This window comes from Spermophilus citellus (genome assembly GCF_964194105.1).
Source record: "Spermophilus citellus genome assembly, chromosome: 9".
Classification (NCBI taxonomy): Eukaryota; Metazoa; Chordata; class Mammalia; order Rodentia; family Sciuridae; genus Spermophilus; species Spermophilus citellus.
The window spans coordinates 136,719,735-136,860,374 of NC_138191.1; the positions used below are offsets into that span (position 1 = coordinate 136,719,735).

The window sequence follows — 140,640 nt, forward strand, 5'->3', positions numbered from 1 at the left end:
GATAAAACTTGAAACTCTTTTCTGCCTCCCCCCCACCAGTGTCCTCACTTTTTCTTAGAATATAGAGGGAACAAAGAAAACTCAGCTCATTCCAGGACCATGTAACCTCTCGCCCTGGCCCCAGCGTTAAGGACTGACTCCCCCCACCCCTTTCTGTGTAGAAGTCCTGAGCCCCAGTGCTCCGGAGCATGACCACCTTTGGAAGCTGGGTCTCTGCAGACACAAGTTGAGACAGGGTCATACTGGACCAGGTATGGGTGGTCCCTAATCCAATAGGACGGTGTCCTTACAAAGAGGAGAAATTCCGACACAGAGGCACCCAGGGAGAATGCCGTGTGCGGATTGGGGTGATGTTACCACGAGCCAAGGAACTTCCAGAAGGTGGGAGAGAGGCCAGGAACAGGCCCAAGACTTCAGAGGGAGCACGGTCCCCCACTCCCTGACCCGACTTCCAGTCTCCTGAACTGTGAGCCTTACGTTAGTGTGGCTTTAAGCCACCTTATTTCTGACTCTTCGTTTCATCAACCCTAGCAAATGAATAAACTCAGGCTAAAAAGATAAAGCGAATCTAGGAAAGGTGCTCTTTAAACACCTCATTCCCCAGAAGGGCTACTGGCCAGGGTCACTCAACGGTCCATCCCAAGAGTTGCAGCAGATCCAGTTCTTTGACAGTGAGTGACCAGTCCATCCCCAGCTCCCTCCGGAGAAGGTGGACCAGCTGCCTGGAGCAGGTTCCTGGACCTCAGTGCTGGTGTTTGTGGCCAGGGCGATTCTGGGGTGCACTGTCCTGTGCACTGTGTGGGAGGCCTAGCAGCACCTTGACCTTCTAGATGTGGAATTTAGTCCCACAGTTGGGACAACAAAAAAGTCCCCAGAGAGGGTCAAGTGTCCCTGTGGGAGGAGGGGCTAAGGGTGCAGTCCTCCCCAGGGGGTGACTGTCATAAGGGACCCTGCCGTTGTGTCACGGTGCATCTTAGAACCCAGAATCTTGGCTCCCAGATTAACCCAGGCGACACGTGGCTCTAGGACCGAGGGATGCTGGGCACCAGCAGAACGGCAGGCCACCTCCCCAGGTGGCTGCGGCTGGGCCACAGGTTTTTATAGCAGACCCAATGTGCACCTCTCCCAGCCCGTTGATTCAGTTTTCTCTCAAGGGAAGTGGGGTCCCCGCCTTCTCGGCCCTCCCTGGGGCAGGTAGGGACCACAGCTGTGAAGACCCTCAACACGCACCTCCCACGCTCAGCCCTCTTCCTGCTCTGTGGACCTCCGGGGGCTGTACGTTGTGTTTGGAAGCCCACCGTGGCCATCTCTGCCCAATTTATTCAGCTGTATGGGGGCCCCCTGTTTATTTTTTTGGCTTCAATTCAAAGGCAAAAGCCGTCTGCTCTAGAAAATGGATACTAGAGACCCAGTTTCCCTCTCACTGCTGAGCAAATTGAGTTTATTTTAATGGCACCCAGACTGTCGATATGTTTAACTCAGTAAATGACCAAGTGGTGCTGTTCTTTCTGCTTGTGAAAGACAGTTCTGCACCCGTGCAGCGGCGTGTCCAGGGCGCTAGTCCCTCGCCGACTCAGGGGAGGGTTCCCTGGGGCCCGGGGTTATCTCACCATCTGCCAGCCCACAGCCTCACCAATAAGGCGCTCCTGGGCGTGTATAACAAGACGGAGGTGCCTGGGAGCTGGGGCAGCGGGGTTGTGGGGGCTTGTGAGGGGTACCAGACGAGGTACCTGGCCCGGCTCCATCTATCCTGGGCCTGGAGGAGTGGCCTGGAGAGCTGTCTGGGAGCCAAGGCCCTCCCGGTGTGCTGGCAATGCTCTACCCGCCGCCTGCAAACGCCGCCGCCACGCTGTGTCTGGGCTGTTTCCTTTGAAGAGAAGCAGGCGAGGCCTTGGTGCCCAGCGCAGCACACCTGGGCTCCGGGGCGTCCTGAGGTGTGGCCCTGTCTGTTCTGCTTCTGACCTCTTTCTTCCCACTGTCCTGCTGCTGGTCCTCGGCCTCAGTGGTGGCTTTGCTAGGAAGGAAGAGCCAGTGAGCAGCGACTGTTCTCGGGGTGCACAAGCACTCGACGAGGTGCACAAGCACTCGACGAGGTGCTGGTCCAGCTTGGTGCCCCTTCCTGGCTTACGGGGCCTTTGGAAGCTGGGTGCCCGCCCTCTTTGGGTCTTTTTCTATCCCATGTAGCCAATGGGACAATGGACATATCTGGCCATGGTGACGTGTTACATCAGCCACCTCGAAAGGCACTTAGCAGGCGTGGGGACACCTGGGCCGAGTGGAGGCTTCCCTGGATCAAGGCCACCTTGTCCTCCTGCCCTTGTAGAGTAGCCTCCATCCAGCTGGCCTGGGGGCAGGAAACCCTCCCCATCTCAGAAAAGTGCTTTCCTTCCACCCCTTGTGGGGGTAGGAGCCCCCTCCCCACAGAGCAGGAGAAGCCTGCCGTCCCTCCAGGGTCCCGAGCAGTGTGTCTCAGCCTTGGCACCACTGACCTCTGGGACTAGAGGAGTCTGATGGAGGCCATCCTGTGCAGTAAGGGTCGAGCAGCATCCCGGGCCCCTCCATGCCCAGTCGTGACAACCAGAATTATCTCTGAGGATGCCGGATGTTCCCAGGGCGGGAGAAGCATCTCAGCCCCCCTGGGAACCCTGGGCTACAGCAGAGATGCTCACACCCCGGCCGACCAGAGGTGGCCTGACTGGTATGGTCAGAGCTCGTCCTGGCCTGTATAAGTGCTGGTGTGTCCCCTGGTCCCTGACTCTGACAGCACAGGCCCCAGGGTGCTTCTGGCCTGGGTGCAGATGCCCAGCCTGGACTCGGCCCATCGTTCTGGCATGGAGTGTCTCCTCAGCAGGACGCTGCAGATGCTACCTGGCTTCTCACTACCTGTCCAGGAGGCCTGGGCACTCCCTGACCTGGGGGATCTCCAGCACCACCTGTGGGACCTTGGGGTCAGCCTGGACTCCTAGAGCCAACCCAGGGCCTGGACACCATGTGGCGATGCTTCCTCGTGGTTTACCTGGCAGAGCACCAGCTCGGAAACTGTGGAGCCCCAGGGAGGACATCGCGGACTGTGACCCAGGGCCAGGAGCTCGGATGCCGTGTTCTTAGAGGTCTCAGAGAGCAGCAGCAAAGAGTGAGTAAATAAATCCATTTAAGAAAAACCCTCCTGAGGCCATAGCCTGAACTCACAGAGATGCTTTTGTCTTTTTTTATATTATTTTTAATAGCAATATCAGAGTACTAAATATACACAGGAAAGTTAATATGTATGTGTCGCATTTACAATGTTTTCCAAATACATAGCTTTGAAATACAGAAACAACTTTAAAAAATCTGGAGTAAATGCCCCCCCAATCCCATAAGGAAATGACACCCACCCGAGCCCCCGCCCCCCACCTGAATATTTGTGTTGCTCCTGTTTATTGACATGATCATGGTTTGCATTAAAGGAAAAACACAGCATTAACACAACCATTGAACCCTTCCAAGAAGGAGATGAAGACGCGTGTCCAGAGACAGCCACGGGGAGGTGTGGTGAACATGTAAACAGGGAGCTTGTTTCCCTCCCCAAAAGAACATGTGATTCGTGTCAAAGTATAAATAGACAGCCAACGGTTTATTGTATCAGAAAATAATTTAGTAAAATCAAAATCAGCTCGGTTCTGCTGTCCAGGGGCGGAGGGACGAGGGAAGGTCCACACATTCGGCTCAAGGCCTGGGGAGGCAGACCCTGGGCCCTGCTGCCCGGTGGTTCTGGCCCTGGTCTGCGTTTCCAGCTCCATGGGTGAGCTGGGAGGGGCAGGGGACAACGGGCTTTGGCTGAGTTCATGTGACAAGACCTGGTGAGCTCAAGCCGGACTCCAACACCCCGGGAGTGTCGCAGTGGGAAACGGAAGTGGCCCTCTGCTCCCCAGGTGTGTCAGTCCGTCATCTGGGTGTCTCCACCATCCTGTGTACCCACCCCAATGCCCGGATGGGCCCAGTGTCCACGGCTTGATGATGTGAAAGCCCAGTGTCCTCCTGGCTGGCTGCTCTTTCCACCTACTCACAGAGACGCCCTCAGGGTCCATGGCCAGTGCAGTCTGAGGCTAGTTCACCTGGCCAGGACCCACGGAGCGCTCCCTGGGCTTCCTCCTCACACAGTGCAGGCTGGGGCCAGATCCAACCTGCGCGCCACTGTGTTAACCCAGCAGGGAGCACGGAGCTCTCCCCACCAGGCAGCATTGACGGAATGGTTTCCAGAAATTAAACAATGAGTAAAGGATTTCAGATGTTCCCTTCTGTTTGGCTATTGGCACTTTCTAAGTGTTCTGCAATAAACATGTATTCCTTTTTTGGGGAAAAAAAATCATGAAAGACTTAAAAATATATTATCAATGCACTGCCTTAAGCTTCCTCCAGCACCCAGTTTAACCCTTTCTGGGTCTCGCTTGGAGACTCCCCAGCAGTGAGTGGCACAGGGATGGAGTGACATGTTCACAGATCCCTTCATCTTCATCCATCCATGGACTAACGGTAAATCAAATAAACATAATCAATGAGGCCACTAAAATTCCTTTTCAACTGGAGGGTAACCCTGCCCCGGACCCAAGACCCGCCATCTTGTTTGTTGAGGAAAGTTAGAGAAATAAATGGTCCTAAGGGGACCACCAGAAAATGAGGAAAATCAAAAAGCAAAACTCTCTAGTTTTTTAAGAAAACAACTTTCAGATGCTCCAAACTGATGATTTTCACCAAAACATAGTATTTTCTATCAAAATGTGTAAAATCTCCACCTTTCCCTTTCACACCCCCTCCCATGTGCCACAGACTGAGTCCTCTGTCTTCACCCTGACCACGGGGACATGTGACACTGAACCTAGGTGTCACCCAGGTTGGAAGTTCAACTTTAGGGCTCAAAGTCATCAACACTTGGTAGAACTTCTCCAGAGCCTCTCACTCCCTGGCTTCATGGGAGGTCACCCAACTGTGACACCACAAATCCCAGAAAACACATCTGCAGGTCCTGGGAGCCCAGCCCAAGGAGGGTGGGCCAAAGGCTGACCTGTCCTGCACGCCGGTGTGTCCAACCCAGCAGCCCTCCTTGTCTTCCAGGCTCCTGATGGGAGGATTATGCAGGCAGGCAGATGTGACACCACACCACAGGGAGCCCACTCCCAGAACTTTCTAGGGCCATGTGGACTTGCACACCCAAGATAAAGCACTCCTGTTGCTTTGTGACCATAGGTCCTAGGTGGCCCCAGAACCTGATATTAGGCATCCACACGCACCCAAGAGAAATGATGCAGGGGAATCCCACCCAGCAGAGACTTTGGGGACAGAGGAAATGGGTTCCTTCTGGACGTGGTGGCTGCCAGGATCTAGAAACTCTGTCAAGCAATGCTCTTGGCTTGCCACTGTGTCGCACGTGACCTTCCAAAGACTAGAACATCACCCCTTCTCCTTCCATTCCCAAATCATCATCCAAAGGTTGGAGGTTGGGATGGCGAGCCACCGTGGGTTTGAGATCACCCCGGTTGGTTTAGGACGAAGAATGGAGAAGGCTGGGAGGATTCCATCAGGAGTGGGATTGTGGCCTCGGGATGGTGGAACGTGTTGGTGCCTTCAATTCCCCACACGATGATTGGGGCCAATTATACACAGAGCTTTCAAAATTCCACCTATTCTAGATTTCTAGTGGCTGCAAGTCTTCCCGGGACATAACGGTACCAAAACAGAATGCAGGACTGCAGAGTGTTCTTGCTTCTTTCGTGGCTAAAGCTATCCCTGAGTCTCTGGAAGCGATAATTTTCCCATTATCTGACATTTGCCAACTCAAAGCTATAAGCATCGCCACTACAGAATTTCATTGCAGAATTTCAAAAATCTGGCAAAAGCTAAGGAACCAGGTGACCGGCTGGGTTTCACCTGCATCAGGACGGAGCTACCAGGGGGTTGTCTTGGGAGTTCAGTTCTACATGGGAACGCTATCTCCAGACATTCCATGAAAGGGAAAACCCACCAGAGACAAAACGCATTTACTTATAAAGGAGAATGTCCTACAACCCGATGCTGTTTGCATGCACACCTGCTCCGGAGCCGACGTTGGGCTGTGTGATTCAAGAGACTGGCTGACAAGAGCCACTGCAGCCCTCAGGGAGGCTCATCCAGTCCCCAGGCTCAGCACAGGAGCCCAGTCTGTGGCCCCTGTGTCTTCTGATTCCAGCCTACAGAGGAGACGCCACAGCTGCTGCACGTTAGCGTCCCCTGCCCCACGTCTCGCTCTCTCCACCCCAAGTGGCCTAGATGCACAAGCTGGCCACACTTCCACTGTGCCTTACGCCAGGGTGGCCCAGTAGGACTCATTCATGGGTTCAGTCGAGAGGACTCTTATCAGGAGGACAGGGCAGTGGAACTGCTGGGAGGATTGACGTCACACTCCCGGCACCAACACGGGCTGCATTAACACGAGCTGACCACTCTCCTGGGTTGTGTTCACAACTGGCTGCGGCCGTGTGCTCACAGCTGGACTGTGGATCTATCTCAGGTGCGTAGGGCAACCCATGGAGAGAAGCCCAGCCCTGTCCACACGCCATTGCTCTGAAGAGCCCGGAGAGGCTCCCAGCTGGTTCCACACCTGGCTGCCACGGTGCACCCAGCTTCCTCAGGTGGCTGTAGCCACCAGGTCTACACCCTGTGACAGACCGCAGCACTTTGGCCTGGCTGTTCTGGTCTCGGGGTAGGCAGAGGCTGCCCAGCCCCTGACAGAGTGACAATCACGACTTCCGTGAGCTGTGCAGAGATTCCTGGCTCAGGACCACCTGGCCACACAGTGACCGCCCTGAACTCTGCAGCCTGGCCCCTGCGTGCTGGCTGACTGGGATCTGGAAACGGCTGGAGGGCAGACGCCTGCAGTTCTGTTTGATGGCCCTGGACGGAGAAGAGAGCCGTGCTCCCCCTAAACCTCTCTACTCACTCCTTACACCCAAACCCGAGCTCTAAACCAGAAATCAGGAGAAACCCAGCACAACCAACTTCACACTCCTTGGAAGGAAGGGCTGGTGGTGTACTTGTAAGTGCCAAACAATCATTCAAGGCCTCTCGGGGAACCCCACAGATGATGCGGAGAGTAACTGACGCACTAACTTGGCTCAGAGTGAAGGAGCCTGTCTTCCTCACAGAGCATCAATGTGGAGACAGTGAGAAGAGTGTGCAGAGAGTCTCCAACGACGTGAGCTGGGCTCATTTATGTGGGCTGTGCTGTTTACATTGGAAAACAAACAAACAATCAGAAAGCAGGAGGGCAGAACAAATTGACAAACTGCACCGAAGTAACCATTCCAAAATTACATGAATCACGGCCTGTTTTGGAATAACTGCTTGCTTAAAAGCAGATGTTGTTTAAGAAGGATGAAGGGAGTGTGCTCTGTGTTGGGAGGAATTTTTGAAAAGGCAGCTGCTTTCCGGTACCAGAAAAGATGGCTGCCTCTGGCTGGCTCTGTTGGCCCAAAACCCGGTCCTCCTTGAGACCCGCTGACCTGACGTGGCAGGTGGAATGAGCATGATGAGGGTCCAGGGCAGACAGCACTCAGGCGGGGCAAGCTCATCACCTGGACAGCCTCAGGCTCTGGCCCTGCCTGTTTCCCCTGGAGGACCACCTGGCTGCCTGGCTGCCAGGAGCGAGGGCCTTGGTGCAAAGCCAGGCAGAGCCGTGGTGATGATGGACGTCCTACCCTCGGCGGTGCACTATATTCTTATCCAAGAGGTAAGAATGGGCTCTCTTCTTGCCCCTCCAACCCCAGACTGTCCTTCAGTGAGCTAGTGACGATTCCCCAGGGGACGGGTGGCAGGAGGACGCACAGACACCTGCTCCCCTCCGGCTGCTCCGCTGTCCCCCGGCTTCTTTTCTCTCTCTCAAAACTATTTTGGGTGCTTCTTTGCTAAGTATCTGCTCCTCCCATGGTAGAATGCACCTCCAAGGGCAGGACTTTGCTCCTCTTGCTCCCAGCCATATGGCCACTGTGGCGAACAAGGAGTTCTTGTGAATAAGCGGATGGACGCACAATGGGCCAATTATGGTGAGTCTGGAAGAGCCGCCTCCCTTCCATCTGCTTGTGTGAGCGGCGTCTTGTTAAAGAACCCACCAACTAAGCAAGAATGGCTCTAGGAGTCAGGAGTCTGGGCGCTTTTTCCATCATAATGGAGGGATGTGTTTGCGGAAAACGGGGGGAGAATAACCCAGTGGAGCACCAGGCTCCACGATGCTGAGATCTCCCCGATGAAAGAGGGGGTGATGGCGACCCAGGGAGAAGGGAAAGGTAGGTCCTGGCGCCATTTTGAAATGAACCACTGGGAAGATGCAGCCTGACTGATGCGACTGGGCATCCCAGACTCAGGGCTGTTTCCTACTTTGTCTTCCAAGACACTGGAGTCAGCTCAGCTTTGGAAGATTCTGGACCATCTGGAAGAAGTGAACGGATGGAATCTCTCTCCATGGGCAAGAGAGTCAAAGCAGAGACAGTCCACAGTGATGTGCTCATCTTATGACCCTGCCGACAGATCGGACATGTACGCACAACATGCCTGAATATCCAAACCCATAAGGAAGGTTCTGCCTGATGTCAGAACACGGCTGTGAGGAGAGAAGAAAGATGAACGCAAGATGGCGAAAGCACAGTGGCGAGGGCTGACTTCCTGATGGTGCGATTCAGAGGTGGAGAGGTTCTGGTGCGCCTCAGTTTGAGTGTGAAATGCTTCAGGAAGGACAGAGGTGCCTGGGCGCTGAAGGCCGCAGGAGGAATCTGCTCAGACCCAAGCCTGGGGAGGGCCAGAGCAGGAATCCCAGGGTGTGTCCTTTCTGTGCAAGGCCCACCCTGAGCGGGAACCCTTACAGCCCCTACCCGGGTCTCCACAAGTCCACACGGAGCCCCAGAGGGCTGAGATGGAAGGGTGTGGGCAGGCACATGGCTTGGCCTTATCTTGGACTTTGCTGAAGTCAGGCCCAGTGAGGAAGGCTCAGGATGCTTTCACACTCAAAGCTCAGAAACAAAAGCCATTACACTCACATCCCAGCCAGGTAAAAGTGACATCAGGCACGTAAATGACCAGGCCTTCAGGAAAGAGCAGATATCTCTCCAGAGCTAAACCGACTGTTTCCAAAACTTAAAGGGTCAACAGGTGGCCGATGGACAGTGGCCAGCATGCTGCCTCAGGGACTTGTGACAGGGAAGCCAAAGGTACACAGGGGAATAGACAAAAATCTGGGGACCTCACCAAACCGTGTCACCCTCTCTTGGATACTTCTTATGAGGAAAGAAGCCACAGAAAAGGCAAGGCCTAGGGCTTGGGGTGTCCACTGGTGGACGAGTGCTGAGCCTGCACCCGGCCTGACGCAGCGCACCCTGAGCTGCAGCTGGGCATCCCTCACTGGTGGGCTGAGCCCTTTCCTGTGCCACCCTCAAGGCCACAGATGTCCCTGGGGTCAGAGGGGTGTGGCAAGCACCTAACAGTGGACATCTCTGCATTCCCTCCCTCCTGCACCGGGACACGGTGGCCAGGGAGTGTTGCTGGAGCAGCGTGGACTCTCTAGACTGGTGTGCACCGGGCCACCTTTGCTTCTCTGGGCTCATCCCTGGGGGGAACTCGCAGCCCTGCCCTGAGCCTACGCCAAGAGGCTGCTGCCTCTGTGTGGGGAGGGTCAGCCTCCTGCCTGGGCTCCCCGGCATTCAGAACACCCAAGTCCAGCTCGGCCGCCTCTGGCCAGCTGCCAGCCCTTGTTGTGTGCTCACACAGAGCTGTGTTCGCCTAGAGCAAGGGAGGCCCGGCGCCCACCTGCAGGGAGAGAGGGGCTCGAAGGTACAGGTGGCACTACACAGATGCTATGCAGGCGAGTCTCAGAACCCAGGACAGCCAAGGGCCAGGGGCAGATGCTGGCCATGTCTTGGCAAGTGCCGAATCTTCAAGGAAAAGGACAAAACAAAGACCAAAAACCAAAAGAACCACTTCCCTGGTTCTGAGCCGTGCGTGGTTGTGGCCTGTGGGAGGACGTGGGGCGGGAGCCCTTTCCCTCCAGGGACAGCTTCCATATCCACATGCTTCAGGGTGTCTCAGAGGGAGACTGAGTCCCCTGCTAGCTGGGGACGGTGAGGGGCACAAGCACTGCCATCTCTCTGGCCTTTAACCTCAGTTAAAGGTCCCTCCGTCTTGTCACACGGCCCCTCAGTCTGGTCACACATTCTATTAGTGAGATGGAGGTCACGCTGGCCACACAGGAAACGCATCCTTTGGAGAATGACCCCCAAATCTGATCTGGGCTTCTGCCTTTAAGGCAGGACGTGGGGCCAGGAGATGGATCCCCAGGTCCCTCACCAGGTGCCGACGAGCAGCACGTGGGGCCCAGGGAGCCGTATTTCTAGGTGGGGGGCATTCTCTGTCACCAGGCCCCAGCCTGGTCCCGTGTCCCTGGGAAGGGGCCTGGCGGGGTTCTTCACCAGGAAACGCAACACTGGCTGCGGCGTCTTGCCCTGGTTCCCACTGACCTTCACAGTCACCCTGGGCCCAAGTAAAAGCGGCAGCGCCTGCCCACCAAGGCGTGGGGGGACACTCAGAACGTGCTGGGCACCCTCTCTCCACGCTGCTTCTCATCCCCAGATTGGGGCCCGAGCACTTGCGTGTGGCCCCGACGTGCGCGCGCACACCTGGAAGGATGTATGCTTCTGCTGTTTGGAGCTGGAAAATCTCTTTAATTCAGTCTATGCTGTATAACACAGATGTCCAGGAACCCACCGCCCACCCAGCCTGGGGCCAGGCCCCTTCTCGGCAGCCAGCCACGCAAATGTGCGTGCAGCTGTTAGATCGCATCTTCCAACAACTGAATGCAGAGGGGAACATGGGTGCACAGGTGTGTACATATGTATAGAAAACCGTGGTGTTCTTAATTCTGGCCCAAGATGACAAATCACACGTTGGTGGCACTCAGCAAGTATCTATGTCACTAAGGGCCTCGTCGGCTAGGCCGAGGCTGTCCCCCAGGATGCACGAAATACCAGGTCACCAGGAAGAATGAAGACTATGCTCACCTGTGGAACTGTATTTCCAATATAGGCGTATATATGCGTGTGTGTGTGCAGGGGTGTGTGTGTGTGTGTGTGTGTACGCGCTATGCGTGTGAGGTTGCCAGAGTAGAAAATACCAGTTTATTCTGTTCGTACTAAGCATGTTAAATAAATTGTATTTTGTAACCTATAACACAATTTTTTTTTAAAAAGGAACATTGAAGGTCTTCAAAAATTGCTACAGTACAAAAAAGTGTGTGTATGTGTGTTTGTGTGTGTGTGTGTGTCTGTTGGTATTTATATATTTATATATGTATATTAACCAGAAATAGTGACTCTATCGGAAGAGAACCCCACCCCTGTTTTCTGTAAGATTTCAACACGTGATCTGCTCGGCTCCGGCTCTGGGCCGAGGCTCTCGGTCAGTACATGGCACATAATGGTATTATTGGCACAGGTTCAGAATCGTGGTACAAATCCCAGGCTTTGGTGGCCTCCTGTCCTTTCCTCTTGGCCTCCCTCTGTCTCCGGTCCCCCTTCTTGCATTTCTTCTTTCTGTTCTCCAAAGAAAACTCTGGAAGAAGGCAGTCACCCATAGGCGTGAGCAATTTTTACAAAAATAGATTTGGCCTAGAGCATCCTGCTGCGGCTTTTCCCACCGGCAAACAGAAGTGGGAGGTGCGGGACCTCCCCCTCGGAGAGTTTAGTTTTAGGTTTTGTGTTTTTGTTTGTTTTGTTTTTACAGGTTCACCAACGGAATCCTGGGTGGGAAGAACACAGAAGAGGTTAAATGGCAGCAGGCCCAGGCACAGGAGGCCCAGGGGACCCCGCCACACACCCAGCCCAGGGACTCTGGTCCATCCACAGACACCCGGTGGCCACAGAACACCAAGGTTCTCTTGAAGTCAGCCACCAGGAATGGGAGCAAAGGCTGGGAGTCCCGGGGCCGTGACAGGTGCCCAACGCTTGTGTTAGCTGCTGCCGTCCACGCAGGCCTGCTTCCTAAGAGGGCCCACCTCCTCCACTGACCACGGGCACTGCACCCAGGCGTGCCGTTAGTGGGCCTGGGTGCACCCACCCCGCGGCCACTCCCCGTCCAGCTCTGACCAGGGAGCCGAAGTTAATGGCGGCCCTCACCCAGCCTGCTACCTCCCAGCCATACATGGGCAGCTCCATGCGGCCTACAGTGCAGAGGCCACTCAGCCCTGTGGACTGTCCCCCTGCCGTGGTCTGGTGTCCCCTTCAGTCCAGTACTCTCTTGGAGGCTTGCTCTGCTGGGGTCCCCTACCCTCTCCTTCGTATTTCCAAGATTTGGGAGAGGGAGGGGTTTCAAAAAAATGATGTGATTTAACACAGAGAGATATTCCTCTGGCAGGCCTTCCTTCATCTGAACTTTTTTTGAAAGTTAAAAAAATATATATTGCATGATTCCAACTCATGTGAGGGACCTGGAATCGTCATGTTCACAGAAGGTCAGCAGACCGGGTACCCAGGGCTGGGGAGGGGCCCGGGGAGATGGACATTGGTGATAGCCGCTCGACAGCGTCTCTCTCCACCCCAGTATCTCCAGGTAAATTTAGAGAGAAGAGAGAGGTGGCTTTGACCCTGCATCTGTCATGGCCATTTGAAGACCAGTGTTGGCTCCTTGCAGGTGTAGGGGGTCCCCTGCAAGCGGGGGCAGGTACTAGCATCAGGCCAGGGAGGGGGGAGCCCAGGCTGCCAGGGCACCTGCAGGCATGCCCTCGGTTCCTGACCAATCCTGCTGCTTCAACTTTGGCCCGGGGGGGAGGGGGGGGGGAGCGCTTTGATTTTTCTGTTCCAAAGTCTCAGTACAAAAGCCTCAGGGGCACTAAGCCTGGAGAAGGAGGCGGAGCCCAGGCTGGTGGAAAAGATGCAGGAGGTGGCCCTGGACCCCCAAGCTGGAAAAAGTTAGGTGAAGGCAGAGAAGCTGGTGCGTCACCATCCCTGGGAGCAAGATCTGGGATGACTTCGGCCCTCTGCTGCCTGGAAGGGGACGTGGGCTGTGAACGTCCCCAGGCCCCTGGGTTTGATGCTTAGCATCTGCTTTTGTAAAACAGAGAACAAGCTGCCTGCAGCCAGGTCCCCTCTGGGCCCAGTAGCCACTAGTCGGTTTCTCCCCCACCCCCCAGGGTGTACTTGGTGCTGGATTCCAGAGAGCACAGTGTCCAGAAGGCCCCGGTTCTTGCTTTAAAAGAAAGTGTTCCTTGGAATTACAAAAGCTAGATACTCTATCAACGCATTTTTTTAAAATAAAAAAAAATAATGTGGGAAGGCTCAGGTGCATTTCTTACTTTTTTATTTGCAACGCCTTCAATGTGTTTTTGAAAATAATAAAACAGTGATTTATTTCTCACTTGGTCCAGATTCAAGAGCCTTTATGGCTTTTGAGGCTACATTTAAGATGAAGTGGCTTTGGCAAATGGGAAGAGATGGAGGAACTCTAATGAGGTGTTGTCAAGTTTACCTGGTCTAGGAAAAATGGCAGGATAGAGCCCACGGGCCAGTGACAGGTGTGGGTCTAAGGTCCCTTCCGTGGAACAAGGAAGGCCAGGCACATTCCTCTATGTCCAGAACTACCTGCCCCACTGCAGAAGAGGTATGAGGCAAGACTCATCTGGAGCCTACCAGGGGCTAAGCCCAGGGAAGTGGGCCACGTCTGCCCACGAGCCTCAGTGCTGCAGACAACCTGCCTGGAGGGCACAGCTGGGTCCCGTGTGTGCACGCGGGTGGGCGTGAGAAGGTGAGGACTGGTATGGAGGATTGCAAACGGCCACCTCTCCACTAGAGATGCATTCAGAGCATCTTAATGGCTACACAAGAGGTGAATACCTCCACCGGCTCTTAAAACCTAATTTAATGCTCTAGTATTAATGGCTATTTGTTTAAGGGACAGTAAGTAGCCCGGCAAATCTGAGAGGCCTCTCTGGCTGCTCTCTGCTCCATGCTCCTGCCCAGGTACTCGTGGGTTTTTAGAATCTCAACACATTCATCCCAGCGAGAGATAAATGGTTCGTCACCCAATAGAGATGGGATCTGTCGCCTTGGGGAGATGGGACCTTGAGGCATTCATCCAGGACTAACAAGGTTGCCTGCACAGCCCTCCCTGTCCACGTCCACAGAGAGTCACCAAGAGCAAACGAGGCCTTTGTGGTGGCTGACGTGGTGGCTGAGCTCAGCCAACTCAGATTGAGTCTCCAGGGCGCCTGGCATTCTCAACTCAATGATGTTCCCTCTAAGACCCACTGGGAGGGGCTCAAGATGCTTGTACCGGGACATCCTTTGTGTCAGTGGGGGTGGTCCTGAAACAGCTCCTGGGGCAGAGTGGGGAAGCGGGTGCCCCATCTCATGCCCTCTGTGCCAAGAGAGCTCACCAGTGCTGTTGGTGGTGCTGGGAGGGGACAGCCAGGTTGGGGAGACAGCTGATCCCTGTGGAGGGCTTTCTAGAACAAAGGAGTAAGTACAAGTCAGCTCCATTTCCTCAATTTTGCGTTTTTGTAAAAGTGGTGTGCTGTGGCTGCTTGCTCCTGGACACAGGAAGAGCCCCAGGTCAGGCCTCTGGATGCTCAGGAGCTGGCCTCCGCCTGCAGGGCTGGGCCTATGGAGCCCAGTCCCTGATTTAGCCAGAGGCCCCTGCCAGTGGGAGGCTTGGTCATCCTGCAGGGGGCTTGGGAAGCAGGGCCTTTGAATGGGTGGGCAGGGAGCAGCCCTGGCACAGGCAGCCAGGGGTGATCCTGTCCCTGCACTGACAGCCTGACTGACCCTGGCCAAGGCACTCAGCCTCCCTCTGCCTCCGTTTCCCCCCTGAGAGTGGGACTGCTGGGAGGAGCGAGGGAGTCCTTGTGCCCAGTAGTGGGCTGCCATGGGAGCACACAGATTAGGGAGCCTCCCCCTGAGGAGACCACCTGGAGCAGAGGTGTGTGGCCTGCAGTCTGAGGGCAGAGGGGAGCAGAGAGAGGCCTGCCACCTGCATGCCCAGCATGTCCATCCAAGCCACCTTCAAGCTGCGAGGGACACTGGTGCCCACCTGGCCCTGGCACCTGCTGATACCTCACCAGGGTTCCGGGGCCTCCACTGCCAATGAGCAGTGCCCTGTCGCTAGCTTGGTCGGGTCACCAAAGGGGGCCGCCTGCAGCCCCAACAAGGAGAGGCACGTTAAGCCGACAAAGGCCCATGCTTCAGAGGACGCGCATGCCCGCGCTGCTGCCTGACGTGGGGCTGGGCGGCCGCCCGCCCTGCGCAGGAGGCTTGTTTCAGTCTGATCTAATTACTCTGCTGGCCTGTGGGCAGAGCAGTCTGGCTTCAGGACAGGGAGCGAGGGCTGGAGACTTGATTTGGGCTTCATGAACACTGGGATTCGGAACCCACCACTTCATTCCTGCTCTGCCTGCAGCCCGCCCCTCGGGCCCCAGCCAAGTGGTGAGAGCCGAAGCCTGGTGGCCTGGGGGCTCTTGGCCTCCCTCTGGCCACCGCCTTTCCCACTGGCGTCTCAATGGAAAGGCGAGGGACAAGCACAGAGATTGCCCAAATGCGGGGCAGTGGCTCCTGGGAACAGGCTCCTCCTCTTGGAAGGCACTGAGGCCTGGTCTAGAGGAGCGAGCGTGTGCAGAGGGCGGGTGAGGATGCCCAGCAAGCCTGGCATCGCAGAGAACACAGCAGAACAAAGCAAACCCCCTGGCTGGGTGCACGCCTGTGGCCTGTGCTTGTGGACACTCTCTCCCCGGCAGCCCCGCGCTCAGAGACCCAGACAGAAGAAAGCAATTTAACGTCAGCATCCACGTTAATATCGCTGAAAGCCAACGAAATGTCCCTACCCAGCAGAGCGTGGAAGACTCACCCTGGTTTGGTGCTAGTCCCTGGCTTCAAATTAGTAGACGCCTCAACTCTTCACTTTCTTTCTTTATCATGCTCTTTCTTATCTCTTATTTTTATATTTCAAAATTGTATTTTAATTCCGCCTCCCGCCCTCTCCCAGGTGAAGTCGTGTGCCGGGGGTGCCATGCCTGCCCACGCAGCAGTGGCCCTAATCTCTTCCTGTTGGGGAAAACGAGAACTGGCAGAGCTGGTTTCCCTGCCACACAGGCCTGCTTGGGTGGCCCTCTTAGGACAGCTGGAGAGACACAAGCCACCTTGCTCCTGGAGCCTGCCCGGGTCTGGGCTGCTCCTGGGGACCCAGGACCTACCCACAAAGCACTTAGAGACCACCCTGTGGATTGCCTTCAGGTAACCTGACAGCAGGTGGGTTTGCACTCATGGGAAAGCCACTACCGGGAAAAGGACCCCCAATTATCCCAAAGTACCGACAGGAAGAGGGTGGGCGGTAGGGGTGAGGGGAGAACATGCCAAGAGCCAAGAGAGGAACAAACCTGAAGCAGACATGTGGCGTCCGCCCTGCCCCCAGGAGGTAAAAAAGCCTTCCGCCAGTCAGCAGGAGATTTCAAACCACTTCTCAGACACAAAGGCCACAGGGATGAGATGCCGGTCAGCAGAGGAGGACCTGTGGAGACAGAGGGTGGTGTGAATGTCCTTTACAGCACTCTGTGTCCCCAGGAGGATCCTGAGAAGCCACATGTAAGGGGCCTCTGGCCTTGCTCAGGAAGGGACGCCCCCTCTCGGGGCAGGGAGAGTTCTACACTCACCGACACTTCCTTCCGGCCTGGAGGGCTGCAGCACACTCTGGCGCGGGGCTGGAAGGCTGGCGCCCCACACTCAGGCTCTCCCCAGATTTCTGTTTGGAATTGGCGGGGTGGGCCTAGAGCTCAGCCTGTGTCTCTGAGGCAGGGATTTGATGTGCCTCACTGACCAGGAGGGGCTTGTGCAGTGGCTCCTTATTTCATCACCTTGGAGCCCAGGCCGCTGTGTCCCAAGGCCAGTGACATCCAGCAGAGAGCACCATGGGCCAAATGCCAGAACCCATTCCAGCTGTGCCTCTTGCTGACCTCGCCCTTGGACTCAAGCATGCAGGGGAACAGCACGTAAAACAAGCCCCTGCCCAAAGCCCCTGCCCAAAGCCCCCTCCCCAGAGGCCGGAGCATGGGTGCTGGGCCAGGACTCAGCCAAGCCAGTGCTTGCACTTTCGGTGGGACGGCCTGTAAACCCCTCTGCTGGTTCTTTGTGAACACAGCCCCCTGGAAGTCCAGGGTGTCCCCAGCGAACTCCCCCGATGTCCACGTGTGAGAGCAAAGTGGTTCAGAGCGGCGGCTCTGGGTGCTCTGTGCAGGGCTGTCCTCCCCTGGGTGGGAGGAGGGAGCCTCAGGAGAGACTACCCGGGCGCCTCAAAGCTACTTCAGCAAGTCCCACTGCAGCATCGGGAGCCCACGGAACCACGGACACTAGAGGTGGCCCTGACAGCCAAGGCCCTGCCTCCCTGCCCCCAAGCAAGTCAGAGACAGGGCGGGTGGCTTCTCCACCTTTCCCCAAGGCCACCCCAGGTGAGGCTCCTGGGTGAACTCTCAGGAGTGCTGGGGGCAGGTCCTGGCTGCCCTCCCTGTGGGGAGGGGACCCTCAGGGCAGTCTGGAGCCTGCTCCCTTCTCCCTGAGGTCTGTAAGTTGTTGGGTACTTTTCTTTTTAAATTTACAAAATGATGCATGAGGGCTGCTCACTTTAAAAAAAAATAGCTTATTGATATTTTAATTTAATTCTGGACAAACCTTGAGAAGCTGACTCAGGGTTTCTCCAACACCCCAGGGGTGGCCGGAGGAGGGTGTCTTCTTTGAGGGATTGCACGGGAATGATAAAAAGAGCATTTAATAAGCTGCGTCTGGACTCTGATTGGCATCTGGTCTTTCTGCCCATGTGCTGCTGATGCTTACCGCCGGGTCGCAGAGACCTGACTCTGGGCAGGGCCCAGTCTAACGTGTCCATCCTCAGGAGGGACAGCTGCATGGCTGGCTTTGAACCCCAGGGTTACGGGCACTGCCTGCCCCATGTAGCAGAGAACGCAGGGTAGCCTGCGGCTCCTTTCCCTGCCCACACCCGGGGATTCCCGCCACGCTGGCCCATGGGTACCTACCACCTTCCTCTTTGGCCCAAGTGGCTGTCTGTGTTGCTGGCCCCTCAGTGGTCTGTAGGGCCACCTGACCTGTCCAGGGGCTGCAGCGGGGCCACAGCCAGCGCCAGGGTCTGACCCAGGAGCAGCTTGTGGGACCTGCCCACACTGAGCTTACCGGTTCCCATTGAACGTGGACTTGTACTCCCCCGAGGGGTGCAGCGTCTCGTCAGTGTACACGGGCACGGACGCCCTGACACACTCGTGGGAGCACTGCAGCGTCTCGTTGTAGGCCGTGAAGATGTCCATGCTGCTGGGCACCCGGGCCGGGGTGAAGTCCGTCAGGTTCTGGCAGCTCTCCTCCTGCTGGTTGGTCTTGCGCTGGTGGCTGTTCCTCCGGGTGTTCCCGCTTTGGGCACAGCTAGGAGAGAGAGGGATCAGGTGGGGGGCAGGCAGGGCCGGACCCGCCACTCGCTCGCTGCAGGGTGGAAGTGTCCCTCAGGCACGAGGCAGACGCCATTTAATATTGGATGGTAATTCCCAGCCTCTTCAGAAAGATCAACCACAATCAAGCAATCAGCGCTTTTTTAAAAATATAAAATTTGAATTTTAAATATGGCCATTAGCTCCGGGAGCGCGTCGGTTGGCTGAGAGGTGGGGCTGCAGGCCTTACTCTGCTGAAGGATGCCAACGGACCACGGAACTGACCCCGGGTCCCACAGGCACCTCTCAGCATGCAAACTGGTGGTGCTCGCTGCTGGGGGGCCAGATGGCAGGGGACCCCTGGCGTCCAGTCGGGGATGGACCATGTGACAGTCTCCAGGGAGAGTTGATAAGGAGGGGTTCCCCATCCTCAGCCCAACCAATTCACAAGCCAGAGAGGAGCCTGGTGCGTCCTTCGCCCCTGACAGGGTCTGCAGGGGCTCTCCGGCTTGTTGTCCTTGGCCTCATCCCTCTCCCTGGATCTCAGGGGCTTGCAGAGGCCACTGAGGGTGAGCAGGGGACTCCTGCCCTTGTTCATGAAGGCAGGCACTGGAAAGGCACTCGGTGGCCTCCTGCGTGCCCCTTTAAGGACAAGTTTGCGAGGAGGTTGAGTGGGTGGCTGGGGGACCTTCCTGTAGCTTGGGGAGCCAAGGACACCCCTGTGGAGTCTGTCTCCCTGTGTCCCCCTTTTATCCCCAGAGCCCGTGTGAAGTGAGGGGACACGCTGGGCGGGGACCCTGTCTTCTGGAAGTCCCACTCACTCCCTGGCTCTGCCTCCTGCAGTGGGCTCCCCACCCCAAAGGAGAAGGCAAGCACAAGGCCGAGGCGACAGAGGAGGCCCCTGGTCATGGCCTCGCCCCCTGGTCATGGCCCTCGCTCCCTGATCACGGCCCCTCGCCCCCAGGAGGTTTTCCCAGGACTCTGGCGTCTTCCTGCAGACCAGGTGTCCACAAACCGAGAGGACAGCTGGGCCACCTGCCACAGAAAGGGTGCTATGCCCTGTCTCTTTTGAAGGCATGATGCCCTTCCCAAGAGGGCCCGAGGGGTTTGTCCTGCTAGACGTCCATCTGATCCAGGGGTTTTAGCCCCGGCCTGGGCCAGCCCTGCCTGAGAAGCTCCACTGCTTCAGGACAACCTGTGCTGTCCTCGTCTCCTGCCCCCGAAGACAGGTGGGGCCCCTGGGCTGGCTGCAGGAGGCGGCAGCCTGGAGGCCCGGCATCTGGGAGGGGCTCCTGGTTGTGTCAGACCCCACCAGTAGGTGCCTGGCTCTCCTGCTCCAGTGTCTCCCTGTCTGTTTCACGTCGTGTCTGCAGGCTAGTGGACCTGGGGCCCAGCTGCTCCATGGAGGACCAGAAGCTCTAGTGCTAGCTGGAGGCACCGTGGCTGCGGGTGGCTGCGGGTGGCAGGGTCTCCCAGCAGCTCCCTGGGTGGCTCAGGAGTGTGTCAGGAGTGCGTACCCAGTAAGGCCGGCCTCAAAGTAGGCCACTTTCCAGGAGGGACAGGTGAAGGCAGGCTGCCCGCGGCAAAGCGTGACCTGCTTCAGAAACAGTGGCCACGAGAGGGCAGGGGAGGGGCTGGGCAAGGCTGGCCAGCCACTGGCCACCCGTGAGCAGGTGGGGTGGTCCCTGCCTTTCCAGGGAAGGGCCTGGGGGGTGATGAAGTAGGGATTGTGCTGGGGGCACCCCAAGGTGCATAGGGATCCAGGAGCAGAGCTGGGGCAGGGGCAAAGGCGTCCAGGGAAGCTGAGTCCGCGGCTTCCTGCTGCAAAGGAAGCCACAGCAAGGCCACGTCATGGAGCAGACTCCGTGGGGCTCAGGCCAGGCTGCGTGGACCGTCCTGCCCCAAACAGAGAAAGGACACAGAGGCTGCACCTCCGAGCCGGAGTCGACAGGTCAGCGCCTCGCTGTGCACACCTCCCTGGGGACCCCGCAGCCCCCCATTTCCAGGCCTTACCAATTTTTTAAGACAAGAGTTGTGATGAGAGCAGCGATGATCATGATGAGGGAGACGGTGATGGTGATGATCTGATGCACAGCCAAACCTGGAGGAGGAGACAGCGTCAGGGCCGCGCCGGGGCACCCGCCTGGGTCAGGAAGGGACACTCCTGGCCTGGGCTCGCAGGCCCTGAGCCAGGACTGGCCCCAGGCGGCTGTGTCCTTGGCCTGCTGCTGTTACTGGCTTCAGGTGGGCCTCGAGGAGACCTTCCCAGAGGACCTCCTGCCCCCCCTTGCACCTGAGTTCTGCTTCTGAATTCTGCACCCATGAGCACGGTGGGAGTGAGGACGGGTTTGGTCTAACCCCGAAAAGGCCAGGGTGGCCCAGGACCTGACACAGATGGTCTGCCCTCCCTGCCTGTCCCTCTCTCTGACAAACAGGCTGCTTCAACAGCAGGACAGCCAGAGCCTGGCCAGGAGCTGTCTGCTGACCATGCAGGCAGAAGCCTGAAGACAGGGCCTCCCTCTCCCTCCTCCCAGTGCCCCATCCACAGGAGCAAGGGGCAAGGGAGAGGGGCAGGCTGGCAGCAGCTCCTGCCTCTGGCCCCCACCCCAGGCCCATCCTTCCTAACCACATCTGTCATAGCCTTCCTGGGACATGGACACTAGGAGCATTCCTGTCCGAGTGCTGGGCCAGGGCCATCTGAAGGCCCACTGCCCTGGCTCTGTCCTTCTGCTGTTGGCTAGACCTACATCTGGGGAGCTGGAGGACAAGGGCCTGCCCTCCTGACCCGCTGATCTGCCCTGTTCTCAAACTTGTGGGTGCCCACCCTGCCTCCAGGGAGGACCCAGTCTTAATGCCCACTCTGCAGAGAGCTGCCTGTCACACCTGACCAAGCAGGTGGGCGCGGGCTGAGAGCACATGTGCGTGTTCCTGTGGGGCAGATTGCAGAGTGTCGAGATCTCTCTGGTGGCCTCCCAGAGAGCCTCACAAACAGATGTTACCTCTCTGCCGAGAACGATCTCGCGTGGGAAATTGTTAATAAATGATTAAAATTGGCACAACCGGAAAACGAGCTCTGTCTCCCCCCTGCCCCCTCTGTGGGGGCCACTGCCGTTTGTCAGGAGGGATTCCCATTCCCAGCCCACGGGACAAGCACCACCAGGGAACGAGCAGCTGACGCTGGAGTGTCATGGCGCAGTTCATTCATCTGCCACGCACCCGCTCACCATCTGTTTGCTGTGCACCTTCTGTGTGTCACACGGTGCCAGTGGTGACCCATGATGCCCACTCCTAGGGAACAGATGCTTGGGCACTTCTTGAAGTTGCAGGATTCTCTGCTAGTTCTGACCCACAGCCTTCCGTACACCTGTGCCCAATCTGTGGCACCTGCTGTGACCCTCCAGGTGAGTGAGTTTCCCTCCCTCCAGGGCTGTCAGGTCAGTGTGCCAGCAGGGCTGAAAGCTAAGCTACACGGCAGGCACCACGCTCAACTGCACCCAGGTGAGTGCTCCCCCACCGGGTTCCCTGAGACCCGACAAAGACCTGTGGGCAGAGCAAGTGTTGAAAGGACGCCGTTTAAGGGACAAGCATGGAGGGTGTTGCCTGCTCAGTGTCCACCTACCCTCCGTCCACACCCTCCTTCAGCCTCGTCAGGACACAGCCGTGCTGCCAGGAAGAGGACGAGCCTATCTTGTGTCTGTGCTTCCTGGGATGAGGAGTAGGCTGACTTGTGGAAAGGGAAGGCAAGGATGGCAACTGTGTCGTGCTGGTGACAGTGTGGTTATGGTGGTGGTAGGATGATGGTGATGATGGTGACAGCAATGGTGGTGGCGATGGTGATGGTGATGATGATGGTGATGATGATGGTGGTGATGATGGTGATGGTAGTGCTCATGATGGTGATGGTGGTGGTGATGTTAGTGACAATGTTGATGATGATGGTGGTGCTGATGGTGATGACGGTGATGGTGATGATGATGATGGTGGTGCTGATGGTGATGATGGTGGTGATGGTGATGGTGGTGGTAGTGATGTTAGTGATGATGTTGATGATGATGGTGGTGCTGATGGTGATGATGGTGATGGTGGTGTTGGTGATGATGATAGTGATGATGATGATGATGGTGATGGTGGTGATGGTGGTGATGATGTTGATGATGATGGTGGTGCTGATGGTGATGATGGTGATGGTGATATGGTGATGGTGGTGATGGTGATGATGATAGTGATGATGATGATGGTGGTGATGGTGGTGATGATGGTAATGGTGATGGTGATGGTGGTGATGATGATGGTCGTGATGATGTTGATGGATGATGGTGATGGTGGTGATCATGGTAATAATGATGGTGATGATGATGGTGGTGATGGTGATGGTGATGATGATGGTGATGGTGGTGATGGTGATGGTGGTGATGATGATGGTGGTGATGGTGATGGTGGTGGTGGTGATGGTGATGATGGTGATGGTGGTGATCATGGTAATAATGATGGTGATGATGATGGTGGTGATGATGATGATGGTGGTGGTGGTGATGGTGATGATGGTGATGGTGGTGATGATGATGGTGGTGATGATGATGGTGGTGGTGGTGATGGTGATGATGGTGATGGTGGTGATCATGATATGATGGTGGTGATGATGATGGTGGTGATGATGATGGTGATGATGGTGATGGTGGTGATGATGATGGTGGTGATGATGATGGTGGTGGTGGTGATGGTGGTGATGGTGGTGATGATGATGGTGATGATGATGATGGTGGTGGTGGTGATGGTGGTGGTGGTGATGGTGATGATGGTGATGGTGGTGATGATGATGGTGGTGATGATGATGGTGGTGGTGGTGATGGTGATGATGGTGATGGTGGTGATCATGATATGATGGTGGTGATAGTGGTGATGACAACAATGGTGATATTGTTTGTGTTGATTATGATGACTATAGTGATGATGATGGTGATGGTGGTGGTGATGAAGGTGATGAGGATGAAAAGAAAGATGGTGATTTCACTAACATCATCATCATTCCTGTCCCCATCATCATCCCTATCATCTTCATCATCAGTGTCATCCTGTCACCACCATCATCAACATCATCGTCGTCACCGTCATTGTGATGGTGATGGTAGTAATGACGATGGTGGTGATGAAGAAGGCAAAGGTACTGATGGTCAGAGACATGCTCAATGAGCTGTAGCAACAGTCCAGTGTGTTCTTATCCCATTTATTCCTGGCACGGGTCGCAAAGGCAGACACCGTCATCACCACTACGGGAGGTAAAGCCATCTGGGAAGCTGGTGTGACTTCCTCCCATTCCGTGGGGTCTGCTGCTTCGAGGCCGCACTGAGAGCAGAGGTATCCCACCACCTTGACTCCCTTGCAGTTAGCCCAAGGGTCTTCTCAGCCTGGTGGGCTCCCTCCTCTTGTCTCCACGTGGAGGCCGCTCCTCTCCCTTCCCGGAGCTTCTACCTCGAGGAGGCAAATGCACAGCCCCACCCTCTCCTGCGAGGGAGGCCCTTGAGGAGTGCTTTCTCCGGCCCGTGCTCGGGGTCTCTCAGCCATTTGGTGTCAATTCCCACAACAAGAGCTTGATCTTTCTTGGTCTAGAGCTGCCACGCTCTCAGCCAACACTGAACACGTGAGAGCACAGAGCGAAGAGGGCAGGGTGAGCCCCAGGGAGCTGCAGGATGGACGGAGAGGCCAGCCCTCCAGAGGTACAGAGCAACCCCTAGGAGAATGGCGTGAGTCACACGTCGTCTGACATCTGTAGGGCCAGAGAGGGAACCTCGGTATCTTGACCTCTGATTGCTAAGGGAGCTCTTTGCTGGGTAGAGTCTCGGGGGGGGGGGGGGGCTGGAATGCTCTGGAATTCTCAGAAAGGCAGCGGGACCCTCAGTGTTTAACTCCCTGCCATCTCCTGGGGTGAGCTGGGAAGGCATCGATTTTCCTCTTCTGAGGAATCAAAGAAACCGTGACCACTCGGAACAGAAGCCCAGCTCTTTGCCAGAGGCCCTTGTGCACCTAGGGGCCCCTTATAAAGGACCAGATCTTCATGCACAATACCTAGCATAGGATCTTGCAGCGGCCGCTGAGTGTCATGTTATTAAACTTACAACTGAGAAGTCCAAAAAGAACCAGGGGAACAGGAGCCAAGACGATGACGGTATTTCCAACGTCGGCTTGTTCTGGGGGCCTTTCCCCCACCTTCCACGTGAATTCTCTCCCCTGCACTTCCCAAATTAAAATTTAGAGGAAGCAATGTGTGGTTAATGGCCGGAGGAGAGAGTCTGGATGACTAACGCGATGATGAACGGCTCTGCTTCTTGAGTGGATGCTTCTCCGCGCTGAGCTCCACGCAGTGGTGCCCTGGGCCCAGCCTCCTCCTGTGCTGTTCGTACCCGCCTGACTAACCAGGAGCCGAGGCCTGGAGATGGAAGGGCACTTTCTCCTGGTCACCTGGCAGACCCAGGATGAAGGGCAGTTGCCTGCTCTGGAGTCACTGAGAAAATCAAATAGCTAAACCCCAGCCCAGCACATCGCAGCCAACCTTTGTCTGTAATTGGTATAGATAAAGTACACTCCTCATGTACTTTGCTGGCAAAAACCCCAGCTTTGTGTTTCTAAGTCTCACACCTGGGCTTTGACGGTCCTCGGTTCCTGCATAAAACGCCACAGCTATGAGAAGAACCTACAGACCCTACCTATGGTCAGGGAGGGGAGAGAAAGACTGGGTTTTTTGGAAACATGATCCTAATAATATTGGCAGGAAGCAGTTTGGAATATGGAAAACCCTAAAGGATTCATCATCCCTTTCTCTATCTGGAATGCTGGTTGCTAGTCAGAGAACTGAGCATGGTGTGAGAAGTTGTTTGTTGTCTGAATCATCTGTCCAATCATTTGGTCCTCTCTAAATGCCGGGAGCCACTTCCTTATTGGTGTTGAGTCCCTTACTTCTTCACGTGGATCCCAGACAACTTTGTCGTAAAGGACAGACTTTACAGGAAATATGGTCTCTGTGTTAGTCAGCTTGGCAGTACTACAACCAAATACCCGAAGCAGCTAACTGTAGAAAGAGAAAAGGGTTTTTTAGCTCACAGTTTGGGTTGTTCTTGGTTTGGATCTTTGAAAGAGTTTGAAAGTTTAGTTGAAGCACCGCTGGCATTCAAATCCCCGATCTCCTGTTCTAGACCTTCTAAGGAAGGTGCCATCCCTTGGTTTAGATCTTAGGGTCTCATGCTGAGAAGGCTTAGTGCCCGGCTGTGGTTCTATGGGGAGCTGGAGGAACCTTCAGAGGTGGAGACCAGGTAGAAGGAGATTAGTGGGCTGGGCTGTGCCCTTGAAGGAGCGGTTGGGACCTCAGCTCACACTCTCTGTACCTCCAGCTGCCACGAGGGGAGGAGGTGGCTCTGCCCACGCCCCTCACGTGACCTTGTGCCTCATCACCTTCCCACAGTGAGAGGGACAGGCAGCTGGGACGGAAACCTCCAAGACGGTGGCCAAAGTAAGGCTTCTCTCCTGTCACACGCCGGGTTCATCTCAGGCCCTTTCACAGAGGCAGAGAGCTGACCAGCCCAGAGGTCCCAGGTCATGGCCCCCGCCCGAGCTCAGGTCTGGGAGGCTGGGTCACAAGGCAGATGGTGACGGGAGGTGCACACACGTGCTAGCAGATGGCTTTGGGAGCCAGGGCAGAGAGGCTAGGGCCCCACAGGCCCCACGTCCCCAGTGAATGCAGGACCTCCCATGGGCCACCTCTTAGAGGTTCACGCCATCACCCTGGGGGGACCTCCAATCCCACGAGTCACACACCACGCCCAGCCCAGCAGGCTGTCACAGCTACTCAGCTGCTGTCCGGGTGCCAAAGCAGGCCACCGACAACATGTCAGCCAATGGGTGTGGCTGTGTCCAGTAAAACTGTGTGAACAAGAACAGACCCCAGCGTCAGACCCCAGTTCAGACGAATAGCCCAAGTGGCCTTGCTTATAAATCAAATAGAACTACAAATCTGCTTTCCATGATCAATTGACACTGAGACTCAAATTGCCGTCTTTTGGTTTGAAAGATCAGCACCTTCCTGGTCATCTCCACCCGGCCACTGTCTGCTGGGATTTCCACTGGCCGCTGTGAAGATGCTTGCAAAGACCGCCTTTAACTTAGGGCCAGCCCACAGCGTGGGGCAGTGGTGGCCTCACCCCGCTGAGCTGGACCTTGTGAAGCAGCCTGAGAGCAGACGGCTTCGCATGACGGCCCCCGGCAGAACTCAGACAGACAGGATTCTTGATTTGGGGCAACTCAGGGAGAAATTGGCCAGTCTAACCCCTTCACTGACCCTCCGAATATTTCAGCCATACCTCCCCCTCAAGGTTTTCCATTGGCATTGAAAAGAACTGCCTCTTGGGGAGGTGTCCCGCTCGTGAACCCTTACCTGGGAGAGGACCTCACCCCACTGACCTTCCACAGGACTTTTCCGGCTCTGCACAGGCCTGTCCTCAGGAGGAAGTGCCCAGGGCTGCCCTTTCCCACGGCGTCTCTATCCACACCTTGAACACTCTGGTGAGTCTCTGGAGGCCGCTAGATCACACAGGCAGGAACACCTGTCCACCAAGCCTACTGACCCTGGCCAGGCAGCTCGGGAGCCATCTTCCTGCCAGCTGTCAGGATGGCTGTGATTAGGCCGACAGGGATGTCACCTAAAGGGCACATGCTCGCCACAGTCCCAAGAGAGGAGAAGCACCCAGCGCTCCCCTCTCCACTTCCAAGGTCAACACTGAATCCCATCGAGAAGCTCTTTGCCATGCAGACCTGGTCCTGGAGCCGGGAGCCCGCTGTGTGAGGATCTTGCTCCTCTCCCTGACAGGTGTTATTGCTCCTGCTAATTTAGGGGCTCTTTCTGCTCCTGGTAATTGCCACTGTATACTAATGTGCTGGGAATCAGCTGCCATCCTGATAATGAAAAATTATACCCAGAATAATGGATGGGGACAGATGGATTACCAAGCTCTGCATCAATCAATAGGGCTTTTATGGTTATATTTGTGGTGGATTGTAATAAGATCGGGCCCCGAAGATTGATGTGGAAGTTCGTAATCCATCTCTGGTCTGAATGAGGTCTTATTAAAAGGAGCCGGATCAAACACGGGCCACCGTCCACTGCAAAAACAAAGCCACCTCGAGCTTTCCCTTCCAGCCCGTGAGGAGGTAGGTGGCACATTTGGCTGTCACGCTTGGATGGAGGCGGGAGCAAGGGCTCGGAATTTGCCAAGGTAAATGGATGACAGTTCTGTGCTTCTGGCAGCTTATTTTACAACACAGGGTCTCACTTGCCTGAGTGATGGGAACAAAGACCCCCAGTCACTCAGTGCCAGGCTCTCCATCTTGCAAGGTTGAGTTTGATGGGCGAGAGGTGACGCTGTGTACCCCAAAATGCCAATTCTGAAGTTTTCAAGGAAAATCAAGGCCACTGGCTTCTATGGCAGGAACACCAAAAAGTGTGCTGTTTTTGAGTTACCTGGCAGAGGCTTCCAAGGGCTAAGTCGATTAGTCACAGTTCTCCAGAGAAGCCCAACAAGCAGGAGATACAGCATTATATTACGTCAAATATGCACATTTGTATTTAAAAGGAGATTTACTGAGGGCATTGGCTCTTGGGTTTCCAGGAGCCAAGAAGTCCCGTATGTGCCATCGGCAAGCTAGAGAGTCAGGAAAGCCAGTGTGTGGCTTGGTCCCGTCACAAGAGCTAAGAAGGAGACATCTGATGGTGTGAAGCCCAGGCCCAGGAGGAGAGTGGACTCTGCTGTGAGTCCCAGAGTCTGAAGACCCAGGAACCAAGACCTTTGAAGTCCAAAGGCAGGAGAATGTGGGCGTCCCAGCTCAGGCAGAGAACGTCCCTTCCTCCTCTGCCTGAGTCTTCAACTGACCGGACGATGCTCACCTGGACCGGGGAGGGGGTCTGTGCTCAGTCCACTGGTGCAAGGGTCCATCTCTCCCAGAAATCTGTTTACCAGTGATCTCAGAGTCCTTCAGCCCAGCCAAGTGGACTCACAGAACTGACCACAGAGGGTGACCCCAGCTAGGGGGTGCATCAAGCCTAGACTAGCCTCCACTCCTCAGAGGTCCCTCCAGCTGAGGACAGGGTCCCTCCCAGGGAGGCTGCACCACTGAGGGAAGGCTGTGCTGACATCTCGTGGAGCGGTCTGCGTCACAACCGCCCAGCGAGAGGGGCCACCCACCAAGAACCAGGGCCAGCTGGAGCCCTGGCCTCACTGGGGGCTCATGAGGCCGTGCCTGGAGACACTTGGTATTCAGAACTGGGGCTGGGGTGGTTCTGCCGGCATCCAGGGGGTCGAGGCCAAAGAGGCTGGTGAGCAGCCTTCAGAGCGCAAGACCAGCCCAGGGAAGGGCGCCGCCGTCAGCATGCCAAGGCCGAGCAGCCTCCGGTGACAGGGTCAGGGGTGTCCTTTGTTCACACCTTCTGTGGCCTCAACCTGCAAAATCTGAGTGCTCTCTTGCCCCCTCCCCTTTACACTCCTTTCTGCTCCAGGCCTTCCTTTCTGAGCAGGGTGGGAAAGGCTGCAGGAGAGTGGCTTCCTGCAGCTAAAGTGACCCTGACTTCAGGGCACAGGGCCAGGTGTCCCCGCCACCAGGGGCTGCAGACCACGGGGAGGGCCACAGGGACCTCCTCAAGGTAGCCCAGCGCAGACGCAGGCCAGGCATGGCTGGAGGCGCGTGCAGAGCTTAGAAAAGCCACGGAGCCCGGAATTCTAGCTTCTTGCAGCTGGAGGACACAGACGAGATTCAGCCATGGGAAGAAGAGCATGGGGCTGGGTCCAGGAGAGAGCAGGGACAAGCTCTGATGGCCCTCCAGAGGGCTGTGGGCAGCGCTGACAACCCGCAGGGGGTATGGCTAATGACCCATGCTCACCTGAGCCTCGGTGACCACAGCTGTTGGGGATTAACATGCAGAGATGGTTGAGACCTGCACGGCTGACCTAGGTGTCCAGCCCTCCACAGGCCACCTGGATTTAACGAGGCCTAAGGCCTTTATCTGGCCTGGCCCGAGGCTCCCAGGTAAACAGAGACCCTTACCATGCAGGACAGCCTCCCCCAGAGCCTGGAGCAAGGACATTTTAGGGCAGATTGATCTTTTTCTGCACATAAGACACAGCTCGTGGGAGACTCAAACCCAAGCAGGCCCCTGCAGAGCCCGGCTCCTCACCCCTCCCTGCATAGTCCCCTGGAGAAGGTGGTCCTGTCTGAGAGAGACCCGGGGATCACGTAGGCCTGGTGCTGGCCATGGGCACTCACAGTCCCGACTCCAGGCTCAGCTAGGACTGTCGTCTGTGGGTTGGCCACGTCAGGAGCACTCTAACAGGGAGAATGGCCTCTGCTCTTGGAGACGTCTCTGAGCAGCGTCACAGCCAGGAACACAGAAAGCTGGGACCGTCTTGGCAGAAAGACCACATGGCAGCCAGCTCCCGACCCCCGCCTGAGGGACTGGCCTGGCCTGGGTGCACAGTGAGGGGAGGGACATGGTGGGCAGGAGGAACTTGGGGACCCTTTGACTGACGGAAGGCTCTGCCCTCCAGGATGAGAAGCTCTCCCAAGGTACCACAGGAGACCCTCCCAGGAGGCCAGAGCCCTCACCTGTTTGCAAAGTCATGACCCCCTGAGAGCCAAGGCCGGAGCCCGGCTCTGAACACACACACTTCTCTGGCACCTGGGGGTCGAGCCCGTGGACAAGCTGTGGTGGACTGATTGAATGGTGCACCCCAGAACCCACGTCCTCCTAGAACCTTCCAAATGCGCCTTATTTGGCAGACTTAATTACTTAAGGATCTCGAGATGAGAGCATCCTGGATTTAGAGTGGGTCTGAGATCCAATGGCTGGTATCCTTACAAGGGACAAAAGAGGAGAGGACAGAGAGACACAGAGGAAAAGAAAACATGAGGATGGAGGTCACCTCCGGGGTCCTGCGGCCACAAGCCAAGGAAAGCCAGAGGCTGCCCGAATCTGGTTGAGGCTGGAAGGATCCTCTCCTGGAGCCTACAGAGGGAGGCTGGCCCCGTGACACCTTGTGAGAAGATAAATGCCTGGTGTCTTCAGTCCCCCATTAGTAGTCATTTGTCCCTACAGCCCTGGGAAGATGGCGCATCTGCTGGGCTGGGTTTTCTCATTTGCACATAAAGAACAGGGCGGGCATCTGCTCAGGAGATACATGTTGACTTTCAGCTCTGCACCCCCTGATGCATGGGGGTCCTCATTGGGCAGCTGTATCCCCCAGGGTGGCTCTGGGGCTGGATTTTAGAGTCACACCCCCATGTCCTCCAAGGAGGTGATGAAATGCCCATTATGATGGTGGCCCTGTGAGGCCTGAGGGCTGGCCCACTACCTGAGGTTGTTAATAAAGTTTTATTGGAACTCGGCCCTGCTCTTTCATTTCCGTGCTATTCCTGCAGCCCCTGCCGCAGGGTGGAGCTCAGCGGTTTCCCAGATCAGTCGGCCACCAGCCTAGAACACTCATCTGACCCCTGAAGAAAAAATTTGTGACCCTGCCCTAGAGGACCCCAGAATTCAGGTGGGCACTGTGGTGTGGGGTGACTGTAGGGGCCAGGAAACCTTTATCCTGGGCCTCTCCCTCTGCATGACCACAGGCCTCCTGAAGGTGCAGCTGGCCAGACCACCCTTCGTGGGACACAGTGAAATGCCTGGCATTTCTGAGCTCAAAGAAATGGACTTGAAAATGGGTCATGAACAGAAGCCAGCCCGTGCACTGCTCCTCTGACTCCCATGGGTCAGCTGGTGCCTGGCAGCTGGTGGGGTTCAGGGAGACGCTCCCCTGGCCGGCCCTGCTTCCCAAGACCGGGTAGAGGGGGGATCAGGAAGGTCCTTGACAGGCAGCATCTTCCTGGAACAGAAAGGTCAGCAGGTCCCAAGGGAACCCCAGAGGGCCTCAGAGAGAGAGGATTAGATTCTAAACTTCTGGGCACTTTCTAGTCCTGAGCACACACAGGCTGGACTTATGGCTCATCTGGTTTAAGAGCAGAGCGGCCGGGGCTTGGATCTGCATCCAGCAGCCACGTGGGGATGACCCACTTCTCTCACTTAAGTCCCAGCAGCACTTGAACGTGCTCTGAAGGTGTGTGCAGGACAGCCAGCCTCACCCGTGCCAGAGAGGGCAGGAAAAGGGCGTCCAGCGCTTGGACAGCAGAGGACCTCCCGTGGTCATGGCACCCCTGCTTGAGGGCCTGGGCCTGGCAGGAGAGCTCCGGGTCCACCTGTCAACTGCAGAGCCAGCACCTGTCCAGCAGAGCCAGCACCCTGTCCCAAGGGGCTACATTTAGCCCATAAATAGCGAATCAGTGCCTGAAAAGCGGTGAGGCTCAGCCTCCCATGCCAGGCTCTGCCTCCCTCTCAGACCCGTGGCGTGTGACCTCACTGGTCCCCTTGTGCAGACAGTGCACGGTGCCAGCTCTGGTGGGCAGGAGATGCCCTGGTGGGCAGCTATCCAGAGTGGAAGCCCACACTAAGTATGAGCTCAGAGTGGCTCCGGCTCCGGTTGTGATCTTGGTGGAGTCTCCACAGAGGCTAGAGGCTCAGGTGGACGTGATTGTCCTGGTGGTGGCCCGGAGCAGACCCTGCAAACTGGATCTAAACAAACAGAAGGCCTCAGGCCTCGGCAGCCCAAGGTACTCAGTGGCCAGTCAGGGGCTGTCTCCTCTTTTTGTTTGGGGCACTTTCTAAAATCTTGCCGTTTCCTTGACACCAACGACACAGGGGAACCCAGAACACAGGACGTTGCCTCCCTGTGGCTTAAGCCTGTCACCAACTTTTGATCCTGGTGCAGGGTGGACAGGCTGCCCAGCAGCCCCCTCTGAGAGGAGCAGATTGAAGCATGACCCTCACGGTCAGCACATACAAAGGGAGGGACAAGGGATTCCCTGACCTGGCCAAGTGCCAGGAGCCTTGGCAATAGCAGTGAGAAGACCCCTCCTCTCACCTCCTGGGGGTCACATGTAGAGTCTTGGGACAGTGACTTCCATGGTGGACTGTGTCCCCAAAGTCGACTGTTGGAGGCTAAATCTCCAGATTCACATGCTGGTGGCATTTGGGGGGGGGGGGCTCTGGGAGGTCATTAGGTGTAGATGAGGTCATAAGGTAGGGACTCCCTGATGGCATCAGTGGCTTTGTAAGGACAAGGCCTGAGCTATAGGACACTTGCTCCGCCTACCACAGGACACCCTCGCCTGCTAGGGGGCAGTGGGAGGCCCTGGCCAGATGCAGCCCCTGCACTTGGACTTCCAGCCCCCAGGATCCTGAGCTAAATGCACCGGTGTCCTTCACAAATCAATCACCTGGCCTCAGGTGAGTTTGTAACAGACATGGAACATGGTTAAGACGGCAACCAATGAGATAATGAGCTCCAGGCCTCCCTGGGCAGGCCTCTCCTGGTGTGAGGCCCAGGCAGGAATTAGAAGCCATGCTCTGACTCCACGTTCAGGGACACCAGGCCTCGGATGCAGCTACCCAATCCATCAGTGACAAGGGTCTCCGACCAAACATGAGTCAGGCTCCGAGCCTCCTCCTGGGCCCATCTGTGCACCCAAAAATCCAGACTTGCCAAGAACCATGCCAGGTAGGCAACACCCCACCCCCACATCGGATCAGGTTCCCCACCCTCCAGTTCCCCTGGGTGGTGTCTGGGCACCCCGCCCAGCCTTTAGTCCCACTGGGTGGTGTCTGGGCACCCCGTCCAGCCTTTAGTCCCCCTGGGAGGTGTCTGGGCACCCTGTCCAGCCTTTAGCAAGAGCCCTGCACTTCAGCTTCCCCAGAGCCCCCGCCCACAACACCTCCTCTTTGATCCTGTCCACCCACTGAATCCCCTGCTCCTGGGGAAGCCCCAGCTGTCCATGCTGTATTCAGAGTGGACCACAACCTCTTGTCCACCACAAAAACCCCACCTCGGGGTTCCGGACCTGTCACCATCCGCCCGAGTCCTGAACCAAGGCCCCACCCAGGGTTCAACGGTCCTCGAGGAGTTCTGCCTCCATGTCACCACACTCCTCCTCCAGAGCCAGAGGCAAACCTGGAGGGTGCAGGGTCCAGTTGCCCTGAGCACACCCAGAGCGGCCAGCAGGCCAGCTGCAGGGCCTCGGCCTTGAGCCCACAGGCAATGCCAGCAGAGTGCAGGAGGGACACGTCCACCCAAACCGCAGCCACCAGAGATCTGGGGAGGGGTGGGCCACGCTGAGCCAGCACAGCTTCCTGCGGGTTCCCTGAGGACTCCGTGAGGGCTTCCAGGCGGGGCTGAGCGTAATGGCAACAGCCATCCTACAGAAACCAGCAAACAGATAAATAGGCCTTTGAAAGGCCCTAGACCCCTCCCTTTGCATTGTCCCTGGGTGCCCTCTGATGGCCCTTTGTCCATCTGGTAGCAGTGGGCAGTGTGTCCAGCTGTGCTCAGGGCCTCAGGGAGGGGCATGTGGTGAGAATCGCTGTGCCCCCACTGCCCACTCCCAGGCCAGCTCCCGCACCAGGCCAGCTGCTGCAAGTCCTGACGTGAAAGGCCCAGGACATGGCGGCCATGGGCAGTGTCCCCAGGATGGCAGGCTCCAGGCTGGGACAGGGTGGCGGCAGCAGGGAGGAGGATGGAGGGGTGGGACGCCCAGGGAGGGGCACCCATGATGGAGAAAGAACCAAATAGGAAACACCCCCTGATGCTCAGCCCCCCCCCATGACATCCTGACCCTCGTTTCCAAGGAGGCCTTTCAAGACCCAAGACTGGGACCCATCAGAGGACACACTCAAACACAAAAGTGATTGACGCTCAGGCTGGAAGATCAGAGGCCAGCAATTCCTGTGAGTTTGGAATACAGAAAAGTGTCCTCCTTGCTACAAATGACAACCGCCTAGAGCCCAGGAAGCATCCATGGACCAGGGAGCAGAGAAAAAACTCTCCCAGGAGGACAGCCAGCCAGAAAAGGGCAGCTGCCTCACTGCCCTCCAGCCCAGTCTGGCTGCTCTGACAGAAAAAGTGGGCCCTCTGCTCCTGAGGGTGGGCCCTGGGGAAAGAGTCAGCACCTTCCCCGCAAAGGGCCGGACACTGTCTCTGTGGCAGCTGCCCCCATCCACCTCTGAGGCTCAGAAGTAGCCTGCAACAACTCTGCAAGAGTGGGTGTGGCGGAGCATCCCTAAGATGGGCTTCTGAGCTGAAACTAAGATTTCAAATAATTCTCATCTGCTATGAAATATTACCCTTTAAAAAACACATTTAAATATATGTCATTCTTAGCTCTCGAGATAGACAGCATTTGGCCCATGGGCTCCTTTGCTGAGCTCTGATTTAGAGCCTTGAGCTGTTTCTATGGCTTGTCACACACCACGCCCTGCAGCCGGCACACGATCACCAGGAGTACTAGAGGACAGGACCCGATGAACGAAAACCAAGGAGAAAACAACAGCAGACCAAGGAGTAGCCTCACAGAATATTAGAGTTAACAGACACCAACCTTAAAATAACTGATTAATATATTAAAGGAAACAGATTACGAGATAAAGAATTTCAAGAGAGAACAGGGATGCATATACATACTGATATGGCATAGATAAATAATGTATATGAATGACATATTGAATAATACATTTGAATATTTTTTAAGAAAATGGAGTTTATTCCTGCTGATCCCTGTGTTTCTGGCCTTGGGCAGTTCTTGCTTCCTTTCCCCACCTGTGTAATAGAACCAGGTGTAGATCAGTAACCCTCAGACTTCTCTTGAGCCCTAGGGTTGTAACTTCCAGGGGCTGGAGAGGAACCAGGGAGAGAGCTTCAGGGCACCTACTCTCTGCACACAACACTGTTTTCCATATGATTTTCCACATGGAAGAGGCAAGCTCTCGCTTCGAACGTCCTCTGACTAGCACACCAGGGCTCTTCCAGGGGCAGTGGTACAGGAGGCCATCAAGGGAAGGTGACTCATGATGAGCTCCAGCCAGCATCAAAGAGGCAAGGCTAGGGCTGGTGAAGAGAGGGCCAGGGGAGGGGACACGTGGGGTGGCCCAGAACAAGAGCACTGTGGCCAGGGAGCCCAGGGCTGGGCTGGCAGGAAGTCTGGGGAGAGCATGAAGAGGCTCTGCAAGGCCTTCCCTCCTTAGAGGACCCAGCCTTGGCCTCCTGCCTCGAGTTCCACCCCTTGGGTCCTGGCACAACGTCTTTCTTTGGGAAGCAAATTCTGCTTGGAAGAGTCAGTCACACGGGCAGCAGCGACGGCAGGAGTGCGTGGGAGCCCACGAGCGTCTCTTGGTGGCTGTGGGGATGCAGAGACATGAAGGTCCTGGAGATCTATTCCAGTGGTGGCATCAAGAACTGAGGGGAGGACAGAGCCAACCCTGCCGACATGGCTGGGAACTTCCTGGTTATCTAATGCAAACTGCACCGTGCAGCCAGACTGCTCCGCACCCGCCACGTGCCAGGTGGGCCCTGGGCCTTGGAGCGCTCTCTATAAGAGGGGAACACCAAGCCCCAGAGGGCAACGGCACTCCTCCTGCCCGATCCAGTCTGCATTACTGCTACCAGTCTGCACCCACCACACCGCCATGACCTCACTTCTTCCCCAAGCACCTCGCCCCTGCATGTCCACGTCACCACTCCCTTCCTCGTGTGACTGGGACGGAGCTTTCCTCATCCTCTCGAGCGCTTTGCTTTGCATGGGGCTCCCCGCTAACCCGCCGTCTCTTTGCAGGCTCCATCGCCACACAGCAAGATGGCTGGTGCACCGCGGGGCGGGGGACTGGTTGCATTAGGATCAAGGGGTGGGCAGGTGCCCACTGTCCAGCTCCTCAGCTGCTGTGTCCCCCATGGACGTGTTGGATGCTCCAGTGCCTGTGACACACCCTCACTGTGTAGGGAGGGGGATATGTGTCCCCTCTGCTGGGCCACCATCCTGACTGCCCACCAGGACTCTGTCCTTGGGATCAGGTGGCCGGGTCCTGGATAAGGAGACCCCAGTCAGAATGGGTATAGCCATGAGGATGGCAGTGCTGGACCCTGAGCTCCTGGAGGGAGCTCTGCATCTGTCCTGTCTGCTGTGTCCCAAGCAGCAGCCACACAATAGTCATTTGGAGAGTGATCTACCCACTTGGGGATGAGTGAGGTAGCTCTGGCCTCCTGTCCTTCCCGGGCCTCCCTGAGGCACAGCTTGCTGCAGGCTGGGCGCCTCCCTCAGCTCCTGTGTCCTGTGTCGGGGACCCAGCAGGTATGTTCCTCATACCAGTGACACATGAAGTGAGCAGTTAGGGAACTCGGTGGTGGTCTCCATGTGCAGCGTTTGGCAGGCTGGATGAAGCCAACCACTGGCCAATACTGTGCCCTCCTCCAGAGGTCTGCAGGGTGTGGTAACGATGCCAGGGAGACAGGGTGGTCTACAGGATGGGCACCTGTTGGACAGGCTCCCTGGGTATCCATTGGCATGGGAGGCCCAAGGGAAGGAGGACACTGGTGCTGGAGCGCAGACAGTCACTGCCAGCCGGGTGACCTGCTGTAGGAGACTGACCGCTCAGAGGTGGGTCCCATGCTGGGGAGCCTCGGAAGCCGGCCTCCTCCCTCCCTCCAGGCCCAGATCGGAGCTGCGGTCTTGGCTCTGCTTCCTGGTAGCTCTACTGGATCTGTCCCCGTCACAGGGACAGTGAAGGGTACAGCTGGAGATGAGAGTGGCCATTTCCCTCGCTCTCTTCTCTCTCTCTGCAGGTCAGATCCCTTCGCTAGTTTCTTCAGACTGAATCAGGGCCACCTGGCCTTCTTCGGCAAGGACAGTGGCACCCTGTCACGGTGGTGGGGGACGAGGGGTTCCTGGTGTCCTCACGGGCTGCCTGTGCCCGCCACGGTGCGCACCCTCTTCCCTCCTGCCGGTCCTGACCCGCAGGCTCAGGGTTCTGTCACAAGGGTGGCAGCATGTGCACTGTCTCTCCAGGTTCAAAACCCGTGGTGAGGACGGCAGGGCCCAGGGCCTGTGGCCACTTCCTGTCCTGTTCCTTGCTCAGATGTGGGTCTCCAGGGGCGTGGGGAGAGCAGTTGAGTGCATCCACACCCCCACACACGTGTCCATGAAGCCTACTGCCCTCCGTGTCTGGAAGGCAGGTCCATCTGCCTCAGGGTACGCCGGCGGAGGGAGGGCAGATGCACCCCGGGAGCCCACCCTGCTGGGCTTGTGACTACCCTGTCCTGGCTCTGTGGCCAGCCGCCAGGTGGGAGACCGAGGTTCCACGGAGGGGTCTATGCACATGGGGGCTCTGAAGGTCAGCAGAGAGGGCAAAGGAGGACACACTTCTGGTTTGTGGGTGGTGCTGGGAAGGTAGGAGGGCATCCTGGGCCACGCCTGGGGCATGGCCATCTCCCCTGTGGCCAGCAACTGAGGACCTGGTCAGCACCACTGGATAAGGGTCAGACTGCGGCTGGAGAGCGGCTGAGCAAGAGGCCTGGGAAGGAGGGGCATGGCCAGCAGAGGTGATGTGGGGACCAGCAGTGGACACGGCTGGAGAGACCTGGCCTCTGGGGATGAGGTGGCCCAGAAGCTGGGAGGCCGTGGTCTCCTGGGCACTGGCATGACATGGAAGGTGTCAGGGCTGGTGGCGTAAGATTGCAAACTGGGAGCTGAAGAACCAGCGAAGGACAGCTGGTGGTGTCCAGGAAGGGAGGTGGCCAGCCCCACACACACCTGGAGGAGGGGAGGTGGCCAGCCCTACATACACCTGGAGGAGGGGAGGTGGTCAGCCCCACACACACCTGGAGGAGGGGAGGTGGCCAGCCCCACACACACCTGGTGGTGCCCAGGAGGGGTGGTGGCCAGCCCCCCACACACCTGGTGGTGCCCAGGAGGGGAGGTGGCCAGCCCCACACACACCTGGAGGAGGGGAGGTGGCCAGCCCTACATACACCTGGAGGAGGGGAGGTGGTCAGCCCCACACACACCTGATGGTGCCCAGGAGGGGAGGTGGCCAGCCCCACACACACCTGGTGGTGCCCAGGAGGGGAGGTGGCCAGCCCCCCACACACCTGGTGGTGCCCAGGAGGGGAGGTGGCCAGCCCCACACACACCTGGAGGAGGGGAGGTGGCCAGCCCCACACACACCTGGTGGTGCCCAGGAGGGGAGGTGGCCAGCCCCGCACACACCTAGAGGAGGGGAGGTGGCCAGCCCCACACACACCTGGAGGAGGGGAGGTGGCCAGCCCCGCACACACCTGGAGGAGGGCAGGTGGCCAGCCCCGCACACACCTGGAGGAGGGCAGGTGGCCAGCCCCGCACACACCTGCAGGAGGGAGGTGGCCAGCCCCGCACACACCTGCAGGAGGGAGGTGGCCAGCCCCGCACACACCTGCAGGAGGGAGGCTACAAGGAAAGTGAAGAGCTGAGTCCTTGGAAGACAAAGCCCAGCCAGCCTGGCCCTGTGATGGGCCCGAGAGGAGCACCAGGGGCCACAGGAGAGGGCAAGGGTGCCAGGCCTGGCCGAGGGGAGGAAGGGGCCTGGACCAGCAAGACCCAGAACTAAGGACGACAGTGGAGGGGTCGGGCCATAGTGGGATGCGCACAGAGTCACCAAGCAGTGAGCTCAGGCTGGTGACCATGACATGGGGAACACTCACTGCCACAGGGTGCCGCCCTCCCTCCCTCCTGCCCAGACTCTCTGTGGACACCTGGGTCTTCACACTGTCCTCGCGGGCTCAGTAGCTTTGGTCTAGGGTCACGAGGAAGGCTAAGTGAGAGTCTCTACTGTGGACCCAGCATGGCCGGCCTCGTCCTGCTCACACTTCAGGGAAATCTCTCCTGTTTAGAAGGACCTGGGACTATCCCACTGTCCCGCAGCACAGGGCCTTCCCTGACCTGGTGGGCAGGGGTGGGCCCTGGAGTGCCATGCTTCCCTCTGGGACACCAATGGTCACCAGCCGCCCTGAAGGAAACCCTGCCTCCAGGGAGGGCCCCTCCAGGCCGTGTGTGGCGGCCCCAGGAGCAGCAGCAGGGGAGGCTGCTCCCCACACGGGCCCAGCCTGGCCCAGGCCGCTGCCCCCACCCCCACTGGAAAAGAACGGAATCCAGCAGGAATGACTTGTCCCAAATAGGCCACTTCCCACTCTGAGCCATAACATCATGCGGGTCCTGGTGGGAGTGGACCTTGGAGTGGACTGGGAGAGGCTGAGGGTCAGCTGGTGTTGTCCCTTCCTCAGGTCCCAACCACAGATTGCCATTTGCTGGGTCCTGAGGCCTGCCAGGAGGTCTGCTGGCCCCCACACTTCTACTGCCTATCTTAGGGTGACAATCTTAGGCGGTAGGTGTGGGGGCCCAAATGGTGCCCCTACCCCCCGCACACTGTCCCTATGACCCTGTTTGCAAGTAGGGTCTCTGCAGAGGTGATTTGATAAGGTCTCAGTCACCCTGGATTCAGTGGGGGCCCTAAAGTGAAGGTGTCCTTATGCAGACAGGGTGAGCCGGACACCGTTAGACATACCCATGGTCACTGCTGCTGCTCGGGAGGCTGAGGCAGGTGGATGACAAGTTTGAGGCCAGCCTCAGCCACTGAGACCCTGTCTCAAAATAAAATAAGAGAAAAAGCACGTGATGGAAAATCCCAAGACCACCCCGACCTACGCGTCGCAGTCCAGGGCTTCGTTCCCGGGAGTTTAGTTTTCTTACCTAACACAGACTGGGGGACACAGCAACAGAGGGCAGGGGCCACCACCTGACCTGGCTGAAACTCGAATAAAGCAGGGTGTGTGTAAAAAGCCACCTCCCCAAGGTGATGCCAACGTCCAGCCCTCCTGTCCTAGGCTGAAATCTCCTGGAAACAGAGCACGAGGCAAGTCCCACCCCAGGGCCTGCCCCTTGCTCCGCCCTCGGGGCGCCCACTCTCCTGAGCCACCTCAGGCCCCAAGGGAGCCAGCAGCCCTGTGTGCTGGAGGAACATGGTCACTCTGGGGCATGGACAGCCCAGATTTCTGTCTGCTTGAGTCCCAGTTGCCTAGGTCCAAGGCCAGGACCCTGCAGTTTGAGGCTAACAAGGGGTGGGAGACTCGAGACACCTGGAGGCAGGCAGAGAGGTCATGTGAGGACAGAGGCCACCAGCCAAGGGACACCTGCAGGCCTCGGAAGCTAAAAGAGGCAGGAAGGGCCTCCCTAGCACCTGTGGAGGGAGCTCAGTCCTGTCACCTCTTCCTGTCAGTCTTCTGGCCTCTGGTAGTGGAAGAGGACAGCGTCCCCAGCCTTGGCCTCCTGTTGTGCTGTGTTGCTGCGGCAGCCAGGGGAGACATAGGCAGGTGGCTTCTCCATCTTTAGCTCACAAGGAGAGAAGTGAGGCTGAGAGGCTGAGGTGCCCGTACAAGTCACGAGGGGTCCAGTGAGTGTCAGAGCCTGATCCGCAAGCCCAGGCTGCCTCATGGGTCCTTGAGTCCCAAACACCAAAGAAAACGATTTGCCCCAGGACTGGAGTCCTCCTCTGGCCAGGCTCCACCTGTGGCCTCACCTGACCGCTTGCCCTGGAGGAAGTGAGCGCTGCAGCTCAGGAGGGGGCCTTTCATCTCTGCTCCCCACAGAGTGCCCTGGGAATCCAGGCATGCATAATTCAGTCCTGAGCATCTGTCAGCCTCAGGAGCACCGCTGAAGGTGGAGAGCTCCCGCCACTTAGCAGCCCGGTCCATTCTGCAGTCCATACTGGGTTCCGTCACTTCCTCATGAAAGCTCTGCAGAGCTGGGGGCCTGTGTCGAGGCTGGAGTGGGACGGCCTGGCTCCCACGGGTGTACAGAGAAGCTGAGGCCTGCCCCAGGGGCAGGAAGACAAGCCCTGGGTACTCGAGTCCTCCCTCGGGAAGGGAGCCAGACAGAGGGCACGTGATCAGGCTCCCAGGGCCCCAGCTGCTGCTCCCAGCACAGGCTGAGGCCAGGGGCCGGGGAAACCATTAATTTAGGAAATTGCTTTGTAGATTCTTCAACAAATCCTGGCCTTGGAGGGTGTCTCTGAGACCATGGTTACTGTTACATGCTATTTAGCAGGTTATTGTTACATTGTCATTTAGCATGATCCCATGGGATTAGTTTGATTCTTTCTGTTGTAGCTGCAGAGGGGACAGCCCCTGGAGGGTCTGCGTGGGTCCACCCAGGAGAATTTCTCTAAAGAGCTCTTTCCCTGGTGCCATGGGGCCTGGGGAGGCACACGTGGGTTGTGGACCTCTTGGCCCCTGGAGGGCTGTGCAGCCCCCTGAGGTCTGCAGCTCCCAGCCCAGAGGGCCCCGTTTCCTCTGCCTGCCCAACATACTCGCTGATGCACCATGCATGTGCAAAGCGTCCCGCTCAGCCTGATCCAAAAACCACCTCTGTGTGTGCACACCTGTGTGCAAGAGCGTGTCCACGTCTTGTGCTAGCATGTGTGTTAGCACACGTGTGAGCGTGCATTCAGCATGCACGTGCTGAGCGTGTGTGGGTGCTTGCACGGTTGCCCTGTGTGTGTACCGGCTGTGCACCTGTGCCTATGACCCTGCCGGGCCCCTTCTTTCTCTCCCCCTGGCGAATCCCAGCTGAGCCTATTCCTGCACCACAGGCCTCCTCTGTCCTCGGCTGTGCACTCTGCAGAGTTCAGCAGTGGCTCTGCAGGTGGACTGTGCCTTGGGCAAACCCTTAGACTCTCCCTGCTCGCCTGCCAGGGGAAACAGCAGGAGTCCCTCAAAAGACACCTGACATTATACAAATAGGGTGTGCCCGGGAGACCTCAGCAGGCAGCTGCAGGCCACATGGGTCTGACGGGCACCTTCTGGAGCATGCTGCCGTGAGTCCTTTGCAGGCACTGGAACCTGAAATCACGAGGCCACACTGCATCTGAGCAACCTCCCCCCGGCAGCACAAGGCCATATGTCCCCACCTGGAGAGGCAGCTGTGGGTGGGGCACTCCCACAGAGGGGCCCGTTCGGCTGCCCAGGGAGGCTCCATGTTTACTCACCGGGTTCCCACTCCATGCAATGGCTTGGGCCATGGATTCTTGTTTTCCACCAGAAACCGCCTTGGGTTTGGCCACAGGAGCGGCTTCCAGCCAGCCTCAACCTCTGACCGTCCCCATCGCTCCCTGAGCACTTCTCTATTTGGAGGGGCACAAACGCTCCAGGCTTAACTTGCTTTTCCTGCCCCAATCCTGAAACCGACCATTTGTGTGGGAGCCTGGATTCCTTTGAAGGACAATCCTGGACCCCGAGGTCTGGGCGTGGATGAGCTCATGGCTGCAGGGGCCTCCTCTCTGTGGGGCCGGGTGGTGTGTCTCTGAGCACATGGAAACCCATGGTGGGCACCAACCCCTCTGGCCAGGTTGAAGAGCGTCCCCCAATCAGGTCTGCCAGGAGGCAGCCACTGAAGACGTGCTGAGACCAGGCCCGACGGGGCTGGGGTGGATCCTAGCTCTAGTGACTGGCTTGTCACAAGGCGAGGAGATGTCATGAGAGGCCCAGGGGCAAGGCCACATGAGGACGGGGCAGAGACCCAGCCCTGAATGTGTGGCCACCAGAGCTGGAGGAGGCCGGAGGAGCCTCCCCAGCCTGGCTCCAGAGGGAGTCTGCAGACACTTCTTTGGGGCTTTTGGTGTTGAGACCCATGAGAGGAAACACTTCTCTAGTTTCCAGGCACCCACGGGACTTGGTCACGGCAGCCACAGGAGACCTGGACTTGCCCAGGCCAACGTGACAGCGCTGGGCTCGCTCCTGCGCCCCTCCTGCTGCGGCTCTCTCCTCCCGCCAGGAACCTGCTCCCAGCACCTGCTCCCTGTGCACTCAGTTCCCTGCGCAAGGCTGACCTCAGCCTCCCCACCAACGGCCTGCATGGGTGGCACTGACCACCCGCTGCCCCTTGAGACGTCACAGTCCAGGGCCCAAGAGCTGGGGCACCAGGAGGCTTCTCCGGCTCAGGTGCTTGCTGAGGGTGAAGACCAGGCCAGAGCAGGACACCTGGTCCTCACAAGGAGAGAAGTCAGGCTTAGAGGCCAAGAAGCTGTCAGATCCATCTGCAAAAGCTGTGACAGGACACACATGGCACTCAAGTCAGCATAGTCACTGTCTCAAGTGGACAGTGCATCCAGCAGTTGCGGTGTACCGCCGTCCCCACTGGGCCTCTCCAGAACCTTCTCACCTGCTCCAGCCGAGACACTGTTCCCACTGAACACTGAGTCCCCGTCTCCCTCCTCCCCGCCCCAGTACCCTCCGTCCTACTTCCTGTCTCTAGGAGTCCGACCACTCTGGGTCCCTGTACGAGGAGAGAACCGTAGGGCATTTGTCCTTTGGTGTTGGGCTCACGTCACTGAACACCACGCCCTCCCCCTTATCCACCCGAGGCTTGGGTCGGACTCTCCTCCCTCTCAGGCTGGAGGATAGGCACTGCAGATGGCCGGCCTCCTGCTCAGCCCTCACAGCTGACGGACACGGGCTGAGCGGCGGGGCTGAGGATGTGGTGTGCAAGCTCGGCCGAGACTCTGCTTTCGATTCCGTGACACCAGAGGCCCCGAGCTCCTGCGCCTGCCCAGGGGACACCTTCTCCAGCCGGGCATGGAAGCCCCCGGGAGGGAGCCATCCTGGATGCCCCCTCAGGAGACAGTGGGCAGCGCAGCACCCTGCAGGGACACAGATGCCACGGCATGAAAAGAGGCCTTGGGCTGCAGGGGGGAGCGCAAAAGGAATATGCGTGGGGTCAAGTTCCCAGCTCAGTGTCGAGGGGAGGGACACGGTGACCCCCTCAGCCGCCAGGCCCCGAGTTCCCCGGTGCAGAGGAAAAGGGAGAAAACCTCAAACCAGAACCCCTGCCTCCCCTCCCCGACGGCTTTCTTTTCAAAAAAGAAATAGGCTGCAAGGGTCAGCTCTGTGCCGTCAGAGAACGAGAAAAACACCAACAGCTCAGTGAGCGCCGGCCACCCGCCAAGGTGACTGAGAAAGGAGACGGATCGACCTCCGCCTCCTGGGAGCCGACTTAAGAATCTGTTCAAAATCAAATTAACTTTTCGACTTGTTTCCCCGGAAAGCTCTGAAGGCAGCCAGGAGACCTGCAGTTAGCACCCACTGGGGACCGGGAGGTCGGGTGCTATGTCACCAGTGCACTTCCAGCACAGGGCCAGCAGCAGGACCGGTCTGTGCAGGCTCGGGCGGGTGGCTCTGCTGCAGACCCCAGGCCTGGGATGGACCAGGTCTGTCTGCCGATCGGAACCTCAGCCAGCTCTCTGTGCCCTTAGGAACCAGGTACCAGGAGTGTCCCTGGTGCCCCTGGAGAATCCCTGCTCCTGGGGTGAGGAGGATGAAGGCAGCCCTGGCCCCGCCTCCCAGTCCTCGCCCAGAGCAAGCCCACACCAGGGGTGCCCTCCAACCCTCTCCATCACAGCTCGTGGTAACAACGTCCGCCCTGTCACCGGGCCCAGCTTCCACGCACCCTCTCCTTGCCCCGTGGGGCTTCCTCACCACAGATCAGTTGAGTCACAGCCCCACACTTCCTCCGTGAGGGGCCTGGCCGCCTGCCCACCCACGCTTCCTCCACGCAGGGCCCTGGCCACCTGTGTTTCTCCCTGGACCAAGATCCCCCAGGCCTTTGCTCCCCACAGGGAACCTTGGGGAACAGAGCACAGGTCCTGTTGCTCCCCGGCTCAAACCCTCCAGGCTGCTCCCTGTTCTTGGTGCCCCTGAGTGCTGCCCACAGCTGCCAGGCCTCTGCTGGCCCTGGCCCTCAGGTCTGCCCTTCCTCTGAGCCAGGCCTACTCTGCTGCCACAGCTGCCCCCTGCTGCACCCACGCCCTGGTCCCTGGCTGCTTCTCCTGCAGCCTGGACCCTTGGCCCTAACTCCTCCCTGCCCTCCGCTTCTGGGGCAGCCCCCCGTGCTAGCTCCCCAGGCCAAACCAAGGTCCTCCTGGGAAGACTCCCCAGGGGTCCCGTGGAATGGGCTTGCTCCCTATGGATTTCCAGGTCATCCCCCTGTGGGCCTGCCATCCCCACCACGGCTGGGCCTCACTGTGTCATGAGGCACATCCAGGGTTAGGGGTGGAGGTGGGGGGGTAGGGGTGGGGCTGGGGTAGGGCTGGGTTGGAGGTAGGGGTGGGGGTGGGGTGAAGGTAGGGGTGGGGGTAGGGGTGGGGGTGGGGTGGGGCTGGGGTGGAGGTAGGGGTAGGGGTAGGGGTGGGGGTAGGGTGGGGCTGGGGTGGAGGTAGGGGTGGGGGTGGGGTGGGGCTGGGGTGGAGGTAGGGGTGGGGGTGGGGTGAAGGTAGGGGTGGGGGTAGGGGTGGGGGTGGGGTGGGGCTGGGGTGGAGGTAGGGGTGGGGGTAGGGGTGGGGTAGGGTGGAGGTAGGGGTAGGGGTAGGGGTGGGGGTAGGGTGAGCAACATTCCTGCTCTGTGCGTTGAACTGTCAGACTTGGGGGCCTGTGTCCCTGCAGGCCCCTCGCACAGGGCAGGTTCAACCCACCTCATAACCCGTAGGTGCCCTGAGGGAGTGGCCACACAGGCTCATGGGGCAGTTGCAATTTCTCCATTTCTGCCCATACTCATGAGCGCAGTGAGACCCCAGCTCCACGATCCTGACTGTGCATGGGAAGGAGAAGACAGGCCAGGTACCATGCTCTGTGCCACCTCCAAGCAGGTGTGGAGGTGCCAGGGTGGCGGGGGCTGGTGCAGGTGCTCTGTAGAGTCCAGGGCAGCCTCAGCCCACCTCTCCCAGGGCCTCTGAGCTGCCTGCCTGCCCGGGTCTGCTGAGGACCTTCCAGGCCCAATGCTCTGACTACCACCCTGGCTGTAAGTGGCGCGCACAGAGTCCACCCAGCGGCTCTGCACCTCTCCTGAGGCAATCCCACAGCCCTAGGTACCCACAGGCTCCACACCCACAGGCTCAACCAACCATGGGCCAAATGTTTAGGAAAAACGCATCTGAGCTGACAGCGGGCAGGGCAGTTCTCTCCCTCGCCCTTGTCCCCAACACAGCCATGCACAGACTGTCACCCAGTGAGTGTGGCCTCAGGCGCTGTGAGCCACCTCACAGGGTTCAATCATAAGGAAGGGCACACAGTGCCCTGTGGCGTTCTGCATCCTTGGGGGTCCAGGAGCTGCAGACCCCGTCCTGCCCCAGGCAGTGAGGAGGCCTGGGGTGTGTCCAGGACCTGCTCTGGTCGTCCCTGTCCCTCCCAGCACAGCTGGACTCTGTAAGGCCCGCGCCTGACCAGAGCACACAAACGGGCCCTCCCAGGATGCCCCACAGACTTTGTGAGCACCAGGGGCCGGCCAGAGACCCACATCCCTGCACTGGGGCTTCACAGCCAGGGCACCCCACAGCCTGTCCCCTAGCTACGCACTCCAACTCTGGAGGGGCCGCTGCGCCCGCTCCTCCTCACAGGAGCTGTGTGGCAGGCCTCCCTGCCCCCTCTTCACTCACTTATTCAATCAACACTCCCTGGGCGCCACACGTGTGCACACCCCTCTGCAGTGTGCTATGTGGAGGATTAAAAATAAATAAATGAGCCCACCGAGGCTCTGGCCTGAAGGAGCTTATGGGTTAACCGGGAGTCAGAGCCTCACTTTTAATCTCATTTTGCAGTTATTTACGTACGTAGTAGAACCGGGGAGGCATCGTGAGCTTTTAAGGAAGGAACAGATTACTTCTGGCCACAGAGGATTAGCGGGAGATTGTGTGAGGGGAAGCGTTTGTGGTCGGTAGCTCTGGAGAGCATGAGGGGAACACGGCCGGCGGAACACGGCTATGGAGCAGGGGCCAAGGGGCTTCCTGGGGGCCACGTGCAAAGGTGACCACAGCCTTAAGCCACGTGAGGGAGTTTGGAGTGTCTCGGGCGGGCAGTGGGGAGCCATTGACCATTCCTGGGCAGAGGAGAGGCCACATCAGAGCTGCTGTTTGGGAGGAGCAAGTGGCAGCTGCTGTCAACAGTGGACACCTTTGTAGCTGGTGCCACGCGACAGGCACGCTCTGAGCACGTAACAGGGGTCAGCTCCTCCGCTCTCCCAGCCCCTGAGGCAGGCGCTTCTGTCACCCCCGTTTCGCAGATGAGCAGAGCCGGGCAGCGGTGAGGCAGCTGGCATCATGGCCAGCGAGCCCTGGACTGGACTTCAGAACGTGAGAGCCGTGAGAGACCTCCCCCCAGTCCTGCTGTCCTGTGGCCGCCATGGCCGAGGCTGAAGACAGACCACTGCCCTCAGGAGGCTGACTTGGGCGGGGCCGTGCTGCAGGATGAAGGACAGGAGCTCTGACAGGAGGGGCCAGCCCGGCGTCCACAGGACATTGAGCTCCGTGCTCAGGAAGGGACCCTGTGGGCAGGCTCCTTAATCTCTCTTGGTCTGTGTTTCCTATTTAAAAAACGATTTTTTAAAAAATATGCTGTATACTCTGAAGGGCTGTGGGGAAGAGTGAGTGCGACTGGCTGGGCTAACACAGTGGAACCACAGACACATCCTGGAGCGCCAGGTTGAATCCTGACTCCACCCTGCTGGGCTGTGTGACCTCCAGCAAGTCCCTTAACCTCTCTGGGCCTCCACTACCACCCTGTTCATTCAGGATCAGAGTGTCTCCTCCCCAGATCTGCCCCACACATCACAAGACTCAGTTAAGTCGGGTCCTCAGCAGTCGGGTCCTCAGCAGCCGGCTCCTGGGAGGACGCCTGCAGTCATTGCTAATACGAAGGCTGGAGTCACAAATAGCACCAGCCCTTTATCGTCCAGGGCTCCACCAAGGTGTTGATTTCATCTAAGAAAGTGCGGCCTCTGAATGAGGGCCCTGCTCCGTGCTCAGAGGGCACACGTGCTCTGGGTCTGGGTCTCAACCCCACGACAGGCGGAACCCTGCGTGTCTTCCCCTCTTCCTGGGCTGAGCCGGGCCGACGCTGGAACGGGGTCACTCAGGCAGCTACTGGCCCCGCTGGCCCTGTGTGAGCTGGGCCTGTGTGAGCCACGGTGGCCGTCTCCTTTGATGGCCCCTTGCAAGGGCACCTTGCCCTGGAATCTGGCCATGCCGTCCGAGCCAGAGCCCTCCCTCTATTTCTGGCTCTGACTCAGGAGATGGCATGTGGGCAAATCCCAACGCCAGGATTGTCCCTGGGCTCTGGGAAGCACAAGTCACAGAGGCCCTCTCGTGTCCCTGCCACCAAGGGGTAGGGTCGGGACGTGCTGCACCTGCCCCGCCAGCCACCAGCTCGGGATTTCCTGTGCCGGGCGGCGGGACCCTTTCTCCACGCCCTGCTCCTCCAGAAGGACCCCAGGGCCTCCTAGGACAGGGCTGGGCCGCACGGTACCCCGTGAGCAGGGGCTGGGCTCCTCTGCTGCCCATTGGGGCCCAGCTCCCGGTGCTGTGCCGGGCACTTGGTGCCGGACGAGCTCTGTGCTCCAACGGCTGAGTAAGCCGATGGATGGGGAGCGGAGCAGCGAGCTCTGGGGCCGGCTGCTTCTCCCAGGGCAGAGCCTGCTCCACGGAGAGGCCCCAGGACGTGGGACAGGGCGGGGCTCACCACCTCCGTGTCCTGAACCTCGCCCTGACTGTGGAGGGCAGTGTGGAGAAGAGAGATGCTGGCGAGGACGTCCCAGGCGCCCCTGGAGGGTAGAAGGCACAGTCCCAGCCTCCCAGGACAGTCTGAGTGGGGACAGGGCGAGGGCAGGAGCAATTCTTCGAGAGCCGTTTGGCTGCGACGTCTCTCCAGACTCTGGGGAAAAAAGCAGCTGTGCCGTGTGCACCTCCAGCCTGGTGACGTGACCGGCACCCCGTGCTGCGAGCCTGGAGCTCCGCGGCACAGCATCCTGCTCCCAAAGAGCTGGCCTCCGTGCGCCTCCTGTCACGGGCTGAGCTTTGGGGCCACCCCTGAAGCCACCAGCTTTCCTCTGCCAGACCCCCACCCGACGTTTCTTCCTCGGAGCAAGCGGACCACGGGCCGAGACCTCTGAGCTCTGGCCAAAATAAAGCCTTCCTCCTCCTTTTTCTGGAAAGTACCTTGGTCACAGCACAGAAAGCTGACCAACACACACAGTCAAGAGCCTCTCTGCTGTGCCAAGCCAGGGAACGGATGCCTGAGTGAGACCGGGGGGGCTGCCAAAGAGAGCAGGGACGTGTTTGAGCACAAGGGAAAGGAAGCTGCAGGCCAAGTCTGATCCAGCCAGACAGGGGGTAAGAAAGCTCCAGCACAGAGTGTAGGGAAAGCTGGGGCCGAGGGCTGCTCGGTTGATTCTTCTTCCCACAAGACTCTGGGCACCCAAGTCCCGGCTGTACCAGGCAGGCTCCCAGGAATGCTGGTCTGGAAAGAAAGCCAGAGCTGCCTCGGTCAGCAGATTTGGTGCCCACGGGCAGAAAAAGCTTTCGTTCTCCCAGGAAGGTGCATCCTCTGGTGGGAAGGTGGGCATTGCCCTTGCAGGGTGCAGAGGGCAGCCTCTGGGGGCTGCCGTGGCCCGGGGAGCTGGAGAGGCTGCGTGCCTACCAGGAAGTGGTCAGCACAGACCAAGTGCCGCAGGAGGAGCAGAGGCTCGGGTTTGGCTTGAACATTTGTAGAAACAGAGACGCAGCGGATGGCAGGGGCCCTCCTGCTGCTGGTCACCTACTCCCGCGCCGGCCGGTGAGCTGCGGGTTGGTTCTGGCTCCTGCAGCTGCCCAGCCGCTCTGCCCAGGGGTCTGTGTCCACATCCTGTGGACCGTTTTTACCAGAAGCCAAAGGTAACAGTAAACTCAAAGTTGACGAGGCCCCACGGTGACCAGGGTGGCCCGTTCCATGGCTCTCCGTCTGCCCCAATGGGCTGAGAGCCACCTGCGGTCCAGAAAAACCCCAGGGATCTCCATCGCCATAGGTGAGGGCCTGCAGGTGCATGGCAGGTGACCTCGTCTCCTCAAGGCTTCTCCTGCTCTGGCCACCCGGGTCGGTCACTCAGCAGTGGGGTGCAGAGTGCAGGCGGGACACCCCCTAAGGTACCCCAATCCTAACCCCACCTGTGCAGGCCGCCTGGTCTGGACAAAGAGCCTGCAGATGTGATTAAGTTAGGGCCTGAGCTGGGCCATCCAGGACCATGAGGGGGTCCCTAAATCCATCCTCACCCCCAGTGCCTGTGAACGTGACCTTGGACGAGGCCTCTACAGAGGTCTGCAAGTTAAAGTGTGGTCATTAGAGTGTCCCCAACGACCGGGCACAGACATACACATGGGAAGAGGAGGTGGAGGCAGAATCTACACGCCCCCGGAGACCCAAGGCCACAGGAGCTACAGAGGCCAGAAGCGCGTCCTCAGAAGGAGCCAACCACCCCCACCGTGACCTTGGACCACGGGCCTCCAGCCTGTTGTTCAGGGCACTCAGGCTGCCAGGGTGCTCTAGGGTGACCCCAGCACCCCTCGGGGTGCCCCTTCCCTCGGCAGAGGCACCTCTTCCGCCCTGTCCCCCATGAGGACTTCATGTGCCTCCACAGCAAGTCGGGCCCTGGACAGCTCTCGCAGGCCATCCTGCCGGCCACACTCGGAGCCTGGGGCGAGAAGGGCCGGCGGGGGAGCTGCAGGGTGGCGGTCCCCAGCTCTGCGCCCGACTCTGCGCCCGCTGGGGGGGCGGGTGGAGTGGGGCCCACACACAGCGGCCCAGGAAGTGCCCCCTGACCTGCGCCCCTCCACAGGAGGAGGAGGACTGTCCGCGGCCTGGTCTGAGAAGCAGGCTGGCTAGTTCATTCTCCGCGGATGCCACGTGGGGTGCAAGAAGGCCAGCCGGCTGGATCTGTCACCGAACGACCCGCCTCAGCTCTGCTGTGTGACCTGTCCTGAGGATGCTTCCCAGGACAGGTCAGGCCAGCCAGCTGCGTGCAGGGACCACAGGGGCAGTGGCCGCGCCCTCAGGTCCCAGGGCACGCTGGGGGCCCACCAGGGGCTAATGGGAAGACAGACACAGGGTCTGCAGCTGAGGCCATCCACCAGTGGGCAACCTGAAAGCCATGGGTCAACACTCCTCCTGGAGCCAGGGGCCCGTGACAGTGAGCCTGTCAGCAGCACCACAGGTGGACCCAGTTCCAGGCCTGGGCGGGACGGGACCTGAGGACCCGAGCAGGCTGAGGCCGCTCTCTGAGGAGCCTGGGCGCAGCTGTCTGCAGCACAGGACAGGAGCTCCCAGCAGCCTGCAGACTGACCTTCAGCCCCCGAGGACCCGTGCTCCCCGGCTGTGCCCCGCGGTGCCCCGGGGCCTGGCCTCCTTCCCCTTCCCCGGAGCAGGCTGTGGGGTCATGGCGGCTGTCTGTACCCACAGCCCACGGATCTCCAGCCACGTCCCTCGTGTCCTAACTAGCAGGAGGCCCCTCTGGCCATGGAGGTACCCCTTGGGGAGAAGGGAGCCCAGATAAGTCACCCCCTGGACTTGAGAAGGGCCGGCTTCTCAGCCAGGGTTCTTCTGGATCTGGGCCTCCTCCCTGACTGGACACTGTGTCATCAGCCAGCTGCAGGACCTCTCAGGCCACCCAGGCCAGCCACCATGGCCTTCATGGACCCAAGCACTCACCCGCTTAAAGCCACCTGCCAGCCCCTGCCAGGCTCCAGGTGTGGGGTGCCTTGGGTTCTCCCCATCTGAACACGCCCCCCCACCTGCCACCCTAGGGTCCCCGGCCAGGAACCAGCTCTGGTACAGCTGCAGCCCCTGCTCAGGGCTCAGGGGCTCAGGGGTGGGGACAGGCCCAGGTCCCAAGGCTCAGCCCCAGGAGCACAGCTATCCTGGGGGGCCCCTCCAGCCCACTGCAGGCCTCAGGCTCACTTCTGCCTAGTCGTCGGCAGGGAGCCCCAGGTGGCTGTCGGGGCCCAGAGGCTGCAGACCCCACCCCACGGGCCCTCACTGACCCCCGCACAGAAGACAGCGAGATAGGGTCTCCCCTGAGGGACAAGGGAACCTGGGCCATAAGCCTGGGTGGGAGCAGACCACGGCTCCCTGTCCCCAGGCAAGCAGCAGCCGGTGGGGTCCAGGGCCAGGCTGCCCCAGGCCTGTGACACCAGGCCTATGACAGTGCAGGGGACGAGCTCCAGAGCACGGCGGCCTTTCTGTTGCCCAGGGCTGAGGACCTGGCTGTAGACAAGACGCATAGGCCGATGACAGCCGTGACCGAGGGCTACGAGGAGGGCAGGCAGGGTGGCCAGAGGGCACTGCTCCTGGGAGAGGAGCTTTCTCAGTGTCACCGGATGAAGCGGGGAGACAGGGGTGACACGGAGTGATCCAGAGCCATCACCTCTGGTCCAAGGTTGCCGGGGCTCCTCCCCAGCCTTTCTGCGGCAGCCTAGGGACAGCTGCCCGCCAGGCTGCCCAGGGAGCCCAGTCTCATGACATTTACCCACCAGGGCCTGGGAAAGGCCACCTGGTGTGTTGAGAGCCGAGTGCGCCCCAGCTGAGCAGATGACTCACTGAGGAACAGATGTAGCCGCGTGTCGGAGCCACCAGCTGCCACCGGCAGGGCTCTGCAGCATGCTGGCCCAGGACCCCCCTCAGAGTCTCCACGCAGGAGTGGCCGCGGGGAAGCAGACCATGAGCCCTGCGCGTGGCTGCTGCCTGGGTTGCCACGCCCTGCCTTTGGGAAGCTCTTCCTTGCCGGGTCCTACATTTCACAAGTCAAGGGGCAGCCATCACCAGAGACCCTGGGGAGGCCCTGGGGAGGCCCTGGGGAGGCCCTAGGGAGGCCAAGCTCAGCTCTGCGCTGGGGACCAGCTCTGCAGTACAGGCTCCCTCGTGCCCCTGTTCCCTGTCTCCCAGACCCTTGGATGGTGGACAGGGCTTCTGAATGCAGCTTCCTGGGCCCCATCTAATCAGGCTTCGCCGAGGGAGGGCACCAGCACTGAGCCTTTGAAACCAATTCCCGGGACTCTCCACCAGAGGAGGAGGAGGAGGCCTTAGAGCCCTCTGCAGAGGACGGAGCCGCAGTCTCCTGCTCAGACCCTCCCACGCCCCTTGCTGGGCATTCCAGCATCCCCGAGACCCACCAAAAGCCCTGCATGGCTTCGGGAAGTCACTCTGTAGCCCCCCCAGCCCGGGGTCATCCCCCTACGTCAAGCCATCAGTAAGGCGCTCCCACCCAATGTAAAGCGGAGGCACCTTGGCATCACCACCCAGCTCACCACCCAGCTCACCGAGTGGTGCTCCACCACATTCCTGCCGACCAGTCATCCCTCATGGCCTCTCAGGGCTCCGAGTGGCCACCGAGGCTGTGGGGGGGGGGTGGAGCTCCACCTGCCGCCCGCCCTCTCGGCTCCAGGAGCGTTCGGCTTCACAAGCAGGGAGATCCCGTGCCAAGATGCCCGAGGCCCTTGGCAGGGAGGTGCTGGGGCCTGAACCGAGTGTCCCCCGCTTGTGAGCTGAAGTCCTAAGGGCCGAGGTGAGCACAGCTGGGGCGCGAGGCTGGCAGGAGGTATCCGGCTAAATGAGGCCTCAGGCGGGGCCCTGTCCTAGTGGCCTGGTGTCCTCATAGAAGAGGGGGAGAAACCACAGGCTGCACAGAGAGAGCCGGGCAATGCACAGCCAGAGGTGGGGACCCGCCAGCCGGGGACAGGCCTCGGGGAGGCTGACCTGTCCACCTCTTAACCTTGGGCTTCCAGCCTCCAAGATGGGGAGACAATAAATTTCTGATGTTGAAGCCACCACTCTGGAGCACCTTGCCAACCGCCAACGGTCCCAGAGACCTCTGCTTGGAGGGCTCAGCACCCAGGAAACGGCTGGTGGCCCAGGGCGAGGCCCTGCCCCCAGGTAGAGACCTCCGAGGCCTGGCTTCTCCCTGGGACGCCGTGGCTGCCACAGAATGGACAGGGCTTCTTGGCAAGTCCTGGCCCCTCCTCCCTGTTAGCCTGCCTCTTCCTCAGCCAGGTCCCACCCCCAGGGACCCACCCCCAGGACCACGCCCCTCTCTGAGACTCGTTAGGATTCTGGGAGGATGGCTGGGACCAGGCTACAGCGACACAGCGACTGTCTGCCCACGATGGGAAGCTCTGTGACGGGGCCCTGGTCTCTCCTGTGCTCAACGCTGTTCCCCAGGCCAACCCCAGGGTAGCTCTTGGGGGTACACAACTCAGGACTGGGCCAGGCCCGCCAGGCTCAGCGATCAGGAAGGCAGAAAGGGCTGGTGGCTGGCACTTGGCAGCCCTTTACTGCCCGGCCTGCTCCCGGGCCCCAGCCCCAGCCTCTAGGCATCTCCCCTGGCCCCTCCACGCTCTGCCTACCCCCACCCCCCGCACTTCCTGTCCCACGCAGCCTCTGGGGACCAGCCTCGCCCCGCCTCCCTACCTGGGGTAGGGTGCGTGTGAGGCTACCCCAGGGGACAGAGCTCTCTCCCACGGGGCCTCCTCTTCTCATGGCGGCTGTCGGGTCTGCGATGTGACTCCGCACCTCTGTCACTGAAGCCCCAGAGGCACCATGTGTCCAAGAAGACTTCCTTTACAAAAGCCAGCAGAGGGCCACCACTTGCTAAGCCGCTGTGACGGCATCTGAGGAAGCCCTGATGTGGACGCCCTGAGGCCCGCTGGGGACTGGCTGGGTGTGCTGACGGCCATGTCCACCAAAGCCTTCCTCGGACCCAGAGACGCTGCAAGGCTTCCTAAAGGCCAGCGGTGGGACACCATCCAGCACACCCTCACTCAGGGTCCTGCCGCCAGACAAGCTGGACACACTGGGCTCTGCCCGCGAGGAGGCGCCTGCCGGCCCTCGGCACACAGCACCCCAGCTGGGACGTGCATGTCCCCACGGCTGCTCCAGGAGTCCAGCACTAGGAGAGCTCGTCCACCTTGTCCAGACTCATCCCAGATCCTTCTGTCCTAACACAAAAGTTTAACCTGGAATCGGCACGTGCAGGGCGAGCCCATGGGGACTGCGCCTCAACGCAGCTGGGGCTGACCCGGATCGAACCCAGGGTCAGCTACGAACTCGCAGGGGACCGGCAGAGAGCACTAGCCCGTTCCGAGCTTCGTGACACTCTGGAGGGAGGTTGGTGTCCCACAGAGAGAAAGCCTGTGGCCTAGATGTCTTCTTGTTGAGATTTCTCACATGGCCACGGGCCAGGCACAGGGCACCATGGACTGGCAGCACATTGCCCATCCAGGGACCTGACAGGCCCCGTGTGTCTGGCGAGGAATGGGAGGGGACAGTGGACTCTACCCAGGATCTGAGGCCTTCCAGGGACCAGTATGAAGTGGCCTCCCACCTGCTGCTCATCACAGCAGTCCCCCCTGGACAGCCCAGCCTTGCCCAGAAGGCAACCTTCCTCCTCCTTGCTGGTCAGGACATCCTGCCACCTGGGTTCCTAGGGCCCCACGGGCACACAAGTCCTCCCAGGTTGGGTCAGAATCCCCCCGAGGCCTGGGACGGCGAGCCAGGGCTGAGTTGTGGGCCCCGGCCTTCTCTGCCTCCTTAAGCCCAAGGGGTGGCACAGTGTCACTGATCACCTGGAGGACAGGGCAGGAGTGGATGGCAGGCCTGGGCCCCAAGCACACCCAGCCCTGCACTGTGCCCAGAGCAGGAGGGCAGGGTCCTGGGGAGCAGTGCCCGCCTGCATCCTGCCCACGGAGCCTTCTATAAGCACAGAACCTGTTACCAGAGCTCTCCCCTTCATTTCCTCTTCCTGTCACCTCAGGTCTAGACCCCAGGCATTGTGGCACTTGGGAACCCCTCGTGGCAGCGGTGCCTCAGCCCAGAACTTGCAGGTGGGAGCTGGCTGTGGCCCAGGCGTAGTGCAGGAGTCGGGGCCTGAGGAGTTGCAGGTACTGGGGTGGAGGTTTGTGGCTGCCCCTCCAGGAGACCCCGCATGAGGGGACACCCTTGGAAAGTACCATGCACCCAGGGGATCCGGGGCGGGGGCAGCCGGGCCACACAGCTGAGCCAGTGTATGAGACGTTCCAGCAAGTTCCAGATGATGGAGACCAATTCCTGGGGGCCCAGAGGTGGGGGCCTCAAGGGAAGTGGGTGGAGCTAGGGGGGTGGGCCAGCACTTCACCAAGGAGGAGCAGAGGACTCGGGGTCACTGCCCATGGAATGACACAGGCCCGGGGACAGGGACATGGGGCGTGAAGGACTTCTGCAGGACTTCTTGGGAGTGTGAGACTTCTGGACCCGTCCCTGCCCCAGTCTCTGCCCCAGTCTCAGCTCACCTCCTGTGTCCACCCCATGAAGCTCCCGGCAACAGCGGGACAGGGGGAGTGCCTGCCCCTGCAGTGGACAAGGCCAGGGAGGCCTCTATTCCCTGGTGATCCCCAGGAGGGACTGGACGGTCCAGGCCCCCAGTGAGACAGCAAGCAAGCAGCACTGCCCTTGGCCTTGCCCTTGAAAGCTGGCGGGGGACGGTGTCCCATCCAAAAGCAGGCCTGGGAGGCCTGAGTGGCCCTGGTGTGTCCGCCCTCCGGGGCCTGAAGCTGCCTGAGCCGGCCAAGGTCTGACACCCAACACCAACCAGGATTGGGGGTGCTTATGCCCTGCTCTCGTCTAAGCCAACCCTGGGTCTGGGGTCCACCCATCCTAAATGTCCACCCAGGTCCGATGGGGCGGTGGAACGTGGATTCCTAGGCCTGGGCTTCAGAAGGCAGAGTGTGGGGCTGTCGAGGTCACCTCCCGGGCAGCCAGAGTGTCGCCAGGAGCAAGGCCAGTCCTGGTTGTGCATCAGAGGAGGCCGGGACAGGGTGAGGGTCCTCCGGCTGCTGGGCAGAGGCTCCGACAGAGTAAGGGAACCGCACTACATGAAGGACAGGCCCAGAGGACGAGGCCACGGGAGTGGAGCACTTTGGTCCTGTTTGTGACGACAGCAAGCCAGGCCCTGCTGTCTCCAGGGCTCCCTGGCCTGTGGGCAGCTCTGCCCTGGACTGTGATCTCCCTGGAGCTGCCTTCCTCTCCAGCAAAGCCCAGATTGCATCAGGGTGAGTGGGGGGCTCTGCAGGAGAAACCCCCACACTCCCCACCCCAGCCAGAGCTGCTGTAGAGGGCTCAGCAGGGCCCCTAAACACAGAATGTCCACCCCTAACACCTGGACCCTGTGCATGACTCTCCTAGACAAAGAGTCTTCACGGGCGTGATTAAGATAAGAATGTCAAGACAATGTCATCTATTTTCCAGGGGTTCCCTAAAACCCAATGGCAGGTGTCCTTACACGGGGCCGACCCTGAGACATGGGGACCAGGGTCACGGGAATCAGAGCCGAGACCATGGAAGAGATGCAGCCACAAGCCAAGGGCTGCCTGGGGCCACCAGGAGCTGGTGGAGGAGGAAGGACCCTCCCCAGAGCCCTCGAGGGAGCACAGCCCTGTGGCACCTGGATTTCAGGCTTCTGCCCTGGAGCTGTGCAGAGGAATCGGTACTGTTTCAACCTCTGCCACCAGGGTGCCTTGGAAGGCAGCCCAGGGCACTGGGACACAGAGGGAGGCTGGGCCTTCAAAGTCCAGGATGTGGGCCAGACCACAGGCTGAGGCTGGTCCTGGGTGGCAGGCTGCCTCTGGAGCTTAGGACTAGACTAGAGACTCTCGGGAGGCTGGGTGTTCAGAACTGAGGGGACACACGTGGCTGTCACATGATCAATGCATTGAATAGGACAAGGACTCTGTGTGCTGCCGTACCCAGGACAGATGAACAGACCACAGGGCCCGGTTCTCACGGAAACTGCGCATGGGGGCAGCCGTGGGCAGGCCCTTGATGGTTTCCTGGGCAGCTTGGATGCCACAGAAGAGAGGGTTGTGATGGGGGCAGAACAGTCCTAAGCAGTGGGTAGCCATTCACCTAGGGTGACTCCCCGAGGGTATGAAGGACACAGAAACCTAGTGGCACATCCCCTGCTCAGGCACCATCTCCCCAATGCAGTCCAGGCCAGGTGGCTGCAGGTGACCTTGGGCCTTTGACTCTGTTAGCATCTCCTGATGCTCACGATGGTATCAGTCCTTCCCACAGTCGACCTGATCCAGGCTCAGAACAACCCATGAGAGAAACCGCCTCCCAACCGTGCAGTCCAGGAGGCCGAGGCCCCACGAGGTCACAGCACAGCCAAGGACAGCCAGCCATGGTGGGGAGCCTGGGGGTGCAGTGGGCCAGGCAGGCGCTCTCACCTGCACCAGGCGTCCCCCCAGCAGGATCTCCATGGCCAAGTCTGAGCCTCTGTCCCCAGGAAAACTGCAGCTTCCCCCTGCAGAGAGAAACTTCTGGAAAGAAAAGCTTCCCCTCTGTTATGCTGATCCTCACAGCCTTGCAGCAGGCTGCAGGGCAGAGACTCACTGACCCACGTCCAGAGCAGAGGCCTCGCACCTGCCCAGGGCACCTCAGTCCACCACCCGAGTGTCTGATGTGACTTTGGTGGAGTCTTGGACCTGGATGGCTGCAGCTGGCGGGGAGGCCTCCAGCCTCACCAGGAGCTCACCTGCTGCAAGGTGAGGGTGGTGCGTCTTCTGCAGGAGAATGGCCGTTGGCCCCTTTCCAACTGCACATCACTAGGCAGGCCACTCCTGGGGGCTTGGGACAGGGTTGACCCCTCAGGAAAGATTACTCATCACCCCAAATGGCAGCTCTAAAGTCCAGTCCAGAGCATTTCCTGCCAACCACTGAGCTCACTGTCAGGCCCCCAGGACGGCCTGCCCTGGACATCAGGAGGGCCACACTGGGAGGGCCACCCTGGGAGGGTCACCCTGCCCCCTGGCATTCACCTTGTAATGAGAAGAGAATGAGGAGGGGCCTGTGCAGGCCACTGCCCTAGCTGTCCACAGATGGCATCCAGGGGCCACCCAGCCTTACAACAGTCAGGGCTGGGAAAGGGGCTTCCAGGTGGTCTTCTCCAGCCTCTGGGGCCAGGACACTGGGTTCCAGGGCTGAAGCCCAAGTCAGCTCCTCGCAGGATCCAGGCTTGTGGAGGCTCTGCCCACTCTGTCCACCTGCCTGCCACCTCTACACAGCGTCTCTCCCTGGGCCACCCACCCCTTCCATCAGAACTTGGTCCCTGGAGGCCTGGTCTGGCCCCTGCCACCCACAGCAGACTCTTCTTCCTCTGACTACCGCTGCCAGAAAAATTGGACAATTGATGAGACTGGCTTCGTGACATTTCCCGCACTGTCCTTGCCCGTCGGCTCTCTCGGTAGGGATGCATCCTCATCTATCTTGCTTGGCCAAATAAGCGTCTAAACCCCTTGAAGAGATGGAGAGGCCCCATGCCCCCAGCAGCTCGCCCTCCTACCCGGGCGGGCACTTTAGCACCGACTAAGTATAAAGTTGGCGGTTCATTGCATAATTGATCAAGAAGCCAGAAATTCTAAAACTGGTCCTTTTAACATAGTCAAATAAAAATTCTAAAAATGGTGTTCTGTCTAATATTCAATCTCAGCGCTCGGGATTGTTCCCCTGCACGCAGACGAAATCATAAATTCAATCCACAGAACGTCAGACGGCTCTGTCATCCTTCCGGCACTGCGTGTCCCACACACAAGGCAAGGGAAGACACGTTCCACAGGAGCACTGGCACGGCTCCTCCCCACCTGCTGGGCCAGTGACCCCACAGTCCCTTAGAGGAGACCAGAGCCTAGAGGGGGTGTCACAGAGGCCCCTCCCTGCCACATACCCAAGGCAGCAGCAGCATTTGAGAACCTGGCAAGGGAAAGGAGCACTGGAGAGTGGCCTTCCCAGGCCCTGAAGAACTGGCCCTGTCTCTGCCACTCTGCGAAGGAGGACGAGGCCCTGAGGGATCAAAGACGCTTAAGAGGCACTAACTGCACTAAGCCAGAGCGGCACGTGGGGAATGGGAATGAAAGGAAGTGGAGTCCCCGGGCAGAGTCAGGGCGGACTTCACGCGTCCACTTGGTGTGAACCGGCTCCGCTCAGCAGAAGCACAGGGAGTTCCCTAAGGGCCACACAGCCCCAACGGCTGGCGGCTGGCACCCGTCTCCACCTGAGATTGTGCTCAGTGTGTCCTCGGTCACCAGCCAGAACCGTGGCTCTCAGTATGTGCCAGGCCACCCCTGCCACTGAGACAGTCCCAATTAAGACTCTAAAGACCGGCCTCGGTGTCTGCGAAGTTCAGGGTGCTGCAGGACCTCCAGCCGCTCATTTGTTCTGTGATGTTCTTATCCCAATTAAGCTACTCAAAACTTTTGAAGTTCATGAGTCATTTGCTTCAAATATCTTTAAATTAAGGAGAGATTCACTTTCCTGGTAGCAAACACCCAGCAACTTAATTAAAAGGGGTTCAGCATTTAAGCTGCCACCACAGCTTTCCGCGGAAGGGGAAGGAGCTCGCGTCTCCCTGCTGCCTCTGCGCGGATTCCCTTCCACTCCGACTCTGGCATTTAGGAGGTATTTCACTGTCACAGGACTCGCTCCCAGGGTTGGCCGGCCCCCCACCGCTGCTCAGGTCAGCTGGCCCTCAAGGTGCAGAGGAAGTAATGCCAGCATCCCTGCTTACATGCCTAAAGGACACTGAAGGCCCCCTAGTGACACGGACAAAGCAACTTTCCAACTGGCCTTGGGAAAACGCATGAGTGAATTGCAATGTAAAAATTACCAGGCAGGGCTCCAGGACATCTGAGCCGCTGCAACCTTGAGCTGCTGGATGTCACGGACACATGACTGATTAAATGGAGACAAGCCTTGAATGATGCTGGGGACCTACAGGGCTGCATGGCCCCTCGTGGGTGGTGCACCTCCGGAGAGACCCAAGCTTGCTCAGCTGGGGAAGTCTAGATTCACCTGAGCAGGCCAGGGAGTCCCAGGGCAGGTGCCAGCAGGCAGAGTCCGAGATCCTTCCTGAGCACTGTCCTTGCTAAGCACAGGCCGGGGCCAGGCTTCCTTGCCGTGGCCTGTCCAGTAACCAGAACCAGGCGCCTTGACACACACACACTTGCCATGAGCTTTAAGGCCAACACTCAAGGAACTACCCTCTGGCTGTCTCCTACAAGACACTGTGACTCCAAACTCAGCACATGACAGGCAAGAGGCTGACACAGGCAGACGAGTCACACTGGGGGCCTCCTGATAGAGCCTCAGGCGAACTTCTGACCCATCTGACGTCCATCCTCTGCCAGCACTTGAAAGAGGCTGAGCTGCGTGCCTCTGCGAATCCACGCCAGGTGATTTTCCATCCCAAGCAGCTCCCAGCTAGAGCTCTAGCTGTATCTCTGCAGAAAGCACCAAGGTCAGGGACAGGCCTTGGGACCCGTGAAATGATCTGTCAAAGCTGGTGGCAGCAGATCAGCACATTAATAGCAACTGACATCATCGTTACCATCACCACCACCCTCACCACCACCATCACCACCATCATCACCACCACCCTCACCACCACCACCATCACCATCATCATTATCACCATCACCACCATCACCACCATCATTATCACCATCACCACCATCACCACCAACATCACCACCACCCTCACCACCACCATCACCACCATCATCACCACCACCCTCACCACCACCACCACCACCACCACCACCATCACTACCACCATTACCACCATCACCACCAACATCACCATCATCACCACCCTCACCACCACCACCACCACCATCACCATCATCATTATCACCATCACTATCAACACCACCACCACCATCACCACCATCACCACCACCATCTCCACCATTACCACCACCATCACCTCCATCACCACCATCATCACCTCCATCACTACCACCATCACCACCATCATCAACATCACCCTCACCACCACCACCACCACCATCACTACCACCATTACCACCATCACCACCAACATCACCATCATCACCACCCTCACCACCACCACCACCACCATCACCATCATCATCACCACCACCCTCACCACCACCACCACCACCATCACCATCATCATCACCACCACCCTCACCACCACCACCACCACCATCACTACCACCATTACCACCATCACCATCATCACCACCCTCACCACCACCACCACCACCATCACCATCATCATTATCACCATCACTATCAACACCACCACCATCACCACCATCACCACCATCACCACCACCATCACCACCATCACCACCACCATCACCACCATTACCACCACCATCACCTCCATCACCACCACCATCACCTACATCACTACCACCATCACCACCATCATCAACATCACCCTCACCACCACCCTCACCACCACCCTCACCACCACCCTCACCACCCTCACCACCACCATCACCACCAACATCACCACCATCACCACCACCATACCACCATCACTACCACCATCACCACCATCACCACCACCATCACCACCACCATCACCACCAACGTCACCACCATCACTACCACCATCACCACCATCATCAACACCACACTCACCACCACTCTCACCACCACCACCACCACCACCACCACCATCACCACCACCATCACCACCATCACCACCACCATCATCACCACCATCACTACCACCATCATTGTAATTTCTAGAATTATATCATTATCATCACCACCACGAGCACCACTACCAACACCACCACCATCATCATCACCATCAGTGCCACCATCACCACCACCACCACCACCACCACCAGCAGCATCATCACCATCACTACCACTATCATCATAATTACTAGTATGATAGTATTATCATCACCACCACTATCAACACCACTACTAACACCACCACCATCAACATCACTATCACTACCACCATCACCGCCATTATCATAACCATCACCACCACCATCACCACCACCATCACCACCATCATCATCACTGTGGTCACCATCATTGCCATCATCACCAACATCACCATCACCACCACCATCACCATCCTTCTGCTCATATTAACAGCAGCCAACACTTATTGAGCAGCCCCCGTGCGCCAGAAGGTCAGAACATGACGTGCACTGTCTCCTTTAACCTTTGATGACAATGTTAGGAGATGGTCAATGCTACTGTCCAACTGAGGCACAGAGCAGACAAGCAGGTTGCCCAGGTCACACAGCTAATATGAGGACTCTGAAGCCGGGCAGTGAGGGGCTTAACCATTATCCTAAAATTCAGAGAAATGTCCCAGTTATTTCACCTGCAGGGTGATTCCTGAGGGAGGGGCTTTCCGACAACCGTAGCGGCTATTCCTTGGAGCCTTGGTTCTGCGGGATTTCACAGTGCCCTAGATCACCCTCCCCCCATCTGTCCCCAGGCAGCAGCAGTGGGACCTGCCCGTCCCTCTATGTCTCTCCACAGAAGCAGGAGTAGACCCCAGGGATCCCCAGCCCTGATCCCAGAGACCTGTCCTGGACAGTGGGCCATCTTGGGGGTGCTAGGGTCATGTCCTAGGCCAAAGCCTGGGTTCAAGGTGTCCCCAGGAGCAGTGGCAAGGCTGGGTGTGACTAGGTGACAAGACTCTCAATCCCTGGTGACCGGTTCTGCCTTTGACAGCTGCGGCACTGTCCTCCGAGCCTCTTGGCTGCGTGAAAGCAGCTGACATGTGGGGCCATCCTGGGCACCGGGGGCCACCTTCCACGCTCAGCAGTGACCTGCTGAATCCTCGCAGCCACTGTCCAGAGGAGAACCTTGCAGGCTCTGGGTTTGATGGTGAGGACAAGGACATCGAGACCCTGCCCAGGGCCACAGAGTGAAATGCTGTGGAGCCCAGACTCCCCCCAGATGCTGCAGCCACCAAGCAGGGGCCATGCAGCTCCCCAGAGCGCAGCCCGGGAGCCCACAGGTACCTGCTGCGCAGGTCCCAAGAAGTGTGAGCAGCGGCCAGCTCCACCCAGCATGGGGCCAGGCCAACCCTGATGACTGCTGAGGCAGGAGGGGTCTGAAGGGGTCTGCAGGGGTCTTTCCTGCCACCCTCCCACTCAGAAGCTCATACAGAGAAGGAGATTACACTGCCGGCCCTCAGGAGCCCAAGAAAATAGCTCACTTCAGAGTCATCAGCCAGTCCTTCCCAGGGTCTAACTTGAATTACTCCAGCTGGGGTCTAATTCAATTAGGTAGGACCAGCTGGACTGTGATGAGCCCAGTTAGGAGATCATCTCAGCCTTTCCTCTTCACCCTCTTCCCTTCACCTTGACTTGGTGAAGCTGCTCAGCCGCTGATGGGGGCCCGTTCCCTTCTCTGCCGGCCAGCAGCGTTTTCCAGAATCAACATTTCTCTACATTAGAAGCAAACACACACATTTTCCCCCTTTTAAATTTGCTTTGCTAAACAAATTAATCTAGCACCAGATTATATTATGAAGAGGCATAAATCTTTCCCGAGATAAGCATCTGTCGCTGGATTAGCAGCAGCCAGTGGACTGTGGACTGGTTTGCTGAGCCCTGTGATGCCGTGCTGGGTGTTAACTTTAGTAATAACGGATGTAATTAGGGGTAAACGGAACCTGATTCCTCTGCCACGGCTACACAGCAAGTGGGTCTTCAGAGGAGGTGACGGGGGGGGGGGGGCGGGGGGGCACCTCCTGCGTCTACTGAAGTCAGACTCTCAGAGCCCCTGACCAGAGCGACGGGCACCATGCTGGGGTGGCTGAGGCGGCCCCCGGGCCCTCCAGGGAGCTGCCGGCTCCTGGCCTTGGCCTGGCATGGGGCTCCGGCTCCCTGGACAAGCTGCTGTCCAGGGGTAACACAAAGCACACACAGTCTTATCCAGTGAAGGGAGGAGGAAAATGGTGAGCTGAAGGGCCAACACCGGCCACCCCACAAAAACCTGTCCACGGCTGCCGGCTGCCTGCCTGGCCAAGGTCAGGGAACCTCGCAGGACCCGTCCCAGGGACTCGGCCCCTCCACATGGGGGGGAGCTCTCCGCAGCATTTCTCCTGTCCCTGGATCCCGAGGAGCCCCAGGCGGGGTTGGTGGCGCCCAGACCTGTGTGTGGAGGGAGCCCTTCCCCCCACGGCCGACGCCTCCCACAGCTGCTGCGGGGAGTGGGGGGGCTGCTGCTGCTGGACTCCGGGTGCCACTGGGCCACAGCCTGTCGTCAGAGGCCAAGGAGTCGGGGCACCAGCTGCTGGGGCAGGGACAGGCACCCAGCCGTCCCCCGGAAGCCTCCACCCCCCGCCTGTCCGCAGAGCTTCAGTTGCCAGCGCTGGGCTCTTCCTACGGCCTGGCCTGGCTGCTGACAAGGCCGCTCCTGGTCCTGGACCAGCTCCCCTGGCGGGGCCTCGCTCGAGCCTTGGAGGTTTCTCAGGACTCCGCCCAGGCCTTGCTCCAGCAGCACCAGTGTCCGCGTCCACTCTCAGGTGGATGGGAAGGAGGGAGGCCCCCTTTTCACGTCCACCTGCTTCCCCAGTCCTGCTGACTGCCCGGGCGTCCCCGACACGGGACGCCATCTCTCCCTGTGGTCCTACGCCTGACCCCTGGCCTCTTCCTTTTCAGTCTGGCCCCCGTGAACCGCCCTGCACACCTCAGGGTCCCTCCCTCCCAAGCCGCACACGCCCCAGCCCCCAGACAGACCCAAAGCTCCGTGGTGGCCGCCTACCTGAGGTCTCCCCCAGAATCCGGGGGGGCTTGCTGTCTTTCCCGTTGTTGCTGGGCCTGGGGGAAGGCTCCGTTGTGCTAGCCCCAGCGGGGATCCTTCTCCGGGGATCCGAGGAGGCAGTGACCCCCTTGGTCTGCAGCGTGATGGAGGTGGCCGTGGTGGCAGAGATGGTGGTGGTGGCCACAGTTGTCTTCCGTGTTTGTAAGATGGGGACCGTGGTGGGGCCATACACGCCCGGGAAAGTGTTGGCCTCCGGGGCCTCCTCGTCCCCCGTGGGCCCCCAGGCGATGAACTCTGTCTCTGTCGTGGGCCTGCTGCCCCTGAAGTCGAAGCTACTGAGACCAGTGTCCTGCACGTGCCTCTTCCCCCGCCGCAGGAGACTCTGGTGCTCGGGGGCCCCTCCGGCCACCGCGGAGGATGAGGACGAGGAGGAGGAAGTGAGGGACGGGCTGGATTTGGCAGCAGCTGGGGGCTTGGCGAGCCCCCCTCTGGGCACGAGAGAGGCCACCTGGTCTCTGGGCCTGTGGGCTCTCCTAGCACGGGGCATCTGCCCATGGGCCCGCTCCGCCCGGGGCGCCCGAGGGCTCCACACAGGGGCAGGGAGCCGAGACGGCTGTCCACTCCTCAGGCTCCACAGCCGCGGGGGCCTCTGCGGTGGTCGTGGCAGGAGCCGGAACTCGGGGCCTGGGCCCAGGGACTCACAGGACGGGAAATCCACAGCAAGCTGCAGCATGGCTATCAGGATCCAAGCATGGCTTCCAAGGGAGCGGCCTGGCCAGCGGATGGACATGGAGCTACCAAGGAGAGAGAGGAGAGTGGTCAGCAGGGCTGGCAGGGCTCTGGCGGGGCCAGATCGTCATCCTCCATCAGGACAAGGCCAATCTTTTCTTGCAGGAGGAGCTCAGCCTCAAGGGCAAACCCCTCCCTCTGAAGGTCACTGGAGCCTCTCCCTCTCCACCTTGAGAAGACAATGCCTCTAGGTCCCCAGGAGCTGCACCAGCCAGCTGACAACCACAGGGCCCATCTTATGGGGGAGGACCAAGACCAGTGGACCCCCATCATCCCCGATGTGATGACCTGATGACCTGCCCGTCCCCCTCCTTTTGCCCACAATAACAGGAGGCACCAAGAGGACACAGACTTGGAACCACAGGACTGGCCAGCCTCCGACCGGACTCCAGACCCAGGTGCTCTCCTCTAGGAAGCACAAGAGGCTCACTGCCCTTGGCCATCGGCTCTCCCAAGGCCTGGGTGGGACGAGGTCTGACTCGGGGACACTCAGCCAGGCAGATGCCAGGCAAGGAGCAAACAGTCGGTGGCCCCTGAGCACCACCTGCATGCACTCTGCAAGGCCCCTGGCCCCTGCTCTGGCCCCTGCCCTGGCCCCTGAGGTGAATGTGACTGTCTTAGAGCTGCCAGGGCCTTCCTCCCTGGACGCCAGCCGCCCAGGCTGGGCCTCTGCCGAGGTCAGAGGGACCTGAGACCTGCTCCAGATAAGCTGGGGGCTTACTGATGCCGAAGTGTGGTCCTGCTGACATTCCCACCCCTGTTTGTCCCGGGTGCAGGTGGCCTTGAAGCCCTCTGTCCACCTCCTCAGCCCCAGGAGCTGGAGAAAGGCCAAGCCCTGCAGAGCCTGGGGGAGGCCGAGCTGGGGAGGCTGGAGCCCCAGGGAAGCGTGGTGTCCACAGCCCGTGGAACACTCCCCAGAGAGCCCAGGCCTGGAGCCATCTCCAGGAAGGTGGACGCTGGAGCGTCACGGGAACATCCAGAGCACAGCACAGAACCACGTGGCAGCTGGGGGACGTGGGCCCACGTGCCCTCTCCCACGGCACGGATAACTGAGGACTGATTACAGGTGCCATTCAAACTCAGCTCTTGTCACAACCTCAGGTCTGAAAGTTAAAATGAATCCCAAAACTCCACGCTGCTGTGGTGGGGGTGGGCAGGGCGGCGGAGCCTCCGGGACACGCAGGCCACTTTTCCTTATAGGTGTCATGTGACTTTAAAAAGGATGGGATGGGGGTGAGTGTGAGCACCCTGTCGAGTGTGCACACACACACCAGTGTGCAACAGCGTGTGCATGCGTGTGTCAGTGTGTGTGCTGGGTGTGACTTCGACAATCCTGTGTGTGCCTGTCGCGAGAAAGAGACTGTGTGCCGTGTGTGTGTGTCAGCATGTGTGGGTGTGAAGATACGTGTGGCTGTGTGTTTCAGATGTGAGTCAGCCTCACGCACACCGTGCCTGTGTGTCCGTGTGAGATGGGAGTGCGCTGCTGTGCCCCGTGTGCCCCTGCATCTGTCCATGTGCACCTGCACGTGCCCACGTGTGGGACTGCCTTGTGTGCCTGCATGTCAGTGAGTGTGCAAGGCGTGTCTGGGAGTGTGTCAGTGTGTGCAACTGTAACTGGGTCCCAGTGTGTGCACAACCCTCCGGGGCTGAGGCCTCCTGGCACTTGGGAATGAGCTGGTCCCCAGAAAGAACCTCACATTAATGAGCATTAATTATCAAAAAGGGCTAATCCCCAAATAATAAGGCCCTAGTTTTTTAATCAGAATCAAAGTGCTTTGCTCCAGAAATTAGGAAGTGTTCATTATGCTCATGCCTCCGCCCTGGGTTGCTGTGTTGTGCAATTTCCCTGCACAAGCAGCCGAGCTTGGTGCGGGGACCAGGGCCCTCATCACTGCACGGGGACATCTAGGTCAGTGTGAAAGCCCCCGCACGTGCTAAAGGCAGCTCCTCTGGGGCTGCTGGTGACCGAGCGAGGGTGGGAGATGGTTGAAAACACAGCTTTCTCCCCTGCCGTGCAGCTGGGTGGGAGTCTGGCCCCAGGGGAATGAGATTCTGCTTGGAGTAGGTGCTGGGCCCCACCAGGCCCCACCGGGCCCCTCCAGGCGCCTCCAGGACCCATCAGGCCCCACAGGAAGCCATGAGACCCTCCTCCCAGGTCCCACTAGGACTCATGAGGTCTTACCAGGCCCCAGGCCCCCAGGCCCCCAGGCCCTACCCAGCAAGCTGCACTAAGAGCAAGTAAGGGCACACCTGCCGCCATCCAGGCTTGGAGAAATATCGCCCCAGGAAATTAAAACCACAGCACCTAAGCCTGGGCCTGCCTCCCCGGCATAACTTCACACACAGGATATTTCTGTGATTTTTCACCAATCACGGGCTGTAATTGGTTACCATAGAAACCCCTCATTTCCTAGACACCCAGCTGTTATGCAGAAAACCAGCCATGGCCACGTGGCAGGGGAGGTGGATTCGCTTCTCCCCAAGTCCAGCTTCTTCTTTTTAAAGTGACACATTTGTTCAGAGGGAAAATAGAGGGCTGGTGGGCGAGTCAGGACCCAGCCTCCCCCCTCCCCGGCATCCAGGAAGCCCTGCAGGGACCTGCTCCCCCAGGAAGGCCCAGGCTGATGGCGTGGCCTGTGCAGAGGCACCAGGGGCCCTGTACAGGGGCCAAAGGCCCCGGACTCTGCTTGGCCCCGGGCCCAGCCTGGCCCTGAGTGCTATCAGGAATTTCTTGGTCTGGAGAGCAGCCCTCCAAGGACCCTGAGCAGCCCTGTGCCACTTCCCTGTGGCCCCCAGCCAGCTCTGAACCAGGCTGAAGCCCAGGATGCTCTCTGACCTGCGCAGGGCTGGACGCCCCCAGCTGCTCTCACTTCATGAGGAAGCCATCTTGGAGGCTTGGAGGGGCTCACCCAGGGAGGGACCATGGTGCTGTCAGCCATGCACCAAGAGGTGGGGGACCCCCACACCCCAGGAGGGAGGCCCTGCAGCACGGCTGCCCTCTGTAGTGGCCCCAGAGGCAGGCAGAGGTGGGGTCAGCTTCCCCAAACTCCGGACCATCCACAGATCCCTTAAGAACATGTCACTGCCTCACACCCACAAGGAGAGCACCCAGCAGAAGGTGGACAGTGGTCAGTGCTGCAGGGGGCGAGCCCGTCACAGCAGTGGGAATGCACGCGGGCGGCGGGAAGCAGCTGGGTGAGTCCTGGAAACGGAGTTAGCGCTGCCCAGCAGCTCCACTCCCAGAGGCCCAAGGCAGCACCTCAGTGACCCAGAGAGAAAAATGCCCAAGCGCCCATCCAAGTGCACAGTAGGTACAACAAAACATTCTTCAGCCATGGATAGGGCAGGAAGACTTGGCCAGGGACAAGGATGGACCCTGAAAATACTGCCCTTGGTGAACCCACATCGCTGCGCGTCGGCTGGTTGCTCCGTGCAGAACGTTCAGAACAGGCAAATCCAGACAGGAAGTAGGCTGTGGCTGAGGGTGGGGAGGACGGGAGCCACTGGGATCGATGCGGTGGCTCGTAGCCCTAAGAGCATCCTCAGACCGCTGGCCTGACTGCTTCCTAGGGTCCACATGACACACATCCATCAAAACTCAATACCAAGAAAGGCAACAGGCAGAGGAGGAGTGTGTGCAGGGGTGCTGAGGGGCCAAGGTGGGCACGTGCCGACCCTGGACCCTGGTCGGCAGGTGAGAGGGAGGCCAGCCTGGCCTCCCTGACCTTCAGACACGGCCACCATGGGCAGCCTGGACCTGCAGGTTCCTTCCCGCAGTGCTCCCTGGGACTCCGGGAAGGAGCAGGACCCCCTCCCTGCTCAAGGGCAGCACCAGGCTATGCCCTGCAGGGCCCGGCCAGGGTGGGCTCGCCTGGCAGCCTCTGATGGACACTTTTCAAATGAAGAATGACACCGGCAAGCACCCCGGGCCCAGGGGGAGCTGCCCATATCCCCATATTTTCTAGTGTACAACAGTCCTGCTTCCTTTTTTATTGAAATTTCCTTTTCCCAAGAATCGTTTAAGAAGATCCAGAGAACTGAGATTCAATTCGCTGCCTCCGTATGTTTTCCTCACAGAAGAAAATCACTGTCAATTAAGGGAGACAAGGTCAGCTCTTTACCCAGGGTCGCACCTTACTGGAGACCTGTGGCTAGCGGCGAGCATGGGCCTTCTAGAGGCTGCTGGTCCCTCTCATGCTGGGGCATCGGGGCAGGGAGGACCCGAGCTGGGCGAGCCCTGGGATTGTGCAGCCAGGGGCCACCTCAGAATCTTCAAGGTGGGACGAGACCTCAGAGCCCTGCAGCAGGTGGCCGGTCCACCCAGTTCTCTGTGGATTCCCGCTCTCCTGACTCTTCACACCCTGGCCCTGAGCCCCTGTGAGGTCAGAGCTATGTGTTGGGGAGTCAGCCAAGCCTGGGCTTGCTGCTTCACTCTGCCACCCCCAGTGTTATGGTCCTGCCCAGGGGACACTACAACAGGTGTCTGCTCTCCTTCCCTTCTAAGAAGACCAAGTGCCTGGGATCGACAGTTCTCAGGGCAGAGCCAGGAACAACCCGAGGCCCGCTCAAGGACACGGTGCGCAGCACAGACAAGTGTTGGTCAGTCCGTCTTCCTCTGTGGAGTCCCTACACCTGGCAAGGAGGACCCCTCACCTGGTGCACAGGACTCACCTGGGAAACTTGCTGGTCCTACTACCCAGTCCCCAGGACCCTGTACCCAACGCATCCGGACTGCCCCCCACCCACTTCAGCGAGCTTGCTAAACAAACTTTTTCATCTTAGAATAATTTTTACACAAAAATAAGAAGAGTGCAGAGAGTTCCTGGGACTCAGCTCCCAGTCCCACTGGGGGTCATCTGGGTCCCTGTGTACCTGTCACAGCTCAGGGGCCAACATCAGGACAGCTGGCCGCGTGCTCAACCACACAGCTTGCCCAGGTCTTGCTAGTCTACCACGCATCCTGTGCCCGGCCCAGGTCCCCACCCTGGACACGTCACCTTCTGTCCTGGGGCTCCTTGGGATGCTCTCAGCCATGACAGTTCCTCAGACTTTTCTGCAGTTGGATCTTGGTGACTGTGGAGTCCTGGGGAGCTGCTCCCTGCCTGGCCCTCCTGGGGTTCACCTAGCACTTTTCCCACATCAGCCTGGGGTGATGGGCTTGGCAGGTGGCCACGGGGGAGGCACCCTCCGTACCCCTTCCCATGCAGGGCATCTGCCCACTACAGGCCCCTTCCTGTTGAGGCCACCTGGACCACCACATGGAGGTCACCTCTGCGGGGCACCACTGGAAAGCACCCCGGCTCTCATCTTGGGGACAGGCCAATGGCAGAGTACACACAGGGGCTTCCTGCCTCTTCGTGATTCCCCACTGAGAGTCAGACCAGGCAGGAGGGCAGGAGGGGAACTGTCCCCACAGTAGGTGGTGCCCAGGGGCACAGTTTTCCCCTTATTTAGTCTCCCCAGTTCCCCAAGTGTCCCTGTGCCTGGGGAAGTCCCTAGGGAGTCAGCAAGGAGAAGCCCAAGCCCCAGGGCACCTCACTGACCCAGTCTTGGCCAGGGAAGTGGTGGAGGCCTGGGAGGGCGAGGCCCGTGCCGAGCCCTTCTCCTGGAGATGGCAGTGGACTGTGCTCTCTGCAAAGACGAGACAGAAAGGGGTGTAGGTTGGAGTCCAGGGGCTGGAGAAGAAGTGACTTCTGAGGTCCAGGGAACAGTGGCCACCATGCCCAGTGCTAAGCTTTGGGAGAGTGAAGCTTCAAGGTAGGCTGGCCTTCCTACGGTTGGAACCTGAATGACCCCAGAGGCCCACACGGGAGAGCTGAGCCCCAGCTTGGTGCTGCTGGGAGCGGGTGGGACCCTTAAGAGGTGGGGCCTGGTGGGAGGTCTTTGGGTCATGAGGGGTGTGCCTGAGGGGGACTGCAGGACCCCAGTCTCTTCCTCTCTCTCTTTTCCTTCCCGGCCACCACCTGAGTGGTCCTGCTCCACCCCATGCTCTCACCATGATGTCCTGCCACAGGGCCGTCCACCATGGACTGACCCCAGCAGCATGAACCAACAAGCTCCAGTGTCTGGGTGGGGAGCTGGGTCCTCCCGGCCTCTTCCCTCCACACTGACCTCTGAGAGAGGTGTGCTCCACGAGGACAAGAATCTGTGCCTGAGGGGAAGCGAGGCCTCGGTGATTGGTGGGAAGAGGGCCCACCACCCCTCACCTCTCCTCAGAGCCCAGGTGCCCAGTCCCCAGAACTTCTGTGCCCGAGAGCAGGATGCCATCTCCCCAGCACCTTCCTTTCCCCTTCACACAAGAGGCTCCGGCTGCCCCGGGCCAGAGGGCCCCCCAGGCTGCCCGTCCAGGAGGGTGCAGGTGGCCGCCCACGGGGGCCCAGGCAGTGACCTCCCTGCCCTGCTCAGGGACGCCGCCCTGCAGCTGGCTCAGAGGGGAAGGCACTTTCCTCTGGAGGCAGCGCGTGGCTGATCCTCCCTGATTCATCCTGACGTCAGTCCAGTGTCCCGTCAGCACCGCGCCTCTCTGCCTCCCGTTTAACAGGATTGAAAACATCCCTCCCTTCCAGGAGGGAGCCACAGCAGCCCCACACGCCAGACGCGCACGCCATGTGTGACTCCCGGCACAGGGTGACACGGTGGCCGCAGATGGGAAGCTCCGGAGTGGCAAGAGGCCTTCCGAGGCCCCTCCCGTGGGTCTGCCTTCTTCCCCCTCCTCACCCCGAGTCCTGGGGTCATCTCAGCACCACCCCCGTGATGGCTGGGCCCAGTCCTGCTCCAAGGTCAAGGCCCAGGACTTCCCCTGCTCCAGAGGTAGCTCAGAGCCAGGGGTCATGGGGCAGGGATGGGGCACACACTGAGGCAGCACGGGCCTCCCCTGACTCCAGCAGCTGAGCCAGCACCTGCGGGGAGGGTGTGCTGCCGTGGCTTGTCACCTCCCCTGGCAGTCACAGGATGTTCCAGCTGAAAGGGACAAGGACAGCAGTCCCATCCGGCCTGCTCCAAGACGAGCCCCTTACCCTGGGGCCCTGCTCCCAGGGGGCTTGTGAGCCTCGGCCAAGGGCTCCACACCACGCTCGGGGGGCTGTGGGCCAGGCAGGGGCTCTTAGTTCTGCACGTGAAGCCACCACATTCTGCCGAGCACGAGCCTGGAAACAGCTGCAGACCAAACCCTCAGAGCCAGATGAGGCCCCTGTGAGACCCACAGATGACGGCCTGGCTGGGACCCCAGCATGGTGGCTTCAGATCTGGGCCCGGAGTCCAGGACCCAGGAACCCTAAGATCTCTGTGCTCAGGAGCTAGATCCCAGGCACCTCTACCTGCAGGACGAGGGACCTACAAGAGAGACCAAAACCATAACCTAGAAGTGGGAGACCACTCCTGGGCAGTCTGCGTGATGGCATGGTACCTGGGAGGTCCCCAGGGTGTGCACAGCACCCAGGGGACACCCCCATCCTGTGGCACAGCAGGCCTCAGCAAACTACCCCATAGCCTCGTGCAGGCCATAGGGTGTCCTGTGGCTACGTAGACCATGTGGACACACCGCTGGTTCTCCCCTAGGAATGACTCTGACCCTCCAGAGCACATGCGGAAACGTCTGCAGACACGCTGACACTGTCCGGGGGTCTGTGGCATTCTGTGGTGCAAGCCAGGAGGGCAGGGAACCCCTGCAGAGCAGAAAGCCCTACCCCAGAGACTTCTCCCACTCCAAATGTCCCCAGGGCCAAGGCTGCGGAATCTGTTGCAGGACGTCTCCTGTCCCTCTCACGCCTGACCAGCCAGAGTGGTCATCTCATCCTCAAGAGGAGGGAGGCCCACAGATGACCCAGCTCTAAAGCCACATGGCGTGGGGGCTTGGCATCTTGGCACTGAAGACTACCAGCTGTGTGAGCTCGGGTGCTCCTCTGACCACTCTGTGCCTCCGTTTCCCCACTGAAAGGCAGCCTCAATGCCTGTGCCCTGGTGGCAGGGTGTCTTGGGGACAATGCAGCCTGGCTCTTTATAAGAGAGCCCGCGGGACCCTGTGGTTCCTCCACCCTTCTGAGGAGCCCCTCCCTTTCCTGGGTGCTGGAGCAGGAGCCTGCAGGGTGCTGGGCCGGAGGCTGCTCCACAGCCTTCGCAGGGGCTCGAAGGAGAGGAAGGATAGCAACGCGCTGGCGTTCTGGTTGCCTGGGCAACGTGCCCGCAAGCATTCCGGAGGAGTGAAGTGGTGACAAGCTGTGGGTGGGCAGGACAGTGGGTGGCAATGTTCTGGGGCCCAAGTCGGGAGTCTGGCTTCTGTGTCTAGCTGAGCCCCCGCCACGGTGACCCCACCATGGCCCCTACGGAATGCCACGGCGGTCAGCGGGCAGGCCACCAGCTCCTCGTGCGGGTCTCCGGGCCTGCTGCACCTCCTACATCCTCTCGCGTCTGTGCTCTTGGGGCAGCTGCCCAGCTCCCCCTGGGCCTCCCCGCCAGGAACCCTGGACCACGCCTCCTGGGCTCCCAGCAGTGAGGACAAAGGTCCAGGACTGGCCCCTGCACAAGCTGGCCCATCCCAGGGTTGGGCCCTGTCCCTTCTCCATCTTACCCTAAGCAGACAGACTTGGATCAGGCAGGGCTGGACCGTCTCTGTTGATCGGTACTTCACTCTGGGAAGTCAGCTTGGAACGGGAATCTCGGGGCCCTCCTGAGGCGACGTGGGTTCTGCACAACCCCACAGAGTTCTGGGCTGGGGCTTCCCGGGGACCCCATTCAGCAGACGAAGAACCCTTGTCCCAGGAAGGCCGGCGCAGCAGCTCCGGGGGAGCCCACATGAGTGTGTCTGAGGCTCCTGGGGGGCACTGGGGGAGAGCTGGGCACCATGAGACCCGGCCCCTCCCAGAGCCTGGATCCCCTGGCCAGGGCTGTCTGGCCAGGAGGACGCTCAGCGGAAGGTTCTGAGCCATCACGCAAAGACCCAAGAGCCACCGCAAGGATGCATATTTAACTACAAGAAAGCAAACCCAGGACCAAGGGTGGAGGGAGAGACGGTGAGGAGCAAAAATACACCCCGAGGACGGATGAAGCCTCGCCCGGCACGGAGCCCGCGCCTCGCGGGAGTGGCTCCTGAGGTTCTCTCAGGAAAAGCGGCTGCTACTCTCCCCCGGCAGAGAAAATAAACACACCAAAATAGTAGCCGTGCCTCTCTGCAAGGACGCCTCTCAAAAATATGCAGAAAGAGGGCGGTGCCCGGAGGACCCAGCTAGCCACAGAAGTCCTCTGGCAGGGACGCAGGACGCCTCCTGGCCTCGGGTCCCGGGGTGGTGCCCTCCTAGTGGACAGCGTTCTGTGCCTCACTGAGGCTGGCCCTGGGGACAGCCTTGTCGCTCAGCACTGAGATTCTGTCCCTGAAGAGGGGACTGAGACGGAGTAGATGTCAGGGTTTCCGCGACTTCCAAAGCACCCGCCGCAAACCCCACATCTTCACGGGAAATGTCTACTTTGGGTTTGGGGCCATTGTCCTGCTGGTATTTACGAAACTGCATCTGCTTGCCAGGCCCCCACGAAGCCAGCCACGGAGGCTGCAGGGAGAAATGTCCCTCAGAGCTCACGGCTGGCCAGGGCCTTCGGGATCTGCGGAGACAGGAAAGGGGCAGTACTGACCGAGGCGGGGTGTTGGCCAGGGGACCATGATGGAGAGGCTCCAGGGAGACACTCAGGGCCAGATGAGTTTGAGCCGACAGCCCTGGCCACAGAGAGTGCCCTGACCACTTGCCTGGGGTGTGTCCCTTGGCCTCTCCTGGCACCTGGTGGGTGTGGCCGTGCTCAGACGTTGGCAGAGCCCTTGCAGAGGCCCAGCTTCACGTGTTAGGAAGGGAGGCGAGGTTCTGGACTCTGGCCACAGGAGGCTGTGGTTCCCAGAGCAGCTGCGTGCCCAGTGCTGGAGGGACAGTGGCCGAGGCAACAGCAGGAAAGCTAAGGCCGGGCACCCTCAGTTCTCTCCTCTGCTCTCCAGCCAGCCCTGCCCCAGCTGCTCCTGGGGCCTCCACAGTGTCCCAGGGACCATGGTGGGAAAAGCAGGGAGGGAGGGGGGCTTCATTCTGGGTGCCGCTGCGCCTGGCCCCCAGGTGGGGAGGCAGGTCTGTGCTTTAAGACCTCAGGCTGGGCCAGGAGCAGGTGGAAACGGGGTTGAAACCTCAGAGGGACGCTGGAGGGACTCAGGACCTCTGGGTCTGTGACACTGAGCACCATGCGGGGGAATGAGCCCGCCGGTCCAGCTGGGGCAGCCGAGGGCTGAGAACCCACAGGTCCTGCCAGTTGGTGGTGTCAGAGGGGACGGTGAGTCGGGCCCTAAACGCCCAACACAGTGCAGCCCACCCTCAGGGGGTGCTTGCTGCCCTCGGGCACCGCACCTCGGACCCTTGCAGCCACTGAGGAAAAGCACAGCCCCACGGAGGTGCCCCACCTGTACCCACTGAGCAGGATGGGGAACCGGTGGCGGGCAGCGGCTGGAAGGGCTGGTCAGGGCCCATCTTGGCAAACCATGCACTGTGGGCCGCTCCGCCTCATCCTCAGCTGGAAGGTCGGGTTCCCACCAGGAGACCGAATGGGAAGGAAGGAAGCCCTGCTGCTTCCCGGCTGTCGGGGAGCTGGCCTGTCCCCGGGGTCTGCTCCCCCAGCCTGCCTGACACCCCACACTGGGGCAGTAGGGGCCCACAGGGCCCAGTGGGTCCCGGGCTCCTGCTTCTCCTCTGGCCACTGACATGCTGCCCTGAGGAGCTGCCCCTGGCAAGGCAGGCGCAGGCTGAGCCCATCCACTCTGGTCACCGGGACGGGCCCCAGGCTTTTCCAGTTGCTCCCAGGGCCGCTCAGACCCCCCTGGGATGAGCCTCAGCCTCCAGACAGGAGCGGTTTCTTCTCCTCCGCTACGTTCTGAGAGGCAGCACCCTGAGGGCCCTGCCTCCTGCCTGAGGGCCCCAGCTCGGGTGTGCTGCTGGGGCCTGGCCCCTCGCAGCTGCACAGGTCAGGCAGGCCCTGGCCGCCACGGGCAGGACAGGGAGGAGCCACCTGGGCAGCCACGCCCATTGTCACCACCAGCAACGGCTTCTCAGTCTCTGCTTGAACACACGATGGCCCGGGGCTCCCCACTTCCACAGACACCCTGTAACGAAGGGCGGCCCTCAGAAAAGCCCTCCTGTGACGCCGGCTTTGCTTCCTGTGACTCCTGCCCCAGTTCAGGCACCCAGGGTTCAACTAGCCTGGCTGCCCTGTTCAGCTCCCCGTGTCCACGTGACCCCCGTGTGTGCACACAGAGCACAGGCCAGCGGTCACACCTGCACACAGACACGCCACCACGCGCATACACAAAACACAGCCGCCCTTCTCCACTTCTCCCAGTGTCCCCTCCCGTGGCCAGCTGTGAAGTCCCTCCATGCTGGCCACCATCACCCAGCACAGGCCGCCCTCACACCAGTGAACACGGCTTCTTGGGGACCTGCTGTGCTGGCGCCCGCTGGCATGGGAACTGGAAGCTGCAGGTTGGGGAGTTTCTCCCCAAAGGAACATGGGGAGCTGGCCCAGGTGGCCAGACACGGTCACTCCCCAGACTGGAACTTGCAAGTCTTCCTGATGACACAGCCACGTGTTCCTGGGATGTGGGTGTCAGGGTCCCTCACAGCAGTTCCACTCCGCCCTGGGGCTTCTGGGCTGAGACTTGAAGGGGAAGCACCAGCTGACCTCTGGCCCCCTCTGCTTTCCGCTGACCAGGGGCCATGCCGCCCACCCTGGAGGCCTCCCCGCCCACCTACACCCAGGCACCTGAGCTCCAGGACCTCGGCTCTGAGGAAGGGCCCCTCCACGGCCCCCGAGCACTCCCGTGGAGTGTGGTTCAGACACTGAATGCTGCGCTCCAGGGGCCCTGACGCCGCTCTCTGGGGAGTTCTAGGGCAGGAGGGTCTGACCGTGGCTCATGTCCCTCTTGCATGTGAGTTCCAAGCTCCAAACAGAACTTCCAGCAGGCGGAAATGGCTGCTCCCGTGTACAGATGGGATGTGGGGCTGGAAGGTGACAAAGGGTCATGTGCAGGGAGCTCTCGGGACAGAATGGGAATCCGTCACCTGGTCCACCTTCACCTGTCACCTGGCCCACCTTCACCTGTCACCTGGACCACCTTCACCTGTCACCTGGACCACCTGCCGGCGAGGTGGTTGCCTCCCAAGGTGCTGGTGGCCTCTCATCGTGCCTTAGCATCACAATCACAATCAGGAACCGCAGGACACGGGACTTCGACAAGGCCACCCATCCAAAGCAGACCCTGGGCAGGACGGGAATGAGTGACCTCCTGAGGACCAGTGGCCTGGCTGATTTACCCAAGAGGAGGGGGAGGGTGGCTGTCCACTGAGAGCGTCCCTTCCAGGCACAGGTGGGGCACTGAGCCCCCGCTTCATGGGGATGACACCTAGTGCTGTGGCACAGTGACAGTGCCACTTGCTGCTTGGGCCACAGGACCAACTCTCCCGGGCTCACGGCCACCCTGCACCCGACTTGCTCCAGCCCGCTCTGACCAGCCCCCTCGCCCACTCTATGGGAAGAGCCGAGGTCACTCACAACTGCCACACCTCCAAGCCCCATGACGGGCCTCACCGAGGTGACCTCTGTACTGACCTCCCCTGGCCAGCCCTGGCCTAATGACCCTCAGGGCTAGCTCAGAGCAGAAACTCAACAGAGCCCTGAAGACCCTTGTCAGCTTCAAGGTGCCACAACATGGGTGTGCCCAGAGGACACAGCCATCACGAGGCAGCACAGCCAGACATCTGCAGCCACGCGACCCGGGCTGTCTTCCCCACCCCAGAGCACACCGCCTTCCCTCCTCTGTGGGGGCTCTGGGCCTCTACACTGTTGGGGTTTGGGCAGGGTTGCTCTTGGCTTGTCATGGTTTAGAGGTCATAGGTGAGACAATCCAGGACACCCGGGAGGGGCATGGCTGGACGCAGGGTTAACTGGGGGTCACCACCGGCAGGTGGGGTGTGGCCGGAGGAGGCGGGTCACTGGGCTGTGCCTTTGGGTTTAGATTCTGTCTGCGGTGGGTTCTTGGCGGCCACGTCCTGAGCTGCTCTCCTCCTCCACACTCTTCCACCATGAGGTTCTGCCTCACCTGGGCCCTGGGGAATGGGCGCGGCCATCTGTGGACAACCTCTGAAACCCTGAATGCCCAATCACCTTTCCCTCCTCTAACTGTTCTTGTCGGGTCTTTGGTGACATGGATGAGGAAGCTGCCTACCCGCGGTGGAGGCGTGTCCCAGGCGCTGGATGCTGCAGGCCCTCTGGCGCTCTTTCTGCTCCCATGAGATGACGCCACAGCCCTCCCCCGAGCCCCCGAGCCAAGGGCACCTGTCTCTGGACTGGGAGAAACGTGTCCCCGAGACGGCTCCCCCGACTCCCCCGTGAGCCTGGGAACGGGCGTGAGGCTCCAGGGCTGGAAAGCGACTGTTCTCTTTACAAGTCGCCAGTCTGAGGAGCTCTGCTGGGCAGCAGGAAACGGCAGAGCAGGCTCCCGAGGATGGGGACGTGCGCAGGGGGCTGGCAGCTGCCCCGAGGCTCTGTCCTCAGAGTGGGAGGTCACCCGAGTGGCTGGACACCTCTCTGTCTACAAGCCCTGCTCAGCCCCGGGGGCCTCAGGGTGGCATGGGGGTGGCACGGGGGTGGCCGGCAGCTCTGCTGAGGGGACAGTGAGGGACGGCAGGGTTGACCTCAGACTGGGAAACCCTCCTGTGTGGGCCCACGGGCAGCCCCTGCTCAGCTGCCCAGGGGCAGTCCTGAGCTTCCCTGGTGGTGGGCAGTGGGGTGGTCCTGCCCAGGCTCTATGTCCCTCCAGGGAGGGGACAGATGCACCTTTGTGCGAGTGTGGGAAATAGACCCGCGATGGCTAGGTGGGTGCCAAGTCCCCACTTTTGCCAGGGACTAGGGGACTTTTCAGGGTCATAGGGGGGGGCAGCAACGGAACCCAGACGCTGCCCCAGGCCTGGCAGCCTGGCTGAGGGACTTTTCCTTGTCTGAAGGAAAGTCTCCTGCTTGACCTGGGCAGGTGTGGACCTGGAAGGGGCAGCACCGCCTTCACCTCCCCCTGGACCCTCCGGGGCTCGCAGGGTACAAGGGTCCTTCACCTGTGCCGGCTGCTTCCCAGCTGGGAGACACCGAGTTCATACTCATGCCCTATGTGACCGCCCGGGAGCAAGGTGGGCCCTGCAGTCCACATTTCAAGTTGAGCAAACTGAGGCTCAAGTCCCCCCACCCACAGGTGACACCACCCAGGGACTGAAGCCACGCCAGGTCCTCCTCCCCATCTGCTTCCTGTCCCCACGCCACCTGCCCCCACATCCAGCCTGGAGTCCAGGGGAGGGAGCTGGAGACCCGGGGCCATGGTGGCCCTCTGTCCTGCTACATTCCCGGGACTCTGTCTACCCTTGGCCTCTCCTGGGTGGGCTGCTGGAGGCTCCGTCTTCCTTGACATTGAATCAGAAAGGAGGTATTTCAGGTGCCACCAATTGGTTCTCAGTGATGAACCGGGCAACCCTTCAGCAGGGAAGAACGACAGAACCACCTCAGTCAGCTGAATTCCTACCAGCTCGTCCTCTGACTGTCAGGAACAGTTTCTGAAGCCTCTTTGGGGACAGGGATGTCCCTGTGCTTCTCTTCTGTCTGTCAGGGACTGTTCTAGACCTCCCTTCCCTGTACCTGACCTCAGGGACATTCTGAGGACACAGCCCCTGGGCTGTGCTCAGTCGGCAGCACTGCCCACCCAGAAGAGGGATGGGCAGGAGAGGACCTGACTCCGGCCTGAGCCCACTTCCTGTGGCGCCTGCTGACCCGGCGCTGGCCCATCTGTGGAAGGGGGACTGGGGTGGACGATGAGGGACCTCCCTCCTATCTACGAATCTCTAGGAGGAATCTTTGCAGGCGGAACGGCCAATCAGGGTCCTTGTTTCCCGAGAATTCCATTCTCATGCTAATTACTTGTTTGTTTTCAAGTAAGAAGCTGCACCTTAAATGTTCTCACTAGGTAAGGCCTTGCTCTGTGTCCGTCAGGCGGTCTGGACAGTGTCGGTCAGGCTGTCTGGACTCCTCACAGGCTGTAGTCCCCCAGGATGTCCCCTTCTCCCTCTGTGCTTTCTGGTCACCAGGCTCCAGGTCACCTACAGTGTACTAGTTGGGCCTGGGCCTGCCAAGACCCTGGACAGCCCCCGAGAGCCCCCAGGATGATGTGGGGTACAGGAGGGCAATGACCTCGGCCAGGACGCTGCTGGAGCCTCCACAGCCTGCAGCCCACTTCTGCACCCCAGCCACGGGTGGAAATACCCTTCCCTCCTCAACAGCCACTCAGAGCCACAGACCCTGCCTTAGCCGCAGCCAGCGTTTGTCCTCAGCCTCCTCGTGGCTCAGGGTCTCTGTTCACCTCAGTGTCCCCCAAACCAGCACACAGACAGGTCGACAAAGGGGGGTTGGGGTGCACAGAGCCGTGAAACTCAGAGGGTGGCCTGAGTCCACGCCTCACGGGAAGGCCTGCAGCACGCTGCCGGCATGGACGCCCCAGAGAGGAGCAGGCGGTCCTGCAGGTGCGGACACACCGGGCACCACAGGAACGTCAGCGTCCCCAGGAAAAGGCAGAGGTTCCCAGACCACAGGGGAGTGGGCCCTCAACCCAACATGTGTTCAAACCAAACCTCTAAACCTAACCCCACCTAGGAACTGCCCAGAACTAACAGACCATGGGACTAATCAAACCAAACTTCCCCCTAACCACACCCCAGCACCACCACTGACCCTAAGACTGGAACTCCCGAAACCCACTCTAAATAGATCCCTGGAAAAACGGAACATCTCAAATGCCCCGTCTGTAAAGTAAAGCTGGCCTGAAACCTAACGGTAAAGTGAGTAAGGACACTACCCTCCGAGAACTGAAGATAACAGGTTAAAAAACAGCATAAAACTAAACTTCAACCGAGTCCTAAATCTACGAATGACCCTCGCCCTAGGATTACTCCTGCAAAAACAAAAACCTGAGATGACCTTAAGACTGAACACACACACACACACACACACACACACACACCTAGGCCTAGAACTAGCCCCAGGCCTAACCATAAACCTGACCCTAGAACTCGCCCTAGCCCTGCACCTAGACCTAGCCCTAACCCTGGCCCTAACCTCACCCTAGGAGCCACTGCCTTCGCTCCAGCCCAGCCCTGCTCCACCCCAGCCCTCACCCCAGCCTCAGCCCTGCTCCACCCCTGCCTTCACCCCAGCCTCAGCCCGGCTCCACCCCAGCCTTCGCTCCAGCCTCAGCCCGGCTCCACCCCAGCCCTCACCCCACCAGGCCGCCCCACACCCTTCTGCCTCTCTCCGCGAGGAGAACCACAGCTGACTCAGCACGCGGTGGCCGAGGAGCCGCGTCAGGCGTTTTCTGCTTTCTCACGCTGCTCCTCCCGGGGACACTTATCTCTACACATCAGCTGAGACAACAGAGAGTTCTGGAGACCGCAAATTGATCCACAGCTTCCCAAAATAAACCCCCCTGGTGTTCCACTAAACGGTGGCGGTGCCCACGCGGGCTCCGAGGCGTTTTCGGGTCCTCAAGCCTAGATTCTCCCCGTGATCTCCATCGTAAACGTGAAATAATTCCCATGCTGCTGGAATGTTCTGCAAAGAGCAGAAGAAAGGCAGACGGGGGGCAAAGATGCTTAAGGGTGGCCAAGACAGAGGTCCCGGGGGGACCAGCAGCACCCACCACCATCTGGATCCCGCCACCATCTGGCTTACGGGGAGGACCCAGCCCTGAGGGGTTGGCTGTGTCCAGCGGCTGAAGGGGCAGCCATGGTCAACTCGGGACAGAAGTTGGAGAGGGCCCTCTGCGTGGCAGGTGACATCTGAAAAGAAGAGCTCAAGGCCAGGACATTGAGAACCAGAGTCCTGACCCTGAGATCAGAGGGCATGTGACATCCATGGGGAGGGAGGACAAATGGACAAGGGGGAGCCTGCCCTGAAGCCCATGCCTGGGGCGAGGTAGTGACCACAGCCACAGAATGCGGGGACATTCTTGAGCAATGGTACTGTCCACCTGAGCCCCTTCCTTCCTTCCTCACCTCAAGGCACCGTGATCACTTGGCCAGCAGAGGGGACAGATTCCTAACCAACCCTCCTGTTAAGAGAGGTGGAGAGGCCTGGGGTGAGCTCAGCCCCAAGGACAGGGTCATCACTGTATCCACTCGAGGGAGCCCAGCATGGAGATGGGCTTCCTGAGGCCCAAGGAAATTGGCCAGAAAGAGCACCTGAACACAGCTCCCTGAACCCAGTCCAGCTGGGGGAAGGACCTGGACCCTGCCGCCCGGCGGTCCTGGGCTCCCTGGTTTATGGTAGGCCGTCTGCCCCTGGTGAACCTCGGCAGCGGCACCTGAGTATACAGGTGAGGGGTGCTGCCCTGGGGGCTTCAGAAACAGTAGGAACGATGGGTGCCAAGTCTCTGGCCGTTGCAGGTTCTCCATGTGACGAAGCCATCGTACATCAGACTGAACGAGGGTCCCCAGAAGATATATCCACTTCCTAGACCCCTGATTCTGTGAAAGTGATGTTATTTGGAGAAAAGAAGGGTCTTTGCATATATAATGAAGTTTATGGAGGGGTCTTGAGATGACACCCACCTGTTATCCAGGTGCACCCCAAGCCCGAGGACAAGTGTCAGGGAAAGACAGGGGGAGTTCTGGGACGCAGGGGAGGCCATGGGAGGATGGAGGCAGCGCTGGGAGCCAAGGAGCGCCTGGTGTCTGCGGGGACTCTGGGACTCTGGCCTCTGGGACTGCTGCTGCCGCGAGCCACTTGATCTGGGTTGATTTAGCAGGAGGCCCAGCTCCTCACTCAGTTGTGGTCACTTATGAGCAGCAGCAAGTGCAGGGGACCCGCAGGCCTCGTGGAAGGAGGAGGACGCGGCCAGTGCCTCTCCTCAGTTCAGCTGCTCGGGCCTGGCTCAGGCTAAAGCCCGGGGCGCCCAGAGGGAGGGGGGGTGTGTGCCGACGGCTGCAGGGCTCCCTTCACCTGGCACTTCCTGCCCCCCAGTCTGGGTCAGGGGCTGCAACTGCCAGTCAAACAGACCCCAGCCATCATCTCAGGTTGATCAAGGGTGGACCGGAGGCCTCTGGTGGCAGCTGCACCCCGGGGGAGTGGACACCAGGACAGGGAGGGCCACAGTGTATCTAAGGGGGTGACAGACATTCTCTGTGGCACTTGCCTGTCCCCTGCTCGGGAGGACAGCAGCCAGAGGGGTCTTGGTCCTGAGCCCTAGGAAGAGGCTCCAGCCACAGAGGCTGACTAGGCCCTGCTGGGAGATCCATGACGCCACCAGCAGAGACCGCGGCTGCCACCAGACTCCAACAAATGGTGAAATTCAGGTTGTCGGCAGCTTGCAGAACGTTTGCAAATAAAGGAGGCTGTCAGGGACCCCCGGAGTGAGCACCCCAGGAGGTGGGCCTGGGCTCCTCCGTCCCCTTCTGCTTCACACTGGCGCTGTCCAAGTGCAGCCACACCCCTCCCTGGTGGAGGCCGACAGGTGGCATTCACAACGGCCGATCTGCTGATTCTCACAGGGAATTATACAAATGGCGCCACCCTCCCATTTTCTGATTGAGTTAGGTAATGCACTGACAGTGCAGCGAGAACCCAGGCGCGTCCTTGTTTTCCATGATTTATGGGCTTGGAGCACTTCATAGCTGCAGGTACTGGCCATGCTCCTGCTAGTGACACTGTACCATGCCGGACACTGAATGGCTCAGATGGTTGCTGGGCCACTGTCCCAGCCTCCAGGGAAGCCCTGCTGAAGGGGACACTGGCAGCCATGGGCTGGCTGGGTGGTTTTGTCCTTTTCCCCCCTCCCACAGTGACTTAGGTGACAAAGCAGAGGGAAACTGCCCAGGCTTAGGTCTGTGACTCCATTCACCACAGCCACCAACGGGCCCTGTGGTCCCAAGGAAGATGGCGGCTGCTCTTCCCTCCCCGGGTCTGTGGCCCCTCTGACACTCAGGTGGAGAGGCTGGCACCTCCTGGAGGCCTGGCCAGGCGGCTTGAACAGAAGATCTATTCAGTCTCCATGTCTGCCCTGGACCAGAGGACAGCTCCGGCCTCGGCGGCTCCCTCTGTGAGATGGGGAAAGGGCATCTGTCTGGGAGGGCATAGTTGCTTGGAGGCGGGCAAGCCGCAGTGGCACCTAAAACCTCACCCAGGCAGGGTGACTTGCAGGAGAAGAGCTCCTGGGGACCAGCCCTGGCTAGGAGCGTGCTCCAGGCTCCCATCCCACCCAGGGCAGCCGGGCTCCCCGAGCCTGCCCTCAACCTGTCCCCGGCAGTTCATTAGGCACAGGCCCCAAAGCCAGCTCATCCCCCACCCAGGCACCTGGACTCCCAAACCTGCCGCTGTGCTGATCCGGAGCCAAGAGAACCAAGCTCCCATCCACTGGGAGAATCTCCACCTCCACAGCTGCCCCACAGCAGGCTGCGCTCCCGCCCTGCATTCAGGTGACAGCACCATGGGAATCCCGGGCTTCCCAAGCTGCGGCCAACCCCTGACCAGGCCCAGACTCACCAGGGGCCTCCCTTCTTCCTCCCCCCACCTCCTCTGCACCCCCCTCACCCAGTCCCATCCAGGTGCTGGGACGGACCCTCAAATGTGCAGAGTGAGCAAAAAAAGAGACAGAAGACCGGACGCGGAGCCAGGTGAGTCCCAGGAATCCTCCAGGCTGAGTGCCCTGGGAGGCGGGGACCGTGCACCAAGCTGCTTCCCAAGCCCAGGACCAGCCCTGCCGCAGCTCCCTGCTCTTCTGCCTTTGCCTCACTATCACCGAGGCCTTGGCTCTGGGGTCCTCAAGAGTAGGGCCCCAGCCTGGAGGCATCACCTGGGACCTGGCAAGAAAGGAGAACTGATGAGCCACCACTGAGTCAGAGAGCAGGTGTGGGCCCTGGGAACCCCCTCAGCAGACTCCAGAGCTCTGAGGGCCAGGAGAGGACACCCGCCCGTCCAGCTGAACACTGAGCACCTCCGGCATTAAAGAGCGCAACCTTCGTGCACCCTGAAGGACAGATGCTGCCATGAATCCTGATCTACAGATGAGATAGTGACACACAGAGATGGTGAGAAATTCACCCAAGATCACACAGCAGGTAGGAGGCAAATCTGAACCCTGGCTGTTCAATGTTCACCATTGAGAGTCGGATCTCCGTCAAGCAGTGCAGGATGCACCCTACCTTGCCACTGGACACTGAGGGGCAGAAGGAGCACTGGGGGCCTGGGCCAACATGGGGGGCTGGACAAGGAAACAGTCCTACTATGTGTAGCACCGCATTATTGTCATCTTCTTCGTCCTCCTCCTCCTCCTCCTCCTCATCACCACGTCCTAAAACCCCAGGCAGGGCTCAGCATGGCTCTGGACGCTTCTGAGGAGAGGGCTCAGGGACACACAGCAGGCTTGGGCTGGAAGCCAGGCCAGCTCTGCAGGGGCCACCGAGCTCAGACGGGGCCAGGAGACCAGGGTCAACGGGGAATCCAGCTGACCCGGAAGCACCAAGAGAACGGCCGAGGCTGGGAGGAGAAAAAGCGTCGTGGACACAGACACAGAGAAGGGGTGGGGGGGGCAGCTCCACAGGTGCCAGGCTCAACTGGGAGTGGACATAGTGTCTCGGAGAGTCAAGGGCAGGGAGATGCTATTCCAGCAGCAGCTGGTGACCACGGACACCACCTGTGGCACTCTGCATTTGCCGCCTCTTGCAGGGGCCTGAGAGGCTCCCTGTGCCCACACGGAGGAGCCACGCAGCAGGGGAGCCGGGATGGGTGTCCAGCCCATGGCATCCCAGCGTCAACAGGTGACAGGACATGGGTGGCCGGAGCCACACTCTCTAGGTGGATCCCAGCCCTGGTGTGTCCCGGCTGTGTGGCCCTGCGGCTCCTTGCCCTGTGAGCCTCCGCTCCCCCAGCTGTACACACAGGTTGTCACAGAGTTGCAGTGAGGATGGACGGGACCTCAGAGCTGACCTGGAACAGCAGCTGAGAGGAGCTGTCACTGGCTGTGGTCACAGCCTGCACTTTGCAGGTGGGAGACTGAGGCCCAGAACACGAGCGAAGTGCCCAAGACCAGCAGAAGCACTGCGCCACCCTCAGGCCCACCTGACGTGCAGCACAGCTCCCGCCCAGCCCTGCCCGTCCTGGAGCAAACTGGAGATGGGGGTGTGAACTGGGGGCTCCTTCCAGAGAGGCCTTGCTCTGTGCAGTGCTGGTGGGGCTCAGAGCTCTGTTGGAATGGGCAGGACAATTCTGCCCCCAGGTGTGCCTTTAAGCACAGGCTCCTGCCCCAGTGGACTGGCCGGGTGAGCGGGGCAGAAGGGTCTGGAACACAGACAGGACTCCACCCTTCTGCAAACCAGAGGCAGGAAAAATGCCACCCGCATCCGAGCCTCACCCCAGACCCCCCCCTCGCCCCAAACCCCCCATCTGCCTCGCGGGTCTTCCCAGAGGCCTGCTCTGCGGACGGGCGTGCCCAGCACCCCGCCTCCTCTGCTTGGCCTGGGGCTGGTGGCAGGGAGGTGGACAGTGTGGCCCGTTGGCGCTCCTCTCCGCTGCAGTCTGTGGCGATTCTGCATACTGTCCGTGCTGCTGAAGACACGGGCTTCCCGGGCCGGGGCGAACACTGCGGGCATTCAGCAGGCTGCGGGTTAACAGTGGGGCGCTTCATCAAACTGTCTGAAATAACACTTGATGTTTGTCCAGTCTAGACAAAGGGATTTTGTATGAGTCTGGCTGTTTAATCTAAAAACTGCACCTGTCTCTTTGATTTATTTAACTCTTCCCCCCAGGATTTTAAACCAAGAACGGGTGCGAGGGAACACTCCATTTCAAACAGAACTTGCTCAGAAGTTTATCTTTGCTATATTTCCAAATCCTCCCGAATTCTAATGCCAAAGACCTATTATTTAGCTCATATACTGCACAGGTTATAAGACACTAAAATGTAATCCTGCAGAGAAATGGGCCGTTTCGTCTCCCCTTCAGCCGAAAGTCCATATAAAAACCTGCCAGAAAGATGCTTGGGATGGAATCAAAGATCCTAAGTAGCAATGCTACATTGAACTTCACCATTTTTACGGGGATGGAAACAAATTTTACATGTCTATAGAAAACCCCCAGTGCCCCTGAACACGCAGCTGTTAATTCTCCTGATCTGGAAAGTCTCTGGGCCCAGCATTGCTGCCAGATGCGAGCAGGGCTTTGCAAGAGACAGGCATGGACACTGGTGGCCTGGACGGTGGCCAGAGGGTCCTCAGTGGTCATGCATCTGTGAAACTCCCCTGAGGCAAGCCACTGAGCCCATAGCGAGGGATGGAGAAAGGCCCCCCAGGGGCCCTGCCCAAATCCTCCCCACCTCCTCCCCCATGGAGGGAGCGCTGGTTGATTAGTGCCCCAAACTCACATCCTCTGGGACCTCAGATTGACCCTATTTGGAAGTTGGGTCTGTGGCGATGGGCTTAAGATGAGGTCATACGATCAGGGGGGCCCAGGCCCGAGGACTAGTGTGAGGGTAACTGTGTCAGCTGGACTGGGCTTCCGTGCCCAGACACTGGGTGGAACACGACTCTCGAGTCTGGGGTGCCTCTGGATGAGACGAGTCCAACGCAGTGGACTCGCCCAGTCCTCTGAAGGCTTGACCAGCAAAGAGGACCGGGAAATCCTCTCTGCCTGAGCTCTGGGCTGGGACCTCGGTCTTCGCCTGTCTTATGTGGAGTGGAGCCCTGCCTCTCCTGCTGGCCGACTGCAGATCACGGGCCCCTCAGCCTCCACAGTCCTGTGAGCCAGTTCCCAAGATAGACCTCTCTCCGTCCCTGCACACACGTGCACACACGCACGCACAGAACGGTCCTGGACTTAACAGTGGGGCTGCAACCCAATAATCCTGTCTGAGCTGAAAACCCACTGAATTCCAGCCCGAGCACACCCAGGGTCCTGGGCAGCCGTGGGACTGCATCTTGAGGCTGTTGCCTGCACTGTGAGCAGGTCACACCACATGTCACTAGTCCAGAAAATGGTCACACTCCAAATGTGCTTGCTACAAAAGACACACACTTTCACACCACTGAGAAGGTAACAGGTGCTAAGGGGAAGCCTCTCAAGCCAAGGACCATCTGTGAGCACACAGGTGTGTGCACGTGCGTGCGCACACACACATATGCACACACACACACATGCACAGTCTGTGGGCTCCATTTCTCCAGAGAGCCCTGACCAGTAGGGCTGCGTCTTCATCAGCAGAGGAGAGGATGTGCAGACAGGAGGCCACCTGAAGACAGGCGTGGCCGGGGGCGTGGCCATGTGCCAAGGAGAGGAGCACTCAGCCTGAGCCCGGGCAGCAGGAGGCCCTCCCTGTGGCCCCCAGGGAGCGCTGCTCCGTGCTCCCCTTGATCCTGACTCCTGGCCCCAGCACTGGACCGAATAAACCCTCAGGGCAGCACTTTGCCGGCAGCCCAGAGTCTCACTAGGAAAGCCTGAGATCAGCAAGGCCCATCCTAACGGGGCCCTGGAGAGGGAGGAGGGCGTGCGCATCACTCGCACACCTCCGTCCATCCATGCTGCCAAGGGCCTGCTCACCAAGATGCACCTGCCACCTCATGGAGTCCAGGCCACAGGGAAAAGTCACAGAAGGGCACAGAGCCACAGGAACTGGAGGCCGAGCACCAGGAGGCTGCTCTGTGGGTCCTGGGTCAGCCGAGGACATGTGGCGTGGAGCAGTGTTCTGAGCCAGGTCTTAGTACCCATGTCTCCAGGGTAGACCACTTAAGGGTGTGGGTAGCCGGCTGTGTGCTCCAAATACTTGCTGGGTAGCCCTGGGCAATTCACTTAATCTCTTTGTGAGTGGGAAAAGGACAATTCTGAGGGCTAAAGGAGGTGTCCAGTGAGGTGCATGGACTTTGGGTCCAGCTGAGGCCGGGAGCACTGAGGAGTGTGTGTGGCCTCCTGAGAAAACAACTGACCTCTGCGAAGGCAGACTCAGAAAGGGCTCAAGGCCCTGCCTCTGGTGTCCACACGGGGCACAGTCCACTCTTGAGGATGGGCAGGACCAGGACTGGCCCGTGACCCCTAGAAGGCAGCAAAGGTGATGAGGCCACATCCATCTTGCTGGGGGCCGGCGCCCACCCCTGCTGGCCTGAAGACGTGCTGCCCGCGTGAGCTCCCACTTGGGGGACACGGGGCAAGAAGCAGATGGTCAGCAAGAAACAGGTCCCAGCCGGCAGCCTCCGAGGGACTGCAGGCCACCACCAGCCTTGAGAGTATGGCTGCTGTCCCCCTGCTGAGCTGCAGATGAGACCACAGCCAGCGGCACTCCAGGGGGCCTGGTAGTACCCCCTCCAGACTCCTGGCCTGGAGTGCACGGGTGTTAAGTGTGTGTCCTTTTAAGCCACCAAGTTTTCAGTCATTCATGACAGTGACAGACGTTCAGTATGGGCACAACCTCGGGCTGGAGCCTGGGGGTCGGTGCCACCAGTGCACCCAGGCTGCCAGGCTGATCTCTACTAGGGCTGTTCTGCTGGGCCGTGCCTGAGAGCCCACCGACTCCGGGCCACGGCAAGGTGCCTAGGGAGCTGGAGGAAGGGCACCCACAACCGTCCTGCTGGCAGGTGGTCCCCCACGCGTGGTCTGCGCATCAGCCTGTACCCGGGCCACAAAGCCCTGCGCCTGGCCCCCGCCTCACCCACGCCTGGCCAGCCTCCGAGATAGCGAGCTTCTCCTGCCAACGCGGGCACTCACCCACCCGACACTGGGATTTCTGATGCTGACCATGGCCTGGCACTCCCACTGAGAGCAGTGGGCGGCCCAGCACCAGGGGTGGAGAGCAGGGGCCATTTCACCGTTCATAGGACGGCGTGGCTCCTGACGCCCTGAACACACGCCTTTCCGTCTGCACGCGGGAGGGTCACCTGCCCCCGAGCATTCTCTGGAGTCTCTTTTGCCCCGTGTCGCCCTCCAAGTGACTCCAGGAGTTTCTCCCCTCCACAGCTCCCGTCCCTGCAGGGCAAGCTTTGGTTCCAACCCAGGACGTTTTCAACCCTCCCTCCTCAGCTGTCCTCCACTGGGCCTAGCAGAGTGGGCCAGGAGGGGCGGACCCCCTGTGGGAAGAGGAGGGAAAGACCCTGGCCAGTTCCCGGGGAGGCCTCCTCCTGTTGAAGAATCCATTTACTACAAAGAAAAGCTCCGCGGCATGCGCGACACCGCCCGCTCACACAGGGGGCCTCTCCATTGGTGAAGGCAGGTGCCAGGTCAGGGGCCCCACCTCCCCTCCCGAGCCCTGTGAGCTGCATCTGGCCTAGATCACAGCCGTGACTGTCCCCAGGCGTGCCTTGGTGCCATCCCTCCCACTGGCCCCCGGCCCGGACCTGCTCGGTGGAGCTCACTCTCCTGGAGGCTCCTGCCCTATCCCTGCAGCGGCAACCTCGCTGCCCACTGGAAGGCCCTGCCCACGCCATCCTGTCCTGGGGGCTGTGCACACTGCTGACTGCCCTCCTGACCTGTGAGCCCGCTCTCATGGCCCTGGCCTCTCCCAAGCTGCCGCTCCTGGACAACCTCCTGCATGGACACACAGCTCCAAGGTGTGCACCTTCTGTCACCCATTCTGCACCCATGGGGCCACCCTGTCTGGGTACCCAGGGACATGAGCCAGGCCTGGGCCAGGTGAGGGACCCAGGAGGCATGGGCTGACAGGGACCCCTTCTCCTGGAGCATCTGTCCCCAGGGAGGGAACCAGGCAGCAAGCAGGTCCTCAAGTACCCACGAGGCGACACCATAGGGTCCCAAGCGCCCTGCAGACAGAGGGGTGTGACAGGGAGCCCAGACAGGCCCTCTGCATGGCCTGGCCAGAGACAGCCATTGCAGCAGGGGCCTGCGGGCAGGAGTGGGCCAGCCGCGAACAGCCACGGTGTCAGGCACGCCACACAGCGGCCCCTGCCTCTGGAACGTTCCCTTCCTGTTCTTGGCATCTCCAGCCCGGCCTGGTCCTCTGCCAGGGAACAGGAAGGAGCGTGGCAGGTGGGGTCAGGATCTCTGTCCTCCTCCGCCCTTCCCCTGTGGGCACTTCACTTCCTGGACACGGTCCATCTCTGCCACCTCTCCCCTGGGCCGGCTGCACTCCCTGTTCGTGGGGGGCAAAGGCATGTAGGGGTCCTCCCGAGCTCACCCTGGGCCTCTGCAGAGCTCTTCGCTGCACACTCCTTCTCCTCCCCAGCAGGGCACAAGCCCCTGCGGCAACGTCCCACCCCTCCTGGCCAGGGGACAGCAGCCCTTAGTGGCATTTCTGTCCATGGCTTTTATTTTTTCTGAGTGGAGCCGACACGTTGTGTTGGTTTTTCCTGCTTCTGGCACCTTGAAGAAGGCACATGACACACCCCTTGGTATCGGGACCAAATCCCACACGCCACGTGCCACCGGGCCTGGGTGTGCACGCAGAACACCGTTGGAGGCACGTTGGGGCCCTGAGGTCCTCTCTCCCCCTCGGGCCCACCCCCACCAGTGGTCTCTGGGCTGGACTCCCCAGAGGGCAGCGCTCTTCTGCCCTGTTCTCACGCGGCATGGACACCGACGTGGCGGAGTCCCTAACGTGGCACTGGTGTGAACGTGGGCATCTGGGCCCCAAGGGGACAGAGCCAGGGTCAGCGTCTCCCCAGCAGCTGGGCCGGAAGCAAGTGCAGTGACGCAGCCCAGCGGCTTCGCAGCCGCGGCCGCCCCTGGGCTTCTTTGCCAAAGTTTGGATTCTACTGATTTGTCGTAAATAAACTCAATTTTCACTCCCTTCACACAAATTATCTTTTTTTGGAACTGGTTTAAAAAAAAAAAAAGCAGCCAGCAAATGCACAGGAGAGGAGGAGCAGCAGGAGCGTGACCAGCGCCAGCCGGAGGGGGACGAGGCGGCCGCTGACCTGCGGCGCCCAGAGTGCACCAGGCTGGGCGGCTCCCTGACACAGAGGGTCCAGCGGCCAGCAGGAGGGGGAGGCGCAGACCGGCCACAGGAGACCTGGGCAGGCTCTGCACCGAGGCACAAAGCTGGCCCGCGCAGGGCTTCCTCCCTCAGTGTCTGAGCCCTGAGGACACGTGGCCCCTCGGCCATGGCTCTGCCACGGGCAAATGTGCCTGTTGATGGCGGAGGACCCCCAGGGTCTCCTGGCCGGCTCGTCTGTCTACACGGCCTTCCGGGCACTTTGGCTGGGGCTACCCCACCATCAACTGTGTGGTGGGGAATTTGGCTTCACCCAGCAGAGTGGCCTCTTGGCCCCTGGTAGGCTGGCCCTCAAGGGACATTCAACCCTTGAGGACTGGAGTCCAAAGTCCGCCATGTGACCATCAACCCACTCATATGTCGGAGCCCGGTGTCTACTCTGGACACACAGGCTCCTGGGAGCCCCTGGCTGGCTGTGGTCTGGGCGTTGCCCCCCAGTGGTGCCAGGAAAGCAGTGAGTCCCACCACACAGGAGGTGCACGGGAAGAGCCCAGCCTCCTGGGCTCCACTCTGCACCCTCCCTGCGATGAGCTGCACCCCTGAAGGGATGGCCCTCGGCGCCCCTGGGTGAGCTCCGCAGATCTGGCAGGGAGCTGTTGAGCCTGGGTGCCCTGGGGCTCCGCTGGTGTCGAGGTGGGTCTGGCCCTGGGGCGGCTTCCTCTCCTTCCCACGGGCCTCTCCCATCGCAGCCGGGTGCAGGGGAGGGGCCAGGCTGTGCTCCAGGTTGCAGCCCACCCTCGAGCCCTGACGGCCAGGCTGCCCCCGGGCCCAGGCACAGTGTGTTCACGGCTCCAGGAAGAGGCTGGGGCCAGGGCCCAAGACGACTTCTCCATGGCCACACGCTCCGTGACTCACGTGGAATCTGTGTTTGAAAACGCTGAATGTCAAAAAGGAAGCGCAGCAGCAGCAGCAGCGAGACAGAAATAGGCGCGCGCAGATGAAAGCAGGCCCTCGTTCTCATGGAACTTTCTGCCAGAGCTCCCTAAACACACGGCGGAGGCAGAGCAGGGCGAGGCCTGCTTACGGTGCCCTGTCCTCCCTCCAGGGGAGAAGGGGCGCAGGACCCTGGGGGCAGCTGCCCGCCATGTGGGCCTCGGGCCTCCGGAACCCAGTGTCCGGTGCATCATCCAACGGTTTCTGGTCCGGCTGGTAGTTCCAGGATGGCGTGGCCTCTGCATGGGTCTACGGTTCTGCTACATCAGTCACAAACCGGGGCCGCACCTCTGGGAAGCCAGCGGCACCCCAGTCACAGCCCCATTCCCTGAACTGACTTTGGAGAGAGCCTGCGTCTGCCATGGATCAGGGGGTGTCTGTGAGTGGCTGCCGCGGTGCTCCCTGGGACTTCAGGCAGGTGGTCTGCTCCTGAGGTCCCAGGCTGAGAGGTCCCCAGTCCATCTTGAAGCAAATATGAGGTCCTGGTGCCCACCTCACGTGAGCAAAGCTTGTGCCAGGGCGAGGTCCTCCAGGGGTGCCGTGCGCCCAGCCTGGCACATGGAGTGTGTCTGGGCCTGTCACTGGTGTGTGTGGGCCCCCAGGCTCCAGGCTCCAGGCTCCAGGCTCCAGGGGAACGGTGGCTCCTCTCTGGGCAGGGGTGCCGGGTGCTCTTTCATGTTGCATGACTTGCCTCCATCACGTCGGTGGCAAGAAAGCCCAACTGGGCTGGGCCTGGGTGACCCGGCCGCTCCCTCCACCTGCCCGAGCAGGAGTGCCCTGGACAATCCCATAAAGACCGCATGCTGGGGAGGTCCCTGGAGGCTTCCATTCAACGCCAGAATTTCAACAGGATCCACCAGCAGCTCTGGAGTCCTAAGAGCATCAGGGTGCGGCTGACAGGAGCCCAGGGACAGGGCTTGGGGTCCGCAGGACGCTGCCAAATGGGGAGGAGCAGTGCCTGCTAGAGCACTGGCTGTAGAAGATCTGTTCTTATCAGGCCCCTGAGCACGGGTGGAAGATTCGAACGCAGGTCCCAGTGAGACCATAATGGAAGAAAAGGCAGACTCTCACCAGCTTCCCCAAGAAACACCGTGTTCCTGTTAATTACGTTTCCTGGTTACCCAGGGATTCGATTCCGCTCCATCTCTGGGTTTACAAAGCAGGAAAAAGAATGGGCTAATATCTTTTAGATTAGGAGCAGGGCTAACGAGGTTTCCATGTCATCGTGCCCACATCCTTTGATGAATGGGGACGTGACGGGGACACAGAATTGGGAGGAGCCTGGGGAAGAACTGAAGGACCTGGCTTGTCCACCAGCCTCCTCCTGGGAGCACCACACTCGCCTCCCCTCACCCGGTGGGAAGGTTGAGATCCTGATGTGCTAGGTGGGCACAGACGAAGGACGCCGGTGGGCATGCACACAGTGCCCACAGCGGCACGATGTCCTCCCCGCTCAGCTGCCATTCCTATCTTAGGATCACTGTCCTGATGTCAGTGTGGTCACCATCACTCACCCGGGGCTCAGGTTCTAGACACGACAAGCAGGGGCACCTGCTCAACCCACCTGAGCTGCACAGGGAGTGGACGGGGCAGACCCTGAGACCAGCCTGTGCTCCGGACAGCATCGCCCGGTGCAGGAGTAAGGGGTAGGACCTGGGGACACCCTACGAAGGCGTTTTCTACAAACTCAAATCCCCAAGAGCAACTTAGTTGTCTGTTATTTCCTTTTCCTCTCTCCTTGCAGGAAGGGGAGGGTGAAACATTCCAGAACCTTCTGGAACACCCCAAAAAGCTGCGCCCTGCTTATCTGGGTTGGCTCCTGTGTCTGGGTGTTTTCCTCAGCTCATCCTCTGGTGGGGCCTCGCAGTAGGGAGCTGTAGATGGCGGAGGCTGTGGACCTCCACCTTGTGGCTGCTCAGTGATGGAGCTGAGCGGCGGGGGGCAGGGAGGCAAGGGGAGCCCCCCACGGATGGGGCCCACCCTCTGAGCCAGGAGATGCTGCTCCTGAATAAGCAGGCCGTCCCCACCAGGGAGGCTGGCATCCGGAACGTGTTGAGCTGCGGGTCCTGCTCCGTGGGTTAGGCCGTGTCGGGCTCAAAGGATAAACGACAGCTTAGGTACTTTTCAATAGACTGCACAGCTCAGCTCCGCTCCGAGGTCCCGGAAGAGGGGAAAGTGAATGTCCCCAGAATAAGATTCATCCCAGGGGCAGCTGCTCTAATCCACTCCCCAAAGGGCTCAATATCCCTCTTTAGAGCAGAGCTTAGGAGAGGGCGGCTCCCTCACCCGAGCCTCCTCCCTGGGGATGTGAAGGAATGACAGGAGCAACTGCTTTGTGCCCAGGGCACCCACATGAGGCCACTGGGGCCCGTCCGTCCTCTGTGATGGTGCTCAGGGGCTCTGTCACCAAGCAGTGACCATGTACCAGAGAACCACCACCACCCCCAGCCCAGTGTGGGGGTGAGTGAAGACCTCATCCCTCGGTGGGGGGGGGGGGCACCCGAGGCTCACAGAGACCCTGGGAATATCCCAAGACTGCACAAGTGCTCCGGAGCCCCCGCCAGGCAGCAGCCAGAAAAGCATGTCTGAGAAGTGCTGGCCCTTGGTACCCCCGGGACTGAGAGAAGACCAGATCACCGCCGTGCACAGGCATTCAGGGCAGCCCAGCTCACGGTGGCCAAGGGACAGCAGTGTGCGACACATCCACACATAGCATAGCTGTCACCGGGGAGGAACCATGTACTGATTTCTGCCACAGTGTGAGGCTCAGGAGCACCATGCCAAGGAAACACAGCACGGTCCAAAAGGCCACATGAAGATGCCATAAATACCCAGTGTCCAAAGTGGGCCGTCCACAGAGTCGGAAAGCAGGTGAGCAACTACCAGGGATGAAAGTGGACTCCACCAGGGTACAGAGCTTCTTTGGGGGTAATGAAATCATTTGGGAAATAGAGTGGTCATGGCTGGGAATGAATTAAATGCCACCTCAGTATACTCTTTAAAATAGTTAACCTGATGTCAGGTGAACTTCACCTCAATTTAAAAAATCAACAAAAAGGAAATGCTGAGTCTGAGTCCCTCCTGTTGGCTGAGCCTGAGTCTCCCTCCTGTTGGCTGAGCCTGAATCTTCCTCTGGTTGGCTGAGCCTGAGTCCCTTCTGAGAAGTCTACCCTGTGGAATTCTGCCTGCTGTGACACAGCAGGAACTCTGGAATTCCCACATAAAAGGAGGTCTTAGAAGAGTGGAAGGGCTGTGGGATAATGGAGGGACAGAGTCATGAAGCAATCCCTTTGTCTCAGAGCTTCAGGGACTTCAGACTCTCTCTGAAGTAAGTGAGGACTGTTGAAGGCAGCAGGGCCAGCAGGCCTGCCCAGTGCAGGCCGTGTGCCTCGGACATGCGGGGCATGCATGGAGAACCCACTGGCCCTCGCCTCCTTCTCCCAGGAAGGAGGCTGGACGGTGGCTGGGGAAGAGTTAGGGGCACGTTCTGTTGGTGTCCAGGTGCTGCCCTGCTGACTTCCGTGACCTCAGGACCACGGCAGAAGCCCCTCTGCCTCAGTTTACCATATGGGACAGAAAGCCAAGGCTACTTCCTGACCTTCACCTCGGCTGTGAGGTTTTAACTGAAGGATGTGAGCTGCTTGGCAGCTGAGGAGGAGGAGGGCAGCCCTGCAGTGGGTGGTGACATCCCAGGTCACGGACACCGAGCAGGCAGACACACGGACACACACTTGCCACACACCCACCCTGCACATGGCCCTCACACCACTTCCCCTGGTGATGGAGGGCCCCAGCCTCACTGACACACAGGTTTGGCCCCCACAGGGGCTACGGAACCCACCACCCTCTTGACATTGGGGGAGGAGCCAAGTGTCCTGTGTCTTCTCTTGATGGAACATACATAGGTACTGACCAGGGCTGCTGGCCCCACCTGGCACCCCAGGCTCCTCCCCAGGCTCAGCAGCATGGCTTAGGAGGAGGAAAGCAGTGGGCGGGGGGGGGGGGGCTGCCTCTGGGTGACCAGGTCCCCGGGAAGCCACTGGGTGGGGTTGGTGAAAGCTTAACCACTGGAGCTTTGAGGGTGGGAGGACAGCAGGGGGCCCAGGGAAGGAAGGGCCCGGCCCATCAGCAGCTTCCACACGGGGGCCTCAGATACCACTCCATCCCGGGGTCCGGGGCCATGGCCCCCTGGTACTGGTCCCTGTCACAGCCCCCAGGTTGCCTTTCCTGCCTCGCCCCCGGCACTCAGCCTCTGGACCCCAGGCTCTGCCTCCCTGCTTCTCCAGGCCTGCTCAGTCCACCCCTGCACCTTCCCTGCCAGGGCCGTCTTTCTTTCCCCCTGGACACACTCAGGCCCAGAGCCACCCCTCCTCACCCCAACCCCCGTAGCAGTCTCCAGGACCCAGGCCAGGGCCCAGGACCTCTCCAGCTGCCTCCATTCCACTGCCCCATGCACCCAGTGCCCCACGCTCCCGGGCACCTGCCTCCTCCTGGGGGTGGGCGGGGCATCCTGGGCAAGGTGTGCTAGTGCCTGCTCCCACACTCACAGCAAGTGTGCAAAGGTGCACTGAAGCCACCCTGCCCGCTGCCTGGGTGTCCCTCCCTTCCTCTTGGGCCACCTGGCTTCCCTCCACCCATCCCCTGAACCTTGGGCCCAGAGTCTCTCCCTCCAGGAAGTCCTCAGTGCTCCAGGGCGCTCCTCCCAGCTCCTGCGAGTCCATCTGCACCTCCCCGCCCACTCCCCTGGGGACTCCGGAGACACCAGGAGATGGGTCCTCCTCCTGCCCAGCATAGTGCGGGGCTCAGCCGGACTCACCTGCATCTGCCGGGTGTGCGTGCCAGGCCCACAGCCAGCTCCTCCCTGGACAAAGCTTGCCTGCGCGGCCTGCCTGGCTCTTGTCGGGGACAGCAGGCCCTGAGAGCCCCCTGGGTGGCTGGTGCCACAGAACCACAGCCCTGCCCTCTAGGTGAGACCCCCCCAGGGACACATGATGGGGGTGGGGGGCGGAACAGGTCGGGTTTGCGGGAGTAGCCTGCTTCTGTGGAAAGAATCAAACTGCTGCCAAGTGCTGGGCGGGGGGAAGGAGCTGCAGCCTGGAACTCCCGGGGGCCCTCTGGGTGGTGCTGGGCAGGGACCAGCCCATTTCCAGGGCTCCAGCAACAGCCCGGGGCCCTGGAAGCCTGTGGGGGCCATGCCACAGCACCGGGGGACTAATGGGGCCAGTCCACCAACATTTTCTGGGATTTTGAAATGCAGTGTCATAAAAATAAACATGCTTACTCTTGTCTTGCATAATTGGCTCCCTAAAGAATCCTGGCTGTCCTCGCAGGAAGCTCGGCTCTTGTCAGCATCTGGGTAGAGTCCTGAATCTTCGCTGTGAAGACGAGGGGTGGGGCCTGGCTGAGCACTGCCCACCCCCGGGGTCCGTCCCCCTCCTGATGACAGCTCCTTCCCACGGGGGAATGTAGGCCTCGGCCTCTCCAGAGGTGAAGGCAGGTCTCAAAGACTGGCCTGGTGATCTCTTGCTAAGACCCTGCCTAGGAGTGGACTCTTAAAAACAAATACCCGCCCCCCAAAACCAGAGCTGCACACCTAGAGGCCTTCCCCTCGCCCGGACGGCTCCTTGTGACAACTCGCAGTGGAACTTGTGCTCCTCCTCAGGGTGGGCGGTCTGGGAGGGTGGCTACGGGACACTGACGTCCAAGGTGAGCCCAACGGCTCTGATGCTCCCGAGGAAGCAACTTGGCACCTAGTGAATGTCACCACGGTCAGGCCCAGGAAACGGAAGCAAGGGTGGGCTGGGCCCGCCCCACACACACCTGCTCTCCCCAGAGCCATTCCTGGCCTGCTGGGTGGCACTGCAGACCCACAGCTGGCAGGTGGGCACCGGTGGAGGACCCCCAACAAAGGTGGGGAGAGCTGAAGGGACGTCCCCACATGGCTGGCCTCAAGCAAGAGCAGCCCACGCATCCCAGGCCAGGCCCGATGGACACCGCCCTGACCACCAGCACAGGCTTCTGCTGTCCAAGGCATCCCACCACTGCTGTCCCTCCACCAGGCTCAGGCCTTCACCTCCGTGTCCTGGACTCTCTGTGTAGCTGGGCTCAGCCTGGGGGACATCATGTTCCTCAAATACATTCAAACCCAGTGGGTCACCTTCTGGCACAGGAAGCTCAGGATGTCCCAGTTGGGAGGATGATGCTGGAGCCCACTGCCTGGGGCTGAGTCCTGGCTCTGCTGTTTGCCTGCTCTGTGACCTGGGACAAGTCCCTCAACGTCTCTGTGCCTCCCTGGGGGGAGGGGGAGATAACCAAAGCACCTGTGTCACAGCAGTGTTGCAGGGGTGAGCTGGGATGTGCAGAGGACATAGAAGGGTGATGGCCTGCAGGGTCGCCCCCCCACATGCACACTTGCCCCTGCGCCCGGCCCTCCTGCACAGGAAACCATCTCCCACCTGTGCCCAGCCTGGACAGGACCACGGTCTACAGCATGTCTCCCTCTCCAAGCCCCAAGACCTCAGGGTCCTTCTCAACCTGGGGCTGCCCAGCAGTCCACAAGGGGCAGCAGGTTTAAGATGTCCTCTAGCCCCAGGCCTAGAGTCCCTGTCCACACCCACTGACAATCCACAGCCAGGACCCTAGGGCAGCTGGACCCTGACTCACATCCACTCATGAGGGACCAGCCCAGGAAGGACACCAGGAGCCCACCACCACCCCAAAGCCTGAAAGCCAACGTAGCCAGAGCCGGGGCCTTGTCCTCCCCTCCCAAGATGCTCCTTATCCGCTTCCGCTTCCTCGTCTAAGAAAACAGGCTCCACCTATCGTCCGCCACTGGAACCCACTGGGCATGCGGGTGAGGGAGCCTCCCGACCTGCTGCAGGACAGGGCAGCGAGACCCGAGCTCTGAACCAGCCTGTGACCCACCATTGCCTCTTCCCCAGACACATGCCCAGAGCCCTCAAAGAGGACTCCATGGGACAGAGTCCACAGTGGCTTCCTCCAAGGACATCCAGCCTGGGTCCCAGGGCCCCACACCCGTGTGGGGGGAGAAGGTCTGGTGTGTGTCCTTTAAGAGTGGCCACAAGAAGCCCTTCTTCCCATGAGTCCCAGTGTCCCCACCGCAGCGTCTCTGTACCAAGGCAGAATGGAAAGTTTTGCCCTTGTCTTTGTGTCACCGGGACGCTGCACCGTGGAGCTCACACTTGTCACCCAGTAATGTTTACTGAATGAGAAATGAGACCGGGGCCTCGGCCGGTGCCCGCACGGGGAAGGGGCGGATCTGGCACAGAGGCGCGACCCGGCATCCGGAGCGCTGTGGCCGCAGCGTCCACCGCGTCCACCCCAGGGCGGGGAGCGCGCAGGCAGCAGGAGAACCCACCTGGTTCCCGGCAGCGCCCGCACCAGACCCGAAGGGGACTCAACCGCAACGTCCACCAGCGCCTGGAGGGACACACCGCAGTGTCCACAGTGTCCACAGTGGAGCCTGCCCCAGGCAGGGAGGAGTGACATCACGCGCCCCAGGGACCCCAGGCCGCGGAGGAGGAGGCCGGGGGAAGGACCGCAGGTGCCCTCTCCACCCGCGACGGGACGGGCGGTGCAGACAGGCAGGTGAGCGGCTCGAGGCCGGGAGGAACGGAGGGGAGCGAGCGGGGGAGAGGCCAGGCCAGGGCTGCGGATGCGCCACAGGGACAGCGCCCGGCACTGGGCACACTCACCCGCGGCCGGCGCGGTTCCCCGGGAGGCCCCCCTTGCAGCCCGCGCCCCGCAGCCGACCACTCCCCAACTTGCCGTGGAGCGTCAGGAGCGTTTTCCCGAGCCCTCGTGGATTCGGCGACATATTTATTTTTAATTATTAAGTAGACTGAGCAGGAGGATCTGTGTCACGGAAATGTCTTCATCTCCCCTCGGCATTTCGTTAACTCTCCGCCATGAAATCAGCTCTCATCTGGAGAAGCCTCTGACTGACACCTGGGGGCAGGGAGCCTGGCCGGTGGGCTGGGCGCCTGGGCCAGACCCAGGTGCTGACTCGGCTCCAGAGCAGCAGCTGTTGCTTTTATCTTTTATTATTTTTTTAAACCTTGTTTTCTTTTTCCCAAAAGGACAATGTGTAACTTAATAAACAGTTTATATAAAACAGAAATAGAAATGGATTTTATCTAAAACATGAGCGTCACAGGGGATGGAAGAAAGCGCATCAATGGAGTTGGGAGTCCCGAAATCTGGATTCAAATCCCATCCCTCCCCCCAGTAGCTGTGTGACCTGGGGCGAATTACTCTACCTCTCTGAGCTTCAGTTTCATGCTGTGTAGAACGAGAGCGACAATTTGAGCCTCACAAGGATCACGTGCATGGACGGCGACCACTTAGGTGGGGTGGGCAGCTCAGTGCGTTTTGATCACCTGCCACAAAGCCTTGGTTATGGAAAGTCCTGGAAACCTCGCTGGTTTGGGCACCTCCAAGCTGGGTGGGAAGACAGGAGGAGGAGTGATAGGTACCCCTGGTAAGAGCTAGAGGCCCACGGCTGGATGGGTGGTGCCACGGGGCTCTGCCCCTTGCTCACAGGGCCCCGCCCCAGTTCTTATCCTTCAGACCCCAGTGAAGTGAGGAGGGCAGAGCCGGGAACCAGCGCATGCCTCTGACAAACCCGCAGCCCCCGCTTCACTGAACCAGAAAGAAGAGGCCACGGTCCCTGCCTTTGGCTCCGGATCCTCCAGCCTGGTCTTGAAGCACCCTGCGCGCCAGCGTGGAAAGTGGGACTGACCCCGAGCAGCCTGCTCTATTTTCGGAGCTGACCTGATTTACGTAAGGATCTGGACAGCTCCTCTTATCCCGTAATTATGCACCGGGTCATTTATTACTGTCACTGATGATGGATCTCCTAACAGCAGCAACGTGCACACGCTGCACCCTGTCCCCAGAGCTGTGCAGACGCCGCCCCGCCTCCTGCGAAGGCTTTGCAGTGCGCTGGCTGCCTGGGAAGCCGTGCCCACTCCCACATCACCGCTGACCGAGTTCCCCAAGAGGGAAGCACCACGCACCTGTACACGCCCAGCTCCCCGCCAGACAGCAGAGAAGCCTGCAACCACTCTTGCCTCGTCTGCCAACTGTCGACTCGGGGACCCGCACACGAGCACTCAGCCATCCCTGCACCCCTGACCCCGGCTCCCCTAGTGAGAACATCTTGCAAAAACACAGTGAATGATACAATCAGGTCATTGACAGGCAGGCGGTAAAGGTGACATTTCCACGGCCACAAAAGTCCCTCCTGTTACCCCATCTTTGTATCCCTAGAAACAACTGTTCTATTCTCATTCCTAGGACTTTGCCACTCCAGTGCTGTGGGAGCACCACGCCGTCTGCCCCCTTTGGGAATGGCTTCTTTCTCACTGGGCATGGTCCCTGGAGGTCCGTGCAGTGACCCTCGTTCTTACCATGGAGCACTCGTGGGGCAGGGCACCAGGGGAGCTGCTGCAGACTCTGTTGCCCTTCTGGGCAGCTGGAGCAGCTTCTTTCCCCACCAGCACCCTAAGCACCATCTAGTTCCTCTGTTCCCTGCTGGAACTTGGTGGTCAGGCGGGTTTTGCTCCTGCCCTCCAATTCCTTTCACTAGTGGCCAGGGGAGCCCAGCATCTTCCCACCACTCTTTGCAATCTGAGTGCCTCCTCTGTGGAACATCCTTCTGATTCTCTCCTCCCATGAAGAGCCCTTCATACATCCCTGATGCTACTCTGCATCAGATCTGCAGTTCAAAAATATCTCCTGCTCCGTGCGTTGTCTTCTCAACTGAGGAATCTTCCATAAGGTGCATTTCATTCTGAGGAGGTCCAATTTATCAATTATTTCATCAATGGATGTTGTTTTGGGTGTCAAGTCTAAAAACTCTTTTCCTGAAGAATTCTTCCTGTTTTCTGAAAGTTTATGGCTATATATTTTGCACTGGATTCTAGGATCCGTTCTGAGTTAATTTCTGAAAAAAAAGCATGGGACTCGAGGTGCATTTGATTTTCTTTTTGGTGACGGATGTCTGGTAGCTCCGGTGCCCTTTGTTGAAAAGGACACCTCTTCCCCACTGATCTGGCAAATTTTGTTGAGCACACTTGCAGGGTCCCCTTCTGCCTGCTCTGGTTCACAGATCTGTGCTCCTTCACTGCTGAATGCCGTCCCACCTCCTGCTGCTCCACAAGTCTCACAATCCGCTGTTCTTGTCCCTTTGCCTCTACCTATGAGTTTTAGAATAATCTTTCTTATATGTATGAAGTTCTTGCTGAGATTTTGCTGTAAGAATGGCATTAAATTCTCCTGCAGTTAGACAAGTAACATCCTGGGTGTGACGCATCCTCCAATCCATGAACATGGTATGTCTTTCCATCTACTTACAACCTTAGATTTCTTTTATCAACTTTGTGTCATTTTCAGCATAAAAAAAAAAACTCAGGGTAGCTTTTGTTGGTTTCTTGCTACAACCAAGCATTTCATCTGGGCAGCTATAAATGACGTTTGTTACAGGCTGCATCTGGCATGTCTGCCAAAGGCCCCCAGGTTGGCACTGTCGGGAGGAGGTGGAGCCTTTAGACGGTGGGCCTGCTGGGAGGAAGTGCGGTTCCTGGGGGCATGGCCTTGAAGGGGACCCAGGAACTCTGCCTCTCCTTGCTCTGTGGCTTCCCAGCTGCCGTGCCGGGAGCATCTCCTCTGCCACACCATCTGCCGTGGTGCACGGTGCTTCCCAGGCCCCAGCAGCACTGGGAATAATGTCCTCCGTTCAGGCTGATTCGTCCCAGGTTTTTGCTACAATAAAGGAAAGCTGGATCTTTGGTGTTAGTTTCTGATCTTCCTGCTTGTTGACAGAAACACAACTGATCTTGTACAATTAGCTTGTGCTCCGTGACCTGTGGAACCACTGGCCAGGGTTTTGCTGAGACATGGTACAATCCTTCCATTGCCCAGGTGGACAGCTGCATTTTTCTGCTGGCCCTTGTCCCTCAGTGTTCCTGTATCACACTGGTTAGGAAGTCGTCCTGGTCTCCTGGTAAATGAGCCGTTTCTCACGATGAAGAACGGAGTGTGAGCAACAGGTCTGACAGGTGTCCCCCGTGGGGTTGAGGAAGCGCCCGTTCCTACTGCACTGAGGGGTGCCGTTGCGAGCACAGGTCGGCCGTGGTCAGTGCCTTCTCTGGGCCAACCGATGTGGCTCCCTAACTCTCTCTGTAGATTTTTGACATGGCAGACAGCACTGACTGATTTCCCAGCATCAAACCATCCTTGTATTCATGGAATGAACCCCACTTGGCCACAGCATGGACTTCTCTTGACATATCTCTGAGTTCTATGTACTAATATTTTATTAAAAACTCTCTGCCTGTTTTCACAAACAATATTGCTGTGCTGCTCTGTGGTTTGATGTTTCTTGTGCTTTGGTTGGGCTTTGATTTCAAAGTGATGCCAGTTTCATCAAATGAGTTGAAGGCATTAATGTTTAATGGCATCTCCTGGTGCCAGGCTCTACCCATGGGGATTTTCCCCTCCTTCAGTCTAAACATCTTCCAAAACCAGTCCTTCCAGGAAACAGCGTGAATGCACCCCACAGCCCCTGCATACCATGGCTCCTCAGCCAGCACAGAGCCCTTTGGAGACCCTGCTACTGGAGCAGCTGGTACCTGAAGCCTTCCTGGGCCTTCAGGATGACAGACAGCAGGATCCATGTGTCATTCAGAGAAGGTCTTCACATCAGCTCTTGCTGTCAGAAGCGGCTTGGTTTGATGCTGTCACAGGATCCATAAGTTCAAATCCCAGGGTCTCAGTGGGAATCTGCCCTGCTTAACCCAGTTGGTGCATTCAAAATAATTTAAATCAGATCAATATGGAAGCTATCTCAGACCTTAGAGAGCTTATGTTTAAATCAGACACAGCTCCAAATGGGGGATTTTTCCTTCAATACAAATTACTGGTACCTAAGGAAGGATGACCACGGGGTGACATGGTCACCACAGCAAAGGCCCTGGGAACCCATGCTCACTCAGCCCACCTTTTAAACGCCACCTCCTGGGGGCTGTGTCTGGCGCAAGCTACCCATCTGGGGGCCTCGCCCCAGTGGGCAATACCAAGTCACCATGACAGCCCACTGTCCTACCCAGCCCTGGCCAGCCTTGCGGGACCAGGTGCCCCTCTGGTCCTAACCACGCCTCCTGCCACGATTCTTGGTTCAGATTCACAGAAGGAGCACTGCAAGTTTGCAACGCAACCCTGTGAGGGCCGGAAGATTTGAAGAACTGGTTGTTCACTTGGCAACAGGGTCCCTGATCACGTCTGCGCCATAACCTAGGACCCCAGTTCCTCACACGACGTGTTCATCTGCACACCTCCCCCACACACACACACACACGGGCACACTCACACGTACACAAATGTGCACGACCAAGTTCCTGGCGCAGGCTCTCAGGAGCTGACATTCAAACCAGGCCTCTGTACCCCTTTGCCATGTCCCCTCCTCCTGGAGGCCCAACACGGGAGTCTCTGGGCCTCTGTGACGTGCTGGTGCACAACATGGGAGTCTCTGGGCCTCTGTGACGTGCTGGGTGCAGGGGACAGGACCAAGCTGAGCCTGTGCAGATGAAGCTCAAGGGGCCCTGGGACGTCTGACCCCCTGGGGCATCCACTCAGGAACTGCGTGGTCAGGCCCAGTGCTGCCTGGGATGTCCAGGGGAGCACAGTGCCCTCTGAGAAGCCACTCTCCTTTGGCAGCCAGCCCAGCCTCTGACCCACCTTCGCACCTGCTGGTCTCACCGTCAGTCACCTGACCCCTCCCCCTGACTTCAGGAAGCCTATTGCACTGAGCAGTCTTCCACCCCCCACCCCAGGATCCTGTGGCTATGCTCGCTACACACTGGTGTGAGAGGTGCCCAGAGGGTGCAAATGCTCAGCTGGCACAGCTCTCTGGGCCACAGGCCACAAAGATAGCAGCCACAGCTCCCCTTGCTGTGCTGCTCTGGTGCAGGCACACCCTGGATAGCACGGGCGCTCACAGACACCCCAGCGGATAAGGAAGGAAGCTGCCCTGGTGGCCTCCAGCGCCCACGCTGGACAGGGACAGTGCTGAAGGCAGACACTCGGGGGTGTCTCAAGAAATCACTGGTCCTAAAGACACCGCTTCTGGGTTTCCCTCGGAAATGTCTAAACTGACCCGACAGTCACCAGTCCCGCGTGGCAATCCGGAAACGCAGATGTCTTCTAAGAATAAGTCACACACCTGATCCCAAGGCAGCAAGGGACAGTGTACCCTCAAGCCCATTAACACCGTTTCTCCTGGGTTCACATCGAAATGACAACAGTTGGGTTGGATTGGGTTAAATTAAATACATTTCCAATCTTTTCCATCTATTTTCTAATGCAGCTCCTGAGAGTTTGGAAGCACCGACGTGGCGGCTTGTGTTTCTGTCTGCAGGGAGTGCTGGTCTCTCCCCGAGGAGGAAGACTGTTCCCTCCCTGAGGGCAGAGACCGGCTGACCCGTGGGTCTGCTGTGCGTCTGCTGAGGACGGTGGGTGCCCCCACCCGAGCACCGAGGAAGAACGCAGGGGAGGATGAGGCTGAGAGCAGAGGCCAGTCCCCAGGACGGAGGACACGGAGAGCAGCCGCTTATCTTCTGAGGCTCCTGCGGGGCCCGGGAGGGGGCAGTTCAGAGTAAGACCCCGAGCAGGTCAGACACACACACCCAGCGCTCCCTGCCCAGGATGGAGGCCGAGGCCTCTCTCTCAGAGGCACCTGGCCTGCCTCCATCCCCCTTCCCCAGTGGAGCGACTGCTCGTCCCCACCAGGGCTGCAGGCAGGGTCTTCAGCCCCATCTGCCACGGCCAGCAGCAGCTCTTCTCCCTCACCCACAACCAGGCCTGCACCGCCCCCCGTTCCCACCCCCGGCACCCCCTCCCTCCAGGCAGCTGAAGTCTGACACTGTCACTCCTACTGAAGTGATAATGACGGCAGAGCTGATGGTATGGTTTCTCCTGAGCACCTCTGTACTCTAATCGTGACAAAATCCTCGAGCCCGAGGAGCCGTCGCTGTGGGTAGGATTGAGAGCACCAGGGAGCCAGGCTGAAGAGCGAGCCTCTATCTGGGGCAGGAGAGCACCCCAGCCTGAGGCTGCGAGCGCGTTCCTGGATCTCCGTGCACAGCCGGGCACAACCCGTGACTCGATGAAACAGGGGCACTGTGCCACGGCGACACACTTTCCGTCCACAGACACCCCAGCGTCTCCTAGTGCCAGACCCTCCACGGCACTGCCCACAGGGACGCTCAGCCAGGACCCTGCGCTCTGCTCCAGGGCAGAACAGGAGCCTTGCACGGAGGTCCTGCGCGTTCCCAACCAACACAGCCCCTGCTCCTCACAGCCAGGTTCACGTTCCTGCTGCTGCTGCTGCTGCTGTGGTGGTGGCCCCTTCGAGCTGCCCCAGAGGTCACAGGCCAGCAGAGTCAGGGAGCAGCGTGACTTCCCTAGGACAATAGGCAGCAGAGCCCGGGGAGTCACATGGCTCAGGGAACTGCCCACAGGGCTGGCAAAGACGGGAAGGCAGACAGGTGGGGTCCCGGCCTGGCCGGCCCTCCTGGGCCTGTACCAGGGAAAAGCACCATGAACAGTTGAAGTCCAGTGAGCAGACCACACCAGCGCAGTCTAGGGTGAGCTCAGAAGGCGCAGGCCACAGGATGTGAAGCACAGGAGAATTCAGCTTTGAGCCACCAAACTTTTGGGGGATGGATAAAGAAACAAAGTTGGTCTGGAGATGCAGCTCGTAGTAGAGAGCTGGCTGCAAACGTGCAAGGCCCCAGATTCCATCCCCAGGCCACAGGGGAAAAAAGAAAACAGAAGGTGCGGCCTTTTCCAGAGCTCCCGCCCTGGACGCAGACGGCCCTGACTCCTCTCTCTGGGCCTTCCGTCCAGCTGTAGGAACTCCTAGGTCCTCTGCAGACACATGACTTGGGCCACACTGTCCTCCCCTGGGGCTCCTCTGGTTTTACTGTAAATATTTACCAACTTTAAGATCCCGGGGACCAATGGTAGGATCCTGGTCCTGTCATCTGTCATTGGAGGAGCTCCTGGCCAGCAGGTGGGGGAAGGGTGGCACAGCACTCAGGCCACTTCTCTGCGCCTGCCTGTCCCAGTTAACTCGGGCCATCCACAATCCGGCAGGTGCCAAGCTCCCCAGCAGCAGGACAGGCCCCGTCTTTGCCTGAGTCCTGGAGGGGCTTTGGGGATCTGGCACTGAGGCAGCACCCACCACCCCGGGTTGGTTATGGTGGGGTTCAGATCGTGGCCCTGACGAGGGGTAGCAGCTGCCCTCCTCCACCTGGGTCTTGCCTCAGCCCCGACAGGGATGGAATCCAGAGGGCCCAGGGCACCCTGAAGGCCTGACTCTGCCATGGGCACACTCCGGCCCGACTTGCTGCTGGAAGCAGATTAACTGAGAGTTAATCTGAGTTATGTAACCACCGTTCCCCACTCGGTGGCCTCATGAGTCACCAGCCCCTTTGAATTCCTGGAAGGGGTCTCCGAGGAACAAAGAGCAGGGTCAGGTGCACCCTGTTTGTCTGCTCTGGCCCCAGCGAGCCCCTGCTCCCGCCTACCCCTCCTGTCTGACTGGCACTGGGCAGGAGCAGCCCTCTCAAGCCAGACTTCAAACGTGGAAATCTAGATCAAGGATATATTTGGCTTTCCAAGCTAATCTTTACATCAATTTGGTCTCTACTGACTTGTAACCCTTTGAAGAAAACCTGGCAGCTCCGTATTTAAAGCAGATGACTCCAACGCCACCCCCGGGAGGAGCCCTGGCACCCCGGGCTCCGTGCAGACTGCAGTTGAGCTCTGTGCCCACCCACCTCATGGGGACCCAGGGAGCAGCCTTCTTCAGCACCCTCCAGGTGTCCGGTGGGCTCCCACCCAGTCTCAGGGACACAGGGCGCAGGGGGCACAGAGCCACATCTTCCACATGCCTCGTTTGTGTCAGAGACAGAGGCTGGGACCAGGGTGATGTGTCTGGGGTGGGACACGGCCATCCCCAGAGCCACCCCTGCCAGAAGGCTGAGGCACACAGAGCTGATCCCTCTCCAGGGACCCACAGACAGACGCCCCAGGGAGGCGCATAGCTGTCTCAGCTCAGCTCCTGTGCTGCCTGGCCTGCTTCGCTCTCCAATGCACAGAGGCAAAGGAAGAGGTGATTAAAATAAACAGATAACACAGACGGCTGGGAGGGGTCCACCCAACAAGGGCCCAGCTTAAGGGGGACAGACTCATGTTGCTCAAGATTTGAGCCGCCTCCTAAACTTGTGATTTATTCGAGCATTATTGTCCCTGATGGGTACCACAGAGGCTGACACTATACAGATTCCAGTTGCAATCAATTTAGTAGCAGCAGCTGGAAGTCGGCACCAGCCAGGATTCACCGTGAGAGCGGCGCTGTGGACAGAGCGTTGGACTCCATCCGTCGGGCTGTTCAGCTCCAGCTGCTGGGGGACTTTAGTCAGGGACAGTGTGAGCCAGCTCCGCAGGTCCCTGCGGGAGGCCCGGGCACATGACAGCATGCACACTGAGGACTTGAGGAACCGAATGATATGGTTAGACATGCCCGGGGCCCAGAGAGAAGGGGCAGTGGAGCCTCGGGGGTGAGAAGAGATGAGTAACCCCGAGGCACACAGCCTGGGAGTGAGCACGGGCAAGGGGTCGCAGTCCTGAGCAGGCTGGGATGGACGTGGGAAGCTCCACTTGCGACCAGGCAGCCAAACTCAGAACTCGGGGCAGCCTGCTGAGTAAGCACACCCTCCGGGCTCCTGCTCCAGGGTCTCCTTCAAGGGCTGCCCTTCCCTGGGCTGGGAAGTAGCTTTGCATTTGGATGCAATTAGCACCACCACCACCAAAAAAAAAAAAAAAAAAAAAAACAGAAAAGTAGATCGATTAGACTCCATCTGCTTCTCTCTCCTAAAAAGTCAAGGCTCCAAGTACAGCTCAGCTCCAACACAAAAGGAAATAACCAAGCCCAGACTTCGCCTTGGAGCTGAGAAGCCCCTCCCCCAGGTTAAAGGAGACTCTTCCTGGCAGAGCTTGCACTGTCTTCTGTGGCCTCCACGGGAGGTTCAGCCTCTACCTGTCCGAACCAGCCTCCAAGCTCGGTAGCAAGATGCCCAGTGCTCACCTGGGGAGCCAGGTAGCAAACTTGCAAGCAGAGGCCCGGGGCTTTCTGGAAAGGAAAAGTGCACCTCCAAATCGTGAGCAAGAAACCCCTTGTTCCCAGCCCCTGTGCCTCCAGAGTGATGTGCAGCCACCAGACCCCCCTGGCTCAGGCCTCTCACCCTAGCCAGGAGTCGGCACTAGCAAATATGACCGAGAGCTCTGCCATCAAGATCGCGGAGAGGTGACAGCTCATCCGTAGAGGCACATTTACAGAATATCTCCCGTGCTAACATCGATGGGGAAAAAACAAAAGGTCATACTTCAAAATCACCAACAGAACTATTTCTGAAAGCAAAATCTCAGGAAGCTCTTAGGTGGGGATGCTGTAAAGGAATTGTTTTAGAGAATTTTGAATCAAAAGAGAGGTTTCTGTGCATAATATTTGTTCTCCTCTTCCCTTATCAAAATGTATTCATCTTTCAATCTAGTAACTTAGCAATAAAAAAAAAAAAAAAGCCTGAGCCTGTTCAAGTAAGTTGCCATCAGCAACCTAGTGGCAGGAGGCAGCTCCGGAAGCATTCAGGAGCTAAAGGCGACTGCCGGGCAGGGTGGAGAACTGTTTGGTCATTCACCAGGCCCATGGGGTCTGGTGGAGACCCGGGACAATCCAGAGCTGAAGCGCATACTGCAGGCTGGCAGGGCACCTGGATCCGGGTCATCTGGGCAAAGCTGTCCTTGCTCCCTTTTGCCGACACCCCAAGCCCAAACCTTATCTAGCCCAAGCACACCAATCAGTTGATCCAGGCCCAGCAACAACCAACACCCCACAGGATCAGCTTCATGATTAACCTCTTAAATCCCACAGCCACAATCAAGTCCCGTGGACAGGCAAAGGGATGCCAATGAGAACATTTGACAATTTTCATGAGATGTGTTAAACAGCATTTACCCCTCCGTGCCAAATCGACTCATAAATCAAGGGTAGCTAGAAAACCCTTGGCAGGCTAGTCCCCTTTCCATCCTCCCTCCCTTTGCCCCACTCCCCCCAGCTTCACGCCAGGTGGGGGCGGCGGAGGCAGCCTGTTCTAGCAACTGCTGACCCCCTTCAGCCCCATCGCAGGAGCGCAGTGCATCCCAGTGGACAAACTCGAGAACAGCAAGCAGGTTTTCTCCGCCTCCACCTTAAGTCCTCTTGGCTCTGGGCTCCAGCCCCGACCCCAAAGCACCAGCTCTGCAGGAGACCCTGGCTGGAGCGAGAGGGGTAGAAGGTAGCTCTAAAGGGGACAAGTGCGTTCTGGTTGGCCCTGGGGCCCCCAAAGCAGGGGCCGATGGAGTCAGAGTACCCGGGTGGGTGGGCAAAGTTTGCTGAGAAGGGTCCTTCTGAAAGCTCCCGCCACAGTGTCTGGGCTAGAACCCTGTTTGAGCCGGCCCTGGAGTCAGGGACACAGACCAGCACCCTGGCTCACCCACGCGGAGTGTGTGCATGTGAGTGGTTCGGAAGGCTGCCTGCTGTTGCTCCCCCAGAGCCCGGGCTCTCCAGTCTCAGTTGCCCGCCAGCTGTGCGCGACAGTCTGCCCGGAGGTCACCCAAACACAGCTGGGTCGTCAGCTGGGATCCTAGGAGGCTCGGGTTCAGTCCCGGGCCCAGAGGAAGAGAGAGAAGGGCGGGTGGAGCGGCTGGTTCAGCTTTCCTCCGACTCCGCCTGCAGCGCTCTCCCCGGGAGCCAGAAGCGCTGGCTTTCCCTAGAAGCCCCGATTCCTGCGCCCGCCGCCGCGCCCAGCAGCCCATGCCTCGCCCTGGGCTCCGGAGAGGAGGCGCGCTGGGGCGGCCGGCCAGGACACTGCGCTGCTGGCGCCGGCAACTGCGGGCGCGCCCGGCCAGCTCCGCTGCCCAGGTTGTTGGGGCGAACGCCGCTGCCCCGACCCCGGGACACAAGGGACCTAGGAAAACCGGCCGCTCCCTGCGGGGCCGCGGGGCTCTGGTCTCCAAGCGGCCGCCCTACCGCCCCAGTGCGCCCAGCTGGCCGCTTTCGGGAAGCGCGGGGGGGGGGGGGGGTCTCGTTATTTGCAACATTGAGGAAAGCGCCGCTTCAGCCCAGCCCGTCACCCACGCACCCACACGCACCGTGTTGTCAGCCGGGTCGCTCACCTGAGTCCTAAAAGCTGTTGAATCCACATGGTCACGTTTCGGGGAGCAGAGCCTCAGACCTTGCTCGCCCCGGCCATCTGCGCGGCGCCCGCGCCCGCTCGCTTCAGTCGCGGTCCCGTGGCGCCGGTCTCCGGCTCTCGGTCCGCCGCCGCCCGCCGCCCGCCGCCCGCCGCCCGCCGGCCGCGGGGCGCACAGCGAGTCAGAGCGCGGCCGCGCGGGGCTCCATGCCGGCCGGCGCGCCGCCGCCGTGGGGGCGCATGGCTCAAGCGGGCCGGCCCGCGGGGACGCACATCCTCTGGCCGGAGCGCGGGGCTGTGGCCCCCTCCAGGGGCGACACAGCGAAGGTGGCGGCGAGGCGGGGCGCGTTCCGGTGCTGTAGCTGCGAAGCGAGAGTCTGAAAAGGCGCGGCTTCGCCCTCCCGGGCGGCGGGGAAGAGGCCGGCGGCCCCGCCGCGAGCGGTACGAGTCTCGCGGTGCGCGGCTTTGCCTTCAGCCGGAGCCCGGCGCCGAAGAGTCGGCGTTGCCCGCTGATTTGGACGACTGTCACTCCGGCGGACGCGAGTCCGCTCACTCGCCTCAGGGTCGGGGGCTCGGACCAGGGCTCCGCCGCCGACCGGCGCTGCTCAAGTTGCCCGGGAGCTCCGTCTGAGCGCTCGCTCTGCAGACGGCCGCGGCCCGGAGGCTGGCAAGAGGCGGGCAAGGGAGACGCGCGGAGCGAGGGCGCCGTGGAGCGCGGGGCGTGGGGACGCGCGGCGGCGGCGCCGCGCGGAGGAGGCGCGCGGGGATCCCGGGGCCCCGCCGCCCGCGCCCACCGCGCCCTCCGCAGAGCCGCCTGCGCCGCTCGGCCGCCTCCCTCGCTCGTCTGCCTCTCCGCGCGCTCGCCCCCGCCTCCTCGAGCCGGTCCCAACTCCGCCCGCCCGGCCGGCTCACGTCACCCGCCTTCCCCGCCCCTCGAACGGGAGCCCGAGCCCCTGGCCGGCCCGGCTCTAGTTCACCACCACGCCTTGCTGTAGCGCTGCTCGCCGCGGGGGTCTGTGCCCAACCTGGGCGACTCTGCCGGGGGCCTGGGTCTCCCCTATTCCCATCCCCGGCCTTGTCCCGGTCCCCACCTTGGAAAGGCTCGAGAGAGGCCGCAGGCTCCGATTGGACCGCCTGGCGCCGCCGGATGGTGTTGCCACGGTAACCGGATGGCATGCGAAGCAGTTAGAGGTTCCGACCCGGTTACGAGTACGCCCAGTGGACTCAGAGCGCTGATTTGGGGAGGGGGCGTCCTCGAGGGAGGACTAACGGGCGCGTGAAGCGGGGGCTGTGCGAAAAGTTTCCTCCCGCGGGGGCTGACCGAGCAAGCGCTGCGCAGAAGGCTGCCAGAGGAGGCTGGGTTGGGTCCTGCTAGCGATTCGTTCTAGGGCTGCATGTGCCACGGACTCGCTGAGTTCCTGGTTGGAGCTTTACTGTTTCTGACCCGATTATCCAACATTCCCTGGGCAGCCCTCCTGGCTCTCCAGCAGCTGCTGCCTGGCCAGGCCCCAACTCTGGAGCCACCAAGAGTTCCAGGGAACCTGGGCCTCCTTGACTCTCCACCAGTTCCTTCCCCACCCCAGGGCTTCCTCCGTGTCTACCCCAGGGAGCTGTATTCGCAAGAGTGTGAGTAGAGGCTGACAGCTTCTGAGGGTCCCTTCTGTCAGAGATAACCGACCATGGAAGGCCGGATCTGCCAGCTCCTTGAACTGTTTGGACAGAGCCCTACTTCCAACTCTCCATGTTGCTGGGGGAAATACAAAATCAGGAGCCTCAGAAATCAAGGCTGAGCACCGTCATATGCAGTAGAGGAGAAGCCAGACCAGGACCATAAGGAGAGTCTAGCTAGGGCCTCACCCTGCGCTCCCGCACCCAGGAGGGATCGGTCAGCATAGCCTGCTTTGCAGGTGAGGCCTCCCTGGGAGGGGCAGCCGGTGGGCCAGGCAGGGCCAAGCAGAGCCAGGCAAGCTGGGCTGGGACTTGCCATATCCCAGGAGGCCTCTCACCCAGAGGCTTCCAGCCTGCATCCAGCCAGAAGGAGGGACCCACCTGCTGCCCTACCAAGATTTCAAGGAAGTGGCGGGTGACATTGAAGCATGCTGGGAGGAGCCTGGACATGGGTAGACCAGGTGCACATTTACTGACTGGAGTCCTGGGTCCATTATTTAACCTCCCAGACCCTCAGTCTCCTCATCTGTAAGATGGTTTCCTATTTCCTTCGACATAGGGATTTTTGCAAGGACTGAAGGAGTTGACCTCCCACACAGTGTGACTGTTGTGGTCTGTGTGCCAGTCACCCCAGACAGACAGCGGTGAGTCAGCACTTTGTGTGCCCAGATCTCCTGGGTCTTCTTCCCCCAGAACCCTCATCTGAAGGGATTCTATTAAGCAGCCAGGGAGACAAGGAGGTCCTGCCAAGAACAAGCTGGACCCAGGGGCACCAGCAGAGGCTCGGTGCCCGCACTGCTGCCACCTAGCGGTGGCAGAAGCCGGGTGCTGCACTGACAGGCCTTTCCTGCAGCTGGAATATGGTCCTGGAAGAGCGGGACTTGACAGTCTGGGGCCAGCTGGGCTGGGGGAGGGCAGGCTTGACTGGGTCTGTGCTGGGGACCCCGTCCACAGCCTCATGGAAGCTGCTAGCCTGTTTCAGAACATTTTAAGTGCACAGATTACAACACACAAGATCATAGACACTGACATCAAAATGCATTATCAAAAGATCAGCCTAGCGGGCGGGGTGCAGCTCAGGGGTGGTGTGTGCACAGCATGCGAGAGAGGCCCTGGGTTCCATCCCCAGCAGGGCCCAGGAAGATTAAGGGCACACACTTGCGGAGGGCAGTGAGCTTTCCTCTTTATTAATGCATTAAATAAGCAATTGGCAGATCCCAAAATACCACAGTTTTGATGCCAAGATGAGTGGAGATACCTGCAGGTCCTGTAGTATCGTGTGGAGATGGCCGTGGTTGCTAGGTCAGACTGTCACGAGTACTGTCCCGCCACTGTCATCTGTCACTCACACTTAGGGAAGGACATGATCGAGTTCACTGAGGTTAGCAAAAATAAAGATGCTGTTTTCCCCCAAACAAGCTTAAACAGGACCCTTGAATTCCACGCACATGTCCTGGGGGTCCCTGGAATAAGAAGATAACAGATGAAGTGTTTTTCTGGGACCAACAACAGGGACAAGTGGCGGCAGGAGTCACCAGGGGATGGCAGCGAGGAACGACCGCACCATGGCTGGCAGCTCCTCCACTGCTGGGCAGGTGGGGAGGACTGGCTGGACCTTCCCGAGGTGGCTCTCGGCCAGCTGTCCTCGAGGCAGTGCCCACCGACTCTCTCGTGTGTTTATATTTTCTCTCTCGATGACAACATGGCCATTTGTTTTACATATTGTGAAACGAAAAACACAACCTGGGGAGATGCGTCCCCCATGCACACACGCACACGCATGCTCCCTCTCGACGCACATGCACACCACACGCCTTCACATGCACGCATGCACACTTGATCACACCCACCTGCTTCCACGTGCACAAAGGCCAGGTGCTCAGAGGACCCAGCGTGCCGGGCAGCCTGCAGCTCCGCTGGCCCGTCTGGCTGGCCATGCCCACCTGGGAGACATCACGCCAGGCCTACCGTCTACCGTGGCAGGGTGGGCTGGTCGCCTCATCTCTGGCCTTCCTATTTTCTCCACAAAGGAGCTGGCCGGCCCCGCGGGAGGCCCTCCCCGAGGCTCTCCGAGGCCATTTACCTAATGGCCTTCACAGACTCGACTATTTTTAAAACCCATCCAAAGCCAAATTGAGCTGCCATTGTTCATTTTTCTCCCAAGGAGGTAAATGTGGCTTAAGCATGACGTTTGATTAAGTAGCAGAGTTTGGGGTTTTAAATGAGAGGGAAGTGCTGATTAAAATTATTACAAGTTTCTTTACAGCCTCCGCGCTGACGTCTCCCCGACCTCTCCTGCTTGCTTTCCCTCCTGGGGAGGCTGCTGCTGGGGGCTTGGGGGCCTGCCCTTGGCTGGATCCCAGGTGAGAGCCAGGAGCTGAGAGCCCACCCGCAGAAAGCAGCCGACCAGGACGACCACCCCACAGCCCAGGGCCACCCGAGGGGCCCACTCCAGGCCCTGCTACCTGCCGGAGTCCACCTGGGGGAAAGGGAGGCCAAGGGGCCGCTGCTGGCTCTCGGTGGCAGTGGACTCCCACGCAGCAGGTAGGAGGGCTGCCTGAGGACTCCATCTGGCCCTGGACGCAGGAAGATTCTTTCGAGGCTTTCCCAGGTCTGGGTTGAGGGGCGAAGAGGAAGAGGACCCATCTGCCTTTCGAAGTCGGGGGCACAATTTGAAAGTGGTTCTCTGGCCCCAGGTGGCCTGCTTGGGAGGTGCTGGGCAGGAAGCTGGAGGGAGAGGGGACGTCCCAGCAGAGGAAGGCAGGGAAGCCCAGTCGGAGGCTGAGGAATCCCAAGGAGGGGCCACAGTGACTTTCTCATACCTGTGACAAGGACCCAAATCTAGGGCTCCTGCTGGAGTTACAAGTCTGTCCACTTCGCAGTCTTCCAGGACTTCAATTTCCCTGTGCTACAGCGGGGGGGGGGGGGGGGGGGGCGGGGTCTCGGCCGTGGACAGCAGCAGGGGACAACAGCAGTGGTAGAAGGCTCCAAGAGGGACTAGGATATGTGACCAGGCAGGAAGGCCGAGGGGGGAAGGGCCGCCTGGAGCAGGGGACAGTAGGGAGGTGGACTTCACACAGCTCTCGGTTGGGCTCTGGGCAGATTATTAGGCTATAAGTGGCGGTGAGTGTCCATGGCCTTCACTCCACTGTGACGTCCACTGGGAGTGGAGGGGGGACATAGGCACTCTGGCACTGACCCAGATGAGGGCCTGGAGGAAAGACCCCTAAGAGGGGCCCCCTGGGAACAAGCGTGACCTGTCAGAGGAGGGCGGAGAGGAGGCCAAGGGGCCATGGCTGGCTCTCAGCAGAGGGTGGCGTGTGCCAGCCTCCCAGGGAGGCCCACAGGGTCCGGAGACCCTCGGCTCCAGGCAGAAAAGGCAGAGTGTGACCAGAGTCTACACTATCGATCTCTCCTGGATCAGCTCATAAACCACACGGGTCAGCAAGGACCGGATTATGTTGTATCAACAAACACGCCCAGAGCCGGGCGGCGTCACTCAGCAAGGTCCGTGGCGTGTGCATGGCAACAGCCATAAACAGCCATCAACAGCCCGTCAGCCTTGCCCCTCGGTGTCTTCATCTGAGCCTGACCTGGAGGAGCTACCTCGCTGGAACACTGGGTCACTCACACAGCCAAGGACAGGCGTCAGGAGATGGCCCCTGCTGGGAGGGGAGTGCCACTGCTGCACATCTCGGTGGCCAAAGCAAGTCACTTGGCCAAGCAGTGCTGGTGGGTGAGGAAGGAAACCTTGCCCCAGGTGGGACAGGCAGCTCTGGGGACAGCCGTGCTGGCTTCATGCTCCCCAACGCCAGCAACTCGCAGCAGAATCTCTATCTTCTCCGCTCAGCATGGGATCTGTGGGAGGGAGGTTTTCCTCAGGGGCCGAGCTGACACCTTCTTCTGCCTGCAGCCCCGACAGAGACCCTGAGAACCCAAAGCTGGGGGATTCCAGAGCAGAGCTCACCTCTGCCCAGGTGCCTGCCTGCCATGCAGGAGAGCAGAGGCAGACGGTCAGGGCAGTGGGCGTGGGGTGAGTGGTCCACCTCTAGCTCCGAGATGGCCAGCTAATGCGTCTTGAGCACTGTGCTTCTATCTAGGGAGGAAGCTGAGACCAGTCAGGAAAAGACCATCACCATCCTCATCTCCACCACCATTGTCCTGTCTCCTCCATCATCACCACCACCATCACCTCCGTCACCACCACCATCACCACCACCCTCACCTCCGTCACCACCACCATCACCACCACCCTCACCTCCGTCACCACCACCATCACCACCACCCTCACCTCCATCACCACCACCATCACCCCCATTACCCTCACCTCCACCAATACTACCACCCTCACCTCTATCACCTCCATCACTACCACCACATCCTCACCTCCATCACCACCACCACATCCTCACCTCCGTCACCACCACCACATCCTCACCTCCGTCACCACCACCACATCCTCACCTCCGTCACCACCACCATCACCACCACCCTCACCTCCATCACCACCACCATCACCACCACCCTCACCTCCGTCACCACCACCATCACCACCACCCTCACCTCCATCACCACCACCATCACCCCCATTACCCTCACCTCCACCAATACTACCACCCTCACCTCTATCACCTCCATCACTACCACCACATCCTCACCTCCATCACCACCACCACATCCTCACCTCCGTCACCACCACCACATCCTCACCTCCGTCACCACCACCACATCCTCACCTCTGTCACCACCACCATCACCACCATCCTCACCTCCTTCACCACCACCATCACCACCATTACCCTCACCTCCACCAATACTACCACCCTCACCTCTAACACCTCCATCACTACCACCACATCCTCACCTCCATCACTACCACCACATTCTCACCTCCATCACTACCACCACATCCTCACCTCCATCACTGCCACCACATCCTCACCTCTGTCACCACCACCATCACCACCACCCTCACCTCCGTCACCACCCCCATCATCCTTACCCACATCATCATTATCATCACCATCATCATTTTCTCACCTTCCACTGGAGCCCAGACCATGTGGAGAGGACTGTTCTCAACGCACCAGAAAGCAGCTGCCCCTCCACAGCCCCTTCTAGGCCAGTAATTCTCAAACCCCATCTTCCCAAGCAGGGGCACTGGTGGCATCCGGGCTGTTTGCTGCCAATCTAGAGAGTAATGGAGTGGAAAAGCCACTTCCTCTAACAATGCCTTGTCTGCGCCTCTATCCTCAGGCTGGAAGAGGCTTCCGGAACATGCTGAGGAGGAGGGGGATGTGTCACTCACTGAGCAGCCTGATGCGGGACAGACATCGCCCAGTGCCTGGTGAGGTCTGCGGTTCAGCCCAGTCCCTGAGTCAGTCTTCGTGGCGAGGTGTGCGCGTGTGGTCTTGCTCAGCCTCCGCAGGGGCCAGAGGGCTTTGCAGTGACATCCCCGCTGGGTCTAATGTTCCAAATGTTTGTCACCAATACAGCGGGCTCTGGAGCGAAGGGTGGCCATACCCACAGGGCCAGCAACAGTCGCTTTTCCTGGACTGAGAGGCCATCCCAGGGATCAGAGCAGAACCTTGTGTTGGGGTGGGTGGAGCTAGGCGGGGCCTGGCTGCCTGCCAATGATTGGTGTGGCTGAGGGACTGTGTGCTGATGTGCAAGAGGGCTGTCCAGGTCTCTTGGCGGGAAAGAGACTGTGGTGGGGTCAACTGTGGCCTGGCCAGGGCCATGGCCTTTCTAGGTGCACCGTGGAGGACACCCCAGGGACAAGCACCTCCCACCCCACTTCACACCCTGCTCCCTGAGTCTGTCACAGAGCAGGACCCTGATGGCAGTGTGTGCCCAGGGCAGGGCCAGCCACTCTGCCAGCTGCTGGATGGGGGCTCCCCGATGCTCGGTTCAGCTGGCCCAGGTTCACCTTGGACGTGGGCTCATTCACCCCTCCTGGCACACATTGCCACCGCAGTGTGACACCTCCTCCTTGCCAACAAGACTGGTGGGGGGCAGGCGCGGGATAAATGTGACCCACGGAAGGCTCTGCTTTTCAGGAGCAGCTATGGCCAAGGAGTGGTAAGCTGAAGTGGTTTGGAGGGACATCTGGCAAACTCTGAAGGAGGGGGCTGAACCTCTGGCTCACACTTTTACCTTCTTTACCCTCCCAAGCCCTACCTGGGATGCAGAGGGGAGGCAGGAGATGGAGCAACGAGACCATCACCATGAGGTGGCAAGTCTGCGAGGGAAGTGGTGTGTCGAGAAAGCCTGAGCTGAAGGACAGAAAGGTCAGGGCCCTGTGACGTGGTGGATGTCCGCATGGCCCTGGGTCCTTCCCGGACTGCCTTGGACAAGAAAAGCACGCCTCTCCCTGGTTCCAGTGCCGCTCCTTCCAGGTTCCCCGTGACTTTGGGCAAATGACATCCCGACTTGACGGGAACCGTGAGGCCGGCCTCAAAGACGGTCAGAACCTGGACGCAGCCCTGAGCTTCGTAAGGCCTTGGAGGGTTCTGGGCAGGGCTGTCCCCACGCCCACAGGTGTTATGGTCTGAGGGAAGGTTGGGATCAAAAGTCTGAACGGGAGATGCCTCTCGGCGCTGCGCTGTCCCCGCGGTCCCCCGCCTGCCTCTCCGAGCTCTACGCCCACTCCTGGCGGTTTCCGCATCAAGAGGCCTGTGGGGGGGCAGGAATTCCAGGTCCTCCCCCACCCCACCCCACCCCCCCGTCTTCAGGGAAACCTCACTGAAGGAGGAGGTCAATGCTGAGTCCCGAGGGACTGTGGCACCTGGCCTGGGGGCACCTGAGGCCATGGAGTGTCCTGGTGACAGCCAGCGGAGGCCCTTGAGAGGGCAGGGGAGCCCCCAGGTCTGAGCCAGTTGTGGAAACTCACTCAGGCCACGGCTCCCTGAAGGAGTGGCGGGTCCCCCTTATTCAGGGGACATGAAGCAAGGAGAGCGATTGGGACACTCTCTGAGGAGGAGGGTCACCTGGATACTCCCCTCTGCCTCCCCTCCCCTCCCCCAGGACAGCCAAGCTGAAGGACAGGAGAAGTCAGCACAGGTGTTTGTCCCCAGCAAAAAGCAGCTCACAGCATCGGGGAGAGTTGGTGCCACTTCTGTGTTGGGGGTGGGGAACGAAGCAAGTCCCCCGTCCTGTCCCACTGCTTACCAGCTGCCGTCTCAGAGGGTCACCTCACCAGCCACGATTCCCTCCGGGAAGTGGGAGGAAATCACTGCTGCCCCTCGTCGCCCCCCCGGGAAGGGGCCAGGACACCCTGGATCGCCAGACCCATGGAAGCCCGAGTCCCTTGCCTAGAACCCGCCACGTCTCTGCAGACTTGAGATCCTCTCCAGGTGACTCCGATGCCTCACGCAAGGTAGAGGTCTCCTAAGGAGCTGGCAGCCATGTTGTCAGGAAAGGCCTCGGCACGTTCAGTTCAGCAGGTTTTAAATGTTCTCAGTCCACAGCTGGGCGAGTCTGAGAAGGGCCAGCCTTGGGGGGAAGGCCACCGTCAAGGAACTGTGGCCCTCTCCTGTCACCATGGCTAACAGGCAGCACCCAGGGACACACCCAGATGGGACAGTGCTTGGCATCCTGTGCCTGGACGCCAGGTCTGACCGCTGCTGGAGCAGGCCAGGATCACGCAGCTTCAGCCACACAGTGCCTCAGGTGATGGCCTGTCTGGGGATGGACACCCGGGGGGAGGCTCCGGTCACCCTGGACATGCTGCCTGGGGCTGCTGTCTCCCTTGACTCAGAACATCCCTCCATGGCCGTAGGGTCTGCAGTGACCCTGTGTTTTGGAGGTGGTTTGTGTGTTGGGAGCTTGGTCCTGGGGTGGCTCTGTGGCCCCTGGAACCCAAGAAGCAGAGCCTGGTGAGAGGTCACCGGGGAGGCCGGCTTGGAGGGGTCAGGGAGCTCTGGCGGGCCCCCCCGTTCTCTGGCTTCCTGTCTCACCATGTGCTGTCCCCACACACAAGTTCCATCCATGATACTGTCCACTGCAGGTGGATGGGGTCAAGGTGGCCCTCGCCAGAGCTGGCCCCCTGCTGTTTGGACGTTTGGCCTCTGAACCTTGAGCAGCGTAAACCTCTCTTCTCCACAACACCGGGCCTCGGGCGTGGCACGTGGCGATGCAGAACAGACGGACACGGGCCACCTTGGCTCTCTGAGGCCACTGTAACTCAATCCCCTGGGGCGGCTTGGCCAGCGGCTGCTTATCTTCTCACAGACCTGGAGGCTGGGAGCCCAGGAGCAGGCCTGGCAGGTGGGCTCCTCCGCAGCCCTGTCCTTGGCATCCAGATGGCCTCTTCTCAGGGGTCCTCGGTGGTCTGGCCTCTGCAGGGGATCCCAGTGTGTCCTCCTCTGGTGATGAGGCCACGCCCTATCCATGAGGGCCCCGCCCTTCCTTCAGCCTTGGTCATCTCCTCAGGGACCCTGTCTCCAGGTGCAGTCCACAGCCCAGGGCTTTACAGACGGAAGTCAGGGAGCGTGGAGTGCGGTCCAGAGCCCTGACCCCATCTACCACGCTCTCCTGCAGAGAAGCCTCAGCACCACAGAAATTCCAGCCACAGGGGTCTGAAGCCGAGTGAGAGCCACACAGAGACTTGCACTCCTGTTGACCAGAGCCGAGAGGTGGACACCACCAGAGTGTCCACAGGTGGGTGGCCGGGTAGGCCGCACGTGGTCCCTGCCTGTGGTGGAGTGTTATCCGACCCAGGCTGCGGCGTGGATAGACTTGAAGACTCACTGAGCAACCGAAACCAGACAGAAGCTGCAGGTGATGACGTGGTCACAGCCACCCGATCCCAGGGCGGTTGGCAGGGACGGGGGAGGTGGCTGGGAGACAGCGGGGGGTGGTAGGTTCAGCTTCTCTTGGCGGTGATTTCCACAGTTGGCTTTGGTGTCGGCCACACCTAACTGTGGATGAAAAGTCTGCTCCATGTGTTGAATTGCATGTCTAACGGGGAATCTCAGAGAGTGTGGGTCAGACTCAATGAGGCTGCAGGGAATCACGCAGGTGTGGAGACCCCCACGCCTCGGGAGACGAGCCCGGATTCCACTGTGGCTGACTTGGAGGAGGGCCACGCGGTCCTGTGACGCAGAGCCAGGCAGGGCACGGCCATCGTCCCAAAGCCACCACGCCACTCAGCCGCTCCCAGCCACGTGCACGAGGGAGGCCGAGTGTTCTCCACGTCCTTCCACCCAGATGACACATGGCAGAAGGTTGAAGGAAGCAGCAGAGAGGAGCCCAGAGCCCCGCACGGCCTCTTTCCAATTTGGAAATGTTATTTTTAATAAAAACTGTCATTTGAGAACATGGATTAAAAAAAGAAGAACAAGGAACAAGCGGAGCCTCCCAGGCTAGGCCCGGGCTGGGGCAAAGCGGGCAGGCCTCGGGCCCCGGGCCAGCTGCAAAAGGCGGGCCAGCACTTGTGACGGTGACGGCGATGGTGTTAACACAAGCTGATCCCATCAAACTAGCCACTGTGTGGGGCCACCAACCCCCTGGCGCCTGGTGAAGCAGGACTATCACCATCCTGGGAGCCAGAGCCGGTCACTACTGTCCAGACTCTGCCCTTGAGAGGCCCGGGCACGAAGCACAGCCTCTTGCCTCCATGGCTCTGGCCTGTGTCCTCCTCGGGGGCAGGTCCTGGCATTCGCGGGGACATCCGCCCCGTTCTCATGCTTCCCGATGGACACCCAGGGCCGAGGCGTAGGTCTCGGGGCTGGTGAGGGATGCACCTGCCCCTCCCGAGGACACCTGGAGTACCTCTGAGGGTGGCCAAAGGCGCGGCAGGGCACGCGGAAGCCGAGGGCCCAGCCAGTGGGGTCGGAGCTGGACCCTGACACTCAAGAACAGTGGCCTTGGGCCAGGGACGCCTCCTCTTCTGACCCAGGTCGAGCAGGACGCATCCGGTGGGGTGGGGGTGACAGCCCCCGCGGCCTCTGTGCCCTGCCACTCAGGAGGAGGCCAGAGTTGCCCCGTCGGGGCCTCTGAACCCTGTACTGCCACGGGGTCCCCAGCACTGCGAGCGCACCATGCTGGGGAGGCTGTGACCTGGGGGTTCACCTGCCAACACCTGAACACTGAGAGCTGAAGCTCATGGCAGTCACAGCTGACCCAGTGCTGGGGACGGAGGGAAGGACAGGGTGACCCATCAGCAAAGCTGGAAAAACAGTGATCCCCGGAGGAGAGTGTGAAGTGGGACCCCGCCTCGCACCACCAGCAGCCGCGGGGCGCCCTCCGACCGCAGGCCCTGCCCCGGGGACAGGTCCTGAACTAACCACACTGGGCACTGACAGAGAGGAAAGCCGATATGTCGGCCACAGTAAGATTGATGATTGGAGTCCCTTCCAGAAAGGGAAGACAGGCGACAACTCGGGAGGTGGCCCCAACACAGAATGGAGGAGCAGCGGCCCCGAGAGCCAGGAGACCCCCAAGGAGCAGCCCACAGAAGGTCAGGAGCAGGCACTGCCCGGGGGCACCCCGCGCGTCTTAGGAGAGTCCAGCCTGGTGATCAGGTCGAGTGGAACACAGCCAGATCGCAGGCACTGCGACAGACCACCTGCAGCACGAGATTCCTTACCTAATAAAAGCTGCACAGGAAACAAGATCCAGCGTGTGCTTGGGCATCCCAGGGACACCATGCCACTACTTTTAAGGAAGGAGAGATAAGCACAGAATCCTGGGAAGTGTGGAGGGGCCTGCAAGTGGCCGCTCTGGGCATGGAGTGCCCAGACTCCTGGGAGGGCCCTGTGCCTCACAGCAGCAGTGACAGCAGTCACGAAGAGGGACAGGCATGGGTGGTAGGTCCCCCAACCAGAGGAAAGGTTAATGACACTGAGCAACCAAGGTTTGCAGAAGGAGGAACTCGGAAGGAGGGGTGCGGGGCTGCAGGGCTCGCAGGGCTGCCGGGTCTCGGTCCCCTCATCTGCATTCTCTCCGCGCCCTGAGCGGAGGCAGCGCCGTGTTGAGAGCCCCCCCGGCTACAGGTAAAGGTCACGCTGTCCTCCCATGTAGAGACTCTGTGTGAGGGTTTTCTGAAGCTCAGGAACCCCTGTGTGCTGCAGTGCACCCCACGCTAACCAGAGCCCAAGCCAGGCCCTCCGGCAGCCGTGGCCTGCTCAGCGAGGGCCCCTGGGGGGACGGAGGAAGGGGCTTCTCCAGGGCAAGGACGCCAGCAGACAGCTGCCCACGCGGCCATGGCACCCGGTCAGGGATTCGCAGAGCTTCCTGAAGGTCCGTCTTTTCGCCTTTGTTCAGCACCCAAACTTCTGGGAAACCCCAGGGTCATTCTCTCGAGGGCCCCTGGGACGCTGCCACCCTGAGCCTGCCCCAGACGGGAAGGGGCGGAGGCAGGGGATTGAGGGTCCCTCCTCAGCGGCTCTCCCTGGTGAGCGCACAGGAGGGTGGGGAGAGCACAGCCCGATTCCACCCGCTCCTCCGGGCCTTTCCTTGCTCTGGGATCCCCCTTATTTCCTGCAGCTCGGCCAGGACCGTCCTCTGAGGTGAGCATCTTGCGACCCTCTCCCCGGCCAGCCTGCCCAGCAGCTTCCCGCGCCCCCAGCAAGAAGTGGAAGCTGACCGTCAGCAGCGGGAGGAGGGAGGGTAGGAGGCAGCCGTGGTGAGGAGGACGCAGCCCGGGGCCGGGCCTGGTGGCTGGGTGGGGAGGGAGCCCACGGCTCTTTCCACACAGACCACCGCGGAAGCCCTGCCTGCCCTCCAAGGAGGGGCTCCCGCAGTGGGGCAGATAGGGTGACCGCCTCCCAAGAACAGCAGCGTGGAATGGACACGTGGCCCAGCCCCAAGATTGTCCTGGGCGTCCTGGGTCCCAGGGCCACTGCTACTGGGACCCTGCAGAGCTCTGGCCAGGCCTGCAGAAGGCCCCGGACGGAGGTGAGAGGCAGGAGAAGGCTCCTCCGCACCAGGCCTCAGGTCCCCCGAGGTCACGGTCACTGTTGTCATTACTGCCTTCAGCCCCCTCGTGAGTGGCAGCCCTGCACCCCAGGGTTTCAAGAGGGCTTCTCCCGGGGAACATACTGCTCCCTGGGACCAAGACGCCACCTTTGAAATGGAGCTCGCAGACTCCGCGTGGAAGAGGCTGGTTTCTGCCCAGTGGTTAATGGGCCCTGGACGCCCTGGAGAATGGATGTGTCGTTAAGTGGGGGCCAGACCCTGAGGCCAGAGGCTCAGCAGGAGGGGGACCTTGGGTGTCCACACTTCTGAGATCCTGGGGCCACTCTGCCCCTCTCATGCCCGCCCTCTGCACAGGGCAGCAGGATCAGTCGAAAGTCCCAGGCAAAGTGGCTCTGCTGAAACAAAGAAAGGACAACTGAGGCACAGCTTTGCCAGACTGCTGGGCCCAGACTTTGCTTGCTCCTGAGATTGCAGCTGTGTGTCCTTGGGCAAATTACTTAACCTTTCTGAGCCTCAATTTCCCCTCCATAAAAGGGAGTTACTATAGTTTTCAGCTCTTGTGTGCTCTACCATGCAGATTGTCACAGGCCTGCCCTGGAATAGCGTTGGCACACAGCGGTCACTTGATAACTGACGAAGGCCAGGCACAGTGTGGTGATGTCATTCCTTGGTGAAAATCTGACCTGGCACGGGTCCTCTCTGGTGCCTGGCCCTTCGCTGCCGCCCTCATTCCCTCCTCATGGACCTGCACTCGGTGCACCTGGTCCCCAACTCTGTCCTCGTCCCCAACTCTGCCATTGCCCTGCACACTTGTCATGGGTCCTACACGTCCCAGGGTCCCTGCCCTCACTCGCTCTGGGCCCTGTGCTGGCCATGTCCCCCTGAGCTGGCCAGGTCCCTCTCGGGAGCTCTCCCTCCTTGCTCTCACGTCCTTGGCCAGTGTGGCCTGGTCCTCTGGGTCTCCTGCCCGCACCACCCCCCCAGAAGTCTCGCCTTCCCTGCCGCTGTCCTCGCTGGGTCTCCCCCACCCTCTCCTCCCCCTCCTCCTCCTCCTCCCCCTCCCCCTCCCCCTTCCCCCCTGCCCCATGCCCCTCCCCCTGCCCCCTGCTCTCCATCCCCCTCCCCCACCTTGCTCCCCCTCCCCCTGGGCCACCATTTCCTCCAGGGCAGGACTTGCAACTGTCCTCTGGTATCAGGTCCTTGCTGATGCCCAGGCACCTTCCTGGGGACCATCCTCTGGCCCTGGGGGATGACCAGCCTGAAGATGTGGCTAGGCATCATGGGCCGCGTTGAGGTGCTTCAGAGGTCACTGCAGGCCCAGCATCGGGACGCCTGAGCAGCTGTCCACAGAATGGACAGTGGGTGAGGGGGAGATGGACGGTGCTCGGGCAGCGGGCAGCGGGAAGCCTGGCTCATTCCCGCCAAGGCTACAGCCCCCCTTTGTCCTGCAGGTAAGTCCCTGGGGCCACCTGGTGGATTCACTGGCCCATAGCACCCTGAAGCCCTGACCACAGGCTGGGCCCCTCTGGGCGAGCCCCAGGGCCTACACGGTGAGTCCTTCACCAGAACCTTGGGATCACGGAGGCCCCTGGCTCTGCTGGGCCTCCTGGCTGAGAGCAGGGTGGTCACACCAGAGGGATGCCCGGCAGCTGCCCACGGGCATGTGTTTCCCAGACCTGCAGCATGGTGCCCGGATCCCCCTCGCCTGGCCTGTCCCTGGACATAGTAATTGGTTTATTTACTGGAGTCTTTGGGCGTCAGCTCTGCTGGGACCTTCCCCGTTGTATGAAAACACAGACTAAATGAAAGACAAGCAGCAGCTCATGGGAAGCTGTGAGATGACCCACGTCCAGGGCCGAACCGTCCTCCGGGGACCACTTAATTCTGCCCACAGTTTCCAAGTTAGTAAATATTAAGTTGAGGCCTCAAGGCACAGAGAAGCAGACACACTAGCCTGAGGCCACACAGCATCTGGGTGTAATCACTCTGCTGGGTTTCAACGGGGCCCTACCAGTTTGCAACCTGGTCATTTCTTCATTGATCAACACAAGGTCCTCATGGAGTCAGGAAGATGCCCTGCACTGGCCCTCCTAATAACCTGTCTTGTGCAAATGTGCAGAGGACTGTGGGTAAGTTCCAGCCGGTTCCCTTGGCGATCCAGCCCTAGCGGGCGCTTGGGGTCTGCAGGCAGGGATGGTCCCAAGGCTCGGGCTTTCTTCTGACCTTCATGTTGGGGGTCGCAGCCATGGCCAGCTGGTCTGGAGAGGAGAGAAGCTCTGTGCTGACAACCTCAGGCTCTCAGCTCCCACGGTCACCACCATGAACCAAGGGGAGCCCACAGACTGCCCTTATCTGTCCACCCTTGCTTCCATGACCTGGGCTTGTCCTTCCCTGTGTGGGCCCCTCCTTGAGAGCCAGAGGTTCTGTCCTGGCCCTTCCTCTGCCCCTTTCAAAAACAGTCCTGTCACCGTCCCCAGGCCCCGCCTCTGTCCCCAGCTCTGGGCAGCCGGGCCCCTCCAGCCTGCTCACCCTGCCAGCTGCCTGCCGGACCCTCCCACCCCGCCTGGCTGGCCCGACCTCCTCTGGACTCCACCGGCTACCTTCTGTGCTTCCGCCCTGCACTCCCACTTGAACCCTCCTTGAGTCAGGCCACTCCTTCAGAAGCCAAGTCCTTCTGAAGCTGCCCTGGTCAGCATTAGTGGTCACCTCCCGGGTGGCCTTCTCCCGGGACACACCACACCAACTGGAAATCCCTCCTCCGGAATTCCCTCCTCCCGCACTTCCCCAACCAATGGGAACTCTCCGGGAATCCCCTCGAGAACTCCAAAGTAGCAGGCGGAGGCGGACAGCAGGGGTCTAATATCCAATTGAATGCACATCTTAATCTTATCATCTCAATGGCTTGCTGGCGTCACCTCTCAACCAAAAATGTCAAGCGTCATTCCTACTCAGCTATGGCTCTCAGCACACGCCTGAGATGTCCCAGTCTCCAGATGCAGTGGCAGGACATTGACCGGCAAAGTTCAGGAGGACAGGGCTGAGCAGCCACCCCACAGGCCGGGAGTGCGCCTTCCTACCACGAGGTCAAGCCACAGCGAGTCATTCTACTGTTTCCTGATGATGTTTAAATTTTATAATGCAGAAGCCGGTGCTGAACTTTCCCTCAGCCGACGAGGCTGCAGTGGGCCCCCGGGCAGAGTGCTGCTGGCTTGGGGACACTGGCCTTGAGGAAGCCCGAGCACCGGCAGAGCTGAGGAGGGACCCATCCAGAGAAGCCACACCCACATGGATCTGGCCAGAGTGGGGAAGCAGGCTGGAGCCCCACGGGGGCTCCTGTCCCCTCAGCAAGCCCCTCATGGGGCCTCCTCATGGGTGCCACATGCAGACCCGTGAGGTACAGGAGAGGCCGCGGCACCCACAGCAAACGAAGCCGGGAAGCCTCCAGCCAAGATGGCGCTGCACACGTGGGCTCCCGGAATCGAGCCCTCCCAGGAACGGAAAGCGCAGCTTCAGCCTTCCATTCTGCACAGGAAAACGGCGGGACTCTCTCCCGTGACAGCTCTGCAAGTCCCCACACAGAGGATGGCGCCCTTGGCTTCACCTGGTGGCAACGTGGCGCGTGTTCACTGAGTTAGAACACTTTAGAGCAAAGCTGGTGTGGAGCCTCTGAGAACCTGCAAGAGGCCTCACGGGGCTGAATCCAGGGCCCTGGGTGCCAGACCAAGGGGCCCAGCGTGGCACGAACGCCCTTCCAAACAAACCTTCTCAAGGTTGGTGGCATCAGATTACTGAACGGACTCGATGACTAGAACAACAAGGACAAGCAGCTTCGTCTTTGAAAGCTTCTAGAAAATGGTCATTATTGAATTCAGGGCCGGGGAACAGGAAGCCAGTGAGCCCCACCTCCAACAGGGAGGCCGGTGGAGGCAGGTGGAGGCAGCCAGAGGCAGCCGGCAGCCGGGTCCCCTCGCAGGCGGGATGCAATCTCAAGTGACAGGACTGTGCCCTGGAGGATTCCGATGCGTGGAAAGCATCTTTTAATAAAGCCCTATTTTTAATTAAACAAATTTATAGACTGTACCAGCATGCAGCGAGATCTACGAGTCTGCGGGATCGAAGATCTGGGAAACGTTCACAGGAAACATACGGAACAACTCCAAAACAGACCAGTAGCTAGCGGCCATCGCTCACAGAGTCCTGTGGCCGCCCTCACGCTCCTCTGAAGGCCACGGGGAGCAGGCAAGACGCCCGCCTGTGGACACGTTTGGGTGAAATAGTTGCACATTTTAATGCGACAGAAGGTATTCAGCAAAGCAGAGTTTACCTGCCTCGCACCAGGCACCTCGGCACCTGCAGAGAGCACACTGTCTCAATTAAAAATGTCACGGTCCAACAGAGAGGACCTGCTGTAAGGTGTCAACAATTTCAAATTTATTGCCCCCAAAAATATAACTTTGAAGAAGGCCTCAGCAATTTTATGGGGAAAAAATTCCCACGGGTTAGCCATTTTACCGAAACCAACTTATCTGTCCAAAGATAAATGACTTTCATTATTTTTCCCTCTTATTCACATAATGTGTTTAATATTAAGCATGTTACTATGAAGGTGTAATAGAGACATTTGTGTGTGTTAGTGTGTAAATATATGTTTTGCGTATTTAGTGTTTTCAGTTCCCCTTGGCTCTGGGGTCTTCCTCTAGTGACAGGGTAAATGACTGACTGTCTCAGCCGTGGTCCCCATGGGTCTAGGCTGGCCATTCCCAGGGCAGCCTGTTCCCTCCGAGGCAGATGCCCAAGGCTGCTGACTAGGCTGGACCTGGTGGCAGCATGGCCGAGCCCAGGTCTCAGGCTGGGGACCCCATCAGCGTCCCCGTGCCGATCCACCCTGGTCTCCAGCACCGAGCCACGAAAGCAACCTGTCCTCCCAGGAGAGCGCTGTCCCGCCCCTTTGTGGCCACTCTTCTTCTGGTTTCGGCCACTGCAGACCCTGGTCCCCACGAGGTCTCTTTGAGGACCTACCCATGCCATGGGTGCCCTCTTGGTCTGTGCTGCCCTCTGCCCTGTTCACTGCAGGGACCCGACATGCATCTGAGGCTGGGCCCTGGTTGGGGCCCCAGAGTCCTGGCGGCCACTTCTGGACAGTACAGCGGAGGGGCTGCCGGTTCACAGGGGCATGCGTGGGCAGGGAGGGCGTAGAGGGCGCCCCGGGGGCTCCTCCTCCCTGGGCTGACGCCGTCTTCCTGCAGACCTGTCCTGATTGATCTTCAGCCTGGGCCTCTCCACCATGACTTCCTGCCCAGGCCTCTGCCCCTGCTGCCTGGTCTCCTGGCCTCTCCTATCCCTGATGGTTCTGGGGAATCTTTGCCTCAAACATGTGGCTTCTGACACGGGCACCCGGCAAGACCAGCTGGGATGAGCCAAGCCGCCGGGCGAGTGACCAGTGTTGGGGGGTCTCTACAGGAAGAGAGGCTCGGGTTCTCAGAGAGCCGGAGCCCCCGTCTGGGCTCTCCATCCTGGCCCAGGAGAACCGGCCAACCCCCGTGTGGGTGCTCTGCCCTGCTACGTGGAGTCCCAGGGGGGACCTGGGGATTCTGGGGGTTTGGCCAGTGAGCTGAGGCTGGGATGGGAAATTCAAGACCGTCACACACAAGTGGTCACCAAGTGCAAAGAAGGAGACCGTGACCCTAGGAAGACAGCTCTCCAGCAGGACAGGCCCTGCTGGAGTTACTCATTGTCCCACATGGTGCCATGCCCTGTGACCAGCTCTGCCCTTCATGGTGGGGTCTCATGGGGGAGCTGGGGAGCCCCTCGCGGTAAGTCGAAGGCCAGGGAAGCCGTGGCAGCACATCGGCTGCAGGAGCCTGGTGGAGACCGCTGGGTGGAGAGCCCAGCTGGCCACAGGCCACCTGCAGGTGGTCACTCCCTTACTGACCCCTGAAGGCCAGGTGAGCCCAGGCTGAAGGGAGATCCCCGAGCTAGTGGGGCCGGCCCAGGTGGCACACGGCTGGCACTCAGTAAAAAGAGCGTGTGGGAGATGAAGGAGAAGGGGCTCCGGAGAAGAGGTGCCCACCAGAGTGAGAATCTGCCACCACCTGGCACAGATCTGTCCTGCTCTGCCTCACTGGCCACCCAAGCCCATGGCTGCCCTGCCCCTCAGCTGCCTTCGCTGTCCTTCTTCAGACACACCAGGGACCTACACCTCAGGAATCCTGTCCTCTCCTGAGACTCCGAGGGGCTCTGTGGTTCCCCCATGTCCCCTGCCCCTCCGGGTTTCACTTGGTCTCTGGCCTTAGCTCTGACCTACTCTGTACCAAGGAACTGACGGTCCCAGAAGTGCTGGGCTTTCAACTTAGCACCTGACCCAAACCAAAACCCGGAAAGTCAGCCAGCGTGGAGACGTGGAGATGTCGGCCACGTGGCTGGTGCCCTCTAGGAAGTCCCCAGTGCCCAGGGAGAGCTGCTCTACAGGCTCAATGTGAAGCAGCCCTCCGTGGCCAGTCTAATTATGTCCATGAAGAGAAAACCGAGGCTCAGAAGCTGGGCTCCTGCACCCCCCAGCTAGAAGCTTCTGGAACTGGACTTGAGTCTGGCTCTGTCTCCTCCCCCTTGTCGGGGAGGCTGTTCGCACCCCTTATCAGGGTCCCACTCTTGACTGGGCTTCAGGAACACCTGGCCCTAACTCCAGAGGCCCCATTGGCAGGTCTGGCCAATAAGAAGTTCTCTAGAGACTCACGTGGGGGTGCGGGGGCCACCAGCTTGTCACACCCCTGTCTGGCAGCCCTGGTACCTCCAAGTCTCCCCTCAGCGTTTCCAACCCCTACTGCCACCCAGGGGAGGGGGAGGGGGGCTCGTGTTTCCTGGCTAAGGGTCGGGGGCTTTCTGAGACCCTCTCTCCTGGAGCCGGCCCCTGGGGGCCACTCTGCTCCCCCCCACCCCGCCCTCCAGAAAGCCCAGAGTGACTCTCCAGAAACCTGCCCTGCGCCCGTGCTTTGCCGAGTACACGCCACAGGAATCATTTTTACCTGCGAATGCCGTCGACTGCGTGTGATCTTGTATTCATAATAGCTTAAGCAACTCAGCGAGGAGCAAGGGCCCTGAGTGACAAGCAAAATGGTTAGAAATTGTCCCTGTGAAAATAATGAGCCCCCAGACACGAGCCAATCAAAACAGCCTGCTAATGGCTTCCTGCGCCGCAGGTGTGGCGGGCTGGGGGCCTCTCTCCGGGAGCAGGCTGCCTGGCCTGCTTTTGGCTCTGGTTTCTGATGCTGGATCTGGGTGACCAGGGCCTTGGGGACTGCTCCATTTCTCGAGGCAGATGGCTCTTCTTCAGCCCCTCTGCCTTTCCCAGCACCATGTCAGGGGAGCCTGGATACGACCCAGTGGCCCAGCAGGGGTCCAGAGAGCCTGCGCCTTGGCCTGAAGAAGGACCCAAGGCCACATCTGCAGCAGCCACGGCAGCCTCAGAGGCCAGCCCTCTTGGAGGCCCCCTGCCCTGTAGTTGCCCGTCTCCCTGGTTCTTGGCTTAGCTGTTGCCATCCGCGCTCCTCCTCCACTCGGGAGGCCTCGTCCTTCACTCCCTCCTCCGGGACATCCCTTATCCCCTCTTCCCCAAGACTATCCTCAAACAGTGGCCCCTTGGACAGGCAGACCCTCCTGCCCCTGACCGAACGCGCTGGCTGCACCCAGCCCGTGGGACTGTGGGTAGTGTCTGCATGTCTGTCCGGGAGCAGAGTCATGGGGGCTCTGGGGACACAGCTTCGTTTCTCAGGTCCCAACTGCAGGACATTGAACATGGGCCTGCCATACCTGAGCTTGCCCTGCAGCCTGGGGCCTGGCGCCTCCCCCTCCCCCCAGCCTGGTCTCAAGACCGCTCTGCAGATGTCTCCCTCGTGCCTTGTCATTTGTGTCTCCTGTCCCTGTCTCCATCCCTCGGCCTCCCTCCAGGGCTCAGGGCTCCTGCCTACTCTCTCCCTGCTGCTTCTCTCTGGCTTCCCTGTGTCCCCCCGGGCACCTGATAATGGAGGCCCCCTCCTCCACGGCGCCCAGCCCCCTGGCTGCGCATCACACAGTGTGCCAGCTGGCTGCTACCGCTGTGACAGAATGCCTGAGATAAACAGCACACAAGGAGGAAAGGTTTATTTGGGCTCAGAGTTGGAGAGTCCAGTGGCCACGGGCTGAAACCTCTCAAACCCCAGATCAACAGAGCCGTGGCGGCATAGCACACCATGGCAGGGCGTGTGGTGGACATACGTTCACCTCCTCATGGCCAGGAAGCAGAGAGAGAATGGAAGGAGCTGAGGTCCTCCTTCTCCAAACTCTTCCAAATCCCCCCTGCAAGCCAACCCCAAGGCTTCCGAACCTCAGCGTCAGGTAGTTACAGTAACGACCTCACTGGTACCAGTGTTCTGTTGCTGGCACGCAGTACCTGAGATCATCAACTTACAAAGAGAAAAGGTTTCTTGGGGCTCTTGGTTTGAGAGTTTTCAGTCTGTGGCCCCCTGGGCCGTGGCTGTGGGCCTGTGGCAGGACAGACCGTCATGGTGGGAGGATGTGGCGGAGGAGGGCTGCTCAACTCACGGTGACCAGGAAGAAAGAAAGAGGAAGGGGCCGGGTCCCAATTCCTGCTTCAGGGCAGCGAGCTCACTTCCTCCACTGGGTCCCCTCCTGAAGGTCCATCCTGTTAGAGTCTGTAAACAAGTCAGGATGGCGCCTGGCAAAATGCCAGAGGGAGTGGTTTGTGAAGTGGCGCCAGGGAGCCATGAAGTGTGGAGATTCCTGATGGGTTGACTGCTGAGTTTATGTTAATTAGATAAGCTGTGTGGGATGTAGATAGACCCCTCCTGTCCTACAGTAAACGGCTCCCACTCCTGCTGCATCAACCTTCACAAGTTGTTCGTCACCCCGCGGTTATTTTGCTGCAGCCGGACTGCGGCACATCACCCCCCAATGCCACCTTCAGCTGGGGACAAACCTCTGACACATGGCCTTTAGGGACACTTAAGATCCAAACCGTGACATGGCTCCTGGCCTGAGGCTTCTCTCACACAGGGCAGCGCTAGGCCTGCACTAGGGCCTGGTCAGTCTGCAATGCCCAGTGCTGAGCCATCTCCTGGTGCCCATCTCACCTCCCGCCTGCTTCCTGCCACGTGGGATCCAGGTGGACATGCACAGGCCTCCCATGGCTCTCTTGGTGCCTCTGTGCGGCTCTGTGGTCCTCCGTGGGGCTGCCTGCCCATGATCTCGTGGCCTTCACCTACCTGCACACCCCTTCTAGTGGCCATGCATCCTCTAGCCCAGGGCAGAGCCGGCCCTGGGGACACAGAGGGCAACACACAAGGTCAGCGCGGCCAGGTCTTGTGCAGCCTGGTTGAGGGATCGGCCGGCTGTCCTTGCATGGGCTCAGCCTGACACTGGGCAGGTTACTCGTCATCCTCTTCCTGCAGAGGGTCGTGTGATGGTGTGTTGGGGACTAGTGTGACAGTGTGTTGGGGACTAGGTCTAGTGGTTCCAGGCCCCACCCTGCCACTCTATGTCCCAAAAGCCCCCTGAGGACACCAGGGGCCACGCAGCTGGAGAGGGGCCTGGGGCAGACAGGACCTGAGCCACCCTCCTGCGGGCCAGGGGACTTGGGGTTTCAAAGCCTGTCAATCAGATGTTAGGTCTGGGGCTCTTCTCCCAAGTCCAGGCAGCAGGGTGACTGTACCAGGATCCCACCAACACACACACACACACACACACACACACACACACTCGGAGCAAAGCAGGCCTGGGCGCACCCCACGGAAAGATCAGCCCAGGAAACCTTGTTACTCCAGACACTGGGGGACCGACCAGCTGCCCAAGGGCAGAGCTCCCCTCACCAAGGCCTTTCAAGGCTGCAGACCTGTGCAGATCCGATGGCCCAGGGCAGGGACAGGCCTGCACTCCAAGGCCTGGCCGACTGGATGAAAACCCTCCCGCCATGTCAGTGGATCCGGAGCCTTTTCCATGCTGCTACCAAGTGGCATGTGAACGTGCCGTGTCAGCTCTCGGTTCAGACCGAGTCATGGATGAGGCAAATTGGATCATTATCCATTTCATCGGTGACTTATTTTTAGAGCAATTTAACAATTACATGTAAAGTGCAAAGCATAACCTGATTTACAGTGAATTGTGATTCACAGCCTGCACTTGGCACCAACGTGTGCGTGTGTGTGCGTGTGTGTGTGTGTGTGTGTGTGTGTGTGTCCCCGCTCAGCCGCCCCTCCTCCAGGGCTGGATTAACATCATCTTTCTATCCGTCTGGGTGAGGATTTCCTGAGACCCAGCTGCTGTGAAGGAGGAAGCAGAGCCTCCAACTGTGGTGTCTTCTTGAGGTCCTGGGTGGGGGTCTGAGGGACAGGGCCTCTGCAGAGTGGCTCTGCATGGTGCCCTGGGGTGCAGCACCTGGGCCCAGGCTCAGTGCACACTTGAATCTCCAGAAGTCCACTCAGGAGCCTCCTGTTCTCAGGGGTGGCCTTCCAGGGTGGGCTTCTGGGCCCTTTTGACTGTCCCTGTGCAAAGCACACCCACCCAGCAGCCCGGAGCGCCCAGGGAGGCCGGCTGTGCCCAGGGAGGATTTCCACCTTCTTGTCAAGGCAGCTGTCCTGATGTGCTGACCCTGCAGACAGATTAGTGAGGGTGCCGGGGCAGAGGCCGGGGAGATGCCATCCTGCAGGTTCATGGGGCTCGCAGAAGCACAGACCCCTCCACAGGACCCCACGTCCTCTCATCTACCCTAGAGGGTCAGTGCTAGGCCCACCCGGGGCCTCTCTGGTTTCTCTCACTCTCTTCTCCCTGGAGAACCCCTTGGATCCCAGGAGCTGGGGGGTGCTGACTGCGAGGCTGCTCCCTGGTCCTGTCTGGTGGCCGCCCTCCCCCCTGCCCCTCCCCGAAGGCTGGTGAAAGGACTTTCCATCACCTCCGGTTTCTCTATCTGGAAATGAAGGAAAACACTCAGACTGTGGTGACGAGCAAAGCAGAGCAGCGACCTGGCAGCCGCCTCCAGCCCTGGAGGACAGAGCCGCAGGACCAGCCTCGGTGGGCAGGGCTGAGAGGGGCTGTGGGTGGGGTCTGCAGTCCGGTTCACTACTTCAGCAGGCAGGGCTCCTCCGAGGTGCCATTAATCACTCGGAGTGTTGGAGCGATCTGACTCAGGGCTGGTCAGCTGCAGCAGCCAGGGAGGCGTATCCCCTCCCACCCTGATGGCGCAGCCAGGTGCCCCCTGCCACTGCTCTGTCACTGTCTCACCATGGAGCTGTCCCTCTGTGCAGCAGTGAGCACTGTCCCCTTCCTCTTGGGGAAGGGCACAATCCTGGCCACAGGGCCCCTTCACAGTGGGCAGACGTCCAGGGACGCCTGTCTGAGTGAGCTTCTGCATCTTCTGGGACAGGTGGGTCAGATCAGGTCCAGGAAGGGCCCAGCTGGTGACCAGTGTGCTGACCATCTTCAACAAGGATGTGGGAGAATCAGCCTTGGCCCAAGACCTGGCGGCAGGGAGACGTGGCCAGTGAAGTCAGATTTGGGGGCCTGGGTTGTCATGTCCCCACAAACTCATGCATCCAGGAACCCAGGAGGCGGGGCCACTGCAGATGTGGGTGGTTAAGATGAGGGGCAGCGTGGGTGCTGATCGGATGCGGCTGGTCCTTGTTTTTGTTTTGAGTTTCGGCACCAGCCAGGGCTACGTAACCACTGAGCCACATTCCCCAGCCCTATTTATTTTTCTATTTTGAGACAGGGCCTTGCTGAGTCGCTGAGCCTGGCCTCAGACTTGCCATCCTCCGGCCTCAGCTTCCCAAGCCCCTGGGATCACCGTTGGGCACACCACACCTGGCTGACTCTGTCCATGGAGGAGAAGGCCATGTGAAGACAGAGGCAGGGAGTGGGGTGGCCACACAACAAGGGCCCCCAAATGCCAGGATCCCCAAGAAGCTGGAGAGAAGCCTGGGAAGGATCCTCCCTGGTGCCCTCAGAGGGACTGTGCCCTGCCAATGTGCACACCCCGTCTGGGGGCTCCAGTCCAGCTCCAGAGCTGTCACAGTAGCACCTGGTGTCTCCAGCCACCCACCTGCTTGCAACACCTGGAGGGAGCTCATCAAATATATGTGGATATTGGGTGGGGCTTCTCCCTCTTTGGCCAGACCATTGGGCCTGGTGGACTCCCGGATACCTGGCCTTTCTCCTGCCACTGTGAAGTGGTCTAGGTGACTTATGACCAGCAGAGTCCTACCTGACACATCTCCAAAATAAAGGCAGGGCACACTTGGCTGGGCAGGAGCAAGCACATGCACCCCTCCCCTCTCCACGAGCAAGCCCAGCCCCCTCCAGAGTTCCTCAGGGTCCTCGTGAAGTCTCACTATCTGCAGGGAGAGGGCCAGGCCCAGGCCAGGTAAGCAAAAAGCAGCTCACTACAGAACATCTCGTGGGAGTTCAGGGTGGTTTGACCCTCTCTGGCTGGTCGGACCATTGGGAGGCACTTAGAGAGCAAGGCTTCAAAGAAGACGTTTCCATCTTTCCTCTTAGCAGATTGGGGGAAATGCATGATTTCTGAGCAACATTCTAACATACTGACGTTGTCCTTCCACTCAACTTTCTAAAGTTTATTCACCTTGTGTTCCCAGGGATGGAGAAGGAGCTGTTCAGCTTCCTGCTGCTAAGGGTTGCTTCTCCAAGGGTGGCCTGGGCTGGACCTATCACTTCATCATTCAATCCTTGGTTTCATTTGGGAGAAAAGGAGAGCTGGCGAGTTCTGGGTGCCACAGGGCCGGAGTCGGCATGTGCATTTCCAGTTCAATTCTCTTAGCGGACCCAGTAAGCCTGGCGTCGTAGGTCTAGTTCAGCTCAGGAGCTGGTGGAGAAGAGCTCAAATAGCAGGTCTGGGTGGGATCTGAATGCAGTTGTTGGTTCTAAAACTCACCCTTGGCTCTGTCTGGCCAACCCTTGCCTCCCCTCTGCAGGTTTTAAAGGGAAGGAGCCCGGACGGGGTCACAGCCTGTCCGAGGCCACAGAGAAGGCCTGGGGGCAAGGACGGCACAGCCCTGTTCTCCCAGACTAAAGCCGAGTGCGCCCCCGGGGGCTCGTCTGCCTGTTGTTTTTCTCACACCGAAAATGAAATGAGTTTCACTTCACTCCTCCTCGGGGAGGGGAGCA

The 140,640-nt window shown here is 59.7% G+C and overlaps 1 protein-coding gene across 2 annotated transcripts; it reads right to left on the reverse strand.

The window, feature by feature from the left end:
• Positions 1-11,662: 11,662 nt before the first annotated feature.
• AJAP1 (adherens junctions associated protein 1) lies at positions 11,663-114,785 on the reverse strand. 2 transcript variants are annotated; one of them, XM_081309024.1, is made up of 6 exons: positions 113,843-114,785; positions 65,821-66,614; positions 20,477-20,564; positions 18,219-18,461; positions 16,418-16,548; positions 11,663-11,794 (listed from the first exon to the last, which is right to left on the reverse strand). In XM_081309024.1, the coding sequence occupies exons 2-5, from the start codon at positions 66,608-66,610 to the stop codon at positions 16,476-16,478; spliced, it is 1,194 nt and encodes a 397-aa protein (XP_081165150.1). In that variant the 5' UTR covers positions 66,611-66,614; positions 113,843-114,785; the 3' UTR covers positions 11,663-11,794; positions 16,418-16,475. The 2 variants fall into 2 exon arrangements, with proteins under 2 accessions (XP_081165150.1, XP_081165149.1); XM_081309023.1 differs by having other exon boundaries at positions 113,867-114,783.
• Positions 114,786-140,640: the final 25,855 nt, after the last annotated feature.

What these genes read in the sequence shown, in the direction of transcription:
- AJAP1 (XM_081309023.1), bottom strand. Translation starts at nt 113,895, where the DNA reads ATGTGGATTCAACAGCTTTTAGGACTCAG. An exon ending in GATTCTGGGGGAGACCTCAG is followed by an intron (nt 20,565 to 65,820) that starts GTAGGCGGCCAC and finishes CTCCTCCTCCAG; the next exon opens with GTTTGGCTGTGCATCAGATC. An exon ending in TCCACGTTCAATGGGAACCG is followed by an intron (nt 16,549 to 18,218) that starts GTAAGCTCAGTG and finishes CTGTCTCCACAG; the next exon opens with GTCCTCCTCTGCTGACCGGC.